The sequence below is a fragment of the Dermacentor silvarum genome, chromosome 2 (genome assembly GCF_013339745.2).
Source record: "Dermacentor silvarum isolate Dsil-2018 chromosome 2, BIME_Dsil_1.4, whole genome shotgun sequence".
NCBI classification, from domain to species: Eukaryota; Metazoa; Arthropoda; class Arachnida; order Ixodida; family Ixodidae; genus Dermacentor; species Dermacentor silvarum.
Window position 1 is genome coordinate 43532499 of NC_051155.1, and position 144179 is coordinate 43676677.

The 144179-nt window shown below is 47.1% G+C and overlaps 2 protein-coding genes across 3 annotated transcripts; one reads left to right on the plus strand and one right to left on the minus strand.

Moving 5' to 3' along the window:
• The first annotated feature begins 52064 nt into the window (after positions 1 to 52064).
• LOC119441429 (uncharacterized) lies at positions 52065 to 76851 on the plus strand. 2 transcript variants are annotated; one of them, XM_037706052.2, is made up of 5 exons: positions 52065 to 52215; positions 54358 to 54487; positions 57604 to 57743; positions 69026 to 69146; positions 75087 to 76851. In XM_037706052.2, the coding sequence occupies exons 1-5, from the start codon at positions 52152 to 52154 to the stop codon at positions 75319 to 75321; spliced, it is 690 nt and encodes a 229-aa protein (XP_037561980.2). In that variant the 5' UTR covers positions 52065 to 52151; the 3' UTR covers positions 75322 to 76851. The 2 variants fall into 2 exon arrangements, with proteins under 2 accessions (XP_037561980.2, XP_037561981.2); XM_037706053.2 differs by having other exon boundaries at positions 52067 to 52215; positions 54361 to 54487.
• A 23180-nt stretch (positions 76852 to 100031) lies between these two features.
• LOC119439987 (uncharacterized) lies at positions 100032 to 116065 on the minus strand. Its single transcript, XM_037704939.2, has 4 exons — positions 115899 to 116065; positions 112553 to 112692; positions 106025 to 106145; positions 100032 to 101974 (listed from the first exon to the last, which is right to left on the minus strand). The coding sequence occupies exons 1-4, from the start codon at positions 116012 to 116014 to the stop codon at positions 101740 to 101742; spliced, it is 612 nt and encodes a 203-aa protein (XP_037560867.1). The 5' UTR covers positions 116015 to 116065; the 3' UTR covers positions 100032 to 101739.
• Between the last annotated feature and the right edge of the window lie 28114 nt (positions 116066 to 144179).

The following is a 144179-nucleotide window of genomic DNA, read 5'->3' on the forward strand; positions in this document are numbered from 1 at the left end:
CTATGAAAAGGTTGAGCAGATTTTAGAAGTTTTTAGAGTAAACCCAAAAGGACTTACATTTACTAATGAGCTTCCGAAGTACAGTACGCTGCAGTTTTTAGACCTTAACCTTACACTTCTGAGTGATCACGTTGGCTGTGCGTACATCCCTTGAGGTAAAAAAGAATAGTTGTAGTACGACTCAGCGCACTCTAAGACTGTGAAGCGTGGAATCGATTTACTTTGCCTGGAATCGACTCTACGCAAGTCATGTGTACATATGATGCAGCCGAGTTTTCGCAATCAGCTTGAGAGACTGTTAAGGGCTGGCTTCCCTCAGTCCGTCTTAAATTCTGTGATTGAGTCCCTGCTGCAAAAGTTGAAAGCCTCCACTGCCAATGTGAAGGCGCACTCGAAGGAAAGGGAGCGTGTTAAGCCAGAGGTAGTCCCATATGTTCACCGTTTGTGCCATAACTTCAAGAAGGTGGCTACCAGATATGGCATTCCCGTTGTTTTTTCAGCTCACAACAAATCGGCTCAATTATGCCCTCGTATCACACACGATGGGCCGCGGGGCTGCCACAAGCAGCACACCAACCCTGTCAGGAGCTGTATTGAAGGGGTGGTCTATGAGATAGCCCTATAGACTGCGGTAGGTCCTACATTGGACAAACGGGACGTTGCATTAATGACAGACTGAGGGAGCATGCTAATTAATTGTATTGGTAAGTGTGACAATGCGCATCTTCCTGCGCACTGTAAGGCCTGTCCTTGTGAGCCACGTTTTAAGCAAGTGTCGATTCTGGGCAAAAGCGGCAACAAAACTTCGAGAGAGTTGTTGGAAGCTTTCTTTATTTAAAAAATCGTCTCGTTGTGTTAATGACACATCCATCACGTTTTCTGCAGAAATGTGCTTTCTTGAAAAAATCTTATCATGACCATGTAGTTCATGTCATACGTTGGCTCTCTGCGCACGCGCGGAAGTTAACTTTTTTTCTGTATGTTCTGACGATCTCATTAAACAGTTGGTAGTTTGGCGCTTCACTGTCTCCTCTCTTCTGTCCCCTTTTCACAAAATGCATTTCGAGCCACAGTCAAGTTTACGCAATCGCCGCATTCGTTCTGGGCTGGCGGCACGACGAGCTTCTAGCTGAGTGGCCTCTTCTTCGGGAGTCTTGTACTTCTTCGGTCGTCCCATGTTACATTTATTCAGTGCGAAATTTACGAGAGTTGGGTGTGTCGCCGCTGCGGCGACATGATCTTTATAATCAGTGCGACATCATGGCCAAGCTTCACAAAGTGTTGTCATGACTAAGCAAAGCAAGAATTGCGGCGCGAAGCAATGACATGGCTCGGCGAAGCTGGATAATTGATCGCCAGGCGACAGCATTGACGGAGCGGGTCTGCTGGAACGCGGTGTCGGTGTTGTAATCTGTGCTATGCAACCCGCAGTGACGCCATCGCTGGCGCGGCGCGGAATAGCGTTGCCGGAGCTAGGAGAAGCGAGGCGCAGCTTCGACTCTGGGCCGTCGCTTGGCTAAGGCTATCTCGGCTCTCTGTGCAGGATCATCTCAACGCCGGCGATTGTATTCTTGTTAGGCCAAACGGCGTGATTCCCGGAAAGCGTCCTCTTCCTCGGGAGTACGGTTCTTCCTCGGTCTCCCAATGACTGCTACCAACCACCCGCACAAGCAACCCCGCCTTCACACCTGCTACACGGAACGTTTATGGCAAGCGGAGCAGACGCTCTCCGCGCAGTGTCTAGGTGCGGAGTCTTGCGAAGCTATCGCACAGCTGGTATGGGGTTGCTAGGCAACACAGTGACGTCATAGCTCGGCGAGGTTTTGCGGCTCGCGGCACAAATTACGGCCGCCTTAAACTGCTCCGCTGTTAAAATAGTCTGACTTACCCCAAGTGAAGGCAAACAACATTATCTTGGTTCTCTTCAGCTACTTGGCTCTTGCATATTTTTACAGTTTGACACAAGTTACTTTGGACACAAGGTATATTTGCGCTGTCATGGCTTCACTATGCATCCTACTCGTATCAATCATCTTTCTGGTATGCTAGCTTTGCCGCTTAAACCATTCCAACTACCTGTTCCAACATGGAACAATACTGAATGCACCGGCCGATATAGTACCTGACCAGTAAGCGGGGTTCTGCCGCTCCGTCGCTTCTATACTTGACCGGTACATGATCTGAGCAGCTGGGAGGGCTGTGTTGGTCTGCGAAAGTCGTACGAGGGTGTATTTAACAAATATCACTGACACCGGAATCGCATTCGACAATGATTAGGACGTGGGACCCTGCAGTTGGGAAAGAGAAGCCGCGCCAAAGCTACGGGGTTGAGAACATATAACACAGGGCTGAGGCGAACGCAATACAACATGAACGTCGTTTGTCTCGTCGTGTTTTGTTTCTATTGCCGCTTTACCCCCAAGTTTTAGGGAGGAGACCGGCTCATCTCCTCACCGCTTTTAGTGCATGGAATGCACTAAAAGTGGCACTACATTTAGCATGAGATGCACATCCGTTTTTAGTGCACGACTTGCCACTTTTAGTGCATGAAATCATCGGGCGCGACCTCACAGCGGAAGGAGGCGTACGGTTTATGTTATGTATAAAGCGTTGCTCGGCGGCCAGCAACATTGGAGAGGCCGCCTAAGTGGCAACTCCTATATATCTCGCATTGCATTTTTGTTCCGCCATGGGTTGCATTTATCTAATCGCCTCAGGCACTCAGACAGCTCGTGTCCTCCACCGTACAAACACTGATTCAGAAGAGCATCTATGCTGGCCGTCTGCATCTAACACATTGCTCCAAAACACTCAAGATTGCAGAGCAAATTGCAATTGCAGATTGTAGACCTGCGTAAATTTCCGCAGCTAACGAAATAAAGGAAATGGATGTCATACTTTCGGGCGCTATCACGACCTCGGCAATGCGTAGCAAAGGGCAGGAGTATTGTTCCAGTCGTCATGAATGTGCCGGCCCTAATGCAACGTACAGCCAGATAATGTGTGCAAGATACAAAGCAAGCAAGATAGTGCACTGCTGACTAACGAAACTACGTGTTTAATGAATAGAATATAACACATTCAGAAACTACCTCAAGTTCCGGGATCTAAATTTCAGCTGTAAATGCGGTACACCTATATATTTGATCACCAATTTATAAAAAATATGTTTGGACAAAAAGAAAAAAAAACAGGTTGTTTATAATACCTGAATTTAATACTTTTCAGCCATCTGACCGTGACATAATCAAGAACAGCGCCCGTGTCCACAAATGTTATCTTATGTAAAACGTTTTCTCATTAACCGGTATATTTGCTCCCGCCATTCATGATAGCGATAGCCTTAATAACGAAGCAATCGATTGTTGGTGAATTTCGGAAGGCAGTTATGAAAGAGTGGCCGAATTCAGATCTCTCGTTTTTAATAATTACACCGGCCATCGACTGGCCTTTGTAATAGTATGTAGCACTTACTTATAATAGCAGTAGCTGGTACTAGCAGTAGCCCAATCTAGAATATTCCTTTACGAACAATTCTAGCGTAAGAACTTTTCGTGGATTTAAAGTTTTTTGAAAGCGGGCTCAGCTTCATAGCGAACGAAGGAATGCAGTCGCGAAGTTAACCGAACTTAGTCTAGTCTAACCTGAACTAACCTGACCTGATCTCTATGAAATTCGGTAGCCACAGTGTTGCAACCAAAGGCGCGTTGACGTCCCCAAATGCGATATTTTTCATCTTACATGCACCGATAGTTCTCTGAAAGTATAGTCTCCTGACTGCTAATGTGCACCAGTTTTAAGGACGTAATTTCGGTTGAAACAAAATCATTACTCAGTTTTCTCCAAACGTTACACCTGGACTAGCGTTCTAGAAGCTTTTCTAGTGGGCTCACTGGCCCATATTTCCTATGCTCTGCACTGACGCGGTCGCTGTCGCCTGCCAATGCGCCCGCTAGAGGCGCTGCAGCAGTTTTCTCCTTAGGGCGCCCAATTCCTCCTTAGGCTTAGGGAGAGGACAACTGCGTCGTCTGCTACGGCGGCCGCCATTCTCGCCACTCGCGTATCGCTTCCCACGGGCGCATAAATTGAGAAAAATAAAACAGTGTGGTCATGCATTTGTCTTTCACATGAATATAATTGTAAATGTTTGTCGGAAAAGTCTTTTTGCTCATAAAAAGGGGCAACAAAGTCAACGGCGTCGACCGGCACTCCTGCTATGCACTCCCGCACGATATGCGTCAATGACGTCAATGAGGCTGTTTGCAGAATACCAGGGAATCAAATGGATCCTGACTGAAATTATCGCGGATCCACTGACCCCACTGGTGCGCCGGAATGGCAACCCGTCCCAACATTAAAAGCGCCCATGATGCCAAAGAAGCAGCGAAAAATAATTCCTGACAGTTTGTTTTTTTTTGCGCCCGAGGTTTATGATAGCCAAGCTGCGATAAAGAGCGCCCTTTAACTAAGCTGCGGAGCCTACGATAGACAGTTTGAAGACACTGCGATGGGTTAAATCTCGGTGACAGCTGCTGAGGTCAGCGCATATTCCAGTAACCGCCGCGGGTATTGGCAGGCCCGTCGGCGCCCTTCTTTCCACGTATGTTAACCGTCTCCGCGCAAACAAAAAACTTAGAAATGCCATAATCCACTAATGTTTTAATTGATATTTTATTTGCGACCACGCCCTCCATTCTAGATATTTAAATCTGTCCTTTTCTTTGTAGTTCGTTTCCACCTATAGAGTAGGAATCAAATTGATGAAACGCGTCACCCAATACCTTGCTCAGCGTCTTTAGCCTTTTTAATATTTCTGTTATGGATGTCCCGATGCCAGCCTATTGGCCTGCACTGATATCTCATCGGTACAAGAAAATTAGCTAGGTTTTTGAAGGAATAAAACCGAATAAAACCCACCACACAGTAATAAAATATATTGCACCTGTTCGTCGAGGTATGACCAGTTTGTATTTCTGAATGCGCACACAATTTGTTACCCAAGCAAACAAGAAAAAATTTATTGATTGCTCATTAACACACAGATAATAAGGTGACCAAATTTTTTAATGAGAACGTCCATATAAATATTTGTAATGCACTTGTAATATTGAACGTGAATGTTAAATAGAAGACAATAAATTATAAAACAATTGTGATGACATATATACATAGATTCAGACTTCATACTGAGCAAAAATTCGTTGAACTTCACATTCCAGCTTGCTCACACAAGGCTGACCCCTGTACAAGTCTTGCTTCAGTGGCCACTGAGATAATTACTTGGAATTTGTCGAAGATGAATTCGTAGCCTCACGCTGGCATACAGAGCAACCAGCATTTTGCTTATTCGTTCTTTGTGAGTGATGTATATCTTCATAGAGGGTTTGTTTATTTCCTTGAGATATATTATAAGAGAACGAAGCGGCGACTTCATGGTGAAAAATTTGTCGGTGCACCATGAATTAACAGCGGTAAAATGTTCCTCGTAGTTTTTCAAAGTTTTCATGACATCATTGCTTGGATAGACGAGGCTTTGCCCGACCCCGACATATTCTTTGAATGCAGTCAGGGCAACATATTCATCCTCAGGGTTGCCAAGGAGAGCAGCCTTGCACGGCGCACAATATACAGATTTCAAAATCCCTTTCAAAATAAAGCCCCCAAGGTAAAACAAGGATGCGACATTTGGTATACGTGAGCTCTTCAACGAAAAGAATTTCGGAGTCATTAATTTCCTTTAATTCGTTTGCCGTACATTCCTTTTTTGCCTTGTGCAAGAAGATCAACAAGGTATTCATGGTCATGAAGTACATTGCTTGTTGATGTTGAAGTGTAAAGGAATTGGCCGACACTGGTGAGTCTGAGTGCACACTTCAAGTCACGCGCACTGAGCACTGGTTTCATGAGCCACACCACAGAAATAAGGTTTCCTAGGCAGTCTTGTAGTAGCCTGCTCGTGAGAAGGAATTCATACCGATCACTGCCAAGAAGCACTTCAGGAAGGCGAAGGACAACCGTTGTCGCAATTATGACTCCTGCTTGCGATGGCTTCCACTGGGAGCCAGTGCCCTTTCTGAGTTCTCTGATGGTGTCTGCTGCCGTGAGTAGAGTGTGTAAAGCCTCATGGTATTTTGTTCTGTTTCTGCGGCTTATCGCCATGATGGAATGACGCGATGACATAAGGGCATACCACCTGGATATGAGGCCCACAAACCATGCTGTTGTATCGGCCTCTGGTTTGATCACTCTTTTATCAGGAAGCGAATAGCTGGCGAGGCGTCGTGGAAGAGCTGGACAGCGACTCCAACTTTCATCTTGGTGAAGTGGCCACAACTAATGTGGACTTCTGACAAATATGGGGCTACCTTAGGTTCATTGGCATCGTCGTAATCTAGGACGGCCTGTACGTGCTCCAGTTTCACCTTCGAGGGCGTCAGTTCATTACTGTAGCAACACTGAGTGTGAAAACTAGAGCTTAGAAGCTCTCCTTTCAGGTTCTTAAGGACGGGTGCTGGGTCCGAGATAAAGAAAAGTTTCTTGCCTCCCAAAGTTGGGTGGGGTATTGAGCACTAAGTTGCCGAGTGACGGTGGCTGTAGAAGTCAAATTCTCGCCACATAGTACAGTTTGCTGCAACCATGTCACATGTGACAACACGGATTCTTAGAGAAATCTTGCTGCATATCTCAAATATTTGCAGGACATACGACTTGAGTACAAAGCCGTCCACATGCGTACCAGTGAATTCGCAGGCTATCACTTGCTTCCACCTTTGGTTTAATCCACCCAACATAAACACCAAAGCATGATTGGCTGGCTCCTCGGGCTTTCAGGACAGCGTCGTTCCTCCCAGAAGCACGTCTTCGGCTCGATCCAGTTCGAATCCGGGTGCTATCTCCATTTCACCTAGAAAGAGAACGCAGCCTTTCTCCGTGTCCTCCATTCCCTCCGCATTGCAACTCATTACGTCGATCACTTCATCCATGATACCTGGCAGAAACTTCAGGCCGCGAATTCTTCTCGCTATCGTTCTCCTTGATGGGAGGGGGTAGCCCATCTTTCGTACCCGGTGGTTCCACAAGCAAATTTAATTTGCAGAGCTTGCTTTACTGTTCGCGCTGCCCACGAATTGGCTAGGTTGTTGTTCCGGGAAAGCGCGCGAATTTGGTCCTCATTGAAAAACTTCATGTTTCGTGAGAAATTAGTTGCCTCTTTCTGAAGCTTACGAAGCTGCGCCTGTAGATTTCTGAAATTGTTTTTCATGTTCTTTCAGCTTATTGTAGGCTGCTGTGATGTCTGCTATCTTCTTTCTAAGCTCTGCCGGCGCAGAATCAAATGAATCGGTCACACTAGCCAATGCAGTTTCTTCAAGGCGTACATCCACACCGTGTCTGACGAAGTATCAACACGTGTAAATTCTTGCGTAGTTAAGGGAAGGGTGTTCTGCAATTCTGGTGATGAATCTTGTAGGGCTGCGTCGTCACTGATTAACGCAGGCACATGCACACATCGTTCCCTTGGTGGCCTTCGCTGTTTAGGACGTTCTGCAAGCAGATAAACAAAAAGAGAGAATTTGCATTATATATGCACTAAAATCGTGGTCACTTGAAGCACGGCCGCCTGGATCGGCGCGCGCGGCGGGGTTGCTACGGCCGTCCCATTCGACGCGCGCCCCATTGAAAACATGTAATTGAGGAAGTTGCCCCGCGCGCCGTGAGGCGGCGCTGTGCTCCCACCCCTCTGCTGACGGCGTCGCGGCCGTGGAGATGCTTGGAGAGATGCGCATTTGACATCGTGCACTTGGTGAAGATAGGTTGATTGTTGGCCCAAAGTGGACTGACAGTTGCAAGAAACTGCACGAGAATCAAGGCACGTGGTAATAGATTCTTAAGCCGGCTTTACACAGCGAGGGTGTTTCTTTGTAGCATATAATACGATAGAGATGCAGCTAACGCATAGGCAGGGTGTTTACGCGACTTTGTGTGGCGCATTGCATGCGCCTTGAGACGTATTCTGGCGAGTGAGTTGCCGCTGTGCCGAAGCGCTTCCACTGACCATGCTCGTCATTCTTTTCTTGCGCTCGCTGTTCCCTTAAGAAGAAACGTATTTCATCATCGTGGTCGCTGTATGGCTACGTTCTCGGGTCGAGCGCTGTGTTCACAGAAGTCTTCATATACAGAAATCACGGTGGTAATAATAATTTTGCAGTACATTTTCGCCAGCCTGATGTACCGGCCGAATTAATTATTCGGGGCCCTTGCATGCGCGTCGCATTTACAATGTGAAGTTCCCACGATACATCAGTGGTGCTGAAGCGTCTTTTCCTTCAAGCCTCGAACTACTATATGTTACTTGGAAGTGTTGCTGCTGAAGGCCCTGTGTAACTACCATATATGCTTTCATATACATTTCACATTGTTGTACCACATTGAATTGAGGCAAGTGATTTGTTTTTATAATCTCGCCTGAAATTCTGCGTGTAATTTACTGTATATTTCAAAAACATGCCGTACTGCTGCGTGCCGTGCTGCAAGTCGAGCACCAAGAAAAAGCTTGGTCTAAGTTTTCACGCATTTCCAGTGGAGGAAACTGGAGCAATGGAGCTTGAATTTGTCCTCACTTAGAGAGCTGCCCTCTTTTTGCTTGCCAGCTAGGCAAACGAAAAGCATGCACCAGCGATTTCTTCATGAATTGCAAGCAAATTTATAAAGCCCCTACTCTCAAATATTGGCGCAGTCGTTACGGACACAGCGGCTTACCGCAAAAAACTAATGAGTAAGCCACTGAGCCGAAAAGTTATCCGCGTTTGAAGAAGTACTGCGAGTGCACAAGCGCTGTGCGTTTGCTATCGTGAATAAATTGTAGGTATTGTGAATGTGTTATGCTGGTGACTTCGCCATGAATACAAACATGGCATTCAATTATTTACTGATGGCTCAGAAAGTTGCTGAAAAATGTCTGTCCGTGGCTGTCGACTCAAGTAAGCAGCTTGATACTTCGTGCAGGAAGACGCGCGGTGAGTTCGCTTATTTAACACGCTTATTTAACACAATAAACAGCGCATTCGCATGTACAGATGCAAGACTGCCGCGACTTCAGCTCTCCATTTAAAAGCACCGATCGTCATATCTCTCGCTTTCCAATGCGTATTTTGACAGTCAATTGGTCAAGCTGGGGAAAATGCAAGTCATAAACAAAAGTTTGCGGGCTGCGGATTCACGCAAAAAAAAAAAAAAAAATCTTGGTTGCCTCGTCAGTCAGCTGGCATTCCTTCTAGCAGATAGAGCTCGAATGCCTTCTCTCGCGTGCAGGCTTTCCATTGGCATGCTGCGCTTGAGCGCGCGGAAATAATTTTCCCGCAAAACGTTGGCTTACGAGTGTACGCGTTTCGGGCAGCATCATCCTGACAGAGGCTGGAGTGCAAAGTAGAAAAAAAAAAAAGAAATAGCGTCAATGGACATCGGTTCTTTTGTGTGCCTTTTTGTTCGGCACAACTTCTCGCGGTTTCTTATAAAGCGATATTTTCATTATAGCGCGAATTATAGCGCAAATCGTCTCGCGCGCAGCCGTAGCAAGCGAGTTGAGGGGTGGGAGGCGCGCGCCGCGGTGCGGCGAAAGCAGCGGCCACGCCCCTTTCCGCAATTACACCCTCTCCGTCCGAATGGGACGGCCGGAGCAACCCTGCCGCGCGCGGCGATCCAGGCGGCCGTGCTTGAAGCATAATAGAAAGCACGCCAGCAAATTTATTATATATGTGCGCCAATAGTATCCTTACCCCACTTTTTCGAATGCAGATAATGAGGCGATAAGCAATAGTGTAACAAATACCAGGGTTAGGCGGCATCTTACCTTTCAACGGGAACACGGTTGGCACAGCGTTTGGTTTGAGCTTTTTCCACACATTCGCGCGGTTCCGTTCGAAGCTGTTGTCTTCCAAGTGAGCCTGCAGATGAATTAGAGGCATGAATCATCGGTGCGTTTACGGCACAGAAATGATAACATTGAAGACGCAATAAATAAGAAGAGCATAGTAGCCGAAATATCAGGCAAATTCCTCGAATGATAGTCTCAATCTGCACATAACAATATAACCTGTTTATGCCATTCACTGACTTAGAGCGGCGTCGTAGGACGAAGCGTCAGGATAGAGGGAGAGAAAGCTACCGAACACCTCATACGCGTCAAAATCAGCACGAGAAAACGGCAGAGCACCAATTCAAATTGGTTCGTGTACAACCCAGTTGCACAGTAATCTCGGCAGCATATCTGCCCATGCTTGTCCATATGCTCTGACTTTATGAGATGTTTGGGCGCCGACCGCGGTTGGCTGACTGGCGTCTTGTAAAGGCAGTGAACTTTAACGAAAGAAAGCGGCGAAAGCATGTTTGGCACTCATTCTCGAACGGAAACATTGTATTGTACAATCTCGGACGCAAACAAACATGCCGCAGGCAATGGCCGGTCCCACGCGGTAGTGCCACGTAATGCCTTAGACAGTCTCTCGCGCAGCTTTTTTTTTTTTTTTTATGAGCAGCGATATACAGGCTGTCCGAACTATCATCATTTTAAAAATATGCAAATGCCACGTAGCTGGACAGAACCAAGGTAATGTTGTTTGCCGTCGCTTGAAGATACTCAGATTATTTCTTGCAGTCCGCCTAATTGCATAATTAATCTTAATTATTCACCTTCTCAAATATTATAATTAGATGAGAAGTGTCAATGAGAAAATTGCAAAAGAAAGCAAAAGCTGTATCGGGAGTTTTTCTTGTTGCTGTACAATTTTCTCATTCACATTTTTCATGTGAATTAATTAATGAATGAACTTTATTTCTCGTCCAAACGAGGGGAGACTGGGACTAAAGGCACAGAGGCCTGACAAAGGTCCCAGCCCCCACAGTTACAACAGCGGTGATAACAAACATTTCTTCATTGTATTGAGTAAACAAAAACAAAAACATTAGCACAAATGGTATCTATATGAACTTTTTATGTCATACATGCATACGTACAGATGTGAAAGAAACCAAATATCAATAACTAGTGAAAGCAATGTCTTCGGCGAGTAATAATGCACTAAGCTCTTTTTTTTAACGAGGTTTCACAAGCGCTAAAATTTAACAGTTCTCCTACCTTGTTCAATATTTTTGTCGATTGATATAGGAATATTTGTTTTCCATAATGTGTTCTTGTTTTTGGAACGTACCTGGTTTCCGGCGTAGAGGGTAACGAGATATTGCATCATTGTCAGTTTTGGTGAATAAATTTTGTTTATGTATGGTGACCAGAAGCTTCTTATAATATATTCTGTCCGCTCGAAGAAGGGAGTAGCGCTGAAATAATGGAGCTGTTTCAAGGTCTACGGTAATGTTTCAAGGCCATGGTAATTGCAGTACATACGAAGGATTCGTTTCTGTAAAAGAATTAATTTGTTGTAGTTTGCTTTTGAAGTTGTACCCCATACCAAGACCCCGTAGCAGAGTTTAGAGTAAAAAAGAGCATTATATAACAGTTGTTTGAGCCGAAGCGGAAACTCTAATTATAATATTTGAGACGTTGAATAATTAGGGCTAATTATGTAATTAGGCAGATTGCAAAAAGTTATCTGAGAATCTCCAAACGACGGAAACCAACATTACCTTGATTTTATCCAGCTACTTGGCATTTAAATATCTTTAAATCTTGGTGCGTGGTAGTTTGGACACCCCGCATAATCAGGACACCCGTGAATACGCATTCCGCGCGGAAGGCCCCTGCTACCGCAAGACACCATCCCCACGAACCACCCGAACCTGACTTTCAGCGAACACGCGGCTGAACTAACAACGAAGGTGATCGGTTTCTTGTAATTACTCGGCCGCACTTCGTGAAAGCAGTTAATGCAGAGAAGCGAGGCAACAAGCAGATAATGAAACTGCAACATGGGGGGGGGGTTCCAAGATGCGCCTGACCAATGTGTTGTATTTATGGCTGTAAATAAAGTGCTTATACTTGCTCTGAAAAATGCTTGTTTGTTTCGGCCAATTTACTCGTATGCTTTGTATTGTAAGGAAGCGGTCTTGTGAAATCGAGCATGCAAGAGTGCCATAGACAAACCATTTGAGATTGCATATCCATAATTCCTGAACAAATTGGCCGCCGACCCTATGCGAGCGCATGGCATGTTTACTTTCCTGCAGCAGCGTAATGTACCACGGCTGTTTCACAGTCAAACCCGATGCGGTTAGAGCAAAGGGCACGACGAAGGTAACGGGTCAACCCTTTGCCTATGATTAGGCTGTGGCACTGACATAGGCAAATTAAACTTCCCGTGGAAGCGTAATGATCGTAAGAACAAACTGGGCAAACAATCAACATCATCGCGGGAACGATGTCTCTCTTCTTAAGGATAATGTTGGCATTTTTCCGGCTCTCTTGTGCACTTGAGGTCGTGAGGCTTTGCATATAAAGGGCCGCGAGCTTTCCATGCATAATATCTCCTCTAGATTTGATTGAATCGACGGTTATTATACATTCTCCTGCCGCGTTTCCCGGGACATGTAATGCAAAACCCTTCTAACTTCACCACTAGTTAAAGAATGAACTATGAGTAAGACAACGTTCATTACGCGAGGATTTAATGTAATTTCAAATGGCAAGACGTCTTTCTTGCTGCATCAAAGAGCATTATTTGTAGCTTTCCAAGCAGTATCTGGGTTTCTTGTACTGATACTAGAAAACACGTTCTCGTAATGCGTTCTTTGCCTTTCGAAGCTTACGGTTTAGTTTATTTCTGAGTGCTTTATATTCCTTTAATAAATCTTCGGCCCGAGGTTGCAAGAATGCCTGAAATAGCTTATTTTCTTGTTTATCATACGCCTAAGAGCAAATGTGAACCATGGTTTGCTTATTTTCTTTGACGGTTTAAACGTTTTAAAAGGAAAATGAGATAGGTAGATATCCTATTTCCTATTTTATAAACGACAGACTAGCCATGCATACTAATAGCATGCCTGAAAGCCTACAATGCCTCATCAGAGAAATGTCGAATTGTGATAGTCTCATGCTGAAGTTTCTGCTGCATTTGTAAGGAACCATATTGCATGAATACTGGAGAACGATCACTTATGTCTCATCAAATAGTGCTGCAGTTAGAACCAAGTGTATCAGCATTTGTAAGCAGTAGGTGTGATAGCGATGAACGGATACTGTGATACGAGTTGGCGTTGATAATAAATTTGCCAATCCAGCTAAGTGCAGCCATGAGATGAAATCGCATGCCCTTTGAGTGTCTTCCAAAATGTTAAGGTTGAAACCGCCTCCGCATACAAGACGAAATTTATTTGAGCAGATATCTTCCAAAAAATACTAAAAAAATTTCGGAAATTTTATTATGTTACCAGCTGGAGGACAGTATATCTGTAACAGCCACGACCTCGATGTCAATTTTAAGTGTTAAAAATTCGAAGTTATTAGGAATTGAAGTAAAATCGGAAACAAGTTCTTATGTTCGAAAAGATTTCTCAATGATACAAACACCAACGCCTCGTCGATTCAGACGATAAATAAAAAGAGGTGTGTAACCGTCAAGACAAAGCCTATCGCAGTCATCGTAGTACCAAACCTCAGTTATCATGATTATGGTGAACGCAAACAAAAACTGGTTAACTAAACACATGATTTCATCGTTTTTCCCAACTGCGGAACGTGCATTTAAGTGCAAAACAGAGTTGTGCAATCGAGTCTGGAAATTTCGTGCCCACACGCTATGCGGAAAGTTTTAATCATCAGGTAGGCCGTTTCTCATCGGCCGGCTTCTCTCGGACGGTCTTGAGGGCGGCCACACGAGTGATCCTGCCCGAAACACAAAGGGGCCGTATAGGAAACAGCCCGGAACTTTCTGATGTCAGAGTATGCCCGAAATGGTGCCTTATTTGCATCGAACTTCCGCACTACTCAGGAGATAGCGAGTAAGTACAATGTGCCTGTTATTATCTCTACCCCGCGCAGACTTTCCGGATATGCCCCAGAATTGCCTCCGCAAAAGAAATAACCGTTGGTTGCCACAAAAAGCACGCTCGGGCGCTTGTGAAATGCGTGGTTGCTGTTTTTTGTTTTTTGAAATTCCGTTGTCTTGCGGGAAGTCATATATCGGATAAACATGTCGTCGGGTAAACTTGTAAATTGGTGTCATGCATTCATTGTTTTAATGTCGTCGCGATTCCGTAGCTGTCATCGTCATACCGCCGAGCTTCGAGGTTCTGTCGACGTCATTGCTTCTTTATGTCGCCCACTGCGTCGTCGTCATGGCGTTATGCTAATGGCCGACCTTGGCAAACCAGTGCCACAGCAGTGTCGAACAAGAGACAAAGCATATGCGCATATATGCGCATATGCGTGAAGCAACGGAAGTATCAGGATGACGACTGCAGATTCTAAATACACATGTCGTCTGCAGTGCGTTATGTCGCTACATTTATTAATTGATAATCAGATTACTGTCAAAAGTCACGGTGAGATAGATTCTGCAGAAAGTTGTTTCAGAGGGAATTTCGGGATTTTTATCAGTGCTGCCTTTTTGTGCACGTGTGGTAACGTAAGTATATCAGCGAGTCTTACTGATATGAAATTAGGTGAATGTTTGCGCTAGTCCGTGTCTGTGCCCTCTCGTCGTTATCCTTCTCGCGCAGTATAGTTTTCCTAAGCATGCGGTGTTGGCTCCAAACTGAAACTTCTGTCTTGCTTTACGCTGTCACAATGCATGTGCGAGGAAACGGGCAAAACGGATGTGCGCCAAATACAGCGGCTAAGGTATAGTATAGCTGTAGTTGAATATATACACAGTCGACTCCGCTAATTCGATCCTGACGCGACCTACTAAAATGGTCACATTATCCCGCGGGTCGAATTAAACAACAGGCAGGAAAAACACAAAACACACGGCTGGTTCATTTGGCAGTATTTACCCGATTATAGCACGGCCCCGAACGAAACGCGCGTCCCCTTTCTGTTTGCACAAAGCAGTAAAATAAAGTAGAAAAGACATTCCACCTCATAAACAAAATAGAATTCTAACACGCACCCGATTTTTTAGCAAGAAAAATTATTGCACAATAGTGGCCGGTTTCCTGACATTAGCTTCGTCACACGGTTCTTTCTTTAGTTAGCTTCGCCGCGATACATTTGAATTATACGGCAAAGCATAAGAAGAATGCGAAGGCGCTTTATGTTTCGATTTCGTGTCCGCGTGAACCGTGGAAGCAATTTACGGCCCAATTTTCTTACTTTTTTAAAGCACGCATTAGAATCGGGTAAATATACCGTAATCAAACATAGTGAGATACCCTTATTGCTTGCAAATCTTCCTAGGCGGGCTGAAAATAATTGTTTTCGACGAGAGATGACATATACTTAACGCATTTATACACTGTCACTCCACCGAGACAAACGCTGCCACTAAAGGGGTTGCTATAGGGGTCAGGGGTCGCATCATAGGGTTCAGGCACGTGCATGCCGATTGGTCAAGTTAGAATTATACAGCGAAGGCCAGTTTTAGGATCGAAATCAGGAAATTTTGGGCCCATTGAAATGTACGGGCACCGGCAGGGACCTTCAGCCGGAATCAAATTAACCGAAAACTCGAATTAACTGGGGTCGAAAATGGGTACTGTGTAATAATGCTACACGTAGCGTTCTAGTAACACCTGCAGCTCATTCGCTCCCGTTAAATTTCCTTTTACTAATGACAGAATTATACATCAGCGTGGTATATATATTTGCTGGTTATTTATATATTTACTCTTATATTGCATCCACAAGGCGAAGCTTGGAGAATAGAGATGGGTCACTCAGGAGCGAGCCGGATCTTGTGAGCGGCTCTTTTTAAAGAGCGAGTGAGCGGTCGTTCAGTAGGGATGAGCGGCGGTTCTTTTGGAGAAAGGGAGCCGGTTCTCTCGCGTTAAGAGAGCCGTGCCGATGCGTTCCGTCAGAGCCGGGTCTTCTGCTGGGTGCGACTTCCGCGCGATCTATTAGCGGTACGAAAAAGCAACTGCCCTCCCACCCTTCCTCGCAAGAGTCGCCTTCACCCCGTGGCCTTCGGCTGAAGAACGAAAGAACCACCGCTCACTTACTGAACCACCGCTCCCTCGCTCTTCAAAAGAGCGGCTCAAAAGATGCGGCTCGCTCCTGAGCGCTCAGGAGCCAGCCGCTCTTTTCGCCTCGGCTCCCTCGCTCTTCAAAAGACCCGGCTCGCTCCTGAGTGCTCAGGAGCGAGCCGCTCTTTTGAAGACCGAGAGAGCCGTGGTTCAGTAAGTGAGCGGCGGTTCTTTCCGAATAAGGAAGCCGGTTCTCTCTCCTTGAATGAGCCGTGCTGAACCGTTCAGAGCTGGGTCTTCTGCTGGGTTTCGATGTTTTTCTATTTCTGACCGACAAATGGTGGCCAGTGTGGGCCGACTCACGCTACTCGTACTCGCTCGCAGTGCGTGGTGTGCGCAGCAGTCCCCTTGGTTTTTTGTGCGTGTTATGGTGTGGCACCCGATGCCACCGAGGGGAGAAGTAAAGAAGTCTTAATTGTCAAACGATGGTACCGTTCGTTGCCTGCTGCTGTTCGAACGATGTCGCACGACTCTCACCGATCGCACATCGTGCGCTGGTCCAATAACGCTTTGAAGATGGTCTTCCGTGTATTTAAAGGGCCCCTAAACCACCTCAGATATTTTTGAACATTTCAAGTAAACGCGCATTGAGTTCAGAATGCCGTCAACATCAACGATGCGAAACGCTGTAGCGCTACGCGCTGCGGGAGCGCCGCAAAAATAAACAACAAAAAAAAACAATGCCGTTCTCCTCCCCTCGCCTTTCCGGTATCCCCAGCGGTCGTCACGATGTCAGCAGGGGGAATCTGGTGATGTCAACTGCGGAAACGATGTCCATTGGTTGAACAAGAACCTACGACTTTAGGTTAGTCTGCTAGCAGGTACGCGCGCCCTTTCTGCTCTTCCTCGTCGTGTTGCTCGTTTGTGCGCCCTTGCGAATCGGTAATTACAGCCCGCAACGCAAGTGCCAAATCGCTCGCATTCCAACACAGTCGTACTTAGAGGCCTGATTAGCTGCGCGAACAGAGTGCGACAGTGTTGGCCTTTCCAGACGTGCGCGCAACATAGGGTCTATAGGCACTGGGCGCGGGATGAATTTGGACCGGTGGCGCCTTCATGCGGCGGCTCCGCGAATGTAATGGCATGTGGCGGCCGGGCCACGCGCAGCAGGCGCTGCCGTGAAACCAAGTCTGATCAAACATGTTGCGTTTTTAGGTGCACTAACAGTTACTGAAACATGACTGAAGCTCGTTAGCCCATTCAATTCAATCGTTGTTCATGGCGGCATCGCGTTTTTCAGGCGGAAAGTCTGTATATGTGCGGTGTGTAGGCAACAGCGCGTACAGTGCTCAGCAATTGAAACGCGATACTCGAATCGCATGGTCGCCAGCGCTTTTTGCACTGACTGTAAGCGCTGGGGACGCCAGGCTGATGCATTGTGGTGTATATATTGCCGCGACGCTATCTGTGCCCAACCACGATGACGACAAAGACGACGACCTCGAGCTTGCAAGCGAGGTGCTAGAGAAGAAGAAGTTTGAACTGAGCCTTTGTCCTCATTGCCTCAATTAAATACCGCTCTTCGCTCTTGTCTCCAGTGAGCCGTGACACTGGTGGAGGTGCTGGGTATCGCATCCTCGCCTAATGATTGGGACGACTCCTGCGAGTAGCCCTGCATCCAGCCCTTCAAGACATCATCCACGCGTCGAGACACCTGTGCACCACGCAAGCCGCCGCCTGCAAGGTCTGTGCCCGGAATTCGGTCTCTTGGAAGGAAGTTTGTCAGCGACCGCACCGACTCAGGAAATGGCGCTTGCAAGTACAGCACAGGTGACTGTTCAGAACAATCTAGTCCCCAAAAGCTTCCGCGGTGACACGTATGAAGACGCCGAAGACTGGCTGGACCAGTACGAACGCGTGGCTAGGGTCAATCAGTGGTGTCCGGACCAGAAGCTTTCCAATGTGTACTTCGCTCTTGACGGTAGCGCAAGGACGTGGTTTCAAAACCGCGAGGCACATTTGACAACGTGGGACGAATTTTGCCGTCGGCTAATTGATACCTTCGGAAGCACTGATCGCCGAGATAATGCACAACGCCTACTCGAGTTGCGCATTCAGAAACCCAACGAAAGTGTCTCCATGTTTGCCGAGGAGATGTCTCGTTTGTTTCGCCGCGCGGATCCCAACATGCCTGATTCGAAGAAGCTGAGCCATCTCATGCGCGGCGTCAAAGAACAGCTATTCGCTGGTCTCGTGCGAAACCCGCCTACAACAGTGGAAGAATTTATTAAGGAAGCCACAGCGATTGAGCGGGTGCTCCAGCAGCGTAGCCGGCAATACGAACGCCTAACTAACGATGCACCTGCAGGAGCCGCAGTTCTGGCAGTGGCCGATGAGACCTCGCTGCGTCAACTGATCAGAGACATTGTGCGCGAGGAGATTGCGAAGCAAACTGCGACACCGAAGGAGTTTACTGTTGCTTCGGTCGCTGAAGTTGTCCGCCAAGAAATCCGGCAAGCATTTGCATCTCCTGAGCCACTCCCTGAACCGTGTCCCGAGCCGCGTTTTGAGCCACGCTACGAGCCACGCTTCGAGCCACGCTACGAGCCACGTACATATAGCTACGCAGACGCTGTCCGTCGCCCTCTTTCTACCGTGCCAGTACAGCAGTACCACCAGCGGCCACCTACTGCTGCCTGGATATAGAGAGAGCATTTCAGGCGACCCCAGCTTCGCAGGACCGACGTATGGCGCACTGCTGATCGCCGACCATTGTGTTTTCACTGTGGCGAACCAGGGCACATTTATCGTTTTATTGCGATAGCAATTATATGGACACTTCAACCGTATTTCTGCCGTCGCCGTCGCCGTCGTCGTCGCCGTCGCCGTGAGGTTCCGTATAGATAAAATCTTCGCCGCGCGCCGTATGCCCCAGCGGAAGCGTGCGGGGACGCGCGCTATCACGGAGAGCGAACGCATTCAACCGCGCAAGCAAGGAAGCGGAAAGCCAGCGCCGGAGGGAGCAGGGGGGGGGGGGGGGGGGGCACTTCTCTGCCAACAACCGCGCTCGTCGCTCGTCCGAACAGTCTCTTATCTCTCCCACGCGCAAGCAAGGAAGCGGGAAGCCAGCGCCGGAGGAAGCGGGGGGGGGGGGGGGGGGGGCACTTCTACGCTGCCAACAACCGCGCTCGTCGTTCGTTCGACCGCACCGCCTCTTATCTCCACACGGCTCTGACCTTTATGCGCCGCTCAATTTCCGTTGAAGCGATAGACCGTACGTACCTTCGCCCGCTGCGCGGCCGAAGGTACGTTGCGCTGCCAGCGTTTTGACAGTCGTTGTCTGCAGTCATTCAGTGTGATCTATTCATGTTTGTTTGTGCGCGCTCACACCACGCTTGTTCATTCAGTTAGTAATAGTCGGGCCACATTTTCCAACGCACGCTACACATGCAATGCTGCCCAGATCGGCAGTGCAGCACTACAGGTGTGTCCCTTCGCACGCGCTGCCCACGGTAAGCGCTTCTCATCAACACCACCGTTTCACACGCGCCTTCTCGTGGTCATCGAGTCTCTCTTCATGTCGGTCTACTTACGCCGCAGCACACCTGCTTACTTAATCAGCTCATGTTTACTACAATTCATATTGCTACCAAGGCCGCTCACCTTACTTCCTATGACATTGCTGTGTTGCTATCGCATTCATTGCTTCACCCTTAGGGCGAAACTGTGACATTTTTTTGCCCTCATCGCCAGGGTGGCATCCAGGAAATGTCACCTGCTACTCCACGACAGTTTCCAGAGAGAAATCCACGCTTCGACGACAGTATCACTCGGGAACAAGGCAGCTCAGCTAATCTCCGGTCGCGCTCGCCGTCTCCGTTACGCTATTCTTCGCCGGACCGTCGCAGTTTCGCCGACGTGGTAAGAGGCCGCTCTCCAAGCCCACGGCGGGGAAACTGAAATCAGCGACCTCCGGGGGGAAGGTTGCAAGTCGTCGAACCACCGAAAATTCCCCATTATTACTGAGCAAGGAGCAGAGCAACCCGGAGAAACGGAACACCGACGAATTTGTGAGTGCCGACCTACTCTTAACGATTGATGGACACGACGTGACAGCTTTGGTTGATACTGGCGCAGACTTTTCGATAATGAGTGAGCAGTTGGCAGACCGGCTTAAGAAAGTCAAAACGCAATGGACGGGCCCTCATCTTCGAAATGCCGGGGGCCAGATAATGACACCTACGGGAAAATGTACTGCACGACTCCAGATAGGAAATACAGCTTTTGTCGCCTCTTTTATGATTTTAAAAGAGTGCTGCAGATCACTCATCCTTGGAATGGACTTCTTGCGGGAGTAGGGCGCCGTGGTTAACATACGGGATGGCGAGATAACCTTATCGAACAGTATAGACACGAGCGACGACGACGAGCGCCAACGTACATCGTTACGTGCCGCCGACGACGACGTCTGCATACCACCACTATCATGCAGTCTTGTCTCCGTCAGTTGCGGAGAACAGTCTAACAAGGACGATGTAGCCGAACAATTAACTGCACTTCTGTTCCATCAAGGTGTTGCTATCGCTCGGGGTATCGTCAGCCTAATCGGTGGTCGCACAGAGGTACTACTGACAAATTTTACTAATGAACGCTGGCACATCAGTAAAGGCACCGCTGTGGCATACTTTGACGAAATTGACCACGTTCAATACTGCTTTGCTGTCAAAGAGGAATCAACCACCGATACGATGCCACATGCACCCGTCGTCGACGTTGACCCAGGTTTAGCGCCGCAACAGAAACAAAGTCTCAGGGAACTGCTTGACCATTTTAAGGACTGCTTCTCTACAACGTCCCGAGTGCGTCAAACACCACTGACGAAACACCGCATTATTACGGAGGAAACAGCAATACCCATCCGGCAGCATCCGTATCGCGTGGCTGAGAAAGAGCGTGAAGCAATACAGCAGCAAGTCAAGAAAATGCTAGAAGATGAAGTCATCTAGCCGTAAAAAAGTCCTTGGGCGTCACCCGTGGTACTCGTTAAGAAGAAGGATGGTAGCCTGCGGTTTTGTATCGATTATCGCAAGCTCAATCGCATTACGAAAAAAGATGTGTATCCCTTACCACGCATCGACGATTCCCTCGACAGGCTACGGCATGCTCGGTACTTCTCGTCAATGGACTTAAAGAGTGGGTACTGGCAAATAGAGGTCGATGAACGGGATCGCGAAAAGACTGCTTTTGTGACGCCTGATGGGCTCTATGAATTCAAAGTTCTCCCTTTTGGTTTGTGCTCCGCCCCAGCCACGTTCCAAAGGCTAATGGATACCGTTCTCTCAGACCTTAAGTGGAAGACTTGCTTAGTGTACCTAGACGATGTGATTGTTTATTCTGCCACATTTGATGAACATCTCAGACGGCTACGGTTAGTTCTTCAAGCCATACGGTCCGCTGGGCTTACTTTAAAACCCAAAAAGTGTCACTTTGGCTATGAAGAACTGCAGTTTTGGGCCACGTTGTAAGCCACACAGGTGTCAGACCTGATCCTGAGAAAATCGCAGCCGTCGCAAAGCTTTCAAGGCCTACGGACAAGAAGGCAGTCAGACGCTACCTGGGCCTATGCGCATATTACCGGCGATTTATTGCGGGTTTTGCACGCATCGCCTCACCGCTGACTTGCCTAACCAGAGAAGATGTCGCGTTTGTGTGGGGCGAGGAGCAGGAGGCGGCATTTAACGAGTTGCAGCACCGTCTACAAACTCCACCTGTTCTTGCCCACTTTGACGTGGATGCGCCCACAATGATCCACACCGACGCCAGCAACGTGGGTCTAGGCGCCGTCCTTGTTCAGCGGCAAGACGGCGCTGAGCGAGTCATCGCTTACGCGAGTAGGACACTGTCACGTGCCGAATCGAACTACTCCACCACAGAGAAGGAATGCTTGGCTGTAGTATGGGCAGTTACCAAGTTCCGCCCGTACATATACGGCCGCCCATTTCAAGTCATAAGTGACCACCATTCTCTCTGTTGGTTGACCAACATGAAAGATCCATCTGCACGTTTGGCACGCTGGGCCCTACGGCTTCAAGAGTACGACATGAAAGTGGTCTATAAATCGGGACGGCAGCACTTAGATGCTGACTGCCTTTCCAGCTCGCCGATCGAGTCGTCAGGCGGAAATGATGAAGAATCCACTAGCTTTTTAGGAGTTGTTGATGCGGCCACCATCTCTCAACAATAACAAGAGGACCAGGAGCGCGCTTCTGTAATTGATTTCCTAGAAGGCCGCACCACAAACAAGCCTGGATTGTTCTCAAGGGACCTGTCATCATTCTGCATACGCAACAGTGTTCTTTTTAGAAAGAACTTCTCTTCAACAGGGAACAGATATCTACTAGTCGTCCCTAAAACTCTCCGCAATGAAATATTGCAGGCCTGTCACGATGAAGCTACCTCAGGCCACCTAGGGTACACAAGAACATTAGCGCGGATCAAAGAGAAGTACTACTGGCCACGGCTTGCAGCACAGGTGAAGCACTACGTTCGAACGTGCCTTGACTGCCAGCGACGAAATGTACCACCTACGAAACCTGCCGGACTATTACATCCTGTTCCGGTGCCGGAAACGCCGTTTGCACAAATTGGGATGGACCTTCTGGGCCCATTCCCAATATCTGCCGCCGGTAATAAGTGGATCATAGTTGCGACAGATTACCTTACGCGATATGCAGAAACCAAGGCACTTCCGAGCAGCACAGCAGCCGAGGCCGCACAGTTCTTCATTGAAAACGTCGTCCTGAGGCATGGTGCTCCAGCGGTCATCGTAACCGACAGGGGAACCACGTTCGCGGCTGACCTTTTGCGAACTGTACTAACGCTCAGTGGCACGGCACATAGAAGGACGACAGCCTATCACCCGCAAAGCAATGGACTTACGGAGCGCCTCAACAAGACTCTCGCAGACATGCTGTGCATGTATGTCGATGTGGACCACAAGAACTGGGACCAAATATTACCCTACGTCACGTTTGCTTATAACACGGCTCGGCAAGAAACAACAAAAATGACACCTTTCTGTCTCCTCCACGGTCGAGAAGTGACTACAATGCTGGATGCTATGCTGCCTCATGATTCCAGCGATTCCGAGACTGACGCCAGCCGCAGATTTTACAGCGCGCGCCGAAGAAGCAAGACAGCTCGCGCGCGTTCGCATAACTGGCCAGCAAGAGCGAGATGCTCGACGTTACAATCAACACCATCGATGCGTCGTCTACCATCCCGGCCAAAGAGTCTGGGTTTGGACTCCAGTACGCCGCCGGGGCCTCGCGGAGAAACTTCTACGCCGATACTTCGGACCATACAAGGTTCTACGACGCCTTAGCGACGTGAACTATGAAATTGTTCCTGACAGCCCATCCTGCTCGAGGCGCCGTATGAACCTGCCTGAGACTGCACGTGGTGCGCATGAAACCTTATTTTTCTGAATGACATGGGTACTCTCTGGTTTGCTGATCACCGGGTGCTACCCGCCTAGCATCGGGTCGATGCTCCTTATGGAGGGGGCAAATGCCGCGACGCTATCTGTGCCCAACCACGCTGACGACAAAGACGACGACCTCGAGCTTGCAAGCGAGGTGCTAGAGAAGAAGTTTGAACTGAGCCTTTGTCCTCATTGCCTCAATTAAATACCGCTCTTCGCTCTTGTCTCCAGTGAGCCGTGACACTTTGACGAAATTGACAACGTTCAATACTGCTTTGCTGTCAAAGAGGAATCAACCACCGATACGATGCCACATGCACCCGTCGTCGACGTTGACCCAGGTTTAGCGCCGCAACAATATATAGTGAAAGCGAGAACCTTCGTAACGCATTATGACTGCATTTGGTCCCACGGCGCTCACCTGTGGCGCGAAAAGAAAAAAAAAACGGCTGCCAGCGCTTCAATCGCTGGGCACACTCTTAAAAATAAACTTAGTAAATAGCTAGTAAATGCACGTTTTTACTAGGTTACAGTGTATTTTACTACCTTCTGACTAGTTCTGTACTAGCCAGTGGTTAGTAAAGCTAGTAAGCGCTGCCTTTACTAACCAGAAATGCTTCTTAGTAGTTTTTACTAAGTAACTACTAAGCGACTACTAACTTGTCTGGCCTTGGCCTATTTTGCTGTGATTGTAACAGTCTTATGCGAAATTGAGATTAACTGTAGTGTTGTTCATTATGTTGGATTAACAGATATATGCGACGTCGTATCACACATATGCACGGACAGTAGGCTTTAGACATTTGAGCACAAAGCTTTGATTATTTAACTAAATACATAGGTGCTCACCGGTGCCACATGTGCTCCCTCAAACTAGGCCTATATATACTGGTGAAGTTGCTCTTTCAGTAAGTGTGGTGTAGCACCTTGGTCGTTCTTGTTGCTTGTTGCTTGTTGGACATATGTAGTACATTCTTACCTTGGCAAATTTGCATATATATATATATATATATATATATATATATATACGTAATGCAAATTTGCCAAGGACATGAAGCCGCACTAACTCCGGGTAAGAATGTATTACATATGTCCAACAAGCAACAAGAACGACCAAGGTGCTACAATGCCTTACTATATAGCAATATAACGCGGTTCTTTTCATGTATATCTATTATTTTACTTTTTTATGCTTTTACAATACCATCGACTTCATAGGACAATGCAAGCGGCACTTATAAATCGAATAGGTCCCATTGTATTGTTGGTAATTATATTTCAGTTGTGTTAGTAACTGCACTACCGAGGTAGTATTTAGTTACTACTAAGTTAGTGCTTTTTGCTAGCTTCAACAGGTAGTGAAAAGTACTAACCATCATTTTACTACCTGCACTTACTAAGAAGGTAGTGCTTTTTGGGACTAGTAACGTGTTAGTATTTACTTAGTGAATATGACGACCTTTTTTTTAAGAGTGCACTGTACATTCCCGACCATGATTTGCTATGGTCTAGTTGTTCTAACGTTAATAAAAGAGCCGTTCAAACGCAAAAGCTTCGTGTCCCACTTGCCTGTGTTCGCCTCCGTAGTGTAACGGCTCCGGAGTGTGGGCACCTAAGGCGAACACTCAGATTTGTAGTCATTTTGCCGTCTTATCAGTGTATCAGTCTTCCTTTTAATGTACGTTTTCCTTTCAAGCAATTCCCAACTCTGGTTGCGTCCACGGCGAACGCCAACGCAGTGGCGTGTTCAGACTCACCGCCACAGACGGCTCCCGTAGCGCTAAGCTATATAAAATGAGCCGTGACTCAAGATTGGGCTAGTTTATAAGCAATTAAGAATGGGGAATCATTGCAAAGATAAAAGAACTACAACGGACAGAGAATGGGAACTTACTGACACATGTGCGATCGGCGAAGCAGCTCAAGAAACAGAATAAGGAAGACGTATGTCTCCTTTTTTTTCTGTGAATAATTTTTGTGTTCTTCGCCTATTTACGTGATTAAAAATACGCGTGTATGTTAACGCGCACAGCAAAATAACATCTGCAATATAACTGCTGGAGTTCCCCGTCTTAGCTTGCCGCGGAGCTCCGTTCGCGTGTTGCATTTGCATCAGAATTTGCGCTCGTTTTCTGCTTTATATGCTACTTGATGCCACGAATGTGATCTGCCTCGTACAAGTGATGACCTTTCTCAAAGGCAGACACACGAAAATGCGTTTTCCGGTGCGTCAGCTCTTAAAATCCGCAGTGCCAAATCACTGGAAGCACCGAGCACCTTCGTCCCGTCGTCTGCTTCACCACGGCCGGGCTCGACTGGCGCGCGCGCTCGCTTCTGAAGCGAGAGCGCGCGCCAGTCGAGCCCGGCCGTGGCTTCACATGCCAGTGCTCCGACAGCTGCCGCTCGCGGCGCTGTTCCCTAGGGTGCCTCGATGCCAGCGCCGTCGTTCAGGGTGGAGACAACCCCGCTGGCACCGCCATATTGAATAACACGACCTCAGACTCAGCTACGCTTGCGTTCATAAATAGTGTTACTCGCGGCGCACTTCCAAGTCCTTTGCCTTGATGAGGATTTTTTTATCGGTATCGCATCTGCACATCTTTATAACCAATAGCCGTTAACTCGTCGAAGGTCGAAGACGTAAATGTAAGGCGCCGGAACATGCCCCAAGTTGCCTAATCCAATCACATTTAATATGCCGTGTGTATGTTTGAAATACGCACTATTTTTTGCGCTTCGATGCTTGATATATAAGGTTTGCGACCCCCTGTGTGTGGAAGTTTTTCTTTTTCGCTGTTGCATTTTGGTTTACACGTCACGCCCCCTTTACCGTAGCCAGCCACTCGCGCACGGCGGTTAGTTTCGCTTGCGTTGCGCGTGCTCTTCGCGTTCGTTGCAATTATTTGACAATATCTACGCGCAATTTTGCTTTTTTTGCCCACAAAACTGTGTGCTGACAGGATTAAGCTGATGTAAAAATAACTGCGATGTTAAAATAAGGTTTAGTTCGTGCTGTAGAGAAAAATGTAACGTAACTTGTCTGTGTCAATCATGCGTAGTACACACAAGAAACCAAACGATGCACAAGATACATTTACTTAGTGATGTCTAGCACAGTCAATCATGAAAGAGTCCATCATGAAACATAAAAAAATATATGTACTGTGTGGCGCCTGAAGGTTATGTTGAAAGACGAGATAAAAAAAAATTCGCAAGGTAGGCTCGACACACACAATTCGGGATAGGGAGAGTTTTTTTTTAATTTATTCATTACATGGGAGGGGGGTTCAAGTAAGTACATCTACCTTATTACACAATATAAATCGAAAACAAGAATACAAACAAGAAAACGCAACCGCGGGTAATATTAATCAAGATATCCAGCCAGAATACATCAGCTACCATCGAATACGTCGCATCAGCCAAACACATGGCGAGTACAGAACATTTTATAAATAACCATTAGAACACTGATAACTACATTGAAAAAATGAGCACTGCATACATGTCGCGTACAAAAACCGTAAATGAAACAAAGAAAGTCAAATACAGATTAGCAATGTTTTTCACTTCGAAAGTATAGTCCTTGATTATGTAAGGCTGTTGACTTTAACAGACGGCGCCCATCCTGTCGATTTCCCTCGTACTGGTCCTCTTCAAAGTGTTTCTAAGTACAAGTGAAACAACAACAGTGATTATTGATATGAAAAGTTACCTTGTATATACAGAGAACCCATTACAGTGCTTAAAAATAACTTTTCGCAGAAGTAATGCTGCATTACCTCCCTTCACACGTTTCGAAGAAATGCACAGGCTACAACAGACGCCATGCCAGAAAGCGCCGAAACATTTTGGTCCCATGATGCCCCTTAACTCTACTACAACTGGGCATACCGTGCACAGGCATTTAAAGACCGTCGCAGAACCCATTACGATCGGGAATGAGCACGAATGACCATCGGCTTACGAGCACCACGCTACAAATATATTCGTCTAAAAAATCAGCTATATAACGTAATGACCTGAGATCCGCAAGATATCTGCTGAGAAATCAGAGAAAATCACAATGCTTCGCTTGCCACGTACACAACAGTCGCTCTCCCCAGAAGAAGCACTGCGTTCTTTAGTCCCATGCATATAACCAGTAGCGAAAAAATAAACTGAGGAAAAAAAAAGAAACAAGAGACACAGGATGTGTCTTATCGTGAAAAAGTAAAATAGGTGGAATACATGACGATTTGTAGCTAATGTAAGACTATTTCGCGGCGAAGCATTTTCGTCAGTCCTTAAAATAAGGGTACTACTCGCATAGACTGTGCCCATCAAAACGGCAAAAGCCTATGCGACGCGCGCTCGCAAACCATAAGCTACTCAGACAGCATCGGTGCAGTGCTTATAGTTCGTCAGTGAACGTAGGTACGTGAGCAAGGATCAGAGAATACTTTCTTATTTAAATGAAAAACACGGTGCAATAGTCTAAACTTTCTTGACACTCGCAAATGTAGGAGCTATCCGTTGCCTTCCAGTGATACCGCTTAACTTGGGCATCCCATCTCTTCCTTCGCTCTGGGTCCCGGGGAAGCGTAAACAACGAAGCCCTTTACGCGTCGATCCGGTGCACTTGGGAACACAGCAGCCGGTCATGTCGACTCGATGCACTTGACAGGCTTGTCATTCATGCGGCTGAACACTGTCCTGCAAGCAGAAGCGTCAGCGAAGCATCCGCGCGCACTGTGTCTCGAACTAAGCACCGGCACCAAGCAATCGCAAGCGCTCGCTGTGATTCAAGATGGCGTCGCAGCGAGAAAGCGGAGGCGCGGGGGCGGTCAAAGGATGGCACCACCCTGAACGGCGGCGCTGTCATCGAGGCACCCTATGTTCCCCAGCATATCGCCGGCGCGCCGCATACGGGCCGGCACCGCAGCAACAGCGGGTAGCCCAGAAGCGCTGAGTCTACGTTACCGGCACGGTAACTCATCGCACGCCGTTTCCCATTCGCGGGCCGCCGTTCGACAGCGGTTCTTGCTCGCGAACGGCGAGATTTCCTTGCCGTACGTAGAGAGGATGAGACCGGGACTCATTTGTGCGGCAGATTCACCGCCGCCGATCGCTCGACGGCGCCGATATCGTCGCTAGGCCTTTTCTGGTTCCCTTCAAAGCTAAAACGGACGTCGCTGTGAAATGAAATACCGATGCTCACAAGCCGCAATATTTTCTTATCGTTGTTATCGTTCTTCGCAATACTTGTACACAAAGAAGAAAAATACGCTGATATTAGCGGCGCCGTCGGCTGCGATGCGAGCACAGCCGAGCCCGTCGTCTCCCGGCTGCAGCTGATGTTTTCGTTGCCGGTGGCGGAGGCGCGCAGGTTCGCGGTCGTCGATTGGGCCATTGATGGTGCAGCGGGTGAGGCGCCGGCCGAACTGCTGTCTATTTTGTACACCTCTCGCGCGGCAGACGTTTTACGGCACTGGCGGACGGTTCGCCGTCGGTATATGTGCCGCTAGCGTGGACGTGACCGGAAGTATGCAGTGTTTTGAGATGCGCGTTGGCGATGACTTATATCACGTGAGCTTTCGAGAAGCATTCGGCGAGGATGGGAGACCAGCCGATGAGGAGAGTAGCGAAGGAAAGAGCGAAACGAGCGAGGGCCGTTTTTCGATCATCAAACACGTGTAACTGCGCTATTACGGCACCATTTCGAAAAATTCTCGCGGCTACGTGTTCGTTGTAGACTCGTGCACAACTGCAACACCACAACTAAATTTCGACCTCTGGGTGGTTTAGGGGCCCTTTAACGACAAGAGGTGAACGTACAGTTTACATCCTGGTCTTCATTTGTGTTAATTAGTGTAGTCATGAAAATATCGCCCATGACGTCCACTTCAGTGCATTTTCTGAGCGTGTATCATTAGCACGTCAATAACACGAGGCCAATGATCTGTTGTGTTGTAATAGAACTTCATTTCTTTTTTCTTTTTTTGTCCTGGTGTATGATGGCATGATCGCCAGTATCGCGCGTGCACTCAAGAGAAAAAAAAACGAAAGGTACGTGCGGCAGTTTTGTGGATCTTTCGTATGATTTTTGTATTGTACTTCAAGAAATGATTTCTACATTCATTTTGCATGGTGTTACTGCTTACCCATATTATAGTTAACGTACGTATGTGAATAAGTGAATAAAGTTGTTACATATCTTATTTCTGAAAAAAGTATGTCGCATTCTGCCTTTCACAGCATCATAAGCATTTTATCCCCAATATCACAAAAGAAAGCTTCATTACAACTAAAAATTCACGCTTTTAATATATGTAAGAATATTCTCTAAACATAGCAAAAATACCAATAACACGGTTATTAAATTATGCATATATCGGTTTTTTCAAAGCCACATAACTATAGAATATGCATAACACAGGTTACCCGTTTAAGTGAACTTGTGAGCCGTTCAAATGAACCGGTTCATTTCAGTGAGCTGAGCCGTTCCGAGCCGCTCACTGAAGTGAGCCGTTTTGCCCATCTCTAATCGAGAATACAACATATCCTATCATGGCCCCCAGCAGATTTTTCCGCATGTCGGCAGTGGTACAGTGCTTTGAAATTCAGCTTTCTTTTTTTTTTATTAACTTCAACTATTTGCCCCCCGTGGTGGCGTATTGTGGTTATGGCGTTGTGCTGCAAAGACCAAGGGCGCGGGATCGAATCCCGGGCGCGGCGGTCGCATTTCGATGGGGGCGAATTGCAAAATCAAAGCCCCTTTTTTAAATAAAGTTGGTTTCTCCCATGCAAACCGAATCAAAGTCCAAAGCCAACGACCACGCAACGAACCCAAGAAATCCTGAGCCGATGCGATGCACATGTGATTTGATTGCCTGTTTAGGATTGCAAGTGTTTAATGTTGAAGTTGAATGAAGACACATATCGGTAAGTTGCATGGCCTTTATTTTTTATGATGTAGCCGTTAATTACACACTCACACTTTCACGGACGACTCTACACTTGCACAGTATTGCCTTGTGATCGCCGTGGTAGACGGACAGAGGCTCTGTCGTTGCCGACACACGGGCTCGCCCTTACGGACACGATCGCGTTTACGTTCACGTAAGGCAGCCTCTTCGGCCGTGCGTTGCACCCGCGGCCTATACCCATGGCAACTGGCGGGAATGCACTTCGTGACGCGCGTAATGCAATGCAGATGTATACATTTCGTCAGGGTAGCGTGGCGTTGCAGTTCCCTTTGTTCTTATCGGTACAACTGCGAATGTAAACTGTAGTGTTTTACGATACGTATCTCGGGCGCCGTTGTTATATTGTGTGCGCAGATGTGGAGATAGATTGCAATGTGTAAGTTGGCTTTCCTGCAGTGCGCTTTTCGGCGCTCACGGAAGAATCAGTGAGACATAGAAAGGTTCGATCTGAAAACGACCGTGTACCGTGCATTGGGTGCACGTTAACGAAATCCAAAAGGTCAAAATTAATCCGGGGTCCCCGACTACGGCGCGCCTCATAATCATATCGCGGGTATGGATACGTGAAGCCAAAGAAATATATTTTTTCCGACTGTTTATTTTTGCACACAGCGAACATATAAAAGTTTTTTTTTTCATAACGCAAGCGCACTGTGCAAGTTCTCGCCCCTCCCTTCACACTCACTAACAAAACTAAGAGACACTTTCCAGATAACATATTTCGGAATCAAATAAACTCACTGATGTGTCACTTACAGAATTTATACCTTTCTTTTTTATAAAAAATGCTTGCAAGACTTCGCGAACTGCTTTGTTTTTTGTTCTGCCTAGGATCTGTACCTTCTCAAAGCGTGGCTCACGTCCACATAAAGTCACATGTGCGCTTAAATGCCCGCTGTCCTTGTTCTTGGGCATGAAGTGGGCGTTCCCTCGCTCCATAGTTGACTCAGGGCCTCGTCTGGCCAACGTAGCTTGTCCTGTACGTTGAGGGTATTTGGTAGACCACCTCAGCGGCACACTTCATGTATGACCGGGTATGTTTTTTTTTAACAGTCTTTCGGCTGCTGAGAATCATTCCAAGTAATGCGAGAGCCCAACTTCGCCAGTTTTTTTGGTGCTGAGAAGACCATCAGTACACCATGCCGACTAGTAACCTACTTGTGGGATACCTTATACACAGGCTGTTTCAGCGAACACTGTTACTTCAGTGTTCACATGCACATATGCCTTTAAAGGAGATGTAGAGTTCAAAAAAGAACCGAACAACACCATTGTGCGACCGACGTCGTTAAGCTGTCCAAGAAGACGCGCTACCCAGTTGGCGCCTGCTCGTCGCCCAGGAATGGGACCCTGGCCCACTGGCACAGGCGGCGTATCACGTTACTCCTAAGCTGGAAGCGGCTTCCCCCCATGGCCGATGCGCCACGTCGACCGCTTTCTGGAGCCCGAGCATTCTGTTGCGTGGTGGCAAACGCCACGTTTCGTAAAGCTAAGAAACAGACAGTTGTTTCATTACGAAGATGTGTCTAAAACATTTAAAAAAAATGCCTGTTGCAGATAGCACGATTCTAGTCATGGAGCTGGTCTACTCTAAGAGGCGTACATTACTTGCAGAAAAAGTTGAAATGCATCACCATCTAATTCACAAAAATGATATAATTAAGTATTCAACTAATTACCTTATGGCACATACTTCAATTTTAGCATTATAGCAGGTGAGACTGCAACGCTTATCCACTTGGAAAATAATTGAGTGAATGACACCATTAACGAGATACGCACCGTCAAACTTGCGGTCAAAATGCACTGTCGTTCCATATAATTTCTTAAAGGGCCACTTACGAGGCCACATAGAAAATTTCGGTTATACGCTGGAAGTTGTTACGTGCCCTCTAAGAAGTGCTCTACCGCAAGGATGTTTGAAATTGGTTCAATAACAACCGAGATAGAAATATTTGAAGTGGCGCGAACCCATGATATCAAGAAGCGAGCGTCACCGCCAACATAAACACTTTCTCCACTTGCCCCGTCTAGCCTGTGCAAGCGAAATTCCTTCCCTGCGTTTTCCCACACAACGGAGCTGAAGGACCACGTGACTAATAAGTCACGGGACCCGTCTTCTATTTTGTTTCTCGTGTTTTTTTGCTGCGCGGCGCACTTCCGCTGACGGTCTCGCCCTCGAGTTGGTGCGTTTGCCTCATTTCGCACAACGGATGGATGGATGGATGGAAAAAACTTTATTCTGGTCCTGTACAGAGTATTGCCACCTGCCTGGCTAGTCCCATGTTGGTACTGGGAGGTCAAGCCTCCTAGCCCTATCATGGGCGTACAGGACAGCCAGGACTTCAGGCATACGGACGATTTTGCGCACTCTGCATGAGAACACTTGATCAGTGCCACAACCACGAGTGATGAGGCAGGTGTGGGATGACGAAAGAGCATGATCGCGGCGTTGGAACACGGTAGAAAATGACAGACTTTCGTTCCTTGCGCGCACGACTGCACGACGTGGGAACAAGCAGACGAAACTGAAGTACTGCATCTCTCTTGCTACCGTACGAAGTAAAGCAAAAACACGCAGACATTAAGTTTTTATGTTTTATTATTTCTTTAAACTTTATTTCGTTTCAGTGCTCACTGGGTATCCTGAGCATGAGAAGGAAATTTAAATAATAATAAAAATGGCTTGGAGTGCATACGGCAGGCATTACCACATCCTCACTGGGAGCTTACTACTGTCGTTGAAGAGAAGAGTGTACAACGATTGCATTCTACCGGTGCTCACACATGGGGCAGAAACTTGTTGGTTCACAAAGAAGCTCGAGAACCTGTTGAGCGCCGCATAAAGAGTGAAGGAAAGAAAAATGGTAGGCCTAACGCAAGATAGAAGAAGAGAGCGGCATGGATCAGAGAGCAAACTGCGATAGCCGATATCCTAATGGACATTAAGAGAAAGAAATGGAGCTGGGCAGGCCGTCTAATGCGTAGGGTAGATAACCGGTAGACGATTAGAGTTACAAAATGGGTACCATGAGAGGGAAGCGCTGTCGAGAACGGTACAAAACTAGGTTTGGTACCGTTCCAGACCTAATTTCCAGACGCATGTTGGAATCAGCTAGCGCAAGACAGGGGTAATTGGACATAGCAGGGAGGTGCATTCGTCCTGCATTGGACGAAAAAACAAGCTGATTATGATCAGACTTGATAAGGCATTCTTGATTGAAAAAAAGAAACTTATGCAGCAGGTATTCTGCAGCAGAATACTGGATCGCGAATTTTTTTGGATGGTCGACAATTTTTTGATTCACACTTTTGCTCTGAATATAATTTTTAATGAAGTTTGTTAATTAATAATAACATTATGCAACTAGACTAAATAAAAAAAGTGGGCAGCTTGCACTAGTGGCGCAAGGCTGGAGTAAACAGCGGAGCTGGTGATCGACCGAGCTTCTTCCAGGTTTTACTAGCCTTGGCGTGTTTAGCAGCAGCGGCTTCGGCGCGATACTCCGGATGAGCACGCAATCGCCGCATTCGTTCTCGGCTGGCGGCACGACGAGCTTCCAGCTGAGCGGCTTCTTCTTCAGAGTTGTACTTCTTCAGCCGTCCCATGTTACATTTACTCAGTGCGAAGTCTACGAGAGTTGGGTGTGTCGCCGTCGCGGCGACATGATCTTTATAATCAGTGCTGACATCATGGCCAAGCTTCACAAAGATTTGTCATGACTAAGCAAAGCAAGAATTGCGGCGCAAAGCAATGACATGGCTGGGCGAAGCTGGGTAAGTGATCGCCTAGGCGACCGCATTGACGGAGCGGGTCTGCTGGAACGCGGTGTCGGTATTGGAACGCGGTGGAACGCGGTGTCGGTGTTGTAATCTGTGCTATGCAACGCGCAGTGACGCCATCGCTCGCGCGGCGGCGGAGGAGCGTTGCCGGAGCTAGGAGAAGCGAGGCGCAGCTTCGACTCTGGGCCGTCGCTTGGCTAAGGCTTCCTCGGCTCTCTGTGCAGGATCATCTCGACGCCGGCGATAGTATTCTTGTTAGGCCAAACGGCGTGATTCCCGGAAAGCGGCCTCTTCCTCGGGAGTACGGCTCTTCCTCGGTCTCCCAATGGCTGCTACCAACCACGCGCACAAGCAACCCCGCCTTCAGACTTGCTACACGGAATGTTTATGGCAAGCGGAGCAGACGCTCTCCAGCGCAGTGTCTAGGTGCGGAGTCTTGCGAAGCTATCGCACAGCTGGTATGGGGTTGCTAGGCAACACAGTGACGTCATAGCTCGGCGAGGTTTTGCGGCTCGCGGCACAAATTACGGCCGCCTTAAACTGCTCCGCTGTTAAAATAGTCTGACTTACCCCAAGTGAAGGCAAACAACATTATCTTGGTTCTCTTCAGCTACGTGGCTCTTGCATATTTTTACAGTTTGACACAAGTTACTTTGGACACAAGGTATATTTGCGCTGTCATGGCTTCACTATGCATCCTACTCGTATCAATCATCTTTCTGGTATGCTAGGTTTGCTGCTTAAGCCATTCCAACTACCTGTTCCAGCATGGAACAATACTGAATGCACCGGCCGATATAGTACCTGACCAGTACGCGGGGTTTTGCCGCTTTGTCGCTCATATAGGTGACCGGTACATGATCTGAGCAGCTGGGAGGGCTGTGTTGGTCTGCGAAAGTCGTACGAGGGTGTATTTAACAAATATCACTGACACCGGAATCGCATTCGACAATGATTAGGACGTGGGAGCCTGCAGTTGGGAAAGAGAAGCCGCGCCAAAGCTACGGGGTTGAGAACATATAACACAGGGCTGAGGCGAACGCAATACAACATGAACGTCGTTTGTCTCGTCGTGTTTTGTTTCTATTGCCGCTTTACCCCCAAGTTTTAGGGAGGAGACCGGCTCATCTCCTCACCGCTTTTAGTGCATGGAATGCACTAAAAGTGGCACTACATTTAGCATGGGATGCACATCCGTTTTTAGTGCACGACTTGCCACATTTAGTGCATGAAATCATCGGGCGCGACCTCACAGCGGAAGGAGGCGTACGGTTTATGTTATGTATAAAGCGTTGCTGGGAGGCCAGCAACATAGGAGAGGCCGCCTAAGTGGCACCTCCTATATATCTTGTATTGCATTCTTTCTTGCGCCGCGGGTTGCCTTTATCTAATCGCCACAGGCACTCAAACAGCGCGTGCCCTCCAACGTACAAACACTGATTCAGAAGAAGAGCATCTGTACTGGCCGTCTGCATGTAACACATTGCTCCAAAACACTCAAGATTGCAGAGCAAATTGCAGTTGCAGATTGTAGACCTGCGTAAATTTCCGCAGCTAACGAAATAAAGGAAATGGATGTCATACTTTCGGGCGCTATCACGACCTCGGCAATGCGTAGCAAAGGGCAGGAGTATTGTTACCAGTCGTCATGAATGTGCCGGCCCTAATGCAACGTACAGCCAGATAATGTGTGCAAGATACAAAGCAAGCAAGATAGTGCACTGCTGACTAACGAAAATACGTGTTTAATGAATAGAATATAACACATTCAGAAACTACCTCAAGTTCCGGGATCTAAATTTCAGCTGTAAATGCGGTACACCTATATATTTGATCACCAATTTATAAAAACTATGTTTGGACAAAAGAAAAAAAAACAGGTTGTTTATAATATCTGCAATTTTATGCTTTTCAGCCATCTGACCGTGACATAATCAAGAACAGCGCCCGTGTCCACAAATGTTATCTTATGTAAAACGTTTTCTCATTAACCGGTATATTTGCTCCCGCCATTCATGATAGCGATAGCCTTAATAACGAAGCAATCGATTGTTGTTGGTGAATTTCGGAAGGCAGTTATGAAAGAGTGGCCGAATTCAGATCTCTCGTTTTTAATAATTACACCGGCCATCGACTGGCCTTTGTAATAGTATGTAGCACTTACTTATAATAGCAGTAGCTGGTACTAGCAGTAGCCCAATCTAGAATATTCCTTTACGAACAATTCTAGCGTAAGAACTTTTCGTGGATTTAAAGTTTTCTGAAAGCGGGCTCAGCTTCATAGCGAACGAAGGAATGGAGTCGCGAAGTTAACCGAACTTTGTCTAGTCTAACCTGAACTAACCTGACCTGATCTCTATGAAATTCGGTAGCCACAGTGTTGCAACCAAAGGCGCGTTGACGTCCCCAAATGCGATATTTTTCATGTTACATGCACCGATAGTTCTCTGAAAGTATAGTCTCCTGACTGCTAATGTGCACCAGTTTTAAGGACGTAATTTCGGTTGAAACAAAATCATTACTCAGTTTTCTCCAAACGTTACACCTGGACTAGCGTTCTAGAAGCTTTTCTAGTGGGCTCACTGGCCCATATTTCCTATGCTCTGCACTGACGCGGTCGCTGTCGCCTGCCAATGCGCCCGCTAGAGGCGCTGCAGCAGTTTTCTCCTTAGGGCGCCCAATTCCTCCTTAGGCTTAGGGAGAGGACAACTGCGTCGTCGGCTACGGCGGCCGCCATTCTCGCCACTCGCGTATCGCTTCCCACGGGCGCATAAATTGAGAAAAATAAAAAAGTGTGGTCATGCATTTGTCTTTCACATGAATATAATTGTAAATGTTTGTCGGAAAAGTCTTTTTGCTCATAAAAAGGGGCAACAAAGTCAACGGCGTCGACCGGCACTCCTGCTTGCTATGCACTCCCGCACGATATGCGTCAATGACGTCAATGAGGCTGTTTGCAGAATACCAGGGAATCAAATGGATCCTGACAGAAATTATCGCGGATCCACTGACCCCACTGGTGCGCCGGAATGGCAACCCGTCCCAACATTAATTGGCATCGTTAACTTACTCACGAAAAGCGCCCATGTTCCCAAAGAAGCAGCGAAAAATAATTCCTGACAGTTTTTTTTTTTTCGCGCTCGAGGTTTATGATAGCCAAGCTGCGATATAGAGCGCCCTTTAACTAAGCTGCAGAGCCTGCGATAGACAGTTTGAAGACACTGCGATGGGTTAAATCTCGGTGACAGCTGCTGAGGTCAGCGCATATTCCAGTAACCGCCGCGGGTATTGGCAGGCCCGTCGGCGCCCTTCTTTCCACGTATGTTAACCGTCTCCGCGCAAACAAAAAACTTAGAAATGCCATAATCCACTAATGTTTTTAATTGATATTTTATTTGCGACCACGCCCTCCATTCTAGAGATTTAAATCTGTCCTTTTCTTTGTAGTTTGTTTCCACCTATAGAGTAGGAATCAAATTGATGAAACGCGTCACTCAATACCTGTCTCAGCATGTTTAGCCTTTTTAATATTTCTGTTATGGATGTCCCGATGCCAGCCTACTGGCCTGCACTGATATTTCATCGGTACAAGAAAATTAGCTTGGTTTTTGAAGGAATAAAACCGAATAAAACCCACCACACAGTAATAAAATATATTGCACCTGTTCGTCGAGGTATGACCAGTTTGTGTTTCTGAATGCGCACAAAATTTGTTACCCAAGCAAAGAAGAAAAAATTTATTGATTGCTCATTAACACACAGATAATAAGGTGACCAAATTTTTTAATGAGAACGTCCATTTAAACATTTGTAAAGCACTTGTAAAATTGAACGTGAATGTTAAATAGAAGACAATAAATTATAAAACAATTGTGATGACATATATACATAGATGCAGACTTCATACTGAGCAAAAATTCGTTGAACTTCACATTCCAGCTTGCTTACACAAGGCTGACCCCTGTACAAGTCTTGCTTCAGTGGCCACTGAGATAATTACTTGGAATTTGTCGAAGATGAATTCGTAGCCTGACTCTGGCATACAGAGCAACCAGCATTTTGCTTATTCGTTCTTTGTGAGTCATGTATATCTTCATAGAGGGTTTGTTTATTTCTTTGAGATATAGTATAAGAGAACGAAGCGGCGACTTCATGGTGAAAAATTTGTCGGTGCACCATGAATTAACAGCGGTAAAATGTTCCTCGTAGTTTTTCAAAGTTTTCATGACATCATTGCTTGGATAGACGAGGCTTTGCCCGACCCCGACGTATTGTTTGAATGCAGTCAGGGCAACATATTCATCCTCAGGGTTGCCAAGGAGAGCAGCCTTGCACGGCGCACAGTACACAGATTTCAAAATCCCTTTCATAATAAAGCCCCCAAGGTAAAACAAGGATGCGACATTCGGTATACGTGAGCTCTTCAATGAAAAGAATTTCGGAGTCATTGATTTCCTTGACTTCGTTTGCCGTACATTCCTTTTTTGCCTTGTGACAAGCAGATCAACAAGGTATTCATGGTCATGAAGTACATTGCTTGTTGATGTTGAAGTGTAAAGGAATTGGCCGACACTGGTGAGTCCGAGTGCACACTTCAAGTCATACGCACTGAGCACTGGTTTCATGAGCCGCACCACAGAAATAAGGTTTCCTAGGCAGTCTTGTAGTAGCCTGCTCGTGAGAAGGAATTCATACCGATCACTGCCAAGAAGCACTTCCTGAAGGCGAAGGACAACCGTTGTCGCAATTATGACTCCTGCTTGCGATGGCTTCCACTGGGAGCCAGTGCCCATTCTGAGTTCTCTGATGGTGTCTGCTGCCGTGAGTAGAGTGTGTAAAGCCTCAGGGTATTTTGTTCTGTTTCTGCGGCTTACCGCCATGGTGTAATGACGCGATGACATAAGGGCATACCACCTGGATATGAGGCCCACAAACCATGCCGTTGTATCGGCCTCTGGTTTGATCACTCTTTTATCAGGAAGCGAATAGCTGGCGAGGCGTCGTGGAAGAGCTGTACAGCGACTCCAACTTTCATCTTGGTGAAGTGGCCACAACTAATGTGGACTTCTGACAAATATTGGGCTACCTTAGGTTCATTGGCATCGTCGTAATCTAGGACGGCCTGTACGTGCTCCAGTTTCACCTTCGAGGGCGTCAATTCATTACTGTAGCATCACTGAGTGTGAAAACTTTAGAGCTTAGAAGCTGTCCTTTCAGGTTCTTAAGGACGTGTCCGGGGTCCGAGATGAAGAAAAGTTCCTTGCCTCCCAAAGTTGGGTGGGGTATTGAGCACTAAGTTGCCGAGTGACGGTGGCTGTAGAAGTCAAATTCTCGCCACATAGTACAGTTTGCTGCAACCATGTCACATGTGACAACACGGATTCTTAGAGAAATCTTGCTGCATATGTGAAATATTTGCAGGACATACGACTTGAGTACAAAGCCGTCCACATGCGTACCAGTGAATTCGTAGGCTATCACTTGCTTCCACCTTTGGTTTAATCCACCCAACATAAACACCAAAGCATGATTGGCTGGCTCCTCGGGCTTTCAGGACAGCGTCGTTCCTCCCAGAAGCACGTCTTCGCCTCGATCCAGTTCGAATCCGGGTGCTATCTCCATTTCACCTAGAAAGAGAACGCAGCCTTTCTCCGTGTCCTCCATTCCCTCCGCATTGCAACTCATTACGTCGATCACTTCATGCATGATACCTGGCAGAAACTTCAGGCCGCGAATTCTTCTCGCTATCGTTCTCCTTGATGGGAGGGGGTAGCCCATCTTTCGTATCCGGTGGTTCCACAAGCAAATTTAATTTGCAGAGCTTGCTTTACTGTTCGCGCTGCCCACGAATTGGCTAGGTTGTTGTTCCGGGAAAGCGCGCGAATTTGGTCCTCATTGAAAAACTTCATGTTTCGTGAGAAATTAGTTGCCTCTTTCTGAAGCTTACGAAGCTGCGCCTATAGATTTCTGAAATTGTTTTTCATGTTCTTTCAGCTTATTGTAGGCTGCTGTGATGTCTGCTATCTTCTTTCTAAGCTCTGCCGGCGCAGAATCAAATGAATCGGTCGCACTAGCCAATGCAGTTTCTTCAAGGCGTACATCCACACCCTGTCTGACGAAGTATCAACACGTGGAAATTCTTGCGTAGTTAAGGGAAGGGTGTTCTGCAATTCTGGTGATGAATCTTGTAGGGCTGCGTCGTCACTGATTAACGCAGGCACATGCACACATCGTTCCCTTGGTGGCCTTCGCTGTTTAGGACGTTCTGCAAGCAGATAAACAAAAAGAGAGAATTTGCATTATATATGCACTAAAATCGTGGTCACTTGAAGCATAATAGAAAGCACGCCAGCAAATTTATTATATATGTGCGCCAATAGTATCCTTACCCCACTTTTTCGAATGCAGATAATGAGGCGATAAGAAATAGTGTAACAAATACCAGAGTTAGGCGGCATCTTACCTTTCAACGGGAACACGGTTGGCACAGCGTTTGGTTTGAGCTTTTTCCACACATTCGCGCGGTTCTGTTCGAAGCTGTTGTCTTCCAAGTGAGCCTGCAGATGAATTAGAGGCATGAATCATCTTAGCGTTTACGGCACAGAAATGATAACATTGAAGACGCAATAAATAAGAAGAGCATAGTAGCCGAAATATCAGGCGAATTCCTCGAATGAGAGTCTCAATCTGCACATAGCAATATAACCTGTTTATGCCATTCACTGACTTAGAGCGCGTCGTAGGACGAAGCGTCAGGATAGAGGGAGAGAAAGCTACCGAACACCTCATACGTGTCAAAATCAGCACGAGAAAACGGCAGAGCACCAATTCAAATTGGTTCGTGTACAACCCAGTTGCACAGTAATCTCGGCAGCATATCTGCCCATGCTTGTCCATATGCTCTGACTTTATGAGATGTTTGGGCGCCGACCGCGGTTGGCTGACTGGCGTCTTGTAAAGGCAGTGAACTTTAACGAAAGAAAGCGGCGAAAGCATGTTTGGCACTCATTCTCGAACGGAAACATTGTATTGTACAATCTCGGACGCAAACAAACATGCCGCAGGCAATGGCCGGTCCCACGCGGTAGTGCCACGTAATGCCTTAGACAGTCTCTCGCGCAGCTTTTTTTTTTTTTTTTTTTATGAGCGGCGATATACAGGCTGTCCGAACTATCATCATTTTAAAAATATGCAAATGCCACGTAGCTGGACAGAACCAAGGTAATGTTGTTTGCCGTCGCTTGAAGATACTCAGATTATTTCTTGCAGTCCGCCTAATTGCATAATTAGTCTTAATTATTCACCTTCTCAAATATTATAATTAGATGAGAAGTGTCAATGAGAAAATTGCAAAAGAAAGCAAAAGCTGTATCGGGAGTTTTTCTTGTTGCTGTACAATTTTCTCATTCACATTTATCATGTGAATTAATTAATGAATGAACTTTATTTCTCGTCCAAACGAGGGGAGACTGGGACTAAAGGCACAGAGGCCTGACAGAGGTCCCAGCCCGCACAGTTACAACAGCGGTGATAACAAACATTTCTTCATTGTATTGAGTAAACAAAAACAAAAACATTAGCACAAATGGTATCTATATGAACTTTTTATGTCATACATGCATACGTACAGATGTGAAAGAAACCATATATCAATAACTAGTGAAAGCAATGTCTTCGGCGAGTAATAATGCACTAAGCTCTTTTTTTAACGAGGTTTCACAAGCGCTAAAATTTAACAGTTCTCCTACCTTGTTCAATATTTTTGTCGATTGATATAGGAATATTTGTTTTCCATAATGTGTTCTTGTTTTTGGAACGTGCCTGGTTTTCCGGCGTAGAGGGTAACGAGATATTTCATCATTGTCAGTTTTGGTGAATAAATTCTGTTTATGTATGGTGACCAGAAGCTTCTTATAATATATTCTGTCCGCTCGAAGAAGGGAGTAGCGCTGAAATAATGGAGCTGTTTCAAGGTCTACGGTAATGTTTCAAGGCCATGGTAATTGCAGTACATACGAAGGATTCGTTTCTGTAAAAAAATTTGTTGTAGTTTGCTTTTGAAGTTGTACCCCATACCAAGACCCCGTAGCAGACTTTAGAGTAAAAAAGAGCATTATATAACAGTTGTTTGAGCCGAAGCGGAAACTCTAATTATAATATTTGAGACGTTGAATAATTAGGGCTAATTATGTAATTAGGCAGATTGCAAAAAGTTATCTGAGAATCTCCAAACGACGGAAACCAACATTACCTTGATTTTATCCAGCTACTTGGCATTTGAATATCTTTAAATCTTGGTGCGTGGTAGTTTGGACACCCCGCATAATCAGGACACCCGTGAATACGCATTCCGCGCGGAAGGCCCCTGCTACCGCAAGACACCATCCCCACGAACCACCCGAACCTGACTTTCAGCGAACACGCGGCTGAACTAACAACGAAGGTGATCGGTTTCCTGTAATTACTCGGCCGCACTTCGTGAAAGCAGTTAATGCAGAGAAGCGACGCACCAAGCAGATAATGAAACTCCGAAAGATGACACCTAAGCTAAGCATGCAACATGGGGGGGGGGGGGGGGGGGGGTTCCAAGATGCGCTTGACCAATGTGTTGTATTTATGGCTGTAAATAAAGTGCTTATACTTGCTCGGACAAATGCTTGTTTGTTTCGGCCAATTTACTCGTATGCTTTGTATTGTAAGGAAGCGGTCTTGTGAAATCGAGCATGCAAGAGTGCCATAGACAAACCATTTGAGATTGCATATCCATAATTCCTGAACAAATTGGCCGCCGACCCTATGCGAGCGCATGGCATGTTTACTTTCCTGCAGCAGCGTAATGTGCCACGGCTGTTTCACAATCAAACCCGATGCGGTTAGAGCAAAGGGCACGACGAAGGTAACGGGTCAACCCTTTGCGTATGATAGGCTGTGGCACTGACATAGGCAAATTAAACTTCCCGTGGAAACATAATGATCGTAAGAACAAACTGGGCAAACAATCAACATCATCGCGGGAACGATGTCTCTCTTCTTAAGGATAATGTTGGCATTTTTCCGGCTCTCTTGTGCACTTGAGGTCGTGAGGCTTTGCATATAAAGGGCCGCGAGCTTTCCATGCATAATATCTCCTCTAGATTTGATTGAATTGACGGTTATTATACATTCTCCTGCCGCGTTTCCCGGGACATGTAATGCAAAGCCCTTCTAACTTCACCACTAGTTAAAGAATGAGCTATGAGTAAGACAACGTTCATTACGCGAGGATTTAGTGTAATTTCAAATGGCATGAGGTCTTTCTTGCTGCGTCAAAGAGCATTATTTGTAGCTTTCCAAGCAGTATCTGGGTTTCTTGTACTGATACTAGAAAACACGTTCTCGTAATGCGTTCTTTGCCTTTCGAAGCTTACGGTTTAGTTTATTTCTGAGTGCTTTATATTCCTTTAATAAATCTTCGGCCCGAGGTTGCAAGAATGCCTGAAATAGCTTATTTTCTTGTTTATCATACGCCTAAGAGCAAATGTGAACCATGGTTTGCTCATTTTCTTTGACGGTTTAAACGTTTTAAAAGGAAAATGAGATAGGTAGATATCCTATTTCCTATTTTATAAACGACAGACTAGCCATGCATACTAATAGCATGCCTGAAAGCCTACAATGCCTCATCAGAGAAATGTCGAATTGTGATAGTCTCATGCTGAAGTTTCTGCTGCATTTGTAAGGAACCATATTGCATGAATACTGGAGAACGATCACTTATGTCTCATCAAATAGTGCTGGCGTTAGAACCAAGTGTATCAGCATTTGTAAGCAGTAGGTGTGATAGCGATGAATGGATACTGTGATACGAGTTGGCGTTGATAATAAATTTGCGAATCCAGCTAAGTGCAGCCATGAGATGAAATCGCATGCCCTTGGAGTGTCTTCCAAAATGTTAAGGTTGAAACCGCCTCCGCATACAAGACGAAATTTATTTGAGCAGATATCTTCAAAAAATACTAAAAAAATTTCCGAAATTTTATTATGTTACCAGCTGGAGGACAGTATATCTGTAACAGCCACGACCTCGATGTCAATTTTAGGTGTTAAAAATTCGAAGTTATTAGGAATTGAAGTAAAATCGGAAACAAGTTCTTATGTTCGAAAAGATTTCTCAATGATACAAACACCAACGCCTCGTCGATTCAGACGATAAATAAAAAGAGGTGTGTAACCGTCAAGACAAAGCCTATCGCAGTCATCGTAGTACCAAACCTCAGTTATCATGATTATGGTGAACGCAAACAAAAACTGGTTAACTAAACACATGATTTCATCGTTTTTCCCAACTGCGGAACGTGCATTTAAGTGCAAAACAGAGTTGTGCAATCGAGTCTGGAAATGTCGTGCCCACACGCTATGCGGAAAGTTTTAATCATCAGGTAGGCCGTTTCTCATCGGCCGGCTTCTCTCGGACGGTCTTGAGGGCGGCCACACGAGTGATCCTGCCCGAAACACAAAGGGGCCGTATAGGAAACAGCCCGGAACTTTCTGATGTCAGAGTATGCCCGAAATGGTGCCTTATTTGCATCGAACTTCCGCACTACTCAGGAGATAGCGAGTAAGTACAATGTGCCTGTTATTATCTCTACCCCGCGCAGACTTTCCGGCCTATGCCCCAGAATTGCCTCCGCAAAAGAAATAACCGTTGGTTGCCACAAAAAGCACGCTCGGGCGCTTGTGAAATGCGTGGTTGCTGTTTTTAGTTTTTTGAAATTCCGTTGTCTTGCGGGAAGTCATATATCGGATAAACATGTCGTCGGGTAAACTTGTAAATTGGTGTCATGCATTCACTGTTTTAATGTCGTCGCGATTCCGTAGCTGTCATCGTCATACCGCCGAGCTTCGAGGTTCTGTCGACGTCATTGCTTCTTTATGTCGCCCACTGCGTCGTCGTCATGGCGTTATGCTAATGGCCGACCTTGGCAAACCAGTGCCACAGCAGTGTCGAACAAGAGACAAAGCATATGCGCATATATGCGCATATGCGTGAAGCAACGGAAGTATCAGGATGACGACTGCAGATTCTAAATACACATGTCGTCTGCAGTGCGTTATGTCGCTACATTTATTAATTGATAATCAGATTACTGTCAAAAGTCACCGTGAGATAGATTCTGCAGAAAGTTGTTTCAGAGGGAATTGCTGGATTTTTATGTCTGCTGCCTTTTTTTGCACGTGTGGTAATGTAAGTATATCGGCGAGTCTTACTGATATGAAATTAGGTGAATGTTTGCGCTAGTCCGTGTCTGTGCCCTCTCGTCGTTCTCCTTCTCGCGCAGTATAGTTTTCCTAAGCATGCGGTGTTGGCTCCGAACTGAAACTTCTGTCTTGCTTTACGCTGTCACAATGCATGTGCGAGGAAACGGACAAAACGGATGTGCGCCAAATACAGCGGCTAAGGTATAGTATAGCTGTAGTTGAATATATACACAGTCGACTCCGCTAATTCGATCCTGACGCGACCTACTAAAATGGTCACATTATCCCGCGGGTCGAATTAAACAACAGGCAGGAAAAACACAAAACACACGGCTGGTTCATTTGGCAGTATTTACCCCATTCTAGCACGTCCCCGAACGAAACGCGCGCCCCCTTTCTGTTTGCACAAAGCAGTAAAATAAAGTAGAAACGACATTCCACCTCATAAACATAATAGAAGTCTAACACGCACCCGATTTTTTAGCAAGAAATCATATTGCACAATAGTGGCCGGTTTCCTGACATTAGCTTTATCACACGGTTCTTTTTTTTTAGTTAGCTTCGCCGCAATACACTGTTATTTATACTGCAAAGCATAACAAGAATGCGAAGGGGGTTATGTTTAGGTTTCGTGTTCGCGTGAACCGTGGAAGCAATTTTCGGCCCACTTTGCTTTCTTTTTTAAGCGCGCATTAGAATCGGGTAAATATACCGTAATCAAACATAGTGAGATACCGATACTGCTTTAAAATCTTCCTAGGCGGACTGAAAATAATTGTTTTCGACGAGTAGATGACATGAGCTTAACGCATGCATACACTGTCACTCCACTGAGACAAACGCTGCCACTAAAGCGGTCGACATAAGGGTCGCATCATAGGGTTCAGGCACGTGCATGCCGATTACTCAAGTTAAAATTATACAGCGAACGTCAATTTTAGGATCGAAATGAGGAAATTTTGGGCCCATTGAAATGTACAGGCACCGGCGGGGACCTTCAGCCGGAATCAAATTACCCGAAAACTCGAATTAACTGGGGTCGAAAATGGGTACTGTGTAATAATGCTACACGTAGCGTTCTAGTAACACCTGCAGCTCATTCGCTCCCGTTCAATTTTCTTTGACTAATGACAGAATTATACTTCAGCGTGCTATATATTTGCTGGTTATATATATATATATATATATATATATATATATACTTTTATATTGCATCCACAAGGCGAAGCTTCGAGAATACAACATATCCTATCATGGTCCCCCAGCAGATTTTTCCGCATGCGTCAGTGGTGCAATGCTTTGAAATTCGGCTTCTTTTTTTGATTAACTTTCAACTATTTGCCCGCCGTGGTGCCGTATTGTGGCTATGGCGTTGTGCTGCTAAGAGCAAGGGCGCGGGATCGAATCCCGGGCGCGGTGGTCGCATTTCGATGGGGGTGAATTGCAAAATCAAAGCCCCTTTTTTAAATAAAGTTGGTTTCTCCCATGCAAACGGAATCAAAGCCCAAAGCCAACGACCACGCAACGAACCCAAGAAAGGCTGAGCCGATGTGATGCACATGTGATTGGATTGCTTGTTTAGGATTGCATTTCTTTTAACGTTGAAGTTGAATGAAGACACATTTTGGTAAGTTGCATGGCCTTTATTTTTTATGATGTAGCCGTTAATTACACACTCACACTTTCACGGACGACTCTACACTTGCACAGTATTGCCTTGTGATCGCCGTGGTAGACGGACAGAGGCTCTGTCGTTGCCGACACACGGGCTCGCCCTTACGGACACGATCACGGCCGCGTTTACGTTCGCGTACGGCAGCCTCTTCTGCCGTGCGCTGCACCCGCGGCCTACCCATGTTGACGGCCGGGAATGCATTGCGTGACGCCCGTAATGCAATGCAGATGTATACATTTCGTCTGGGTAGCATGGCGTTGCAGTTCCCGTTGTTCTTATCGGTGCAACTGCGAATGTAAACTGTAGTGTTCTACGATACGTATCTCGTGCGCCATTGTTATATTGTGTGCGCAGATGTGGAGATAGATGGCAATGTGTAAGTTGGCTTTCCTGCAGTACGTTTTCGGCGCTCACTGACGAATCAGTGAGAGATAGAAAGCTTCGATTTGAAAACAACCGTACACTGTGTATTGGGTGCACGTTAACGAAATCCAAAAGGTCAAAATTAATCCGGGGTCTCCGAACACGGCGTGCCTCATAATCATATCGCGGGTATGGATACGTCAAGCCCAAGAAATATATTTTTTTCCGACTGTTTATTTTTGCAGACAGTGAACATATAAAAGGCTTTTTTTTTTCTCATAACGCATGAGCACTGTGCAAGTTCTCGCACCTCCCTTCACACTAACAAAACTAAGAGACACTTTCCAGATAACATATTTCGGAATCAAATAAACTCACTCATGTGTCACTTTCTTTTTTATAAAAAATGCAAGACTCCGCGAGCTGCTTTGTTTTTTCTCCATCCTAGGATCTGTACCTTCGCAAAGCGTGGCTCGCGTCCACATAAAGTCACATGTGCGCTTAAAAGCCCGCTGTCCTTGTTCTTGGGCATGAAGTGGGCGTTCCCTCGCTCCATCGTTGACTCAGCGCCTCGTCTGGCCCGCACGTTGAGGGTATTTGGTAGACCACCTCAGCGGCCCACTTCGTGTATGATCGACCGGGTGTGCATTTTTTTAACAGTCTTTCGGCTGCTGAGAATCATTCCAAGTAATGCGAGAGCCCAACTTCGCCAGTTTTTTTGGTGCTGAGAAGACAATCAGTACACCATGCCGACTAGTAACCTACTTGTGGGATACCTTATACACAGGCTGTTTCAGCGAACACTGTTACTTCAGTCTTCACATGCAGATATGCCTTTAAAGGAGATGTAGAGTTCAAAAAAGAACCGAACAACACCATCGTGCGACCGACGTCGTTAAGCTGTCCAAGAAGACGCGCTACCCAGTTGGCGCCTGCTCGTCGCCCAGGAATGGGACCCTGGCCCACTGGCACAGGCGGCGTATCACGTTACTCCTAAGCAGGAAGCGGCTTCCCCCCATGACCGATGCGCCACGTCGACCGCTTTCTGGAGCCCGAGCATTCTGTTGCGAGGTGGGAAACGCCACGTTTCGTAAAGCTAAGAAACAGACAGTTGTTTCATTACGAAGATGTGTCTAAAACATTTTTTAAAAATGCCTGTTGCAGATAGCACGATTCTAGTCAAGGAGCTGGTCTACTCGAAGAGGCGCACATTACTTGCACAAAAAGTTGAAATACATCACCATCTAATTCACAAAAATCATATAATTAAGTATTCAACTACTTACGTCACATACTGAAATTTTAGCATTATAGCAGGTGAGACTGATATGCATATCCACTTGGAAAATAATTGAGTGAATGACACCATTTACGAGATACCCGCCGTCAAACTTGCGGGCAAAAATGCACTGTCGTTCCACATACTTTCTTAAAGGGCCACTTACGAGGCCACATAGAAAATTTCGGTTATACGATGGAAGTTGTAAAGTGCCCTCTAAGGAGTGTTCTACCGCAAGGATGTTTCAAATTAGTTCATTAACATCTGAGATTGAAATATTTGAAGTGGCGCGAACCCATGATATCAAGAAGCGAGCGTCACCGCCAACATAAACACTTTCTCCAGTTGTCCCGTCTAGCCTCTGCAAGCGAAATTCCTTCCCTGCGTTTGCCCACACAAGGGAGCCGAAGGCCAACGTGACTAATAAGTCAAGGGACCCATCTTCTATTTTGTTTCTCGTGTTTTTTTGCTGCGCGGCGCACTTCCGGTGACGGTCTCGCCCTCGAGCTGGTGCGCTTGCCTCATTTCGCGCAACGGATGGATGGTTGGAAAAAAAACTTTATTCTGGTCCTGTACAGGGTGTTGCCACCTGCCTGGCTAATCCCATGTTAGGACTGGGAGGTCAAGGCTCCTATCCCTATCATGGGCGCACTGGACAGCCAGGACTTCAGGCATACGGACGATTTTGCGCGCTCAGCATGAGAACACTTGATCAGTGCCACAACCACGAGTGATGAGGCACGCGTGGGATGACGAAAGAGCATGATCGCGGCGTTGGAACACGGTAGAAAACGACATACTTTCGTTCCTTGCGCGCACGACTGCACGACGTGGGAACAAGCAGACAAAACTGAAATACTGCATCTCTCTTGCTACCGTACGAAGTAAAGCAAAAACACGCAGACATTCGGTTTTTATGTTTTATTATTGCTCTAAACTTTATTTCGTCTATTGAGGCAAGAAATAAACGAATAGCTGATGTTGCCTTGAATAACTCAGGTGTCACTATGTGTGACGTCACAGCACGGCCATGTACGTAGGTGCGCTTGCGCGATTGACGTGGACTCTCCTGCTGGGAGCGCTACGCCAGCGAGGAGAAAGGCAAACCGCGTTTGATTTGAAATTTAAGCGCTTTCCGCGGCGCGTAGGGATGTAATACTTGGCAGACACGTTCGTTAGCTCGCATTGTATGCACTGCGCTTGTCCGCTCAAAATGGCCAAACCTGATGAGGAGCCCCATAAAAAACGTCGGTTTGCGCTTTAAAGCTCAAAAGCAACTGAAACGCTAATGCATTTCTTCGCAAAGTTCGGGAATTTATATCTCGGAAACAGCTGTCATCCTGATAATTCGTTGCAAGTAGATCCGCCTTGCTAAGTCCCGGGCTGGAATTGTTAAATTACTATATGTGCCATAAGGTAATTAGTTAAAACAATAATTAGTGAATTTTTGGTAGTTAGTCGAGTATGCATTTCAATTTTTTGTGCAAGTAACGTCTGCCTCTTCGAGTAGACCAGCTCATGGACTAGAATTGTGCGATCTGCCACATTCAATTGTTACATATTTTTGAAAGTGTTCGCTGAAACACCGGTATGAATATAAGGCACAACTTCAGGTCCTCCTTCACCATTTGGGCTTGAGCCCTGTTATGCTTAACTTCATGCGTAAAGCTTTCCGCCACCGCAGTCATCAACGAGGTATGGAACTCGGTGGCATTTGAATGCTCCACTTGCTCAATCAAACTTGATTTTATGAGATGCGGACACGATTTCCGAAGTGTGGACTGTAGGCAAAGCATCGCCATTCGCCTCTTCCCCGTTTTTCAGTGAGTTGAGCCATATTCTTCTTTGCATATGAGAAATATCTCGAGCACGAATGTTTGTCGTTAAGGGTTATATCAAATCTAAAAACTGAAGTACTCCGTTGTCATCCAGCGCAGGCGTGAATTCTAAGCCTTGTCCATGTTGCCGTAAAGCCTCTAAACTATAATTCCCCACTACGTGGCTTGCCACGTAGTTTTATTTTGTCAACCTACCTAAACACTTTTAAAAACTTCTCACTTTTAAAAAACTTGTTACAATTAAAGCCAGGGAAATTCGGGAAAGAAATGCCCTATTTGAATTAGTGAGATCTTGTATCAACAAGCATGGGGTTGTTGACTTCCAAGATTTCATAGGATCAATTTTTTAACTTTGGTGGAATGTTATCTTGCCTCTACCTTACGATAGTGAGGCCTTTTTTTAAGCAATGTCGGATATGTATTGGACTCTGTGTTGCTTCTTCTCGTTGAAATATTTTTTCTTTCCAAAACTTGCCTACACAGCATATGAATGTTAACACTGTGATTGGTTTAAACCGAATTCCCGACACCAAACAATTTCTTCGGCTTCTTCATTTTATCGACAGCGTCTAAATGCTGTATAGAAATCGCTAGTATTGCTACCATGCAAAAGAGGCGTTAAAATCCCAACGCAAGACGAACAGAAACCAAACATAAACAATGTATATGTATGTGTTTCTTTTTCGTTCTTTCTTTAGATCAACGACAACGGCTTTGTAAAATAAGAACGAGCTGTAAGTGATACGATACACGAATAAAATTCCAGCTTTACCGAAGGGAGAATATTAGGAAAATGAAAGCAAGTTTTCGTTTCACAAGCCACAGAACAGCGATATTTCTTGAGGACTAACGAAAATTCGGCACCCGCCGTGGTTGCTTAGTCACTCTGGCGTTACGCTCATGTACTGTGCATTAAGTGCGCGTTAAAAAAAGCCCGGGTGGTAAAGATTAATCCGTAGTCCCCCCACTACGGCTTTCCTCATAATCTAGTTGTAGTTTTGGCACGTAATACATCAGTATTTTTTTTTTTCAATTCGCCTCCGCACCTGAATTCGTCGCGCGCATAGCCTCTGCACAATTTCAGAGCAAGCCACTACGCAGGGATTATCCACAACAACGCAACACTTCTCTGGCGAATGCACTTTGAATCAATTGCCTATGGCCTATACAACTGCGATCCTGCGGCTTTGTGCAATACCTACCACGTTTACACCGGGACTATCGCACAGGCGTTTGCGCGGACGTAAATGCCTTCCGTTCCAAAGCACTTGCCGCCTGATAAGCGGATAACGGCGATACGTTGAGCGCAATCGGTCGTTCGTGAAGCCGTTATCAGGTACGAAGACTTCGACACCTCATGTGTGTACGAAAGGTAGGCGAAACACCGCGGCAGGAGATAACGCTCTTTATAACCAACATCCGCCGCCGCGGGCTGTCATTCCAGGCGTCAGACATGGAGGCCGCAATGTCGCATGCAAGTTTTCTCCTCGCCTTGCTCCTTTTCTCTCCGTTAACAGGTGAGATTCAGCGCTGTCAATCGTAAATCCGTTTTAACGGGCGAAATTGCGGCAATGGTTTCTTTAGAGCGTCCGCTCGGCCAAGAATGCATAGTGTATCAAGCGGCAACGAATGTGGGGACTCTGAGAAAGTCGCTGTACACCGTAGCCACAACCTTTAAGACGCTACGAAATGTATTCGCGTTATGCTTAACAGTTTCCAAAAAAAAGAAACTTCCCTCTAAAAGTTCCGGATGATATTAACTGCAACGCCTATTTGAGTTCACTCAATACATCATCCATTCCGATGCGGCGAGAATACTTTGAAACCTACTAGAAAATAGAGAATGTACGCAATCTTCAGTAGGCTTAGGGACATTCGGGCCGTATTGGACTAGATAATGTACTAACTGAAGCTTATGTCTGTTTGCTATGTAATTCATGTACTTGCACCCTATGACATTAACATGTAATTAAAGATTAAGTTTTCCAAAGCTCATTAACTCATTGATAAACAACACGGGACGGCGTGGAACTCAAGAAACCGTCCTGGCGGCGAGAAATTAAAGCGGCCTGGATTAGCTTTGAAGCTTCCTGCTGTTAAAGAGGAAATCCAAGAACCCGAATGAAGTGCAAAACTGCGCACGCGTGACTTAATAGACCTTCATATATAGTATACTCTACTTCATCCTGCTAGATTTTCTACTAATGTTCCAAGTTTGGCTTTGCCAGTTTCGCAACCGGTAAATGTGTTTCAATGTTTCCGGCAATATCGCTATCTTCAAGAGGGCCGTCGTTGAGAGTTACTTATATTTTAAAATGAAGTGTGTCTGATGAACTTTTTTATAAGCGCCAAACAACACTCTGCCATATAAGACGCAAAACACAACCACAAAAAATCACGGATTTTAATAAGCACTCTACACTTCTACATAACAGTTTCTGTTTCTATTTTTGCAATATACGTGGAATATGGATCCCGTTGTGCTCAGTGTCGATCGTGCTTAGACTGGCGTTGAAAGCTCTTCATCAGAAGTAACGCGCACCTGCTAATATGTTTTCAACGCGTACATAATATATGGGCGTGTATCTATGGACACGCCGAGGCTGTTACCTGAAGTGTCAGGAATAATGACCACTTAAGTACTAAATACTGAAAAAAAGTACGACTGAAACTTTCTTAAGGGGAGTTATTCTGGCGCGAAGCCCGGTATAGTGCCTTGTTATTTAAACGACTAGGCGGTACATTGAATGGTTAGATGGCATCACCGACATTAAGCCACTGTGTACTGCTCGCACCACAATATAATTCACGCTTCTTGTCTTTCCTGGCTTCCACAGGGCTTCCATTATTGGCGCGTTAGCGAGCTAAACGTTCTTGCAACTCTTCTTCCGTTAAATTTGTGTAGCGCTGCCTATCACTCGCTCTTCTGGCGCATGCCGTAGAAACAGCGTTCACCATCTCTGGTCGAGACATGTTTGCAATATGAGAGCAGGAGCAGCTGATTATGATGATTAATTGGCATCCACCTTTGAAATTGGCGGTGACAAATAGTCACCTAGCCTGTTTGAGTTACTTCAGGTATGCTAGATATGCTTTTTATTCTATTGAGCTGATGAGGGGGAGGCGAAGGGCGTCCGGTGTCCAATCATTGCACGAATGAGCACGCGCCTATACGCGCCAGTTGCGGGGTAGTTGCGCCTCTATCGCGTCAAGGGGGCGGAGCTTCGGACTTGCATGTGATGTCGCCTTCGGTCCCAGAGGTGGCTGGGCCTCCAAATTATCGTATGGTCACATGACTCACATAAGTGAACCCTTACAACACAGATAATACAGATTGGCTATTTTCAAGCTCCTAAGTTAGCTTATCACTTCACACTTCTCTCAAAACCCAATCACTAAGTTCTATTTTAAATTTCATTATTGACTACTCCATGTATGCTCTTGATTTTTCAGTATTACAAACATTAATAGGTCTAGTTTAAGGTTGTTGCATTATTTTGCCACATTTGTAAACGTAAAGTTATTGGTTGAATGTTAACCGAAAAAATAAAAAGGACTATGCGTGACTTTCCTGGAAGCTTCGTGTATAATGTTTCGAGTTAATAAATACTGTACTGTTCTCTATTAACAATCCTGTTCTCGTTTAACTATCTATTTAGTAGATGGTGCAGCAATGCCAGACGCATGCCAAGAGGACGCCATCATGGAATGTCTGCAAAGGAGGGTTGCAGTCATTGTGGAAGCAAAGGCGCTAACAGATTTCAACAACCTTTACAAGGCCATGTGCACGTAAGTCTGCCTTTAGAAAAGGGGTTACTAAACGAGGAAAATTTAGAGTTCATTAATTATTATTTATCAATCATATCGGCAAGCTGCGGACAATGTCTTTGGTCTCGTAGCCAAAGGCTAATAAGGACATCATTTACACACAAATATAGTTGAGAAACCATCAATGCAATACCAGAACAAATACAGAAAATGCAATTAAACGCCACGAGATAGAAAAAAATACATATCCTACATTATCACCAACAAAGAAGAAGAAATACGAGTAGGTTACAGACTTCAGAATGAAGCTCTTCAAGCGACAAAATTAGTAGAATAATTGCAAGAAGAATTGACGATAAGCACAGTCTACAATGTGAAAAATAATTACACACGTATGAACAAAATTACCTAAACATAAAGACCCCCAACAATGCAGCAAGCAGAAAGTATTAGCTCAAAATAATACTTTCTTAGTTCTCTTAACAACTTTACCGGAAAATTCATATTCTAATTAACATTCATTCCCAAGCTGTCTGATGCACCATGCTTGCCACTGCCATCGGCAGTGGCTTCAAAGATCTCTATCACAATTGCTGTGGGGAACTGCGCTTTCAATAACGTGTGAGGCTATCGCAACAAAATGATGATTTGACACTAAACAAGATTTGGCGGAAAATTGTACGGTATCTGGGGATTTCAGTTCTATCAGCTGCCGCAGTAAATGAGTCCACGGACTGAAAGGATTCAGTGAATTCTATCCCCCAACCCCTTCTTTTTTAATCAGCGTGGATTGAAATCCTGCGTAAAACTCAGTTTAGCATATTGCATGTTGTAAATTGTTTCGTTGATTCGCACAGAGTCCATTTCTGCCGAAAGCGTATCCAGGCGTGGTGTCAAAGGCTTTGTTTCTAGCCATTAAGTGTGCTGTTTTGGCTGTTCGAACATTCATACTCCAGAAATAAGTCGGGTATTCAGGTTCATCAACATATCATGGTCAGTGAACTGCTTATGTCTTCTAGTGAACTTGCCTGACCAGACGGTATTCCGCGAAACCATAGGAACTGGGTATGAGGGATCCGCACAAATCCCGAAATCTCATCTTGTTTTCACTTTGGTCAATGGCGTGCTTGTTTTCTTACAAACTTAGCTGACCAGACGGCATTCCGTCGAACCCTCGACTATAAAATATCTTCTGTAGAGATATTCGTTTTGAGTCAATTACACAAGTAACCCGTGAAATTTGGTAACCATCCAAGACTTCGCCAACGTAAACATACGTCGTTGATGTGGCCAGCTGGTTATAATAATAATAACAATAATAATGGTGATGATTATGGCGGTGGTGGCAATATCATTTATTTTCTTTAGTAGAGGTTGCAAAGTGTGAGCCTCAAAACCGAAATACGATCGACGTGGGCCTCACCTCGATCGTGGGCCTCACCCCGTCCTCAGCAGGAAATCGCAGAGAACATCAGATACCACCTTGCGATCTTCCGCAGAACTATTTTGCCTTTTATGAGTGCGCAGCCTCGCATTTTACCATCATAATGCCAAGGACACCTTTTCTTAAATATAGTCGTAGGATAACCAAAGGATGTACCTCATTCGACATCATAGTATATACACATCACACACACTTACAGTAAAAAAAAAACATATCCGCAGCACTTATGCAAGCTCTCAGCAACAAAGAAAAAAAAATATACAATAGGGACAACGCTTGGAGATACAGCATAAAATCGCGAGTAAATTGAACATTTTAGCATACCTGCATCTATGAAGAGTCTTAGAGGAGAACGTAAACGATTATTTCGCTTTCCATGCGCGAGGATTTTGTACCTTACCAAGTAGCTGACGTTGAGATGTGTTAACTACGATTATTAGATCCCCCCCCCCGCCCCCACCAGACCTCCTGGCCGCTTCCTCACCTGAAGCGTGGGAAGCGGTACTCACGAACCTAAACCTGGAAGTTCGACTTCGGGCCATCAAAAGAGCCGAGGAGGTGGCTGTAAGCCATCACCTGGTAGCCACCCCTCACTAAGCCAAATTAACCAAATAAAGATGTTTCCTCCTCCTCCTGTCATATGGACGCACTGTAACACTCACTTTTTACGCCAGATGCCTGCGGGCAGATAGGCTCACCTTAGATAGGCTGTAAGGATGTATTGTCGCCCCGAAAAAATGACACCTATTTCTTGAGGTATGCTATAAGAAAACAACAGTGCAGTTAATTCAGTAACAGTCAACAGTAAATGCACAGATTTGCGACCTCGGTGTCGCCTGTCGAATATTTAGGGGCTTTATGGCAGTTTTCTTGTCCTGGCCACGATGCGGCCGACAAAGAGTCACGCGTTAGGCTTTGCCTTCGAGAGTGTGACGGCGCGCGCACCTCAGAGGCCATGTCGCGCGTGGCCGTTTCCCTTGACCTGCTACGCGTAGAACCGACTTTGGCCCACGGGCTCGACAAGCAACGCAAGGGTGTTACGTGTGACACGGTTCTTAAGCAAAGGTCACAGTTTATAAATTTTGCTCGCAATATTACCGGTCCTTGGGACAACGACTTCCTTTGTGTCTGTTAGAAACGCAATTGATGTGATCAGCGAATGATAGAAAGGGCAATCGTCCACTATCGGACCAGCAGTTCAGGTCATGACTGCGAGAGTAACTCTGCGCATAAGGCTATGTCTGAACTGTTGAAGTTGCTGAGGTCCAGGGCCCTTGAGAATGCTTTGGGAATGCTGTCTGTTACCGTTGCTACTGATGGATTTTATGCGCAGTTTACTTCTTCTGTGCTTCTTTCCCTTCTAATCCTCGTACCTTTTTGTTTTCGTGCAGGTTAGCAGGTTATAGAAGGAGCAGAACTATTTCTCATTAACATTCCTTCCTTCCTAAGCATGCTTTCTCTGCCTCTTGGTCGAACATCTAGGGTGGCGTGCCCCTCACATTTAGCATTACTGAAGCGAAAGAGAACACTGTTTCAGGTGGAACAGCGGTCACCGTGGCACGACAGATTTTCAGTTGTTGTGCACACTATAAAAGGGATCGCGAGAAAATGACGAGGGGAAATGCACTTCTGGCATGCTCCGAGCAGCATAACTAATAAAGGCTGTTATCCTGATACCCATCAATGCTTTCAGCGGGAAGAAAGAGTCTTGCACTGACTTCCACGCACGTCCAGACTGTCCAAAGGACAAGAAGATGGAACTGGCTCTTCAAGAGAGTTCTTGGGTGGCAGCAATCGACACCCTCTGTGAGAACCAGGGATCCCTTCTCAAGAGTAAGTACTAACGCTCCCACTGACACCTACGGTCTCCTTATTTTTTTTTCATTTTTTTTTCATCCGCATGCGCCGTCAATGCGCCGTGTGTTTTCATCTGACTGTAATGTCACTAAATTCACCGCAATGCGCCGTCAGCATAGATTTAAATGTGAAGGTAAATTAACAGAGCATAACACCTGTTCCGCGTATTAATGTTTGGAAGTTTGGTGTTTTTTAGCTTTTTAGCCGGAGTTCTCAATTTTAATTGAGAACGAAGGAAACAAAGCTAGATGACGATATACTGAAGGTGCCGGGTTTTGCCCCGTATCTCGCCCTGTGTCTGAGATGTTGACAAAAAGCAAGTGGGCCGATCCTAGTGATAGTGCAGAAAGGGTCCAAGCTCAATCGGACATACCCCTGCGGCCTCGGGGACCTGTAACGCGCCCTTGAACTACCCTTTTCACACGTGGGACCCAACGAGACAGAAACAATGCGCCGCCGTGATGAACGCTGTTGCCCAAACGCTAGTCTACGACGACGCGTGTCGAAACGTCAGTGATAAAACGTAATAATCTACCAACCAATAGCTGTGTCTCATTCTCTCTTGACATAGCCATTTCCCTAGCGACGCCATCAGTTGCCCCTTGCACTCGGTATGGGTAGCACCCGTGTTCCTCGCTCCGAAGAGGAAGAGCGCGCCTTCAAGGAGCGTCGGCGCGCTCAACAACGCGAATGGATGCGAAAGCGACGAGAATCCGAACGCGCAGCGGCCCAACGTCCTACGGCCGATAGTGCAAAACGGTGTGGATCTAGTAGCTTAAACTCGCTTTCACTCGCACATACAGCCTACGGCGCGCGGCGACGCAACCAAGTTATGTGTCGTGTCTTTTCAACCATTTAACACAACCACCAAGTTTTAAAAAAATACGTGTAATTAAACAAAACCAGCAGCTTCGCTGGTCTTCCATCTTCACATGGTGAAAGGGAATGAATGAATGAATGAATGAATGAATGAATGAATGAATGAATGAATGAATGAATGAATGAATGAATGAATAAACCTTTACCCTAAACAGTGAGTTAGTTGGCAGTCGAGGCGGAAGGGTCCCTTATTCCAGGAACCCTCTGGCTTGGATCGCCCTCCGGGCCCGGGCGACGAGTTCGCGCTGGTCGACCAGGTCAGGCTTGGAGATCGCAGCCTTCCACGTCTCTGCGAGGAGGGTTGGGTCTGCGCCTGCTGCTATAGGTTGTGTCGTTGTAATGCGTGCTCGGGTGTGCTTGCATTGCAGTAGGAGGTGTGCCAAGGTGTCTGGCACGTTGCAGTGTGGACAGGTGTAGCTGTATATCGTCGGGTGGAAAGATGCAGTAAGCTTCCGTGGGTGAAGGTATTGCTCTGGTGTCGCCTGTAGTCGGTTCCTTCGTTTCTGGTTAGTTTTGGATGTGGTGGGGGGTATACCCGGCGTCCAAGCCGCTTTGAGCTTTTTTACCTAGATACGTATGCTGCGAAGCCTACCAAGTTTCGGAAGAGAGAGAAAACTGCGTGAACCACACATTCAGCCTTGGATCGTTTACCTCAATTTGACAGAAGGTATCGGAAAAAAAGAATGTCTTAGCGAGAACTACGCCCTGACATGACAGCGTTTCATTTCTCGATCACCGAAGATTCAACCTAGAAGTCCGGCTCCCTTCGTGAGAAAAACGATAAATCGCTTTGCTGTGCGTCGCAATCATTCTTCAATACAACTTTGCTGTCACTTTTCCTTGCCATCCTAAAGCCGTAGTTCGACTCCACTGAGACCAGGACTGCCATTTCTTCAACGAGGGCAGCAAACGACCGAAGCTATGGCTGCCAATGAAAGGGCGAATTTTCCTCGAACTAGAACGTCACTGTCGTCGACAATATTCAAAGCGCTCTTACAGTGCGACCCCGGCTAAAACTCTACATGGAGTGGAGAAAACGAAGAGCTGAGCACACCTCGAATCCATAATAGAATACTGGGGAAGATGTTGCATGCTCTAAACGAGCCCCTGACCAGGTCTGGCGATTTTGAGCTGACAAGCGAAGTGCGTACAATGCGCGATAAGGATCGTGTCTGCAAAGCATTACAAGGCTTCGAGCCGTGAAAAAAAAGTTGAAATTTCAAACCAAACACCGTGCGCCCTTTTCGCGGGCGCCGCGCTTCCAGCCGGAGACTCGTCGTCGATCGCACAAGTGCGCCTACGTAAATTGGAGTGCTGTGACCTCACTCAGAGTGGCACGTGACTTCGAGAATTATTAGAGGCAACATCTGTTATTTGTTTGACCTGTTGCTTCAATAGACGGTTTAAAGTTTATAGAAAAAAAACTACAAACAGTATGTATGCGAGTCTTTGTTTTACTCCGTGCCGTATCAAAAGGGGTGCACTTTCGCTTCGTTGGCTTTTTCTCACGTCGTGCTGCCGCGCGCGCAGTAAACGAAACTAGCTGCCATTTTCTTCCGGGTTCCAACGTGCGATCCGCTTGCGTCTGAGTCAGTGCTCGTGACCATGGCATTGACCTATACCGCTAATCAGGTGCTCTCGTGCAGCACGCGCAAAATCGTACGCTGCGCGAAACGAGACAAATGCAACAGCTCCCGCGCGAGACCATCACCGGAAGTGCGCCACGCAGCGAGAACGCGAGAGCTAAACAGAAAAAAAAATGTGGTTGATCCCTCTTATATAGGAATCGGTATAGAACACGAAAGTGAAACGTGTCTTCACAGAAGTAGTGTAATGTTTATTGCACATTGATATATAATGTCTATTGGTGTTTTGTGGCTAAAGCGCTCTTAGGCGTTGATGCACCCACGCTGACGCCTGGTGGCACGTCTCCTCCATCACGACTACCAACGTCGATGACCATGAGCAACCGTCGTGCATATGGAAGCTGCACTACGCTGCACACGCTAGCACAACGCGAAAGACGAAGCACGTAACTGACACACTAATACAACGCGCAAGACAAAGCACGTAACTGAATCGTCACCGAGTCAAATCAGCGCGTACAGCGCGTCGTAATTGCAGCCTCCGCGATCAACTTCAGAAACATTTTCAGAGCTAATTGCGGAGGCCACGCTCCGCTGTGCTGAGTACGGTGAACGCCACCTAGGTGGCGTTGGTAGATACTGCTGGCATCGAGGCGTCGTAGTGCTGAGACCACCGAAGCGTTCACTGTCGGTGCGCGTTAGTGTCATAATGCAGTACTTCTCTTTTCTGCTCGTAGGCGGCGGCAGCGCCCCGAGCAAGAGTGCGGGTACACGGAGGAGTGTTAGATATATAAGGCGCGTCTGTGTAGCTCTCTGCAAATGCGTTTGTGGCGCAATGGGTTAAACGCTCGGCGATCTATCGTCGCGGACCGAGAGGTCGTGTGTTCGATTTCGAAATTTTGCATGTTTGTGGAACTTTTTCTTCTGGTTTCTTTCTTTGTATTATGTTCGTGTACATTGTAAGCTGACGTATTTCCGTGACCGAAATACGTCAGTGAAGTCTTGGTGGACCCCGGAATAAAACACTTTCGTGTTAAAAGAAGGCCAGGCCCGTGACGTATCCGTCACGCGATCCTCCCTCTCCGGTATGGGAGAACGCAGGGAAGGAATTTTGCTCGCGGAGGTTAGACGGGGAAAAGTGGAGAGAACGTGAATACGCGAGAGCGCGAAGATAGCGCACGATGGAAAGCACGCGGTATGCGCATTGCTCAAATGGCGACGCCCTCCTCACTTTTATTGCGAAACCGTCGCTGCAACCACGGTTCCCGTGTCGCAGTTCATATTGAGCGCGACAGTGCAGTGATTCAGTGGCGAATCCGCCTCTGCTCTGTAATCTACGAGGTTACGCTCCCAGCTGTTTTATTCAATACTGGATTGCATATATGTGAGTGCAGTCACAGCATATGAGATGAACACGCCCGTAATCTACAGCTTCTCCTTGACATTTATGAAGCACCTGTAATCTCGTGAGCGGTTCTATTGTCCCCGCTACCTCGAGCATGTGCCAAACACGCGATTTCTGTCGGAAGCGTCCTTTTATCACCCAAAACGCCCTCACGGGTACTTCGGTTTTCTGAGACCCTTGCTTGAACTAACAGAAGAATAGACCGACGTAAGCGTGATGTTATCCGTCTCATAACAGATAACGTAATCTTTGCCCGCCATCTACACTAGGTGCAACTGGAATATTAGTAACCTTGATAGAAAAACATGCGGGTGAACCACAAGAGTGGAAAACAAGAACGTGGAGCGGTATTTGTCTCCTGAAGACAACACCGTCCGCAAATACCTGTCAAAAAATGTGAAAAAGAGAGCAGTAGAATATCACCCACGGTTGCCAGAGTATAAACAATAAAAACAAGCATTTCAATCTCCTCACCTTACTTTGAGTTGTGCCAGACCCTCGGCTGGCACTCTCTATACAAACTCAATAGGTTACCTATCCTGGAAACAGTTTCGTTTGACACGAAGACTTACCAACTCACAACGGTGCTTTCATTTTCTCCACTTCGGCTTCGTTAAATTCAACCACTGAAAGTCTATAACATACAGGATCAGGCCACAGTTCTGTCGTATGTTCTCGCCCACTATTGAGGGATGTATTCATTTTCTCAGCGAGCTTACCCGCTTATGAACAGCGACGACTGCTTGCAGAGGCATTCGAAAGCATCCTATCTTGCTGCGCGGATGACGACGAACGAGACGGTGGGATAACATTAAGAAACTTGCAGGCAAAGGGGGCATTCGGCTGAGTCAAGACAAAGCTGATTGGAGATTGCTGGGAGATGCCGTCTTCGTGCAGCGTACATAACAGATGATGATGATGATGAGAATTAGTGCACTCGCTGCGAGTATAAGTAGCTAGTCCAAACAAAATTCACCGCAGCTTCACACTTCTTTACTATAAGAGAGAACCTGAGAAGAGAAAATGATATATTCAAATGATGGCTCAAGGCGTATTCGGGAAAGTGGGCGAGGGTACTAAGTATATGGCTCATTATGCAGTCCCCGCACGCGAGGCTTCATAGTCAAGAGATTAGTTCATCTTTGATGTCAGCCCACAGTCTGACCCAATTAATGTGATGGCGAATACGCGCACCGCTGTTCAATGCAAAGATAACTCGTACAGATGCGCCAGCCAGTTACGTTCCTTCATTCCGTTCACCTCACGGCGAAAGCGAACGTCTTTCAATATCGGCGTCCATTAGGAACTATGCTTTGGAGCGCAGATGATGATGTGTGGTGTTTTATGGCGCAAGGGGCAGTTATGGCCAAAGAGCGCCATTTGGAGCGCAGAGACAAGAAAGACAGTTGCACTGCGATTTTGTGGGTGGAGCTTGTACTGAATTCTTAGGTTGTCACCGATTGTAACAATTTAAAAAATATGTTTTACGTGAGCCACTGTTTCGTTCTTCTCGATATTAACAGCAATATGGCGCTTTTGGCTGAAATTGTTCAGGAATTTACTTGGGCATTATTGCTTACCTGAATCGCTCAGAAAGAAAACCTTCGCCCTTGTCTGCCAATCTGATCGACTGATATACGTCAAAGAGAGTGAAGTGAGTTCTCACTGCCTTCACCTTACGGGTCTATTTGCCGGCTGTTCTTAGTGATGATTCATCAACGACGCCCTGCGTTGCTGGATCGTGCAGATAATTTCACCGCCGCAACTGGGGAAACTCATAGATGACCTACAATGTGGACACGGTAAAACGCGGCGCGAGAAACAAAAGTTATGAATTACTGGCTAAAATAAAAACCATCCGAAGAAGCTGTTGCCTATTCGAGTGAAGTATACGCAATGTATTTTGTAAATATTATGTATGTATAATGTATTCTTTTCAAAATTAATTATCAAACACCACAGTTATTTCGTCGTGGAAAGTAACCAGAGTGCTCACCTTACGTAAATCTTGAAGTAGGCAATCTTTATCAAACTGCAAATCTACTTCTCTCCCATACACTCATGTAAGTTATTGGAGAATATTACCAGCAAGCATAATATATAATTTCTTGAAGTTCATCGTATTTCCTGCCATACTCCGCATGGTTTCCGTCGTGGATATATTACAATTACCCAGAAAGCCCCTCAACACGTCAGACTACAAGCATACATCTCCCTCGTCAGAACTAAACTGGAATACGCATCGGCCATCTGGAACCCTCATCAAGCATATTTATCAAATGCCATCGACGCGGTACAAAACCGGTCTACCATATTTATTCACTCTTCATACTCATACGATGTTAGCATATCATCTCTCAAATCGCAATCAGGTTTGTGTAATCTTTCTGCTCGCCATCGCATTGCCAGTCTTGTTTTGTATCACAAGTTCTTTTATTCGCCCCTAAGACAAGAACCATACATCTGCGCACTCCCACCACGCAGATCCCATCGCATCGGTCACCCTCTCCAAGTTTTGCGTCCACGAGCGCGTACTTCATGAACTCATTTTTTTTCACGAACAGCAACCGACTGGAACCCCGCCATATCGCTGCCATAACCTGTCCATCGACCTTTTCGACCGCTGTAAACGCCTGCATCTTGTAAACTCCCACCCCTTATGTAACACCCCAATAGGGGTCTTTAAGGAAAATAAAGTGATGTGATGTGAAGTGAACAGAATTCTCCCATGATAGCATTCAGGTCGTTGACGTAGGTAATCAGATTGATGCGATATTCATCGATTTTTTCAGAGGTATTTCTCACCGTCACTCCCTCAAAACTTCTTCACGAACTCAGCATCACGCTAAACAATCCTAACCTCGTTAGTTTCGATATAGCCAGCTTTCGTTTTAATCGCACTCAGCATCTTCGTTTCAAATTCATCCAATTCTACAGTAGCACATCTGTCATGAGGTGTACCGCAAGGCTCCTTTCTCGGGCCGCTTCTTTCCTCGTTGTATATGAATGACCTTCCTCTGACAGTTTCCACAAAGATACGTCAGTATGCCGACGACTGTGTTTTATATAACACAATTACGACGCCTAATGACCACAATTTCCTTTGCAATTATTTGTCTAGATTTTGACGATGGTTTCGGGATCATCGTCATCATCATCAGCCTATATTTATGTCCACTGCAGGACGAATGCCTCTCCCTGCGATCTCCAGTTACCCCTGCCTTGGGCTAGCTGATTCCAACGTGCGCCTGTAAATTTCCTCATTTCATCACCCCACCTAGTTTTCTGCCGACCTCGACTGCGCTTCCCTTCTCTTGGTACCCGTTCTCTAACTCTAATAGTCCACATGTCATCTACCCTACGCATTAGACGGCCTGCCCAGCTATATTTTTTTCTGCTAATGTAAACTAGAATATCGGCCCTCCCATGTTACTCTCTTATCCACACCGCTCTCTTTCGGTCTCTTAACGTTACTCCTAACATTTTTCGTTACATCGCTCTTTCTGTGGTCCTTAACTTCTTCTCGAGCTTTTTTGCTAACCTCCATGTTTCTGCCCCATATGTTAGCACCGGTAGAATGCAATAATTGTACAGTTTCCTTTTCAACGACAGTGGTAAGCTCCCAGTCAAGATTTGGCAACGCGTGCGGTATGCACTGTAACCCAATTTTATTGTTCTGTAAATTCCTTATCGTGATGGTGTAAAAACATACAAATGATCATAAACTTAAAAAAAGCGTATATGTGCCTCGCAATAAGTTCACCTCGTACTATGTTTAACTGCTGTTTAACTACTTCCTTGCACCGCGCAGTGGAGTGTACTTCGGGCTTCATGTCCTTGCTAACACGTTCTCAGCTAGGCACATACAACTTTGTGATAAGGTCCTCAAACAACTAGGTTATTTGCGAAACACTCTTCGAGTAGCTCCACCCCACAGAATGCTTTGAACATATAAAACCCTATGCACGGTGATAAATACTTTTGGGAAATCTGCATAAAATCCAACATTAGTAAAGTAAAATCATTCCAAAGGAAAGTTGTTAGTTTTTTTGTCACCTTTATGACTGAAACGCGTCGCCTTCCTCCCAGCCAGCTTCATTAACACTCACCCCACTCTCCGAGCGGCGCCTAGTAGAAAGCTTGAAGCTTTTGTTCAACTTGGCTAACACAAATGATTACTTCCCCAAATAAGTATCTTTCCCATGAAAATATTTTATCACAAAGAAACAGTGACGAACCTAATAGTCCACCATTTCACTATCGCAGACTTATTCAAAGCTTTCTCGCTTTGTTTTGTTTCCATATTGCCAGGTTTCTGCAAGTCAGTATGCCGGTCGCGATGTCACAGGGGTGTCAGGGCTTACCTGTCTGGGATGCCTATTATGTTGTCTTCATTTGTAAACACTTTCGTATAGGTTATTATTGCGAAAGCAATTATATCGACACTTCAACCGGATTTCTGCCGTCGCCGTCGCCGTGAGGTTCCGTATAGATAAAATCGTCGCCGCGCGCCGTATGCCCGAGCGGAAGCGTGCGGGGGACGCGCGCTATCACGGAGAGCGAACGCACGGCGGGAAGCAAACGCAACCGTCACGCGAAAGGCCGTGGGGGTATGGGAGGGAGGGAGGCGGGGAGGCGGGGCGACGCTGCGCTCGGGCACCAAAGGCCTATCTTGCAACCGGGCGCAAGGGCAACTTGCCACTCAATCTCCCACGGGATAACAACAAAGCGGGAAGGCAGCGCAGGGGGGAGCGGGGGGGGGGGGGGGCACAGCTCTGCCAACAACCGCGTTGGTACTTTGCCCAGCTGTGTCGCTCGGCCGCCCCGTCTCTTATCTCCACACGGCTCTTACCTTTGTATGCGCTGTGCATTCGCCGCTCAGTTTCCGTGGAAGCGATAGACCGCACGTACCTTCGCCCGCTGCGGCGGATGCTCTTGCTGCCAGCATTTTGACAGTCGTGGTCTGCTGTCATTCAGTGTGATCTATTCGTGTTTGCTTGTGCGCGCTGACACCACACTTGTTAATTCAGTTAGTAATAGTCAGGCCACATTTTCCAACGCACGCTACACATGCAATGCTGCCCGGATCGGCACTGCAGCGGTACAGGTGTGTCCCTTCGCACGCACTGCCCACGGGAAGCGCTTCTCATCAGCACCACCGTTTCACACGTGCCTTGTCGTGGTCGAGTCTCTCTTCATATCGGTCTACTTACGCCGCAGCACACCTGCTTACTTAATAAGCTCATGTTTACTACAATTCATATTGCTACCAAAGCCGCTCACCTTACTTCGTATGACATTGCTGTGTTGCTATCGCCTTCATTGCTTCGCCCTTAGGGCGAAACTGTGACATTTTTCATTAAGCCGCAATCGCACGTGCGCTTCTCTTGTGCCAACGCCAACTTGCCATTTGAGATAATCGCGGCGTCTTGATGATTGTGATTGTCCTACCATGGTACAATGGGGGATCGGCCAAGGAGCGGCCCGGCACATTTAAAATAAATCACAAACGAAGAAACACTAGCCCAAACGGAGTGTGCCAGCTAACTTGTGCCGAATTAAAAAATATGCGAGTTCCACGTACCTGGACAGAACCGAGGTAATGTTGTTTTCCGTCGCTTGGAGCAAGTCAGGCTATCTTTGTGTACTTCGCCTAGTTACATAATTAGTTATTATAGTTAATTTACTTATCAAATATTTTAATCAGTGCGAAATTGTCAGTCAGAAAATTGCAGGCCATCATTAAAAATTCCCGAATCGTGTTTCAGTTGCTCTATACGTGCTACGCAAAAGTTCATTTCCAAGCGAAAGAAAGCCGGCAGAACAAAAAAAAAAAGTGGTAGTCACGTGGCCCTTTTCGCGTGCTTTTGCTGGTTTCTTTCAGGCTTCGAAAAAACTTATGTAACGCGTACAGAGCAACAAAAAGATGGATCAGAAATTTTCCATGATGGCCTCCGATTTTCTGATTGACAATTTTTCTCCAATTATAATATTTGAGAACTTAACTATAACTAATTATGTAATTAGGCAAAAAAATAAATAGGCTGACTTTCTCCGAGCAACGCAAACAACATTACATCGGTTCTGTCCAGCTACGAGGCACTTGAATATTTTTCAAATTTTGGCACAAGTTACGTGGGGCACCCTGCATAAGAGAGAAAAGCAAGGGATTCGGGCACGCAGGTCCCAGGGTCCCCGCGTAAGATTGGGCCACATTGCGTATAGCACCGTTACGCGAGAGTGCATTCGCATGCCAGTTTTCATTTGCGCCGAAGACCCACGAACGAAAGGGACAAATTTTGCAGTATTTCATTAACCACTTCACGACAGCTTGGATTCGCATAGATCCCAATATATGTGCATGGGATATGCATAATCTTTACCGCGCAAAATTGGAACTCTAGAAATCTTCGTCCAGAGAAACGCGACCCCTAGCAGCACAGATGTTTTTTTACTACATTTAAGGGTGTTTTATTTGTTAGAGTGCGCTTATGATATGTACGCTTCTTGTATGTTAGCGTTTGCTTTATTTTCTCTTTTTTTCTTGTAGATATTTCTATTAGGTGCATGTGTGTTAGCGTCTTTCGTCTTGTTTAACTTACGTTTGTGCCACCCATTCCATCGATAGCCGGGCTGCAGTATCGTGAAATACATGAATGAATGAATGAATGAATGAATGAATGAATGAATGAATGAATGAATGAATGAATGAATGAATGAATGAATGACCTTCATTTTATAACCATTGAATAATTATGTTTAAAATCAATAATTTCGGACTCCGACTCAGGTTGCGTGGCTGGCTGTTCTTTTATTGACATTTAATCCCGAGCACATCACTGCATTAAAACGTTTCTCAATGTCGTCATAAGAGCTTCAATGGAAAAAAATATCCGCGGAATTCAGCAATTCCTGTGACAGTGGACTCAATCACTGCCACAGCAGCAGGCTGTCACAGCTCACAAAGTCATATTTTAAATAACTACTGCTACTAGTACTTTGCGACGCACACAACGTCGTCCTCGCTCGCATCAGTGTGTTATTTGCTATGGCCTCGGTAATGCGCGCACGCCACCACTCCGAGAGTCTCCGTGTGTGGGACGCAAAACCCTGCGCAAATTACCAAGCGCAAATGTTGCACAGAGGCATCACCAAGTCACGTGGTATCTATTTGCACCTTGGTATTGAAAATCACGTGTATACCTGGATGGAGCGGCCACTGGTGCTCAAGAGCGCATGCCATACGTCACTGTCACCGTGTGCACAATGCATACCTGCACTTGTGGCAAGTTCTTTCAGTTGCAATGCTATGCGAACAGCTTTTAGTTGTTCTATTCTGTGTCTATCGATGCTTTCAGAGTATAATATTTTCCCTTTCGCTTGCGCAGAACTGCTGGTTACCTTCCAGTGCTGGAACCCGCACACGTTCCTCAGCTGTGTCGAGCAACTCGCACTGACGGCTACGCGTCTGGACTTCTTCACTGCCATGCCGACTCAAAAGGATTTGGAGTACGACTCAGTTTCCTTATTTCTTTCGGGATAATTTGATGCCTTTAATAGCTTCGCAGTTTGTACCATTAACTGAGCTGATGGTGCGCTCACCCTTTGGTTGTTCAGCAGTGCGGCAGGAAAGCCGCGGCCTTAGATAACTACCCTCAAACTGGTGCCCTTTGTATTTTATCTGTTTTGTTTATAGAACGTGGTGTCCGGTGTCTTCGGTTTGAACCGAGAAAGAAAGAAACAAAAGCAGCACGCGGAATTTAATTTCCAAGAATGGGCTTTAACCGAACAGTTTCAGTGAAAGTAAATTTACCTGATAGATAAGATGGCGATCTACGGGCAGCTGCGAGCCTACACGCGCTCTGTAGCGAGGTCAAGGTAACGAGGTCAAGGTCGGGTGTTGGCCTGTCGCCGAAGCAGTCTGCGTTTTTCTTGCTAGCGTCCGTTTTGCCTGCTGGTGCGACGAAAACGAGAGGTGGTAAATATAATATCCAAAGGGGCGGGGCTCCCTGGTCCTGGTCCTTTCAGTCTTCGATCTGTCGCCGAAGTAGTGCTATCTATCTATCTATCTATCTATCTAGCTATCTATGTATCTATCTATCTATCTATCTAGCTAGCTATTTATTTATCTATCTATCTATTTATGTATCTATCTATTTGTCTATCTAGCTATCTATGTATCTATCTGTCTATCTAGCTATCTATGTATCTATCTATCTATCTATGTATCTATCTATCTATCTATGTATCTATCTATGTATCTATCTAGCTATCCTCCTACGCAGGCCTGGTCGCGGCACCGTCGTCATTCGCGCTCCTTCACCCGACTCTCTCCTCTCATTCTCGCGGACTACCTGCGCCGAGCCAGATGGCGCTTAGAAGATCGGGTATGTCTCCGCATGGACAGCAATTCAAAAGCAAGTTTCCCACCCAGTGCTCACCTACCAGCTCCTGACGCTCACAAAGAACCTCTTGGAAGACCGCAGCTTCGTCTGGAAATGCAACGCTGACACTGCGTTCCTCATAGGTTTACATAGCAGCTCGAGCATGGAGCACTACTCGGGTACTACTTGGCGTAGAGGGAAGAGGACGTCTTCGCAAAGATCGAGAAGATAGGAACGACCGCGTTCTTTGTGACCCTCGGCATGTCCGAGCTCCACTACTCTATGCCATTGAGAGAGCCAAGGAGCCAGTGGAGGCGCCCGTACTTCATTGGAGTGAACGAGACTACAGAAATAGAAACTTTATTGGGCTGGAAAAGATTTTGAGGAGCGGTGGTCGGAGTGCCCCAGTCCAGGGTCCCACTGGCCTCTTCCACCTGCCTCACCTGGCTAATTAAGGACTTTTGTCATGAAAGGTCTGAGCGAGCGAGCTGTGCCTCCCACTGCTCCATTCTGTTAGTGGTATTTGGCCTATTAAGGTGCTTAGTGCACTCCCAGGTTATATCTATTAGGGTAGGTATGCCACCGCACCAAGTGCAGTTGGCCCTATAGTGAGTGGGATACATGGTGTTTAGCAATTTTAGATAGGGGAATACCCCGAAGACGTTCGTTCCCAAAGTTTTGCAAAGGGAACATATTCGTGGAAAAGACATGTGGCTCCAAACAAATAGTTAGGGGACAAAATAATAAACTAAAATACACGTTTTCTTTCCTTTCGAAACGTGTTTTATTCCCCTCAAAGAGAAGGAAACCGACGGGCCCGATATTTATTAGTCATATCAGAAGAAGCCAAAAATAATGGCACGGAGGACAGCGTAGGGGAAATTATCTGCAGTTCTTAAATGAAATAAACAAATAATACGTAAATGGAAATCAAATTAGGTGAACAAAACAACTGGCCGCAGGTTGGATACGAACCCACGTCTTCGCATTTGATATATATATATATATATATATATATATAGCTCCAGGACGAGGCGAAGGATCTCAGCAACCTCCACCAAATGCGACGAGGTTTATTGTCGTCGATAACGTTCTAGGAACGCTAGGAACAGGTAGGCAATGCAAGGGCTGTTTGTAGCACAGGGTTCTCTCGCGATCACGGCACGGTCCTTCGTCTTCTTCTTCAGTCGGCACATACCCAGGGGCGCCTCTGCTTCATTACAATATATATATATATATATATATATATATATGTTTGGCTACGACCCACCATTACCTATGGACACCATACTTCATGCTCACGCAGACACATCCTCTGCCTATGCTCGTGATGCTCTTGCTCGTGCTGACATCGCCCGTCAGGTTGCCCGCGATCGCTTGTCGGCTTCACAGGTCAAACAAAAATGTCTCTATGACCGCCGACACCGGGAGGTGAACTTCCCTCCAGGATCGCTCGTCTTGCTGTGGTTCCCGTTACGTCGCGTTGGCCTATGCGAAAAACTCCTCTCCCGTTATGCTGGCCCTTACCGCGTCGTACGCAAAGTCACTAATGTGACCTATGAAATCGCTCCGCTAAATCCTACGTCGGCCTCTGCAACAATCGCGAGTGACATAGTCCATGTCTCGCGTCTTAAACCGTACCACTCTCGGCCCGGGCCCTAATTGCACCGGGACGGTGCTTCTGCCGCCGGCGGGTAATGTCACGAGTGGCGATCCTGTGGTCGGTGCTTGGACGATGACGACGACGACGGGTGGTTTTTCTGGTGTGCACGCGCTCCCCTGAACGATTGCTGCAGCGTTGTGCGCCTTACCCTGTAAATATATCCATTGTATATATATTCTCCCCGTAACAATATATATATATATATATATATATATATATATATTGTAGTGAAGAAGAAGGACGATGCAGTGGGGCATCCTTACCAGCGCTGCCTAGTGGGTCAGTCTCCCTAGCGCATCGCTCGGACTACGCCGCTCGCGTTTGCGGTTCCTTGAACTGATCGGACGGTCAGCCTTACGCTTGCGTGGAATAAACGCCTGTTCAATATATATCTATATATATATATATATATATATATATATATATATTGTGACGAAGAAGACGTACACCATGCACCGAAGATTATGCACACCAGCAGCAGCAGCTGCAGCGGATGAGGATCAAGCAAGCAAGCAGCAGCAGCATCGTGGTCGCTTCACGAAAGACGGCGCCGAAGTTACGGTTCAGAGCGCTACCCGACGTAACTGTTCTAGCCACCTGTTCCGTGCCAGCATGTCCCAAGGATCTACATCTACGCCTGTTCCGGCCACTAAACCTCATTTTAATTTATATATCCACCGGAAACCGTCGGTTAAAGTTAATCTCGCACGATATCTTCGTTGAAAAAATGAAGTGAACTTGCCAATGGAAATGAGAACCGCAAAAGTACGCCGAATTTAGGAAACTAAAACCGAAAACGCTAAACTCTAAAAACAAGCAGTTGTTGTCAAGAGAAATTGCACTGATGGAGTGAGGATACATTACTTGCCTTTAGGCAAGTCGCCATTTATTACGCAATTTTTCGTATTGCGCAAGCATGGCAACACAGCAGAAAATAGGGACAAGACATGCGCGAGCTACTGCACTCTTTACTGACGGTTAACGTGACCGAGGTCTCTTTTTTCATGAGATAGGAGTGTTTTTGGCAAAAGCGAGAGTTATAGACCGTATGGATGGGTGTTAATATTTATATAAGCAATGCTTATGGACAGCGTATTTGTATGTAAATGTCCACAGCCAGGCGTAGTGTCATATTCTCCCACTTCGTTTTTCTTATTTGAGACGTCCAAACCTATTATAACAATAATACTCAATTTTCAGTACGAGTCATTCTTGCGCTCGAAACGTGCGTAATTTATGTTGCAAGTAGCTTTGTAATGGAAACGCGCAGCTTTTTTTCGCCGTAGGCGTGCAGCAAATATCAGGCGTGTAGAAAAACAGGCGGGGTGTTATCAGGAGCTGCGGTTGAATTGAAACCACGTGATTAGGCTACTCGTCTCTTCAGTGAAGGTCACAATTCCCGATTTCTCTGTGCTAAACTTAAGGCCTACATTTGCCGCTGCGTTGTCGCCACAGATATTCACAGGTGTCTGCAAATCTCTTGAATTATCCGGTAGCAACACTATGTCGTCCGCACACGTCCGTCCGGGGACCTTCGGTTGTACCATTTGTCCATTACACATGTAGGATAAATGAAACCCTAATTCACTGTTTTCCAGTAGTCTTTCTGTGTCCTTAACATAAAGCATTTCCCTTTCCCTTACCCCTAGTGTAGGGTAGCAAGCCGGATGCTCTTCTGGTTGACCTCCCTGCCTTTCCTCTTCTTGCTCTCTCTCTTAACAACAATGGATGCAGAGGACATCCTCGCTTCAGTCTTTCGTGAATTTACAACACTTAATTAAATTTTCACCATTACCATAGAAGTTGTACTCTGCGCGCAATTTGCACACAATTTGATCAGCGCCCCTTACTGAGGGCAGGAGACGTTGTAACCATATGCCCAAAGTCCATTCATTTCAAGTGGTGTGCCTGGCCAATGAGCAGAGATATGTGCAAGAATTAATTTTTCGTCACTACGACCCACGCGATATACAAATGGACCCAATATTCTGACGTAAAGACCACAAAGCCCAATACATATCGTTTTACTTTTAGCGCTATTTCCGAAATTTCAGCTTTCTCTGTCCAAAACTACTCTGACGAAAACTAGCCTAATTCCACACGCCTATGTTATGGCGTCCATCGCCCGTGCCTTTTGTGCGCTAGGAATTTTTGTTAGTCGCTAAGCAGAATTTTAAACACTCCATGAATCTGTGAGGGATATTTTTGCTACGCCGAAGCTTTATTATGCCGCGTTTAAGGCATTAAATCAGCCAGGTATAGTGAGGAATCTGCTTAAAAGACAGCAATGCTCTCGTCTTAAGTAATTTCAGATACGGCAGAGGGGCTGTCACATTGCGCAGTTGGCCAGAACGTGAAGCGACGAAATCACGCCTGTGTCAGCCGCATTCTAAGAAAGCGCAGGGTGAGGGAGGAGGTAAGGTGAGGTGAGCACAAAAACGCCCGCATAATCAAATTGTATATGCATATTGCATAGCCACAGGAGGACAAACCTGATGTGCAGTCCTGCACTCAAGCAAACCCTTCAAAGCGTGCCAAGTTTACGACGTGGATATTACGACCGATAGGTGTCCCAAATCAACGAAATTCGCCATTGCGTTTCTGAACGAGCACATGATATAAACTTTCAGTGGCTGCTGGGACATTGTGGCGCCTTTACTAACCACCTCGCCGACGACGCTGCCCTACGTGCCCAGGCTGCAGCACCGATGCTCCTTACACATTTATCAAGAGTAGACGCGGCAAGATAGCTTCGCCATGTCGCACATACCATCCCATTGAGTCACTGGAATACTCCGCAGAACTCCAACCATCGATTATACAGCCTCCATTCTTTACTAAAACTGCAGTTACCAACATGACGCGACTCAACACTGTTCTGTCGGCCGCGGCTAGGAGTACTCTTCACCTAACTCACACAACTATGTCACTGGAATGGCTGACTCACCCATGTGTCCTAAGTGCACGTGTCTAGACATTTGCAGAAGCAAAGGTCTTGGGAGCCTGGCCTCCCCGCTCATCTGAAGGCTACAGCCTGACTTTAGATACGCTACACCTGGCTTAGTGCATGTGAAAAGTGTGATTAAGACTCATGTCTTCTCTCTCTTTCTTCGACTCCCCCATCCCCCTCCCCCCGTGTAGGGTAGCAGACTGGACAAGGTCTAGTTACCCTCCCTGCCTTTCCTTCCTCCCTTCTCTCTGTCTTGTCACTCAAGCAACCGTCGTGGGTCAAAGAGAAGCTTCAAGACGTTGAGCTCTGATAATGATTAAATGTGCCTTTACGACATGCGCAAAATGGATAAGGTCAAAAGCAGCGTCAACTTCTGACGGTTTCAGCCGAAGTAATTGACGCGATTCGCAGCAGTCACAGGGAGACAATGCCGTACTTTGATGTCATTGCAGGGTACTGAAGGTGGAATTATCCAAGTGCGTCGACCGCTCCCGGGAAAACAGCACGGAGTGCGCACAGGCCGACGTGGAGCCCGTTGAAAGAGTTATCGAGAGTTTCATGGAACGCGCGGTGCCTGGATACAGCGGCGGCGGCAAAGGAAGAGGCAACATGGCCACGCAAGCCGGCTCGAGCTTCGCTGCCATGCTGACCATCGTCCTAGCTCTGGCTTTCACGAGGCGTAACTAGAGTTGATGCCGAGAACAAGGACTGGCCTGGGAGCAAGTACGATATAGCAAGTGCAAAAGTTGCGTACATTTGCGAAGCCGTATTTTACTTGTGATGTGTTCAGAACGTATGCTGTCCGTGCGTTCCCCTCAACTCATGTACATTGTCATTCTAGCACGGCAACAGTGAGAGACGTATTGCCGCGTATCGGAGCAGATACAAAAAAATTAGGGGCGGCTTCACACTAATGGTGCGAATACTGTGAAAACAGCGAAGCTGGTGCCCCTTCCCTAGCGTTAACTTTGCTTTACTTTGCTTAACTTGGTTTGGCTTGGCTGGTTCTTAGCGAAACTTAGCCGACCCCGAGTATCGGGATGATAAAGGCTTCTTCTAAAGGCCACTTTAAAGTCCGACGTAGCGTTGACGCGCGAGTGCTCTCGGCACGGGGACGCCACGCCAGCGAAAGCGCATCACTCTATAGTCCGGCGCGAGGTGTAGCCGACGAACGCCGGATACGTCGGCCACGCCTCACGCTGTGGCGAGGGTAGCGTGTGAGAGGGTGGTAACCTCACCGAGCGATGACGTCACGTGTGTCGCCTAGCAACGTATCGCACAAGCTGTGACGTCATCGTAGGCGCAGTTGTCTGCTAACGCTCCACGGACGAACACACACACGTCTGAGCATGCAAAGCAAGCGCCTTATCCAGGACATGCGGAACAGGTATGCTGGGACACCTTGTGTAAACGTGTGCAAAGTTTAAAGAGAAAGAGCTTAGCCGCTAGCTTTCAGCAAGAACTGTAAGACTCAATTTACTGCTCAAGGCAGCCTTAGCGTTTTGGCACTATCCTACGTCCCGCCTATGCCCCTATAGTTTTGAAGTTTGTCCCCCAGCTTGTTCCTCGCGAAATTAATTTCATTCCTGGAAAGTACTTTTATACTTTTACACTTTTATAAACACAATGGTTTTGAAACGGCGTGCTGTCGAACACACCGTGGAGCCCCAAAACACCATTAATATTTGGTAGTTTCCCCGCAACGGCCCCTAATTACTCACCCACCTATAGCATTACCCACACCTCTACCTCAACACTTGCTATGACTACCAGAAATGTCATTTAGCCTAATGCGAAATGCTCTTTCAGAATTACTTTCGTCGGCATGTCGAGCAGGCAGAATTTTCATGGACGTTTTGGGGCGGAAGTTTTCCACCGCATCTGGTTGCACTAATCGATTCGCTGTAAAATCGCTCGGCTGCATTTAGTCAAAGTATATGACTTGATGCTAATGCCACCAGCAAGCAGCACTCACGGCAGTTCCTGTTTTCGAACCGTGCCAAATTCCTTGGGGTACGAATTCCTTGCACAAGATTTTCCTCACCTGAGAGTACCTATTCTACACGTTAACAATGACAAGTCACTTATTCGGTGAAATAGGTGTACCGAGTTCCTTACTGATCACAGTACCGCCTGTATATAGCTATGACATAGATTTTCTGCATTATTTATGCTGTTGTCATGAGCACTGTTGTAAATAAAAGATTCATGCTTTAAGTTATGTCTTTGTCTTATTTATGCGTAGTGTGTAGAAAGCGCGCAAAAACTGTAGATCACATTTTGCCAGCATATTGCAATATTCATCCTGAGGTAAACGATGAAGTACGTACGGTGTCCGAGGACTCGGACTTCCACGATAATAGAGCATACATCACCAAGACCGTCCGTCCCCAAGACTCACGAGATTCTCACGAGAATCGCATGAATGATACATGCTCACCATTTAAAAGTCAACCGATCCTATAGTTGGCCCTCGTTTTATTTCGAAACAAAAACAAATCTCAGCAAACAAAACTGGTCGCATATCTGCTTGCTTCGCTGCAAATGACGTCAAAAGACGATAGTCTTCTGTTGCCCCTGATACGTAACACCCTCTCTTATCCTCCCTGCCACCCCTCCCCCACTGAACACACATTGGTCTAGAAGCCGTCTTCAAGACGTCATGACAAGATAAGGAAGACATCTTGAAAACCATCTTAAACGTTTACAAGACGTCTTGGAGACGTTTTGGCAAGACATTAAGATGTTCTTGGAGAATCTTGCCAAGATTTTGTCGGACGTCTTAAAACGTTTTGTAGCCGTCTCTAAGACCGTGTAATGCACCGCCGCATTTGGGATATCAGACGTCTTGCAAGACGTCTGGTAGACGTCTTCAAGACGGCTAGAAGACGTCTTGCAAGACATCTTCGGAACGTTTTGAAAACGGCTACAAATCGTTCTGCTGGACGTTTTGAGGATGTCTTGAAAACGTTTTTAAATGTTTTGAACATCTACTGGCCAACTAAGGCGTGACCTTTTCTAGCCGCTCGTATTTAGCTAATTAAGCCCTAAATTGTTTACAGTATTTACAAATGATAGTGAGTGTACATATACTTAGTCTAAAGTGCAGAGGACGTGAAATCTGAACACGACGGGTTATTTCCACACAGAATGTATTCCATAAAGTTACCAAGTCTTCCCGTTGTGGAAAAAAGTGAAGAAACAAATAAGCGATAAACATGGTGACCATGAATATATACATACTATATAAAGTACAACGGACTTGATCTCTCTAAACTTTAGTTCAACACCTAATCTAATGTGAGCTAGGGGAAGCACTAGCACATTTTAAATAGTCTCTAGAAGCTAAAATTAGGTCACATTACAATCCAGATGGTCTGTCTCCTTCCGATGTCAACTATCCAACGAAATGCTGCTTAGCTTCAGTGATCTTGCTAGAAACGGCATACACTGCCCATTGTGGTCCGGGAAGACCCAATATCATTTTACTTACCTTGTCAACACTGATCTAGATTTGCAGAAGGAATAATATCAAAGACTCCTGCAACACTATTACAGAAGTTTTCCTGGCATGGATGTTTGGCACGCACAAGAATTTAGATACACAAAACACCCTTCCATTATAGCATTAATTATAAAGGAATTCAGTGTCTCCCTGTTATCTGCTACATAGAGAAATCAATGAGGATGTTCCTATTCGTTGCAATATTGAAAAAAAGTTGACTTTACCGACAGTACCAATCCCTATGGCCCATTTCTTACAACCCACCATAGCAACACTGAAATATTGGCAATGCCACAAAAGCGATAAACACGTGTCAAAGTCACGTAGGCTTAACATAAAGCAAGATTGTTCACACAAATGAAGTGCTAAAGTGGTCAGAGGTATCAAAGAATTTTAATAAAACAGTAACATGCCACTACATAAGCCAAATGTTTCTAATGCACCTCCTAGAGTTTTGCATTGTGGCTGTCATAACCAATTGGTCAGTTCATAATTCAGGGAACTGGCTTAGACATTTCCACAGGCTGATGATGCACCCGCAGAAAATTCAGCGTGTTCTAATGATGCTTGACCTCAGATTTTGCACCTGCAATTAGAAGGTACGATGAAAGATTAACAAATATGTTTCAGTGAAACTTCGTTATAACGAAACGGGATATAACAAATTACTGTATACAACAAAATTATCTTCCCGCTGAAATCACCGAAGATATCAATGTTTTTATAACCTCGTTTCAACGAAGAAAAATTATCATGCCAATAGATACACCAAACTTCAGTTTTCTCCGAAAAAAGAAATGCCCGACCCTTGCAGGCTCACTTCTGCTTTCCGCAGGGTAGAGCACACATTCGTTGCCGATGTTTAAAACGTTTACGTATTTGCGTTGAATCCACCGTTGAACGCTGGTCCTTGTCACCACTACGCGTAGTTGCGCATAAGCAGACTCTAGATCGCCAACGCAATTCCTCTCACTGCGGCACCGCGCAGGCTTGTTAGTGCAGCTATAGGGATGGCCTCAGAGATTGCGCCGGTGCAATTTCAGCGGCCACGCCTCCCTGCGTGTACCACGTGCTGCTCGCACACGACGAACATTGTTGGTGTCGCAGCGTGCAACCTATTCAACCGCGTCGCCGGTTTCGCGATGCTAGAGACGACCCAACTAAAAGCGTTAACGAAAGATCATCACATAGAAACAGAAGGCAGCTATCGTAAAGGCAATCGTGTCAGATGCTAAGGACGCCGAAGTTTCTTTTGCTGTTTTATTAGAAGTTCAGCGAGCACGTGGCCATGTAGTGGTTCTGCTGGCCGAAGAGCCGTGTTCTTTTATACAAGGTGAAATTTGTGCGCGACATTACGCATATATTGCAGTGAACGGCAGTAATGAATATAATCACGTAATTTTGGCTCCCCCTTCAAGTTCGCTATAAAAAGATTTTGTTGCATATGACTGATAAGAGTTCCCACTCATTTATACCGCAGCCTTGTTGGCAAACAGTAACTCTTAGAAATCCGACCTAGGTATCTTCCGTATGCAGGTGCAATAATGCCATCGCTGCGATTCGGCCTTATCTGTAGCCTCGGTAGCAAGCCCCCGAGATACTACTGTGAAATCCAGGTTCTTGGCGATAACGAGAGCCTTGTCCAAGAAGGCCAGTGCCATGGTTAGAAGCTGCCACGTCCTCCGCAACTACGTCGCAAGCGACACTTTTCGTTTTCAAATCTTACACAGGCTGCAACCCCTTTTTCGAAATTGCATCTTTTGTTGATTTAAACGTAGTAGCAGTTTGCGTAGAAAAACAATTCTACATCGTGTCCTTAACATGTACCAGTTAATGATGCAACGTGCAGGCAGGAACATATTTGCGCCGCCCGTCATAGGTTTTCAGAACACGTGACAAGGCCTCCTTTTGGGGACATGTTGAATGGCAGCGTCGACTCAAGGACGCGCGGCCAAGCGAGGCCACTGGTCAACTTGAACGATGTTCTACGCAACGAATGAAACACTTCCGGGGTAACCGCACTCAGAATGTTCGCGACGTAATTTGAGCCAGGCACGTAGCCCGGATATTTTTTAAGGTTTGGGGGTGGGGGAGCTAAAGCACCGCGATCCTCCTGACTGTGGTGCTTCGTTATTTTAAGCTCCTAGGCGTCGGAGAAGCGTTGAGACGCGAATGCCTATATTAGCCGCACGTTCGAAGGATACGCGCCTTTGTTAATAGGCGACATGCCAGGCACAAAAGGGTGCAGGGCGCCGGCCGTAAAAGAAAAAAAAGGACAGAATTTGGAGATGGGGGGGGGGGGGGGGATGTGGCGGAAGCCCTGTCACCCACCCCCACCTGATGCGCCACTGCCCTGAGCGTCCTGATTTGAGACCAAATTTGCCGGGATCGCTGTAAAATTTTTGCTTTATTCCTGGCGACCAGATTTCTGACAATGACTTGCACACATTACGTCCACCTGAGCATAACGCGCCCCCCCCCCCCCGTAAATGTTCATTCGTTCCATGAAATATCGTTGAGGCCTGCCACATTGCCGGCCACGCGTGCCCTCGAGCTCGCACGACCCTCGCCTATGTCCCTTGAGTGAGCATGACCATCGCAATTGTTATGAAACCCTATGAAGTCAGTGTCCCACGTTTAGGCCCACTAGTTGCAGCATGAACAGGCAGATGTGAAGATGCAGAAGATATGTTCCAAGCATTGTATACAGAACAGCCTGCGCGAATCGCGACTGTCTTTACGTCAGCGAAAGCAGTCTCTCTGAAAGCGCTTGGAGCAAGAAATCTATGTCAAAGATATCAATTAGAAATGAATCAGAAATGAAGAAACAATGTCGTTTCCATTGCACTTGCGGGGCAGGTGGCAGGCTGAATATGCCACCGACGATACAAGGCTTCTATCATTGCTAAGGAAACTGGATTTGAAGGGAGCTTCTCGAATCCCTTGCTATCCAGACTACAGAAAACTACTGAAAAAAAAAAACGCTGTATCTCAACGATGGCATTATCCCGCCTGCATACGCAGAATGCCTGTCGTTTCGAGCAGTTCGTGTTGTGAACAAGGCTTGCGTACGTGCAATACTTATTACCACTTTTTGATCGGCGTCCTTTGTTTCTTTCTTCTTGTAACATGAACTCCTGAACCAAGAGAAAACATAAGCCAGATGCAGCATTGAATTTGAATTTATTGTACTAGCTGTTGCAAAGTATGGAAGTCAAAGTGAGCAAAATTCTACGTATTAATCATTCTTGTGGTTTGAATTAGGACAGATAGATTTGTTAAGAACCAAGTGAAGCAGCATAAAAAAATTAGGTCCAAACTATCAGTTAATGAGGACACAAAAGTACATATGCCGCACATACAGCTCACACTTAGAATTTATTTATTTAAAGGCGCAAACGATAGGACATTACATCCGTGTGTTATTCTGAAGGCCAACATCTTGTTCTGTCATTACTGAGGCCGCAATGACGTATTCACCTTCTTCTGTCATCCTCGCCTTAGTGGTAAGCTCAACCTACTTAGCGGTTGGTTCAACTTACCGGTAACATCATACTCAATTAAAATGACAATTACATGACAAGCGCCATGGGCTATTTATATCACTACTTCAAACCTGGAATAGCATGTCATGGGAATAGCCAGGCTAACATCTCCAGCACCTCATTAAACAATGTTTCTCTCTCTCTATGTGACACAGGAAGCAGCTTAATAACGTAATGGTTTGAAGCATGTGATATGACTGGACCATTGCGTTTTCCTAAGTGCTATCTGCCACATGCAATGTTTTTTTTTTAATTTGGTTCAGTTAAAAATATTAAAACCTTGTAGAATGAGAACAAACGGTATGTTCTCATTCTACATGGTCCTTTTTATTTCAGCTGAACTAAATTTTAAGAACATTGTTCTAAATTACTCGATAAGGTGGCCTATTACTTCTACGAAAAATCGAAACATTTTTTGAACAATTGAGTTATCTTAATTAATTTTTTTATTTATTACCTCACTGCACATATTTTAATTGTACCTAGTGATTATGCCAGGGATATCGACTTGGAACCAATTCTGAGGATGGCAGCGGTTTCGATATATGCGGTATCAAACTTGCAGTAAAAATGCACAGTTCTTTAACTTAATTTTTAAGAAAAGGCTGTTTCATACATTAAAGCACGCACTAACTGGAACGCCAATGCATTTCGGTGGACACGTTCAAAATTATTATATCGAAACTAGCGTAGTCCTCAAATCTCAATCTAAGTCGATATGTATTTCATACCCACTAGCTACAATTCGTAGATTAAAATATGTGTTGCAAAGTAGTTAGTGTTTATTAGCGCAAAAAAGTAAATTATTGGAAAAGCATATTGGTTTCTCGTAACGTAATGGCCGCCTTATCAAGTAATTTTGATCAAATTTTATAATTGTGCTATCTGCCACAGGAAATTTTTTTAAATTGTTGACACTAAAAAAGACACCATGTATATGGACACATAATCCGCTCTGGAACAATAATGCGTCCTGACTTGTAAACTATATTTCCGCATGTCTATGGAACAAGAGGAATACGAAATGAACTTTTCAGCGTTGCAAATAATTAGTCTTGCGATAACAAAGGCTCATCGTTATGCGCATCACAGGAAACCACTCTCTTATGCATCGATCTCTTTACCAGCGCTTCAGCTTGCTGATAGAACGCTGCAAGCGTAATTTTTGCTCAACGCTTGACGCTACGCGCGAGTAGGTACACATACCTCAATTTATTTAATTATCCAGGTACCTCACGGGTTCCCACTGGAACATTAAATGAGCAAGCATTTACCATCTGCCGCTCTACCATTGCCGCTACCGTATCCACCAGCTACCGGTTGGTTTGCTTGCATTGCCTAAAGCACGCCACGCGTACAACTGGCGCAGCTTAGCGAGCATGCGCCAACCAGACTTGTGCCTGAGACCATCGCGGCAACGGTATAAAACGATGTATAGCGCTATGCTAAACGTTCGTAACAACCCTAAAATTTCAATTTCCCTTCCCTTCCAGAGAAGTTCGTTGGAGGAAATCGCTACCATAGATTCCATAAAGCTCTGATAAAATAACGGGTAGACAACAGACAGACAGACAGACAAAGAACTTTTATTCAGGTCCTGAGGAACTGCGTTTGGATGCCCCCTTTCAGGGGGAGTCGGTAGCAGTCGCGGGCCGCTCCCACGCAGGGACCGGAAGACCGTGGCCCTCCGCCCTCTCGCAGGCCCTCTGGACAGCCCGAAGTTGAACCGCTTTTAAGGGCTTCCTCCCAGACCTCTTCGTTGTTGAACTCTGTGTCGCGTAACGCAGGGTGAGGAGGTGAGGAAGGTGAGGAGGTGAGGAGGCTAGGGTGAGGAGGTGGAAAAGCCCTCCGCGAAAGATGATAATGAGTCAAGATCTCGTGGAAAGTGAGGAGCGAGTCCCTGTACCTCCCGGCGTCCCCGCCTTCGAATCCGCCGGCACCGCCGCGGTGAGCGAAACCTCGCGCACGGTCATGGGCAAATTCATTGGCGTTGGGAACATCGGGATGTACGTTGGCCCCCATGTGGGCCGGGAACCATTTTATAGTGTGAAACCCAGCAGCCCCCTCGCTGCCGAGGATGGCCGCTGCTTCCCGCGAGATCGAGCCTGAAGCGAAAGCCCTAGCTGCGGACCGCGAGTCCGTGAATATATTTGGACGTGACGGGTCCTTTATTGCTATAGCGATGGCCATTTGCTCAGCCACCGTTGCCGAAACATTTCGAACCGAGGCAGAACATAGGAGTTTGCCAGTCTGGTCGACAGAAACCACTGCGAAACAATCGGAACGCTCGTACTGGGCTGCATCGACAAAGGCTGCGAGATCCCCACTATCTGCAACCGATTTTAATAATGAACGGGCCCGAGCTATGCGGCGCCCTACATTGTATTGCGGGTGGACATTTCTTGGAAGTGGAGGTACCGTAAACGTACCTCTGATTGAGGATGGTAGAGTCACTTTACGCTGGTTAGTCTCCGTAAGACCGCAGCCTATGGATTCCAGGATGCGCCTACCAGCCCGCGAGGACGATAGACGCACGACCTGAGCCATCTGCTGGGCCTCGATCACCTCCGCGAGTGAGTTATGCATGCCTAATTGTATGAGCTTCTCGGTGCTGGTGGTGATAGGCAAGCCTAGAACTCGCTTTATACTTTTGCGCATTAGTGCATCGATTTTTGCCTCTTCCCTTTTGGACCAGTGCAGCGCCGAAGCGACGTAATTAATGTGGCTCATGAGAAACGCATGGTAGAGCAGTAGGAGATTGCTCTCGCTCAGCCCTCCCCTGCGGTTCGAGACCCTGAGTATGAGCCTAAGCATGTTCTCCGTCTTGGAGGTGATGCGGGCTATTGTCTGTGAGTTGCCCCCGGTAGACAACAAACAAAGCAACAATTCACAATAGCGTGGCCCACAGCGGTGGCTCAGTCGGCTAAGGCGTTGCGCTGCCGAGCAAGCACGAGATCATTTCGATGGAGGCGAGATGCAAAAACGCCCGTGTGCTTGCGTTGTATTGCACGTTAAAGAACCCCAGGTGGTCAAAATTAATCCCGAGCCCTCCACTACGGCGTGCCTCATAATCAGAAGTGTTTTTGGCTCGTAAAACTGCCGAAAGAAGAACACAACAGCCTGGAAACGCGTAGATGGCCTGGCGATATTTCTTTAACCAGAGAAACAAACAAGGAAACAAGATTTGGGGCGTGCTGTAGGTGCGGAAATCCCGTCTGCGACGGCCGCATTAGAATGGGGGCGAAATGCAAAAATGCCCGTGTGCTGTGCATTGGGTGCACGCTAGAGAGCCACAGGTGGCAAAAACTCATCCGAAGTCCTCTATTAAGGCGCACTTCATAATCATATCGCGTTTCCGGCACGTAAAGCCCCAGATTTTCATTCATTTAATTACGAGTTCACTTACCGTTTCGTTTTCAGCCCGCGAGATTTAGCATATTCAGGTTATGACTTGCGGTACGAACGCCGATGCGAATTAATTTAAGCAGTGCACAACATCTGGGTTAAATTGATAGCGCGAAAGAAAATTATGCGCAAAGCAGCGTGTTCCCGAGTCTGAAACCATGATGAGGCACCCACAAAGATGGCAATATTTTAGAAGTGCCAAACAGCAATCAATAGATTCGAAGCGTGGGTGAGGGTAGCTCGACCGAATGCGCAGTACACAGTTACATCACCGTCACTAAAGGCAAATGAAAAGAATAAAACAGGTGGGTCACATGCAACCAGTAAAATACGAGTTGAAACCTAACACGTTGCAAGCGAGCGCAGTAACACGCAACAGCAAGCACGCGATTTTACGCGAGAACAATGGGGATCAAGATTCGAGGCGGGAATATTTTTTGAACGGAGCTACCGCGCCAGCCAGGAATTGAATAACAATAAACAGGTCAAACAAATTACGTCGGCTACGCAAGTTTTCCTGATCATAATCGTGATCGCCAACAATGCGGGAATGGTGGGCCACTGGAAGAACAAGCAGCGTAGTTCTGTATCGCCAAACGAGCGACACTAGTTGAAGCCCTAAAGTTTCGGCATTCGTACAGCAGCACCTGTGATAAGCCCGTCATGAGTAATTAACTCTCCTTAGCGTTCAAAACATTATGGGGTTTTACGCGCCAAAACCGCGATCTGCATTATGAGGCACGCCAAAGTGAGGGATTCCGGACCAATTTGGACCACTTCGGATTCCTTAGCGGGCACCTAAATCTAAGTACATGGGTGTTTTAGCATTTCGCCCCCACAGGGACACTAACTGTCCCGAATGCATTCCACGGACCATGGATGACTGCAATATAATTAGGAATTAAATTTGTCAGTGCAGCGCTATATCTCGCACGTTGTCAGAATCATCGAGAAAAAATTGCCGCGTATCTGCGTGCTTCGCTGCAAATGTCGTCGAAAGACGATAGTCTTCTGCCGGCCGTACTACATGAGTGCTGGTCTGATCCGCGGCCACCCGTGATGCTGTTCTCGTACCATTTGCGTCCTGGCATGATAAATGCAATGGAGGTTTGTTTGAACAGATTTCATTTTACCGCATTATTTCATCAAGCGGCCATTTATGTTTTGCCCTGCCTCAGACAGCGCTTCCTTTATGTTGAATCGGCCGCATCTGGCTGGCATTGATAAAATTGAGGAGGCGCTGCGTGAGACATGGACGCCATCTGGCAATACATCGGGAAACATGAGCTTGTGCAGAGGGTTTCCTTCCTCCGTGGCAGAGGGCGCTCGTCGGCGCGCAGTCGGGGAACGTCGTTCGTCGGCGCGCATAGCATGGCATTTTCAGCGCAGCTTACGAAACTAGGGTCTTTAGAGTTACGTATCTATGTATTTTCTATTAAAGGCACACACCTCCTAATACTTACCTAGTGATGTTGCGCCTCAGATATGCGTAATATTTACTTTGTGATCGATAACGTTGCACAAGTATGAACAGCCGTACCAGTTTAAGTAGTGTGGGCGGTAAGCAAGTGGTCCAACTTTGGCCGGATGGCTGAATCGGGTGACAGACAGACAAACAGACAGACAGACAGACAGACCAAATTTTCAGCGTTTAAGTTCCCCAAGAAAGACTATCGTCTTTAAAAAACATCGCATATCCACGGTGTGAATGATGATGAGTGGGCGAAGCTCCGGAGAGAATCATCGGTAAACCGTGAATCATCCGTGTAATTCGCCCAGTCTCGCCGCAACAAATCGAACGATTGACTTCCACCAATGACACGCGCCTTATGTGACGTCATTCCTATATTATAATAGCGCCCTTCATTATAATTTCACCATCTCCCGCTTAAGGGGACGCTAGCACAAACGCGTTAGAAACGTGCAGTACTGTCTAGTAAGGGGGAGAGGCCACAGCGTCTTACGCAGCCGTTTACACATGCCGGAACGTGCACCGTGTTTGCCGACGCCATCACATGACTGCTGAGAGAGTATAACCCCCGTATTCATAAACGCTCCTCGACTTGAACTTGCCACCGCCTTCAACGCGTTTCGAACGCGCTGCCCAAGGCGGTGGCAAGTCAAGTTCAAGTCGAGGAGCGTTTATGAATACGGGGGTAAGCCGGAGAGGCCACAGCGTCTTACACGGGCCGTAACGCGCTAACACAAACGCGTTAGAAACGCTACAGTGGCTAGAATTCTAGCCACTGTAGAAACGCGCAGTCTTTCGTTAATGTTGGGTATTTATTGTCATCGTGGTGCGCGTTTAGTGTGCTTCGTGGCGTAGTGGTTAGCGCCGCGCGTTCGGAAGCGAGGGGTCCCTGGTTCGATTCCGCGCTACGGACACAATTTTCGAAATTGTTTTATTGCGATAGCAATTATATGGACACTCAAAAGCAGATTTCTGCCGTCGCCGTAGCCGTCGCCGTAGCTGTCGCCGTCGCCGTCGCCGTGAGGTTCCGTATGACGTCAATGGAGATGAAATTGTCGCCGCGCGCCGAACGCTGCATGTGCGAGTGAAAGGGCGCGAGGGGCGCGCGCTTTCACGGGGAGTGAACGCACGGCGGAGAACAAACGCGCGTTCTGCGCCGTGCTCGCTTAAGGGCTGCAGAAGTAAGCGTCTCTTTCCTCCTTTACAATCACCATATATGTAGAGCAAACGCGCCTTCTTCCGATGTGCGAGAGGCCGTGGGGGAGGGGGAGGGGGGGAGGAGGAGGGAAGGGAAGCGACGTTTAGCTGCGGCACCAAGTGCCTATAGGCGCTGAGCCGTGCTCCCTCAAGGGCTGCAGAAGATAGCGCCAACCTTTCCCTTTCCCTCAAGAACCACTTATCATCATCAAGTGCCTATTTATATCAGAGGCTCCGACAACAGTCACCAACGCCGCACGCATTTTGAGCGAACGCGGGCAAAACGCCGACGGCGTCGACAATAGTTCTGCGTGTTGCCGGTGCTGCTGCATGTCCAAGTTTATACAGCTGATAAAGCTAATATCATTACTCCGTATAGCTCTCTACAAATTTGCTATCGCAATTGATGCTTCGCCTTTCAGGTGAAACTGCGACAACTTTTTTGCATAAACGTAGACCGGGCTACCTACTACGACGACGACTAGTACTACTACATACTACAGAGGAGGGACAGACCCACACCCTAAGGAGCTTCGCCCCTAAAAACACGAAAACGCGTCATGAAATAGGTATTCACAATGTGGAAAAAGCAAGCAATATTTGCTCTGTGACAAACATGTATCAACGTTTAATTTAAGACGGCGGCAAGCTCACAGTATACGTTTCGAGCGCGTCGCGCAAACGTGACGTGTCCATACAAAGGGCATTTGGGGGTAACAATTCTCAGAAATAAGGCACTTTCATGTGGCACTCACTTTTTTTTGTCCGTATCGACGAGGCAGGATCCGTTTTCCGAGTCAAAGAAGCGATGCCGCATACTCCGAGAGTCAGCAAGGGTCCTTGGTTAACGCATCGAAGACACAAAATGGAGAGCACGCACAGAGAGCGTACTACGCTCCGACAGTTTACAAAGGCGCGAACTGACTTGCCCGAGCAACCGCCGCCAACCGGCGCCGCTTGCCGCCGTGAAAGACGTGAAAGGGGGAAAGATTGGAAGGGCAGGTGGGGAGAGAGAACGGCAAAGGGAAGTTGAGCTCACGCGACGAACGCAATGCTCTCGCTCATGGCTTTCGTCACGTGATAGTTGGTGGCGTCGAGAGAGAGTGGTTGTGAAGAGGAAGAGGCGCTATGCAGCCAGGGCCGCCGGGCAGCGGCGTATTTCCAATTGCTAGTAGGTACAGCGTTTGACCGCTGGCGCCACGCTGCGCCGCTCGCACGTACCATGTTTCGCGCCGCCGCCGTTGGAACGGAGGAGGCGTTGACGGAGAAAACGCTCGGCTGGTGGTGACTAGCCTGCTGTTGGGATCGGTGGTATTATAAACGCGACACTGTTTTGATGATCCAAATATAATCTCACTATCAGGGAGGGAGCAGTCTACCTGACTGGAGCAGTATTTTTTTATTTGGGGTGTTGCTATGCTGCGCTCCGCAACACCCCAACGACCACCGCTTCGCGTCGGTGCCCGGCACCACGGCCGCCGCCGTGGCAGCGGGGTTCAAGCAACCGCGCTGGAAAACAGAGAGGAAAAAAAGAAAAGAAAAGCGTGATATTAACAAAAAAATTCTAGCCCGGGCGGAATTCGAACCAGCGTACGCATGATCCCACTAGCGAGCGCCGTAGCCACCCAGCTATACAGCCACGCTTCCAAAGGTTACATTAATGCGAATCATATGATTGCGTTCGAGCGCCCTCGACGAAAGAAACCACCTAGATACGCGGTACGCGCGAGCGACGCAGCGTGGCGCCAGCTGGTCAAACGCTGTACCTACTAGCAATTGGAGTGTTGCCGCCGGCGGGCATGGGGGCAGGTAGAAAATTCCAATCTCATCCTCCTTCCATGTTTGCCAGTCTCGGCGCCGTTAGCCTTTCGTTAGCACGCAGAAAGAAAACTCCGGAAACGGGCTTAGAGCGCCCTCACTGAAATGCGCAATGCTTGCAGCGTTAGCTCCGGATACTTAGGAATGGTGAAATCGACATTCTCGGAAATCGCTACACCGATTTCGATGACGTTTCTTGCATTTAAAATAAAATCTAAAATCACGCTATGGGCTGGACGCAGATGTTGATTTAATGGCGGCGCTGTCTTTCGAAAGAGTCTCGAAAATTGGAACGTATCAAGTTTACAACTCTGCGACATAGCAATACTAAACGATATCGCAATTTTGTAATGTGCACCTAATAACATGTCCAAAGCAGACAAAATAGATTCAGTATATGCGGCTTTGAAAGATACCGCTAATTATCGAAGGTGTTTTTTTATTGCGATAGCAACTATATGGACACTTCAACCGGATTTCTGCCGTCGGCGTCGCCGTCGCCGTGAGGTTCCCTATAGATAAAATCTTCGCCGCGCACCAGTATGCCCGAACGTAAGCGTGCGGCGACGCGCGCTATCACGGAGAGCGAACGCACTCAATCTCCCACGCGCAAGCAAGGAAGCGGGAAGCCAGCGCTGGAGGGAGCGAGGGGGGAGGGGCGGCGCACTTCTACTCTGCCAACAACCGCGCTCGTCGCTCGCTCGCACCGTCGCTTATCTCCACACGGCTCTGACCTTTATGCGCCGTGCATTCGCCGCTCAGTTTCCGTTGAAGCGATAGACCGCACGTACCTTCGCCTGCTGCTGCGGCGTATGCGCTTGCTGCCAGTGTTTTGACAGTCGTCTGCAGTCATTCAGTGTGATCTATCCATGTTTGTTTGTGCGCGCTCACACCACGCTTGTTCAATCAGTTAGTAATAGTCGGGCCACATTTTCCAACGCACGCTACACATGCAATGCTGCCCGGGTCGGCAGTGCAGCGCTACAGGTGTGTCCCTTCGCACGCGCTGCCCACGGGAAGCGCTTCTCATCAACACCACCGTTTCACACGCGCCTTCTCGTGGTCATCGAGTCTCTCTTCATGTCGCTCTACTTACGCCGCAGCACACCTGCTTACTTAATCAGCTCATGTTTACTACAATTCATATTGCTACCAAAGCCGCTCACCTTACTTCGTATGACATTGCTGTGTTGCTATCGCATTCATTGCTTCGCCCTTAGGGCGAAACTGTTACATTTTATTTTGCAACGCCCTTGTAAACGTTGTGAGAAGTGCACGTGGACTACAAACTTACTTCTAAAGCAAATTTGCCCACCTTAAGCGCTCCAATCTAGGTAGACGCTGGCAGAATACCCCCCCCCCACCCCCGCCATGCATCGGCTGTATATGGCTGTACTGAGCTGCTGGCCAACCGTGCGCAGTCCTGGCGACCGCAATATCGATTTTGGTGCAGTGTTACGAGTTTGTTAACTGCGCGCTTCTATTGTGAAAAATATTCCAAGTAAATATACAAAGCAAGGTCACTCAAAACATTTCAAATATGTCGCAAATAAACGTTGCAGTATTAAAATTTCGGGCAACGCTTACTATAATATGTGTGCACTTCTAAAATCGCCGTGCTGTGGTTGCAAATAATTGGGCAAAACGAATACGTCTAGATGAAATGCCATGATATGCTGCTCTCCCCCCAAAGTGCACATCATTATTTATAGCGCCAGTTTTAGCGTATAGCGCTTTTGAGCGTATATAGGTATTTAATTTGAAAGAGCGATGAAATGAACGATTCAGTCTCACAACTTCGGAGTACACGACGGTGAAAAACGTTATAAGAAATTGATGAAGTTGCAATACTATAGTTTTTTTACTACTGGATTGAACAGTTGACAGCGGAATTGTGATGCAGCTCAATGTGCAGATTTCGGTAGGAGCAAAAAACTGTCAAATAAGGCGCTGGCGTGGAGGTTGAACTAGCATCGTGCGAGAAACGCCGATTGTGACAGCCTGCAGAAAACCGCACATGTAAAAACCCGATCGATCTTCTGCCACAAAAATATATCATTGGACTCACGTATTCATCTATCTGAAACTAACGCTCAGACTAAATTTGTGCAGCTGCTCAGCGTAGGCACACGTTTTTCTGTTACCCGCCACGGTAGCTAAGTGGCTATAGCATCGCGCTGCTCAGCTCAAGATCGCGGGTACGATAGGATCGAAACGCAACGACGATCGTGTATTTAGATTGATGTGTATCTTAAAGATCTCAGGTGGTCAGAAATAATCAGGAGTCTCCACCTACGGTCTGCTTCATAGTTCAGGCACGTACAACCCTTGATATTTCATTTTTTTTCTGTTTCGTCAACTAACGTGGTTAAAGGCCTTAGGTTTTGCATGTATGCTGCCTTCAATCTAGCACATTTTTTTACGTTTGCTTCATGTTTTTTCTTCCTTCGTGAAATACGTATAGGCGCTACGACCAGACGTACAGCGCAAGCCAATGAAAATCCTCTTACCATCCTTACAGGACGGTAAAATGACAGACCAAAGGAAAGGCAGTGCATGTACATGTTTTTAAGTGTGTGGCCAGTATGGGTGCTACATATCTGACAACCGTATAAAGCAGCGGAAAGAACTGAAATCCATATTTTATACATATATCTGGATAAGGATCCGCACAGATATCTTCGAGACGTTTTTACAAAACGTTTTCTAGCCGTCTTAGCAAGATGATAGCTTCGAACAGTTTAACAAGATGCCTTCAAGCCGTTCTCCGCAAGACGGCTACATGCAAAGACGTACAAAGATGTACATGCAAAGACGTCTTGTAGCCGTCTTGAATAGATGTTCTAGTTCATTCTGGCTGGTCCAAGACGGCTACAAAACGTCTTGTGTTCAGTGGGATCCCTCCTCACTCCTCCCATGATGGATGCAATGGAGGTTTTGCTGAATTCAAGTCGATTTTCCCGCGTTCGCACTGCTCTCGCGCCATCTGTTGGAATCTTTTATTACTGTTGGTTTAAAGCCGGCTACAGAGCTGCGGCTTTAGCCGGCTTATTTTTAACGCGTAGCGTCTCTTCGGCACCATTTCTAACGCGTTAATTTTTCATTTAGTAAAGTAAAAACCAGTCCAATGTGTGTTCTTAATTAAATGAACGCTGCGGATCACGGTTAATTTTGCCTCAAATCGGCTTGAGGTTTCCTTTGCGCTGTATAATGTTGACGTGTATGACCCCGTCCCACCAGTGCTAGTAGCTTGGTTGGTTTTGGCGGGGCGGTTGAATCGGTTTTGTCCTGGTGGTTGAATCGAGTGATAGACAGACAGACATATAAAGTTTTTCGCGTTTAGGTAGCCGCGTTTTCGCGTTTAAAGGCTCTCGCCTTTAAAAAATAAAACGGCCTGGGCAGACTCACGCTATCCTTGTGGAGTTCAATCGGCATTTCCTCGACGGAATAACATTTCCGAATATTAGACGGTAGGTTAAATCCGGCAAATGGGATTTTGCACACACCTTATTTGTCCTAGCCACCGGTATAATACGCTTATTAGAGAGGTTTAGAATAGGGGTCTAGAGTTTAGGGTGCCCCAACAAGCGGCCGCTTTGCGTTCGCGGTGCTCCCCGCCGGTAAGGTGCTTTAGAATAGGGTTCCCGGCTTGCGTTAGCGTCACGAGATTGCAGCGCCCTTGCTACACGCGGAAGGAAAATGAAGACATAATGCCAGAGAAATGAAACATGAAATAATGCTGCGCGTAATATTTTACAGGATGAAAAGTATACCTCAGAGTTTATTGTTTTCAATGCTTATTATTTTCAGTTATATTTTCTCGTCACCATTGAGATTGACCACGCAAAGCAGGTTTGGGCGTTTGGGGCACCCAGGCTACTTCAGAAATGTAACGTTAGAGGTATGCGAAAACCCATACTCAAAGATACCGTTTGGGTTCGGCGCATGGGCTATGGCTAGACGCTAATCGTTGGGGCACCCTATATTCGGGGGCCCCTATTATATAAAACAGCCTATTTGTGGCTCGAGCTCCGAGTGACACTCAGGTTTATTGCGCAGCAACTTCCGGCTAGGAACCGACTTCCGGTTTGTCGTATAGGTGGTACCCGCCGCGGTGGCTCAGTCAGCTAAGGCGTTGCGCTGCTAAGCACGAGATCGCAGGATCGAATCCCCGGCCGCGGCGGCTGTATTTTGATGGAAGCGAAATGCAAAAACGCCTGTGTGCTTGCGTTGTAGTGCACGTAAAAGAAAACCAGGTGTTTCAAATTATTCCGGAGCCCTCCACTACGGCATGTCTCATAATCACAACTGATTTTGGCACGTAAAACCCCTGAAAGAAGAAGTTGCATAGGTGGGACTACACTAAAAATAAATCATAGAAAAATAAAAACAGTTAGGTATCAGTGGTTCTACTGGCAGTTTATGATATATACATCAAAACAGAGGTTTATACAGTAACGAGCAAATTAGGTGTCAGGAATAATTAGAAACAATTAAAAAATCTACTTGCCGTACACCAAACCACACAAACGTACACATTTAGATACCCACCACATCAGTACAGGTTCCCGTGAAACTGTAAGACCAGAAGTAACGTCATCAGTGACGTCACGCTTAAACCAGGGGTACCCGCTCGGTACTAATTAAAATAAAAACAAGCCAATTAGAGCTACACACCAGTTGGCACAGAGTGAACGCCTGCCTAAGCCAGCGGAAGCGTGATGTCACTCCCTCCTCTCTCGCTTCTCCCCTGCCGGAGCGCACCCAAGGTCGATCCACATAGGTCGCGAAGCTTCGGGCGAAAAGCGGTTCAGAACCAATTGTCACCGACATCAATGAGGGTGGTTATGGGAGCAGCGATTGAAGCGCGACTATGTTTAGAGGGAATAAACTCTGGGAAAGAAAAAAAAGCTTTTAATTAAAGCGGGAAGCAGTTAGATTCATTAAACGAAAATAAAATCCCTAATCCATTTTATATACGTATGGCGAGAAAAGAAGATACAACTCTATTTTACTTGATCATTATCAGTAAATACCTTTTTTCAGCGCCCACCGTGAGAGCGCACATCGATAGCGGCGGGCGTTGACGCTAGCCACCGTACCGCTATCACTTGCAATGCAATGCAGCTCTTGGAGTGCGTGGAAAGGCGCGCTCGTAAAGTTCACCTGTTACAATACGCCCCCCTCACATGTTCTGTTGTTTTGCATGTCAACGTTTGTCTGAATTAGGTGACGCGGGTAGTTTTATTGTTTCTTAACCCGTGCAGTCAAAAGTAGTGAGTTGCGACTATCAGATACTTGTTTACTTTAGTTGTTTTCGTGCGACAGCGCTGGCCGACGGGCTTGGCATCCGACGAAAGGACGAGCACTGTACGCAATCTACGCCTAAAGCGTTCGTCGGCCTCCAAAGAAAGTATGTTCTGTGCAGCGATGCGATTTAGACACCCGTACGGCTGACCTTTTCCTGCATCGCTTTCCGCGCTGAAAGCTCGGAACGCCCATCAAGTCGAATGGCGGGGTATTTGAATATACAGCTCTAATGGCAGGCCTCCGAAAAGAAATTTCGCGCCTATGAGAACAAAATGACGTCACTTATGTTTTTAATGGATATGACGTCAAATTATTTTTTCTTCCGCCGGAAGTGTTCCCTCCTCACACAGATGGCGCTAAGCCCCATGAACCGCCGATAAGCCGCCATGTTTTGAACGTATGGGCTTCTATGGAAGCTTCGCTACCAGATGTTTTTACCTTGGCGCACCTGCTCCGTCGCTCGCTCGCACGCGCCCGCTGCGCGCCGGCGCTCGTTACATGCTCTCACGTCAGCGGCGGAGGGACGTGTAAGGTGCGCTTCGTGCGCCGTCCGCTTGGGGGCTACGCGTAGCAGCCCTCCCTCATTCCCTCGCCCGCTCCTCTGCGTGGTGGTTTCCCGCCACTTCCGTTCGCTCGTTCCTTCGAGTTAGGTTTCCTGCCCTGCACCAGAGTACACCAACGCCGAGGTGCGAGTGCCACTAGCAGACACCTAAGTTAAGCATTAGGGTCGTTTCTCATTTTTATCTCTCACCGCACCCTCAGCTAACCAACATGATCGTCCCCCTGCTAATAAGCTAAGATACGCGTTTCCCAAAGCTCGGATGCCGCGAGGAATGAAAGGCAACAGGAATGGCAGCATCAATCCGCACGCTGACGTCCATGGAGGAAAGAAACAAAACAGGAGAGGCCCTGACGTCACGTTTTTGAAACCGGAAGCGCAGCCATCTTGGTGGGCCATCTAGCTCTCTTTGCGCCTGGAATCAGGGGTTCTCCAGCTCGCCGGAGTAGATAGGCCTGAACTTTGAACTTGCATTGTTACGAGTCGCCGGAATTGTGGGCTGCCGACGTGCGTCACAACAAAGCCTACGAAACTTCTGTAGCAGTATTAGTGAAGCAGGCGCGCTCCTGTGTTTTTCCGTGCCACGTTGAAGACGACGACGAAGACCCGCGCCGTGATTGCTTGAGTGTATCTGATGTTGGCTAACACTCACACTCACAGACCCAAAACACAACTTTCAAGCTTACACATCACACTCCAAAGTCAGCTTTTCTCGCGAACGAAATGTGCTACGAGAAAGACACCAGCGGAAAAATATTATCTTACTTTTCAGAGACCGAGAGCACCAGCGAAAGCTTTAGGAGCGCGGTTGCTATGGCAACGTTGACATTTGGGGTAACCGTCCCAGTGCTCCTTCGCGAAAGACAGCACGTGACTTCCGCCACACTTTCTCCAATACGTCCTTGCTGACTGGGGCCCCTCCTGGCTTTCCTTCCTCCATGCTGACGCCTCCCTTATCTTGGTTAGATCAGACGAGTGATCTTGAGAAGCGCGCTTGCGAATTTTCTGTATCGTCATTTGTAGGTCGGACTCGCTCACGCTCAACCTCGGACATTTTACTTCGTCACTTTTGAGCGCCAAACGCTTTCGGAAACTATGGAATGTTATTTCCAACGCGCAGACCTTCCCACGTGGATACAAGCTCTTTAAAACCCCCAGCTATCATACCCGGAGTTACAGAAGCACGTTCCTTTTCCTCAAAGTTGTTTGCAGAAAATCCCCCCCCACACTTTATAACACCACTCAAAAGTGCACTTTTATAAAGAGGCAGTGTTTCTCAAATCAGTCTGAAATAGAATAAAATTGCTTGCTTTCTCCTGTAGTGAGCCCAAGTTGGTTGTCTTCCTCTCGTCATTTCTGCATAAGCGCCGGCTTCGTTCACGAACCACCACGGCACACGTGAGCAGAAGTATTAGTAACTTGGCAAGAAATGCGCTAAGGTTAGTGAGTTTTAGAGCGCAGCTCTTAAGCGCCAGTTCCTGCGTTGAGCATCGGCATCTTTCGGCGTAACCGAGCGAAAAAGCACAGCGAAGGGTGTAAGAGCGAACGCGGAGCGCAGCTAGGGATGAAAGACGGCGATATCGAAGAGAGCGCGAGCGGGAAAGCGGTAGAGGAGGATGCAGTGGAAGCATGAGGAGGAAAGCGGAGGAGGAGAGTATGGCGAAAGGGGGAGGAGGAAAGGGGAGTGCCGCACGATAGGTGCTTCACGGCGGCGACCAGGCATACGGCGAGCGCGTCCACCGATACCATATATTCTAGAATAGTTCATTGTTGGGCTAGTTGGTTTTCCATGTCTGAACACGTAACTTAGCGCAAGAAAAAACAACGGACACAAGAAAGGGAGACAAAGACTCCCTTTCTTGTGTCCGTTGTTTTTTTTTGCGCTAAGTTACTTGTTCAAATACCATATATGTTAACAAAAGCGCTGGCGTGGATTTCGGACTCACTGCGCATGCGCTACTTCGCCTGCGCCGCCGCCGCTAGAGAATGCGCTCCGCGCGTGCCACGCGTTCCAGAGTTCACGGTTTCTTTCTGAACAATGAGCGACGCAACCGGTGGAAATGCTTCGTCTGCCGCTGCTGCTAAACGAGCTGCCTGAGCAGAGGCTCAGCGCCGTAGGCGAGAATACCCTGTCGTTGAGAATCAAATTATTTGCCACAATATATCGCGAATTCAAAACACCTAAACAGCTGCGTTCCAAATTCGCATTAGGGAGTTTCATAGCCGTCAGTGAATTGTTGTTTCTCACCCTAACAACTGTGCCTTTTTGGAGCCTGAGTTGTTGTTGGGGCACCCTAAACTGTAGACCCCTATTTTAAACCTCCCCAATAAGCGTCTTATACCGTTGGTTAGGGCAAATTAGGTGTGTGGAAAATGCTATTTGCAGAATTTAACCAATCGTCTATTATTAGGAAATGTTAATCCGTCGACGAAACGCCGATTGAGCTCCACAAGGATAGCGTGAGTCATCCCGGGCTGTTTTATTTTTGAAAGACGATGGTCTTTCTTGGGCTACCTCAACGCGATAAACTTTGTCCGTCCGTCCGTCCGTCCGTCCGTCAGTCCGTCCGTCCGTCCGTCCGTCCGTCCGTCCGTCCGTCCGTCCGTCTGTCTGTCTGTCTGTCCTGTCTGTCTGTCTGTCTGTCTGTCTGTCTTGTCTGTCTGTCTGTCTGGCTGTCTGTCTGTCTGTCTGTCTGTCTGTCTGTCTTCTGTCTGTCTGTCTGTCTGTCTGTCTGTCTTGTCTGTCTGTCTGTCTGTCTGTCTGTCTGTCTGTCTGTCTGTCTGTCTGTCTGTCTGTCTGTCTGTCTGTCTGTCCTGTCTGTCTGTCTGTCTGTCTGTCTGTCTGTCTGTCTGTCTGTCTGTCTGTCTGTCTGTCTGTCTGTCTGTCTGTCTGTCTGTCACTCAATTCAACCGCCCGGACAAAACAGATTCAACCACACGGCCAAAACCAAACAAGCTAGTAGCACTGGTGGGCGGGGTCATCATACACGTCAACATTATACAGCGCAAAGGAAACCTCAGGCCTATTTGAGGCAAAATATATGTGCCTAACCGTGATCCGCAGTGATCATTTAATTAGGAATATACAATGTATCCTCACTCCTAAGACTGGGAAGGCTTAGGAGTGAGGATCAACGGCGAATATCTCAGCAACCTTCGGTTTGCAGATGACATTGTCCTATTCAGCAACAATGGAGACGAATTACAACAAATGATTGAGGACCTTAATCGAGAAAGTGTAAGAATTGGGTTGAAGATGAATATGCAGAAGACAAAGATAATGTTCAATAGCCTGGCAAGGGAACAAGAATTCAGGATCGCCAGTCAGCCTCTAGAGTCTGTAAAGGAGTACGTTTATCTAGGACAATTACTCACAGGGGACCCTGATCACGAGAAAGAAATTTACAGAAGAATAAAATTGGGTTGGAGTGCATACGGCAGGCATTACCAAATCCTGACTGGGAGCTTACCACTGTCGTTGAAAAGAAAAGTGTACAATCATTGCATTCTACCGGTGCTAACATATGGGGCAGAAACTTGGAGGTGAACGAAGAAGCTCGAGAACAAGTTAAGGACCGCACAAAGAGCGATGGAACGAAAAATCTTAGGACTAACGCTAAGAGACAGGAAGAGAGCGGTGTGGATCAGAGAACAAACGGGGATAGCCGATATTCTAGTTGACATTAAGCGGAAGAAATGGAGCTGGGCAGGCCATGTAATGCGTAGGATGGATATCCGGTGGACCATTAGGGTTACAGAATGGATACCAAGAGAAGGGAAGCGCAGTCGAGGTCGGCAGAAAACCAGATGGGATGATGAAGTTAGGAAATTTGCAGGCGCAAGTTGGAATACGCTAGCGCAAGACAGGGGTAATTGGAGATCGCAGGGAGAGGCCTTCGTCCTGCAGTGGACATGAAAATATAGGCTGATGATGATACAATGTATTGATTTTTTACGTTAGTAAATGAAAAATCAACACGTTAGAAATGGTATCGAAGAGACGCTACGCGTTAAAAACAAGCCGGCTCAAGCCGCGGCTCTGTAGCCGGCTTTACACCAACAGTAATAAAAGTTCCCACAGATGGCGCGAGAGCAGGGCAAACGCGGGAAAATTTAATTGAATTCAGCAAAACCTCCATTGCATCCATCACGGGAAGAGTCAGGGGGGAGGGGAAGAGCGTGAGGGGTGGGAGGGAGGAGAAGAGAGGGTGTTACGTATCAGGGGCGGCAGAAGACTATCGTCTTTCGACGTCATTTGTAGCGAAGCAAGCAGATATACGACCAATTTTTTTTGCTGAGATTTTCTTTTGTTTCGAAATAAAACGAGCGCCAACTCACTATACGATTGGTTATTGACTTTTAAATGGTGAGCATGTATCATTCATGGGATTCTCGTGAGATCGCCGAAGTTGAGCAGCATTGAGCTCAGTCAGTCTTGGGGACGGACGGTCTTGGTGATGTATGCTCTATTATCGTTGAAGTCAGAGTCCTCGGACACCGTACGTATGTCATCGTTTACCTCTGGGTGAATATTTCAATATGCTAGTAGAATGTGACCTACAGTTTTTGCGCGCTTTCTACACATTGCGCATGAATAACACAAAGACATAACTTAAAGCATGAATCTTTTATTTACAACAATGTTGATGACAACAGCATAAATTATGCAGAAAATCAATATCATAGCTATATACAGGCGGTACTGTGATCAGTAAGGAACTCGGTACACCTATTTCACGGAATAAGCGACTTGTCATTGTTAACGTGTAGAATAAGTAATCTCAAGTCACGAAAAGCTTATGCACGGAATTCGTACCCAAGGAATTGTGCACGGTTCGAAAACAGGCATTGCCGTGAGTGCTGCTTGCCATGCGTGGTAAAGAAGCTATGTGGTCGTGAGATGGTCCCATTAGCATCAAGTCATATACTTTGACTAAATGCAGCCGAGCCATTTTACAGCGAATCGATTAGTGCAACTAGATGCGGTGGAAAACCTCCGCCCCAAATCACCCATGAAAATTCTGCCCGCTCGACATGCCGACGGAAATCATTCTGAAAGAGCATTTCGAATTAGGCTAAATGATATTTGTGGGCGTCATAGCAAGTGTTGAGGTAGAGGTGTGGGCATTATTAGAGGTGGATGAGCAATTAGTGGCCGTTGTGGGGAAACTACCAAATATAATGGCATTTTGGGGCTCCACGGTGTGTTCGAGAGCCCGCCGTTTCGAAACCATTGTGTGTATATAAGTGTAAAAGTATAAAAGTACTTTCCAGGAATGAACTTAATTTCGCGAGGAACAAGCTGGGGGACAAACTTCAAATTTGTAGGGGCATAGGGGGACGTAGGATAGTCCCAAACGCTAACACTGCCTTGAGCAGTAAATTGAGTTTTACAGTTCTTGCTGAAAGCTAGCGGCTAAGCTTTTCTCCTTGAAATTTTGCACACGTTTACACAGAGTGTCCCAGCATACGTTTTCCGCATGTCCTGGGTAGGGCGCTTGCATAGCATGCTCAGACGTGTGAGTGTTCGTCCGTGGAGCGTTAGCAGAAAACTGCGCCTACGATGACGTCACAGCTGGTGCGATACGTTGCTAGACGACACACGTGACGTCATCGCTCGGCGAGGTTACCACTCTCCGCCAGGTTACCCTCGCCACAGCACGAGGGGCGGCCGACGTATCCGGCGTTCGAACTTCGTCGGCCACGCCTCGCGCCGGACTATAGAAAGCTGCGCTTTCGCTGGCGTGGCGTCCCCGTGCCGAGCGCACTCGCGCGTCAACGGCACGTCGGACTATAAAGTGGCCTTTGGAAGACTGTGCGCCGACCCCGAGTATCGTCCCGATACTTGGGGTCGGCTAAGCTTGGCTAAGAACCAGCCAAGCCAAACCAAGTTAAGCAAAGGCAAGCAAAGACAATGCTAAGAACCAGCCAATTCAAACCAAGTTAAGCGAAGGAAAGCAAGCACAAAGCTAAGAACCAGCCAAGCCAAACCGAGTTAAGCAAACGAAAGCAAAGTTAAAGCTAGGGAAAGGGGCACCAGCTTCGCTGTCTGCCCAGTCTTCGCACCACTTAGTGGGAAGCTGCCCCTAATTTTTTGTATCTGCTCCGACACGCGTCAATACGTCTCTCACTGTTACCGTGCTAGAATGACAATGTACATGAGTTGAGGGGAACGCACGGACAGCATACGTTCTGAACACATCACAAGTAAAATACGGCTTCGCAAATGTACGCAACTTTTGCACTTGCTATGTCGTACTTGCTCCCAGGCCAGTCCTTGTTCCCGGCATCAACTCTAGTTACGCCTCGTGAAAGCCAAAGCTAGGACGATGGTCAGCATGGCAGCGAAGCTCGAGCCGGCTTGCGTGGCCATGTTGCCTCTTCCTTTGCCGCCGCCGCTGTATCCAGGCACCGCGCGTTCCATGAAACTCTCGATAACTCTTTCAACGGGCTCCACGTCGGCCTGTGCGCACTCCGTGCTGTTTTCCCGGGAGCGGTCGACGCACTTGGGTAATTCCACCTTCAGTATCCTGCAATGACATCAAAGTACGGCATTGTCTCCCTGTTACTGCTGCGAATCGCGTCAATTAGTGCTACTGAAATCGTGAGAAGTTGACGCTGCGTTTGACCTGGTCCATTTTGCGCATGTCGTAAAGGCACATTTAATCATTATCAGAGCTCAACGTCTTGAAGCTTCTCTTTGACCGACGACGGTTACTTGAGTGACAAGGCAGAGAGAAGGGAGGAAGAAAAGGCAGGGCGAGTAACTAGACTTTGTCCAGTCTGCTACCCTACACGTGGGTAGGGGGATGGCGGAGTCGAAGAAAGAGAGAGAAGAAGCTCCAAGCGAACGGAACGAGCGAACGAGCGCACTTTCGCTCGTTCCGTGCGAACGTTCGAGAAGGGTTTTTCCGGCCATATCGAGCCTCGAATCGAGGGGATGGCCTAGCGGTAGAGCATCCGCCTCGTATGCGGGAGGTACGGAGTTCAAATCCCGGTGCCGCCGGGAACCCACCGGTTTTTCTCATGGGTAGAGATGTCCCCTGGCCTGGTGCTCGGCTGTCGTGGAGGTCCACATCTCAAAAGAGGGCCCAATAGAGATTTCAGCTGTTTTCTCTGGGCGCCTCTTGTCCAACCACAGACGGCCTTGTAGACGAGCATCCGCCGCGGCTGTGGGAGGCAAGTGCTGCCGCCGGGTACCTACCAGTAAAATAGGTACAAGCGCGCTCCCGGCCTGGTGCTCGGCCATTATGGGACCTGAACGCTTGGAAGGTGGTGTCTGGGCCGCTCCCATGGCGGTCATTTCCCATGTGGCGCCCCAAGCACCTATTGAGGTGGGGGCACCTTCGGGTTGAGGTCAAACACCCCCTGAGAGGGAATCGAGGGGTCTGATTTTTAATAAACATATCATAAGAAGCCAACAAACACTGACACCAAGGCCAACATATGGAAAAATTACTTGTACTTACTAATTAAATTAGAGAAATTATAAATTAATGAAAATGGATGAAAAAAAACTGTCCGCAGGTGGGGAACGAACCCACGTCTTCGCATTACGCGTGCGACGCTGTCACCATAGAGCTACCGCGGAGCCGTTTTCCCATCAACTTTCTGGGGTATTTATGTTTCACAACTACAACTAACCCTGGGAGTGTTAGCCAGTCCCACCACTCACAAACCATAGGGCGGATGTGGAACATCCTTTCTGCCGCAGGCGTCACGAGCACGTGACCTTTTTGGGTGATGGCAACTGGTCAATAAACCCACATATGCTACCTGAAGGCATCATTGCGGCCGGATTCGAGCCCTCGTTATGTAATGAACGAGAAGAAAGGGAACTGAGGGGCCCGATTTTTAATAAGCATATCATAAGAAGCCAACAAACAATGACACCAAGGCCAACATAGGGGAAAATACTTGTACTTACTAATTAAATTAAAGAAATGATAAATTAATGGAAATGAAAATGGATGAAAAAAAAACTGTCCGCAGGTGGGGAGCGAACCCACGTCTTCGCATTACGCGTGCGACGCTGTCACCATAGAGCTACCGCGGAGCCGTTTTCCCATCAACTTTCTGGGGTATTTATGTTTTACAACTACAACTAACCCTGGGAGTGTTAGCCAGTCCCACCACTCACAAACCATAGGGCGGATGTGGAACATCCTTTCTGCCGCAGGCGTCACGAGCACGTGATCTTTTTGGGTGATGGCAACTGGTCAATAAACCCACATATGCTACCTGAAGTCATCATTGCGGCCGGATTCGAGCCCTCGTTATGTAATGAACGAGAAGAAAGGGAACCGAGGGGCCAGATTTTTAATAAGCATATCATAAGAAGCAAACAAACAATGACACCAAGGCCAACATAGGAGAAAATTACTTGTACTTACTAATTAAATTAAAGAAATGATAAATTAATGGAAATGAAAATGGATGAAAAAAAACTGTCCGCAGGTGGGGAACGAACCCACGTCTTCGCATTACGCGTGCGACGCTGTCACCATAGAGCTACTATAGAGCATAGAGTCACCATAGAGCATATAAATATATATATATATATATATATATATATATATACATTTGTAATGCGAAGACGTGGGTTCGTATCCAACCTGCGGCCAGTTGCTTTTTTCACCTCATTTGGTTTCCATTTACGTATCATTTGTTTATTTCATTTGAACTGCAGATAATTTTCCCTACGCTGTCCTCCGTGCTATTGTTTTTGCCTTCTTCTGATATGACTAATAAATATCGGGCCCGTCAGTTTTCTTCTCTTTGAGGGAAATAAAACACATTTCCAAAGGAAATAAAACGGGTATTTTAGTTTATTATTTTTCCCCTAACAATTTGTTTGGAGCCACATGCCTTTTCCACGAATATGTTCCCTTTGCAACACTTTGGGAACGAACGTCTTCGGGGTATTCCCCTATCTAAGATTGCTAAACACCATGTATCCCACTCACTATAGGGCCAACTGCACTTGGTGCGGTGGCATACCTACCCTAATAGATATAACCTGGGAGTGCACTAAGCACCTTAATACGCCAAATACCACTAACAGAATGGAGCAGTGGGAGGCACAGCTCGCTCGCTCAGACCTTTCATGGCAAAAGTCCTTAATTAGCCAGGTCAGGCAGGTGGAAGAGGCCAGTGGGACCCTGGACTGGGGGACTCCGACCACCGCTCCTCAAAATCTTTTCCAGCCCAATAAGGTTTCTATTTCTGTAGTCTCGTTCACTCCAATGAAGCCCGGGCGCTTCCACTGGCTCCTTGGCTCTCTCAATGGCATAGAGCAGGCGCTCGTAGTGGAGCTCGGACATGCCGAGGGTCACAAAGAACGCGGTCGTTCCTATCTTCTCGATCTTTGCGAAGACGTCCTCTTCCCTCTACGCCAAGTAGTACCCGAGTAGTGCTCCATGCTCGAGCTGCTATGTAAACCTATGAGGAACGCAGTGTCAGCGTTGCATTTCCAGACGAAGCTGCGGTCTTCCAAGAGGTTCTTTGTGAGCGTCAGGAGCTGGTAGGTGAGCACTGGGTGGGAAACTTGCTTTTGAATTGCTGTCCATGCGGAGACATACCCGATCTTCTAAGCGCCATCTGGCTCGGCGCAGGTAGTCCGCGAGAATGAGAGGAGAGAGTCGGGTGAAGGAGCGCGAATGACGACACTGCCGCGACCAGGCCTGCGTAGGAGGCTAGCTAGCTAGCTAGCTAGCTAGCTAGATAGCTAGATAGATAGATAGATAGATAGATAGATAGATAGATAGATAGATAGATAGATAGATAGATAGATAGATAGATAGATAGATAGATAGATAGATAGATAGATAGATAGATAGATAGATAGATAGATAGATAGATAGATAATAGATAGATAGATAGATAGATAGATAGATAGATAATAGATAGATAGATAGATAGATAGATAGATAGATAGATAGATAGATAGATAGATAGATAGATAGATAGATAGATAGATAGATAGATAGATAGATAGATAGATAGATAGATAGATAGATAGATAGATAGATAGATAGCACTACTTCGGCGACAGATCGAAGACTGAAAGGACCAGGACCAGGGAGCCCCGCCCCTTTGGATAACATATTTCCCACCTCTCGTTTTCGTCGCACCAGCAGGCAAAACGGACGCTAGCAAGAAAAACGCAGACTGCTTCGGCGACAGGTCAACACCCGACCTTGACCTCGTTACCTTGACTTCGCTACAGAGCGCGTGTAGGCTCGCAGCTGCCCGTAGATCGCCATCTTATCTATCAGGTAAATTTACTTTCACTGAAACTGTTCGGTTAAAGCCCACTCTTGGAAATTAAATTCCGCGTGCTGCTTTTGTTTCTTTCTTTCTCGGTTCAAACCGAAGAAACCGGACACCACGTTCTATAAACAAAACAGATAAAATACAAAGGCACCAGTTTGAGGGTAGTTATCTAAGGCCGCGGCTTTCCTGCCGCACTGCTGAACAACCAAAGGGTGAGCGCACCATCAGCTCAGTTAATGGTACAAACTGCGAAGCTATTAAAGGCATCAAATTATCCCGAAAGAAATAAGGAAACTGAGTCGTACTCCAAATCCTTTTGAGTCGGCATGGCAGTGAAGAAGTCCAGACGCGTAGCCGTCAGTGCGAGTTGCTCGACACAGCTGAGGAACGTGTGCGGGTTCCAGCACTGGAAGGTAAGCAGCAGTTCTGCGCAAGCGAAAGGGAAAATATTATACTCTGAAAGCATCGATAGACACAGAATAGAACAACTAAAAGCTGTTCGCATAGCATTGCAACTGAAAGAACTTGCCACAAGTGCAGGTATGCATCGTGCACACGGTGACAGTGACGTATGGCATGCGCTCTTGAGCACCAGTGGCCGCTCCAGGTATACACGTGACTTTGAATACCAAGGTGCAAATAGATACCACGTGACTTGGTGATGCCTCTGTGCAACAATTGCGCTTGGTAATTTGCACAGGGTTTCGCGTCCCACGCACGTAGACTATGAGAGTGGCGGCGTGCGTGCGCGCATTTCCGAGGCCATAGCAAACAACACACCGATGCGAGCGAGGACGACGTTGTGTACGCCGCAAATGGTAGTTCTTCAGAAGATGGCTTTGTGAGTTGTCACAGCCTGCTGCTGTGGCAGTGACTGAGTTCACCGTCACAGCTTAAGTACGCGGATAGTTCTTTACAGCGAAGCTGAAGCTGTTATGAGGACATTGACAAACGTTTTAGTGCAGCGACGTACTTGGTATTAAATGTCAATAAAAGAATTCAGCCAACAACGCAACCTGCATCGGAGTCCAAAATTATTGATTTTAAACATAATTATTCAATGGTTATAAAATAAAGGTTATTTATTTATTTATTTATTTATTTATTTATTTATTTATTTATTTATTTATTTATTTATTTATTTATTTGACCATACTGCAGCCCGGCTATTGAAGGAGTGGGTGGTACAAGCATAACATGATGAATGACGCTAATACACATACACCTAATAGAAAAATACGTAAGAAAAGAGCGAGAAAATAATGAACACGGTAACATAAAAGAAGCGTACATATCATAAAAGCACAGTAACAAATCAACCACCATTAAATGAAGGAAAAGAAAAATCATGTAAAGGTCGCGTTTCTCTGGGAGGAGAGTTCTAGGGTTACAATTGTTCGGGGTTTCGAAAGATTAAGCAGATCGATCGCACATTAGCTGAGATCTATGTGAAGCGAAGCTTTCGTGAAGTGGTTAATGAAATACTGCAAAGTTTGTCCCTTTCATTCCTGTGTCTTTGGCGTCAAGGAAACTGGCACCCGCATGCGCTCTCGCGTACCCGCGCTAAGAAATGCGACGAATCTTATGCGAGCTATCCCACGTAACTTGGGCCAAAATGAAATATATATATATGCGAGGGCCTCGTAGGTGGACAGAACCAAGGTAACGTTGTTTGCCGTCTATTGGAGCAAGTCGGGCTATTTCTTCTTTCATCTTGGAACTGTAGCGCGCGCACGAGAAAAGAGGACAAAAAGGCGAAGGTGACAGACAGGCGCTTTTTCTCCTCCTTTCTCGTGTGCGCGCTACAGTTTCAAGATGAATAGCTACCAACTCGTCCAACTTTCAGTACTTTTACAATTTATTTCTTTTTTGTTTGCCTAATTATGATGAATTAAGTTTTCAACTACTACAATTAGCGAAAAATTGGCATTCAGAAAACTGTAGGGTAGGCCATCGCAGAAAATTACCGATACATCTTTCTGTTGCTCTATACGTGCTGCAGAAAGTTTTTTTTTTTTTCCAAGCCTGAAAGAACCTAGCGAAAGCGCGTGAAAAGTGCCGCGTGACCAGCCGCGCGATACATATTTTTTTGCGTACTATATCCACGACGGAAACCATGGGGAGCATGGCAGAGAATACTATGAAACTCCAGAAGTTCTATAGTATGCTTGCAGATAATCTGCTCTAATAGCTTACGTGAGTACTATGTGAGAGAAATAGGTCTATAGTTTGATAAAGATTGCCTACTCCAAGATTTACGTAAGGTGAGTACTCTGGCTACTTTCCACTACGAAAGGTCTCTGGCTGTTAATAATTACTTTTGAAAAGAATACATTATACATACATAATACATACAAAATGCATTGCGTATACTTCACTCGAATAGGCAACAGCTTCTTCGGATGGTTTTTATTTTAGCTAGTAATTCATAACTGCTGTTTCTCGCGCCGCGTTTTACCGTCTCCACATTGTAGGTCATCTACGAATTGCCCCAGTTGCGGCAGTGAAAGCTGTCCCCACGATCCAGCAACGCAGGGCGTCGTTGATGAATCATCACTAAGAACAGCCGGCAAACAGACCCGTAAGGTGAAGGAAGTGAGAGCTCACTTCGCTCTCTTAGACGTATATCAGTCGATCAGATTGGCACACATGGGCGAAGGTTTTCTTTCGGGGCGATTCAGGTAAGCAATAATGCCCAAGTAAATTCCTCAACAATTTCAGCCAAAAACGCCATTTCGCTGTTAATATCGAGAAGAACGAAACAGTGGCTCACGTAAAACATATTTTTTAAATTGTTACAATCGGTGACAACCTAAGAATTCAGTACAAGCTCCACCCACAAAATCACAGTGCAACTGTCCTTCGTGTGTCTGCGCTCCAAATGGCGCTATTTGGTCAAAACAGGCCCTTGCGCCATAAAACACAACACATCATCATCTGCGCTCCAAAGCATAGTTCCTAAAGGACGCCGATATTGAAAGATGTTCGCTTTCGCCGTGAAGTCAACGGAATGAAGGAACGTAACTGGGTGGCACATCTGTACGAGTTATCTTTGCATTGAACAGCGGTGCGCGTATTCGCCACCACATTAATTGGGTCAGACTACGGGCTGACGTCAAAGATGAACTGATCTCTTGACTATGAAGCCTCGCGTGCGGGGACTGCATAGTGAGCCATATACTTAGTACCCTCGTACACTTTCCCAAATACGCCTGGAGCCATCATTTGAATATATCATTTTCTCTTCTCAGGTTCTCTCTTACAGTAAAGAAGTGTGAAGCTGCGATGACTTTTGTTTGGACTAGCTACTTATACTCACAGCAAGTGCACTAATTCTCATCATCATCATCATCTGTTATCTACGCTGCACGAAGAAGGCCTCTCCCAGCAATCTCCAATCAGCTTTGTCTTAACTCAGCCCAATGCCCCCTTTGCCTGCAAGTTTCTTAATGTTATCCCACCGTCTCGTTCGTCGTCATCCGCGCAGCAAGATAGGATGCTTTCAAATGCCTCTGCAAGCAGTCGTCACTATTCATAAGCGGGTAAGCTCGCTGACAAAATGACAAATCCTGATATCCTGACAAATCCCTCAATAGTGGGCGAGAACATACGACAGAACTGTGGCCTGATCCTGTATGCTATAGACTTTCAGTGGTTGAATTTAACGAAGCCGAAGTGGAGAAAATGAAAGCACCGTTGTGAGTTGGTAAGTCTTCGTGTCAAACGAAACTGTTTCCAGGATAGGTAACCTATTGAGTTTGTATAGAGAGAGCCGAAGGCCTGGCACAACTCAAAGTAAGGTGAGGAGATTGAAATGCTTGTTTTTATGGTTTATACTCTGAGAAACCGTGCGTGATGTTCTACTGCTCCCTTTTTCACATTTTTTGACAGGATATTTGCGCAGGGTGTTGTCTTCAGGAGACAAATACCGTTCCACGTTCTTTTTTTCCTCTCATGTGGTTCACCCGCATGTTTACGAAATCAAGATTACTAATATTTCAGTTGCACCTAGGCTAGACGCCGGGCCAAGATGACGTTATCTGTTATGAGACAGATAGCATCACGCTTACGTCCGCCTACTGTTCTCAGAGTTCCAGCAAGCGTCTCAGAAATCAAAGGACCCGTGAGGGCGTTCTGGGTGATAAAAGGACGCTGGCGACCGAAATCGCTTGTTTGGCACATACTCCAGTTAGCGGGCGCAATAGAACCGCTCACGAGATTACAGGTGCTTCATAAATGTCAAGGAGAAGCTGTAGATTACGGGTGCGTTCATTTCATGTGCTGTGACGCACTCACGTATATGCAAGCCAGTATTGAATAAAACAGCTGGGAGCGTAACCTCCTAGATTACAGAGCAGAGGCGGATTCGCCACTGAAATCACTGCACTATCGCGCTCAATATGAACTGCGATACGCGAACCGTGGTTGCAGCGACGGTTTCGAGAAAAAAGTGAGGAGTGCGTCGCCATTTGAGCAATGCGCATACCCCGTGCTTTCCGTCGTGTGCAATATTCGCGCTCTCGCGTATTCACGTTCTCTCCACTTTTCCCCGTCTAACCTCCACAAGCCAAATTCTTTCCCTGCGTTCTCCCATACCAGAGACGGAGGATCGTGTGACGGATACGTCACGGGCCTGGCCTTCTTTTTTTTCTCTTTCGCTTTTGCGTTCTTGCTGCGTATCATACTTCCGGTGACGGTCTCGCGCGCGAGCTGTTGCATTTGTCTCGTTTCGCGCAGCGCACGATTTTGCGCGTGCTGCACGAGAGCACCTGATTAGCGGTATAGGTCAATGCCATAGCCACGAGCACTGACTCAGACGCAAGCGGATCGCACGTTGGAACCCGGAAGAAAATGGCAGGTAGTTTCGTTTTCTGCGCGTGCGGCTGCACGACGTGAGAAAAAGCCGACGAAGCGAAAGTGCACCCCTTTTCATACGGCACGTAGTAAAACAAAGACTCGCATACATACTGTTTGTAGTTTTTTTTTATATAAACTTTAAACCGTCTATTGAAGCAACAGGTCAAACAAATAACAGATGTTGCCTCTAATAATTCTCGAAGTCACGTGCCACTCTGAGTGAGGTCACAGCACTCCAATTTACGTAGGCGCACTTGTGCGATCGACGACGAGTCTCCGGCTGGAAGCGCGGCGCCCGCGAAAAGGGCGCACGGTGTTTGGTTTGAAATTTCAACTTTTTTTTCACGGCTCGAAGCCTTGTAATGCTTTGCAGACACGATCCTTATCGCGCATTGTACGCACTTCGCTTGTCAGCTCAAAATCGCCAGACCTGGTCAGGGGCTCGTTTAGAGCATGCAACATCTTCCCCAGTATTCTATTATGGCATAATAGTGCTATAATAGAAGCAGTGCTCAGCTCTTCGTGTTTTCCACACCATGTAGAGGTTTAGCCGACTTTCGCACTGTAAGAGCGCTTTGAATATTGTCGACGACAGTGACGTTCTTACGAGGAAAATTCGCCCTTTCTTTGGCAACCATAGCTTCGGTCGTTTGCTGCCTTCGTTGAAGAAATGACAGTCCTGGTCTCAGTGGACTCGAACTAAGGCTTTAGGATGGCAAGGAAAAGTGACAACAAAGTTTTATTGAAGAATGATTGCGACGCACAGCAAAGCGATTTATCGTTTTTTTCACGAAGAGAGCCGGACTTCCAGGTTGCATCTTCGGTGATCGAGAAATGAAACGCTGTCATGTCAGGGCGTAGTTCTCGCTAAGACATTCTTTTTTTTGCGATACCTTTTGTCAATTTGAGGTAAACGATCCAAGGCTGAATGTGTGGTTCACGCAGTTTTCTCTCTCTTCCGAAACTTGGTAGGCTTCGCAGCATACGTATCTACGTAAAAAAATGCAAAGCCCTTCCACCATGTGAAGATGGAAGACCAGCGAAGCTGCTGGTTTTGTTTAATTATACGTATTTTTGTTATTATTTGGTGGTTGTGTTAAATGGTTGAAAAGACACGATACATAACTTGGTTGCGTCGCCGCGCGCCGTAGGCTGTATGTGCGAGTGAAAGCGAGTTTAAGCGACTAGATCCACACCGTTTTGCACTATCGGTCGTAGGACGTTGGGCCGCTGCGCGTTCGGCTTCTCGTCGCTTTCGCATCCATTCGCGCTGTTGAGCGCGCCGACGCTCCTTGAAGGCGCGCTCTTCCTCTTCGGAGCGAGGAACACGGGTGCTACCCATACCGAGTGCAAGGGGCAACTGATGGCGTCGCTAGGGAAATGGCTATGTCAAGAGAGAATGAGACACAGCTATTGGTTGGTAGATTATTACGTTTTATCACTGACGTTTCGACACGCGTCGTCGCAGACTAGCGTTTGGGCAACAGCGTTCATCACGGCGGCGCATTGTTTCTGTCTCTTTGGGTCCCACGTGTGACAAGGGTAGTTCAAGGGCGCCTTACAGGTCCCCGAGGCCGCAGGGGTATGTCCGATTGAGCTTGGACCCTTTCTGCACTATTTCACTAGGATCGGCCCACTTGCTTTTTGTCAACATCTCAGACACAGGGCGAGATACGGGGCAAAACCCGGCACCTTCAGTATATCGTCATCTAGCTTTGTTTCCTTCGTTCTCAATTGAAATTGAGAACTCCGGCTAAAAAGCTAAAAAACACCAAACTTCCAAACATTAATACGCGGTACAGGTGTTATGCTCTGTTAATTTCCCTTCACATTTAAATGTATGCTGATGCCACATTGCGGTGCATTTAGTGACATTACAGTCAGATGAAAACACACGGTGCATTGATGCCGAGTGCGGAGGAAAAAAATGAAAAAATAAGGAGACCGTAGGTGTCAGAGGGAGCGTTAGTACTTACTCTTGAGAAAGGATCCCTGGTTCTGACAGAGGGTGTCGAATGCTGCTACCCAAGAGCTCTCTTGAAGAACCAGTGCCATCTTCTTGTCCTTTGGACAGTCTGGACGTGCATGGAAGTCGGTGCAAGGCTCTTTCTTCCCACTGAAAGCATTGATGGGTATCAGGATAACAGCCTTTATTAGTTACGCTGCTCGCAGCATGCGGCAAGTGCGTTACCCCTCGTGATTTTCTGGCGATCCCTTTTAAAGTGTTCACAGCAACTGAAGATCTGTCGTGGCACAGTGACCGCTGTTCCACCTGAAAGAGTGTTCTCTTTCGCTTCGTAATCCTAAATGTGCGGGGCGGGCCGCTCTAGATGTTCGACCAAGAGGCAGAGAAAGCGTGCTTACGAAGGAAGGGATGTTAATGAGAAGTGGTTCTGCTCCTTTTCTAACCTGCTAACCTGCACGAAAAGAAAAGGTACGAGGATAGGAAGAGAAGTACAGAAGAAGTAAACTGCGTATAGAATCCATCAGTTGCAAGGGTAACAGACAGCATTCTCAAAGTGGTATAGGTAGGGCCCTGGACTTCAGCAACTTCACCAGTTCAGACATAGCCTTGTGCGCAGAGTTCCTTTCGCAGTACTGACCTGAACTGCCTGTACCGATGGTGGACGATTGTCCTTTCTATCAACCGCTGATCACATCACTTGCCTCTCTAACAGACACAAAAGAAGTCGTTGTCCAAGGACCGGTAATGTTGCGAGCAAAATTTATAAACTGTGACCTTTGCTTAAGAACCGTGTCATACGTAACACCCTTGCGTTGCTTGTCGAGCCCGTGGGCCAAAGTCGGTTCTACGCGTAGCAGGTCAAGGGAAACGGCCACGCGCGAAATGGCCTCTGAGGTGCGCGCGCCGTCACACTCTCGAAGGCAAAGCCTAACGCGTGACTCTTTGTCGGCCGCATCGTGGCCAGCACAAGAAAACTGCCATATAGCCCCTAAATATTCGACAGGCGATGCCGAGGTCGAAAATCTGTGCATTTACTTTTGACTGTTACTGAATTAACTGCACTGTTGTTTTCTTATAGCGTACCTCAAGGAATAGGAGTCATTCTTTCGGGCGACAATACATCCTCACAGCCTATCTAACGTGAGCCTATCTGCCCGCAGCCACCTGGCGTAAAAAGTGAGTGTTACAGTTCGTCCATATGGCCGGAGGAGGATGAAACAACTTTATGCTGTCAATTTGGCTTACTGAGGGGTGGCTACCAGGTGATGCCTTACAGCCACCACCTCGGCTCTTTTGATGGCCCGAAGTTGAACCTCCAGGTTTGGGTTCGTGAGTATCGCTTCCCACGCTTCAGGCGAGGGAGCGGCCAGGAGGTCTGGTGGGGGGGATCTAATAATCGTAGTTAACACATCTCAACTTCAGCTACTTGGTAAGGTACAAAATCCTCGCGGATGCAAAGTAAAATAATCGTTTCTTCACTCTTCATACATGCAGGTATGCTACAATGTTCAATTAACTGTCGATTTTATGCTGTATCTCCAAGCGTTGTCCCTTTTGTATATATATTTTTTCGTTGTTGCTGAGAGCTTGCATAAGTGCTGTGGATATGTTTTTTACTGTAGGTGTGTGTGATGTGTATATACTATGATGTCGAATGAGGTACATCCTTTGGTTATCCAACGACTATTTTTGGCATTATGATGGTAAAATACGAGGCTGCGCACTCATAAAAGGCAAAATAGGTCTGCGGAAGCGCGCAAGGTGGTATCTGATGTTCTCTGCGATTTCCTGCTCAAGACGGGGTGAGGCACACGATCGAGGTGAGGCCCACGTCGATCGTATTTCGGTGTTTAGCCTCACACTTTCCATCAACCTCTACTAAAGGAAATAAATGTTATTGCCACCACCGCCATCATCATCACCATTATTATTGTTATTATTATTATACCCAGCTGGCAACGTCAATGACGTATGTTTATGTTGAAAAAGTCTTGGATGGTTACCAAATTTCACGGATTATTTGTGTTATTGATTCAAAACGCATCTCTCTATAGAAGTTATGTTATAGTCGAAGGTTCAATGGCATGCCGTCTGGCCAGATAAGTTTTTAAGAAAACAAGCAGGTCATTGACCAAAGTCAAAACAAGATGAGATTTCGGGATTTGTACGGATCCCTCATTCACAGTCCCTATTGTTCGGCGGAATACCGTCTGGTCAGGTAAGTTCACTAGAACACACAAGCAGGTCACTGACCATGATATGTTGATGAACCTGAATACCCGACTTCTTTCTGTAGTATGTTCGAACAGCCAAAACAGCGCACTTAACGGCAAGAAACAAAGCCTGTGACAACACGCGTGGATACGGTTTCGGCAGAAATGGACTCTGTGCGAATCAACGAAACCAATTTACAATATGCAATATGCTAAACTGAAGCAGAAATTTTTGTTGGGCTAGTTTTTGCATGTTACTGAAGTATATGCATGTTACAAGCGCTCGTCCGTGTCTCTACTTGTGTCGTCTGTTTGGCACTTTAATACTTGAGTAACATGCTAAACTGAGTTTTACACAGGAATTTAATCAGCACTGATTAAAAAAGAAGTGGTGGGGGGATGAATTCACTGAATCCTTTCAGTCCGTGGACTCATTTACTGCGGCAGCAGATAGAACTGAAATCCCCAAATACCGTATAATTTTCCGCCAAATCTTGTTTAGTGGCAAATCATCATTTTGTTGCGATAGCCTCACACGTGGTTGAAATCGCAGTTTCCCACAGCAATTTGTGACTGGGATCTCTGAAGCCCTGAAGCCACTGTCGATGGCAGTAGCAAGCATGGTGCTTCAGACAGCTTGGGAAGGAATGTTAATTAGAATATGGATTTTTCGGGAAACTTGTTAAGAGAACTAAGAAAGTATTATTTCGAGCTAATACTTTCTGCTTGCTGCATTGTTTGGGGTCTGTATGCTTAGGTAATTTTGTTCATACGTATGTAATTAGTTTTCGCATTGTAGACTGTGCTTATCGTCAATTCTTCTTTCTTGCAATTATTCTACTAATTTTGTCGCTTGAAGAGCTTCATTCTGAAGTCTGTAACCTACTCGTATTTCTTCTTCTTTGTTGGTCATCGTGTAGCATATGTGTTTTCTTCTATCTCGTGGCATTTAATTGCATTTTCTGTATTTGTTCTGGTATTGATAGTTTCTCAACTATATTTGTGTGTAAATGATGTCCTTATTAGCCTTTGGCTACGAGACCATACACATTGTCCGTAGCTTGCCGGTATGATCAATAAATATTAATTATTAAACTCTAAATTTTCCTCGTTTAGTAACCCCTTTTCTAAAGGCAGACTTACGTGCACATGGCCTTGTAAAGGTTGTTGAAATCTGTTAGCGCCTTTGCTTCTTCAATGACTGCAACCCTTTTTTCCAGACATTCCATGATGGCGTCCTCTTGGCATGCGTCTGGCATTGCTGCACCATCTACGAAATAGATAGTTAAACGAGAACAGGATTGTTAATAGAGAACAGTGCAGTATTTATTAACTCGAAACATTATACACGAAGCTTCCACGAAAGTCACGCATAGTCCTTTTTATTTTTTCGGTTAACCTTCAACCAATAATTTTCCATTTACAAATGTGGCAAAATAATGCAACAACCTTAAACTAAACCTATTAATGTTTGGAATACTGAAAAATCAAGAGCATACATGGAGTAGTTAATAATGAAATTTAAAATAGAACTTAGTGATTGGGTTTTGAGAGAAGTGTGAAGTGATAAGCTAACTTAGGAGCTTGAAAATAGCCAATCTGTATTATCTGTGTTGTAAGGGTTCACTTATGTGAGTCATGTGACCATACGATAATTTGGGGGCCCAGCCACCTCTGGGACCGAAGGCCACATCAGATGCAAGTCCGAAGCTCCGGCCCCTTGACGCGATAGAGGCGCAACTACCGCGCAAGCTGGCGCGTATATGCACGTGCTCATTAGTGCAATGATTGGACACCGGAAGCCCTTCGCCTCCCCCTCATCAGCTCAATAGAATAAAAAGCATATCTAGCATACCTGAAGTAACTCAAACAGGCTAGGTGACTATTTGTCACCGCCAATTTCAAAGGTGGATGCCAATTAATCATCATAATCAGCTGCTCCTGCTCTCATATTGCAAATATGTCTCGACCAGAGATGGTGAACGCTGTTTCTACGGCATGCGCCAGAAGAGCGAGTGATAGGCAGCGCTACACAAATTTAACGGAAGAAGAGTTGCAAGAACGTTTAGCTCGCTAACGCGCCAATAATGGAAGCCGTATGGAAGCCAGGAAGGACAAGAAGCGTGAATTGTATTGTGGTGCGAGCAGTACACAGTGGCTTAATGTCGGTGATGCCATCTGACCATTCAATGTACCGCCTAGTCGTTTAAATAACAAGCCACTATACCGTGCTTCGCGCCAGAATAACTCCCCTTAAGAAAGTTTCAGTCGTACTTTTTTTTCAGTATTTAGTGCTTAGGTGGTCATTATTCCTGACACTTCACGTAACAGCCTCGGCGTGTCCATAGATACACGCCCGTATATTATGTACGTGTTGAAAACATATTAGCAGGTGCGCGTTACTTCTGATGAAGAGCTTTCAACGCCACTCTAAGCACGATCGACACTGAGCACAACGGGATCCATATTCCACGCATATTCCACGGTTCAGTGCGTTTTTGTGCTGATTTTACCGTGCCCTGGACAAAATCACGCGCAAGGATGTTTACGCTTTGCCACAGATCGACAACGCACTAGATTCTTTACAGGGTGCCGAATATTTTCTAGTCTTGATCTTAGATCCAGCTACTGGCAAACACCGGTGGCAGAGTCCGACAAGGAGAAAACAGCTTTTGGTACCCCAGATGGGCTATACGAGTTTAATGTGATGCCCTTTGGGCCCTGCAATGCGCCTGCCACCTTCGAACGCATGATAGATAATGTCCTGCGCGGTTTAAAATGGAAGACCTGTTTTTGCTATCTCGACGACATCGTAGTGTTTTCAACCACATTCCAAAACCCCCTGCAGCATCTTGAGCAAGTGCTAACCTGCCTCGTAAATGCTGGCCAACAGCTCTACACGAAAAAATGTACTTTCGCAGGCAAGACTATCAAAGTTCGGGGGCACTTAGTCAGCAAAGAAGGCATTCGACTGGACCGTGAGAAACATTCCGCCGTCCTTGAGTTTCGTCGTATTCTGCGCCAAAAAGATCTGCTTAGTTTTCTCGGACTGGCTTCGTGCTTCCGGCGCTTCATACGCAACCTCGCTGCGCTTGCGTCTCCGCTCCATCAACTCCTCTCAAATAACGCGCCCTTCGTTAGGTCTGTCGAATGTGAAAGTGCCTTTTTGACGCTCAAGCAGGCCCTGACGTCCGACCCGGTACATTGCCACTGTGACCAAAGTGCAGCTACTGTCATTCACACTGACGCCAGCAGTCATGGTCGCCAGCAGTCATGGTGCTATTCTCCTACAACGTAACACCACCATGAGTGAACAAGTCGTTGCTTACGCCAGTCGGAGGCATACTGCTGCTGAGATAAATTACACCATCACCGAGCAACAGTGCCTTTTGTGGTTTTGGCAGTGCAAAAGTTTTGGCCATACCTCCATGGCCGCCACTTTACAGTCGACACCGGCCATAACACATTGTGCTGGCTGTGGTCGCTAAAGAACCTATCGGGATGATTTGGTCGCTGGGTGATCCGTTTACGGGAGTATGATTTCGATGATACCTACAGGTCTGGAAAGAGTCACAAAGACGCAGATGCTCTATCTCGTTTCCCTTTGCAGGGCTATAATGACTCAGCATCGCCTAATCGTACTGATGTACAGCCCGAGCCCACTTCATCGCCCTTGTCCGTCTCAACGCTCGACTGCCTGAAACCTAATCACCAATCTGTCCTTGTTTCCCACCAGCCTGCCGACCCATACTGCCGAACTATTCTCGACCGCATGCAAGGTTCTGCTTCACCTCCGAACCCCCGACTCCGTCGACAACTTAAACAATTCAAGCTTCACGATTGGGCTTTGCATCGCTATATTTATCACGTCGATGGCAACAAATGGATACCCACCATACCACGTTCTCTGCAACGTGAGGTGCTCGAAGCCTTTCATGATTATCCGACGGCAGGTCATCTCGGATACCACAAGACATATGACAGAATACGAAGTCGGTGCTCTTGGCCTGGCCTCTCTCCTGCCGTAGCCAGCCAGGTACGTCGCATCATGCGTTCTTTGTCGACACCGCAAACGACCTACTACTCCTCCTTCTGGTCTTTTGCAACCGCTTCCTTGTCCCGCTTTGCCCTTCGAGGTTGTCGGAATAGGCTTGTATGGTCGTCTTCCCAAGACCTCCAATGGCAATCGCTGGATTGTTACAGCCGTAGACCATCTGACACGCTATACGCCGAGACAGCCTGTATACAATCTGGGAGTGCCGCTGAAATCGCCGATTTCTTTCTACGCAACATCCTCTTACGTCACGGAGTAGTAGTAGTAGTAGTAGTAGTAGTAGTAGTAGTAGTAGTAGTAGTGTAGTAGTAGTAGTAGTAGTAGTAGTAGTAGCAGTAGTAGTAGTAGTAGTAGTAGTAGTAGTAGTAGTAGTAGTAGTAGTAGTAGTAGTAGTAGTAGTAGAGGTTAAGGAAAAGATAAAAGATGCATGTTTCTGCAGCCCTTATAGGGAGAACGGCTCCGCGTGTTCTCCTCAGCGACCGCGGCAAAGCCTTCCTCTCGTCTCTTACCGAAGTTCTGCGCGCCTCAAACACCATTCACAAGACCACTTCGAGTTACCACCCGCAGACCAACGGCTTTACAGAGCGTCTTCATCGTACTCTATCGGAAATGATTGAAATGTACATCAGCTGCGACCATACCAACTGGGATGCAATCGTGCCGTTTGTGACATTGGCTTAAAATGCGGCTGTGCAACACACCACCGGCTTTTCACCATTTTTCCTCGTCTATGGCCACTCACCTAGTTTCGTTCTGGACATCTCGGTCCTTACGGCTCCCGTGTCCTCAGCAACGCCCTTCTCACAACAATTTTTGTCTCGCCTCGAAGACTGATGTCATCGAGCCCGCATTAACACCGACATCGCTCAGGATGTTCGGAAGCATCGCTACAACTCGACTCACCATGTTGTCACTTTTTCCCCTGGAGACGAAGGTCTTCTATGGACTCATGTGCGCGTTCCCGGTTTATGCAAAAATTCGCCGGTCTTTTTATTGGACCCTACACGGTCATTGAGCAGACATCTCCGGTTAATTACCGCGTCTCGCCCCTTAGAATTTCTCCCGACCTACGTTGTGGTGGTACAGAAATTTGCATGTACACTCGCCGCGTTTCATCATAATGCCGCGCGGCCAGCTGGCCGCTTCCACCGCGGGAAGGAAATAGTGTGAGCGCGACCGATGACTGACTCATCTCCACACATCATCATCACTTGTACAAATTTCTCATCTGGATTTATCATCATCAGCCGCACAGCTTGTTCTTCTTCGTCGTAGCTCGGCTGGAATATACGGTTCCTTATAACTTATTGATATTACCCTACAGTTGAACATAGAGAAAGGGGGAGCGGGAAGTTGCAATAAAAATAGCAACAAAGGCGTAAAAAAGCGTGAACAAGAAATAAGAATACAAGATGGAAAATTAGCCGAGATGGTGAAGTTTTATGGTAGCTATACAGCACGAAAGACGCGGACTAAAAGGATAGAATAATTGCGTACCCTACTATCCCTTTTGTCAGAGTCTGTCACGTTGTAGCTACCATGTAGAATACAAGATGTGGAAAAATGTTGGGAGGACGCTCCGGTCGCCGAGCAGTGTGGACGTGTCCGCGTCGTGCTCCGAGAATCTTGCCTATGCTTGGTGTTTGTTATAAGCCTGGATACGTGATCCGAAGTATGCACATCGGATTCCGCTACGTGTGCTGCATCCGTGAATATCGGTCTGGCCAGGTAGGACCGCCTTTTTGCCATTTTACGGGACTTCTTGCTGCGACCTCGTGTGGGAACGCCGGCTTTCGCCGGCGGTCGCGGAGGGAGCGTCCGCGCGTGCCGAGCGCGCCGGGCGTTCGCCGAACGCGCCGGGCGTCTGCCGAACGTGCCGGGACTCTGCCGAGCTTCGCGCACGTCATGCCATACACCGCAGAAGGGGAAACGATCGCGCCGGCGGTCCTTCAAGAGGCCGAATGGAAGACAATCGTCAGCAAGAGGCATAAAGGATTCTACCAACGCGAGCGCCGGGAGGCCGCGGAGCGCCGTGCCCTCAACGCGCTCCTGCAACCGACCGACTCAGCGAGTTCGCCCGCTGACAAGGCACACAACAACCGCAAGTACGTCATCAGTCGGAAAAAGACAGCCGAGAGAAAGAAGAGGCCACCCATCCCACGCCTACCACGTGACGACCGCAAGATTGTTGTCAGACCGCGTAATTTAAATTTACGCACTATTCCCCCGGCACACTGCTGGCGACGGTGTGCGCGCAACTGCATCTCCCGATGCCGGTGATCAGGAACGAGGACCAGCTACGGATTAAACCGCACAACACTTTTACCACCAGTACCCCGAGTGACGAACGCGCCCAACTCTACCTGAACCTCCCCGGTATCCCACTCATGGCCTACCTCCCGGCTCCCGACAACGCCGTACGCGGAGTCATCTATGGAGCGTTGGGAGACGAGTCGGTGGAAGAGATCATTGAACTATGCACCATCGAGAACCCGAAACTCCAAATTCTATCTGCGAGGCGAATGGGACAATCCAGGGCCATGGTGATCACCTTTGCCAGCACAAAGCTGCCGAGAATCGTCAAATTCCAGTGTATGCCCTTCAACCGCTTTCCCTTCAGGGAGAGAGTGGAAACGTGCTACAACTGCAGAAGAACCGGTCATCGAGCCGACGTCTGCTATCAAGCCCAAACGCAGCGGTGCCGCCGTTGCGGAGAAGAGCACCCACCACCACCGGAGGGAGAACTCCCGAGCTGTGAAGCACGCTGCATCATATGCGACGGCGTGCACGCCACAGGCAGCCGTAACTGCAAGCAACGTTGCATTACTAAACCCAATAAGGTCCTGCCTTCTTTCCCCCCACCGACTACGACGAGCAACAGATACCTACTTCTATCGTCAGATGATGACGATGAAGATGAAAAAGACTACAGGGATCACTCGGAAAAGAAGGAGAAATCTAGGAGCCACCGCTCAAAAACCCGACGATGATCTGCCAGCCGAGGGTACAGCTCCAGCCGATCCAGGGACAGATCAGCCTCCTTCCCGCCCCTTGAAGAAATGAAGAAAGGCTGCAGTAACCAATCCGGCGGCAGAAGCGGCAACAGCAAGACAAGCAACAGCCACGACAACAAGAAGTCTGAGAAGACCTCGAGGTCAAGAAGCAGCAGCAGCAGCTCCAGGAAATGCGGACAAACAGGTGAGCTGGGCAGCTAGGGCCTCTCACGCTCACGCGAGGGAAAGCGAGCTTCTGGAGTACAAGGCTATAAACAAAAAGCTGCTCGACGCTATCGCGCAAATGCAAAAGGCCAAGGTGGAAAAGGCCGAGAACCAAAATTCCCCTCCTAAATTCGCCTCTTTAAGCCGTCCCCCCCCCCCCCCCGCCACGCAAGTAGCGAAACTACCCTGTGCCTCCACATCTCTCCCGTCTACCAGCGGGGTGACAACCAACATGGACACGGATGCTAATCGAGGTACTCAAAAAAGACAGTCCTCAGAAAGCATTGATACCGCCGCTAAAAAACTAGCTGAAACCTCTAGCGAGGGCGAGCCGGTGCCCAGGTTTAAGTTCCAGGTAACGTCCAAGGCTCTAGAGCGCATCAATGCGCGCCTAGCTAAACACGACCAAGAAATCCACGCGCTTAAAGCAGCTTTCAACCTTTTCACTGACCAAACCATCCAACGCTTCAATAGCATAGACCAGCGCTTTGAGTGCATAGGCCAACGCTTTGACCACCTAGACCAACGCTTTGAGCGCATTGAGCAACAGCTGCAACTAATCCTGCAAAGTTTAGCAACGCACAACCCTCGCCAACATGGCCCCGCAACCTCAGCACCTTAGAATTTGCCAGTAGAATTGCAGGGGCTACAAAAACAAACGTAGTGACCTGCTCTTCTGAGTCCAACACGCCGCCAACAAGCCAGATGTAATCGCACTTCAAGAAGCTACCTTACCCGCCCGTCTCGCAGGCTAAACCTCTTTTATACCCGCGTATGCGAATCCACAAGGAGGTAGTCGTCTGGTCGCGGTAACTCTAGTCCAGAGAAACATCGCGGCCATACAACACGAATTTGATCACACTTCGGTCACGCACACGATGATAGAAATTCCGCCAAGGAAGAAGGGTGATGGAAATGTCTTCATTCTTAATATATATACTCCACCCAGCTACAGTGGCTAGAATAGGGAAGTGTGACGAAGGCCCCGCCGCTCGCGTGCGCGTTTCAGATGCAGCCGCACGGCGGCGCTCACGCTTGCATTCACGTCGCCCGACCAGGCCAGACGATCGACTAGCCGGATAAACGCCCCGATTCGCGATGCGAATTTTCTTTTCTTTACCTCGAATAGCACATCTTGCTCAGCCGCTCGTGTTCGCGAAGATCACAGCAAAATTATAGCGACATATTCGCCCTATAAATTCGCGTATAACACGTCATTTGCTTGCGAGATCTAGGCCAGTCTTGGCATGTTTACCTCGGAAGCCGCGCAGACACGCCTCGAGTTTTGCTTCACTGCAGCCATATTTTACGCGCAAACTACTGTCTATAAACGCACTCTTGAACGAACACAACTGTTCTTGCTTGCAAAGATAAATTTAGTCCCTGAGTTGTTCGTTAAAGAAAGATGCAATTGGATTTCACTTAAATATATGCAACTGCCCTTAATTGGCATGAACCGATGATTAGGTTCCATAGAAAGTTGCCTTGGCTCGCTCAATATTTTCACGTTTGCACGATTTCCTGGAAACTGGGATGTTATAAGCGAAATATGGTGCAATAATTGATAATTTTTGCAGCTTCAAAGCACTGCATGATTGCTGCCTTTTGTTTGGGTGGGAGCTTTTCGATCTTCTTCTTCAGTGCACCTTCTTCAATCGCGTGATTTGCCTGTTTTTGCTGCGTGAGAGCCTTGTCCAAGATTTTCGCTTTGGAGGCGGCGCACCGTAGCCTGGGGCCTTGCCTTTAGCTTCCTGGCGTAATTTTCCGTACGCTTTAGCTGCCTAGCTCGACACCTCTGGTTGAGCAGTAGCCTTCTGAGGTACTTGCAGGCGATGCAGCACTTCTCAGGGCCACTTACAAGCCCCTTGCACTTCGTGTGGTAGAGGCTTTCATTCCAGCTTGTCATGTTGGAGCTGCGCGTATGAGGGAACTCAACTGACCGCTCTGCACCAGAACAGAGCTGCACGCTGTCAAAAGCGTGTAGGAGGGTTGCAAAAAAAATTAAATTATGGGGTTTTACGTGCCAAAACCGGTTCTGATTATGAGGCACGCCTTAGTGGGGGACTCCGGAAATTTGGACCACCTGGGGTTCTTTAACGTGCACCTAAATCTAAGTACACGGGTGTTTTCGCATTTCGCCCCCATCGAAATGCGGCCGCCGTGGTAGAAGGGATGCAGGACCGCAGTGATCCTCAAGTGAGAGCTCGACACCATGTACAAACACTTGGCGTTCGATCATGCTGTCCCCGCCACGAAACAGCACAAGCTTTTGGGCGTGAAGCAAGCTCATGATTGGCCCCGGTAGGCAGACGCTATATGCGACAAAAAGGGAAGTTTCAGAAAAAACGTGCTTACCCCACTGATTGGACGGCATGATCACATTTTGGTAATCCAGAGTTGGCGGCAAGCGTGGGTGCTTCATCCGATGTGTCGGGTGAGGCCACGTCGATTCGCGATTTTTTTTGTGGAGGCACAAACTGTGGGTCCAACCTTTCCTAAGGATTCATTTTCTTAGGCACTGGCTTGGACAGGTACTTGGGAACGTTTGGAAAGATCGTCGCTATCGCATCCGGCTGTAGCAATGGCCTGCTCTTTTCCAGGCGCACCAGCTCACCACTGATGATGTATTCAAAGTGACGCGACACAAACCGCGGATCGAAATGCAGTTCGCACACAGCGGCATTTCGTTCGAGTGGCTTTTCCACTCGAGGTATGTTGCGCTGTCACTTTCGGTACGTCTCCTCTTCTTACAGTACCCCGAAGAGCGACAACTTCTTTTTGCACGATTTGTGACCAGTCGTGCAGTCAGGTACAAAACAGTGACTTTGACGGCGGCTCATCCCTGAGCACTTGTCAGTACCGCACGAAACATTACTTCGCACAAGAATTTCCAGCAGAAAGCGGGAGAAACTCGCGGACCAATTCGTATCGGGCGCTCAGCTCGACGTATAAACGAGTGCGAGCGCCCCCCGGCGGATGCATCACAAGGCGGCGACGGCGGTTGCCATAGGAGCCGCCGGGCGGTAATCACACTTCCCCTATTCTAGCCACTGTAACCCAGCGATCGCACTTGCGCCATATCAGGCTTAGTCCGTAAAGCGGTCAAGCTCGCCGACAAAGCGCCGTTACTCATAGTCGGAGACTTCAACGCGCCACATCCTGCCTGGGGGTACAGAAAGGCCCAATATAAAGGTACAGTCCTTTGGCAAATCATACAGGATCTAGGTCTAACTACACTCAATGACATAGGCAACCCTACCAGAACAGTAAACAGCATAACTGCAGATACAACCCCAGATCTCACACTCACCAAGAACGTACTTACGGCCACGTGGGTAAACACTGGGCTCACAATGGGTAGCGGCCACTACCTGCTCGAAACGATAGTGGAAACAGCACCATTCAAACCACCGCTACCTAAAGCGAGAATCACCAATTGAGATAATTTCCGCAGAGCCAGGGCTAGTAAGGCTCCGATTGACATCGAGGACATCAGTGATTGGACCCGCGAGCTTAAACAGGACGTACAAAGCCACACCGCAGTTACGGAAGCGGTGAATGAGCAACACACGACTGACCCTAAGTTAAAGCACTTGTGGGAGGCGCATCTAGGGCTGCAAAAGCGCTGGAAGTCTCAGAAACACAACCGCAAACTCAGGAAACGAATAGCCGAACTAGAAAAGCAAATTGCAGAATACGCCGCGGAGTTGGAAAGACAGCAATGGGGACAGGTATGTGATCGGGTCAACGGTCAGCTAGGCAACCGGAATACTTGGTTCTTGCTTAGACATCTCCTTGACCCTACGCAGTCCAAGTCAGCCCAGCGAAACAAATTCATTCAGATCGCGCATCAACACGAGGGCACTGCGGATGATCTCATAAAGAGCCTCAAAGACAGATACATCAATACGCATCCGACGCCCAATCCGTATCCGTGGTATGAAGGTGAGGAAAACCCGGAATTAGACCAGGAATTCAGTATAGCAGAGACATGCTACGCCCTCGGGCAACTTAAAACCACGTCAGCAGCTGGCCCCGATGGTGTCACTAACAAAACTCTTAGAAATCTCGACTTTACGTCGGTTACGACCCTTACTAACCTAATCAACACGTATTGGGAGAAAGGGGATATTCCGCAAGAATGGAGACACGCCAGAATCATCTTCATCCCAAAACCAGGCAAAAAGATGAACATTGAAAATCTCAGACCAATCTCCCTTACGGCGTGCCTAGGCAAGCTCGCACATGGTCTTAAACAGGCTCGAGACGTACGTGGAAGACAACCTTCTCCCAAACGAAATGATAGGCTTCAGAGCGCATCTCTCTACACAGGACATCATGCTCCTCATTAGCGAATAAATCATCCCGCGTAGCAGCTGTGTCAGGGCAGTCCGGGGTTTAGATCTGAACAAAGCCTTCGACAATGTCACGCATGAAAGTATACTTACCAACTTTTCCCGAATTAATCCAGGCCCCAGAACATACAACTACGTCCGACATTTTTTATTGGAAAGAACGGCCGAGATCTCAGCTGGCGGCATGAACTCAGATCCCATCAGCATGGGTGACCGCGGAACCCCACACGGCTCGGTGCTCTCACCCTTCCTCTTCAACCTGGCCCTGATAAACCTACCGGCTAAACTAAGAACTGTACCTAATCTCAGGTTCACCTTATATGCGGATGACATCACCCTATGGACTACCAAAGGGCGAGATAGCGACATAGAAGATACCCTGCAAAGAGCAGACGCTATTATAGAACCCCATGTAGAAACCTTGGGCCTTAGGTGCTCACAACCTAAATCCGAGTTACTGGTCAAGCGTGACATCCCAAGAGGCAAAAAAGCAGCTGACTACCCCATCCCGGATCTCAAAATCCTTGTACAAGGAGAACCGGTCAAAAGAGTAAGCACTCTACGAATCGTAGGCACGTATGTGTAAGAAAACCGCAGTAATCACATCACCATAGAAAAATTAAGACACGCCACAACACAAACCATCAGGCTCATTAGGAGAATAGCCAACAAGCGAACAGGGTAAAACAGCAGGACCTATGCAAACTAGTCCAAGCCTTTGTAATCAGCAAAATTACATATGCGCTCCCGTACCTGGAATTAACGCAGAGGGAAACACAAGCGATTGACGGACTAGTTAGGCAAGCTTATAAAGCAGCCATCGGGCTCCCAATCAACACGCCTACTGATAAACTATTACAGCTAGGAATACACAACACGTTGGATGAGCTTGTCGAGGCCCACCGCAGGGCACAAGAGCTCAGACTAACCCGAACGACGGCCGGCAGAGAAATACTAAAGGCTATAGGTAAAAACGCTGAACCCTTGGTGGAGGACATGCAGAAACTCCCCCCAAAGATCAGAAACACCATAACTATCAAACCTCTACCAAAGAACATGCATCCTTCCTACCACGAGGGTAGGAGAATAGCTAGAGCCAAAACTCTAGCAAAGAAATACGGGGGAAGGCAGGTGTCATATGTAAGAGGCCGCCTGTGGCGCGAAAAAGAAGAGGACGATATGAACGGAGCGTTCCGAACGGCGAGAGCGCGCGAGGCGCGTGAACCGAGCTGTGATCGAGGGAGAAACAGCACAGTTCGGGCATTATCGACGCGGCTCCGGGCCAGGAAGGTCGCATCGCCAGCTCCGCTCTGGCGACGGGAGACTTGGGGGCCTGGCTGAGTCCGTGACGTTGGCCGTCCAAGGTGTGGCCGTCGACCTCGGCAAGTTCGAGCGAGGCTCCTGGACTGGCTGCAGCCTCTCACGGCAGGACCGGGCACCCCAGAGAGGATCCCTCTTCCGCGGCAGACCGGCACGTTCGATGATCCCCGGAACGTCACGTCGGCACTCGGGAAAGGAGCTGGACGGAAGCGGTGGCCGAGCACGTCGCTAGGCCTAACCCGTCAAGCCTTCCTGCCACGTCAGCAACAGCGACCGGGTTATACAGGCTTCGGAGGCGGACAAGTTGAAGGACCAACTGCAAGGCAGCAACGACTATTTGACAGTCGACGAAGGCAACGACTTTAAGAAAGGTCCAACGAGATCCCCGCCGGGAGAAAACGAGCAACGAGGATGAACTGCGTAAGGACGATCCATTCTTGTAGTAGGCCAAAGTTGCCAGACCTTTCTGCAGGAAACGCCCAGAATCAGTGTGCTCTGAATTAAGGACACGTTTAGTGATTATTAAGGGTTAGGTTGTACAAGTGTTAGTATTTTTCCTGCAGCGTGTTTTAGTGTGCTTAAGTTTATGGTCATGAATTTATTAGGTTGTACATTCTTCAGTATTTATTTGTTTAGTGTAGTTTGAGTTTTTAGTTTGAGGTTTTTGGCTTTCGCATGAGATAAAAATCTTCTTGCTGTGTTGCCATGCGTTTCCCAATCTCATCTCTTTTACCACCCGCACACCCCCGAGATCGGTGACAAAAAAACATTACAATTGGCGAGCCTGCCAGGATCCGTTCCCGGATTCTATCCAGCCCAGTCACTGATTCTCGGAAGTTGCAAAGATGGATTGGGAGGCGATATTGGCTACGATTCGCAAGCAGAAGCTCAGCAAGGAGCAGGGCCTCAAAATTATCGACGATGAAAGGAAACGCGTAGAGGCGGCTAGATTAGCAGAGCATGCGGCATCCAAAAAAGCATATGAAGAGAGGGAGCAGCTCCAGGAGAGAGAGATCCAAGTGCTGCGAGACCAGTTACAGGCATTAAAAAGGAAAGCGAGTGAGGCTGAGTTAAAGATAGAGAGTAGGCCCACTAGTGTAGTAGAACAGCCTGACATCAGAAAGATGCTAGAAGAAGTTAGCGGAATAGAGCAACCTGAAAGCAGAGGGACGTCAGAAGACGCAGGCAGAGTAGATAGTGCCCGTGACGGCGTTGAGCAGAAGCTCACCACTGAGGAGCCTTTGACTCATAGTGAGAAGGATAAGAGGATGACTGCCATCCCGATAGAGGTTTGCAGAACCAAAAAGCAGAATGTAGCAGAGGGAAAAGTAGCCTCACTTCGGGACGATGGAGCGTTAGTAATTGAAGCTTCTATCAGGGATAGCCAAGCATCAGACGTGAGGAGCCAGTCAAACTGCGGGGGGAAGGAGAAGAACGATAGTGAGTCGATAATCGAAAATGATTCCAGGATTGACCAGGTACTAGGCATGACGAGGCATTTAGATTCTGAGAGCAAGGAGAAAGTCTGCAGTTACCCTAGTCGCCCCAGAAGTAAGGCAGCCTTTAAATGTAGGAAGAACAGGCACAGAACACGTAACGGTAGGAAGATGACTGGCAGAAGATTGAGAGGAAAGCAACGCAAGAAAACGCGTGCGCATGAGATGGGTGCGCCAAAGAAAAATATGAAGCCAGAGTTAAGGCAGAGAGCTTCCAAGCTGCGTGAGAAATGTGCTAGAGGAGGAAGGAGAAGGAAGCAGGCTGGGCGTAGAGAAGCGTGGGAGCTTAGGAAAAGGCGGAAAAAATTATCAGGTATAACCGGTAGGGTACTAAAGGAATATTATTTAGGAATGCCTTCGGACAGTGGAATTGTCAGCTCTTACAAATGTGTGTATATAGCAAGTTTATTCATATAGAGTGTTTGGGACAATGAACATTACGAACAATTGAGTGCAGTGTTGTGTGAACAGAACAAATGGTGAAACGTGTGCGACAGTGCAGTGAAGTGTGGTGATGAGTGGTAAGCGAAGACGACGCACAGAAGAGCACTCAAGCCACAACGAAAGTCAAGTTCGCCGCCAAAAAGAAGGCCAAGAGGAAGCAGTTTTTTCAGAAAAAACTCTTAAAAAGGGGTCCCATGTCATATGTAAGAGGCCGCCTGTGGCGCGAAGAAGAAGGGGACGATATGAACGGAGCGTTCCGAACGGCGCGAGCGCGCGAGGTGCGTGAACCGAGCTGTGATCGAGGGAGAAACAGCACAGTTCGGGCATTATCGACGCGGCTCCGGGCCAGGAAGGTCGCATCGCCAGCTCCGCTCTGGCGACGGGAGACTTGGGGGTCTGGCTGAGTCCGTGACATTGGCCGTCCAAGGCGGGGCCGTCGACCTCGGCAAGTTCGAGCGAGACTCCTGGACTGGCTGCAGCCTCTCACGGCAGGACCGGGCACCCCAGAGAGGATCCCTCTTCCGCGGCAGACCGGCATGTTCGATGATCCCCGGAACGCCACGTCGGCACTCGGGAAAGGAGCTGGACGGAAGCGGTGGCCGAGCACGTCGCTAGGCCTAACCCGTCAAGCCTTCCTGCCACGTCAGCAACAGCGACCGGGTTATACAGGCTTTGGAGGCGAACAAGTTGAAGAACCGACTGCAAGGAAGCAACGACTATGTGACAGTCGGCGAAGGCAACGACTTTAAGAAAGGTCAACCGAGATCCCCGCCGGGAGAAAACGAGCAACGAGGATGAACTGCGTAAGGACGATCCATTCTTGTAGTAGGCCAAAGTTGCCAGACCTTTCTGCAGGAAACGCCCAGAATCAGTGTGCTCTGAATTAAGGACACGTTTAGTGATTATTAAGGGTTAGGTTGTACAAGTGTTAGTATTTTTCCTGCAGCGTGTTTTAGTGTGCTTAAGTTTATGGTCATGAATTTATTAGGTTGTACATTCTTCAGTATTTATTTGTTTAGTGTAGTTTGAGTTTTTAGTTTGAGGTTTTTGGCTTTCGCGTGAGATAAAAATCTTCTTGCTGTGTTGCCATGCGTTTCCCAATCTCATCTCTTTTACCACCCGCACGCCCCCGAGATCGGTGACAAAAAAACATTACAATTGGCGAGCCTGCCAGGATCCGTTCCCGGATTCTATCCAGCCCAGTCACTGATTCTCGGAAGTTGCAAAGATGGATTGGGAGGCGATATTGGCTACGATTCGCAAGCAGAAGCTCAGCAAGGAGCAGGGCCTCAAAATTATCGACGATGAAAGGAAACGCGTAGAGGCGGCTAGATTAGCAGAGCATGCGGCATCCAAAAAAGCATATGAAGAGAGGGAGCAGCTCCAGGAGAGAGAGATCCAAGTGCTGCGAGACCAGTTACTGGCATTAAAAAGGAAAGCGAGAGAGGCTGAGTTAAAGATAGAGAGTAGGCCCACTAGTGTAGTAGAACAGCCTGACATCAGAAAGATGCCAGAAGAAGTTAGCGGAATAGAGCAACCTGAAAGCAGAGGGACGTCAGAAGACGCAGGCAGAGTAGATAGTGCCCGTGACGGCGTTGAGCAGAAGCTCACCACTGAGGAGCCTTTGACTCATAGTGAGAAGGATAAGAGGATGACTGCCATCCCGATAGAGGTTTGCAGAACCAAAAAGCAGAATGTAGCAGAGGGAAAAGTAGCCTCACTTCGGGACGATGGAGCGTTAGTAATTGAAGCTTCTATCAGGGATAGCCAAGCATCAGACGTGAGGAGCCAGTCAAACTGCGGGGGGAAGGAGAAGAACGATAGTGAGTCGATAATCGAAAATGATTCCAGGATTGACCAGGTACTAGGCATGACGAGGCATTTAGATTCTGAGAGCAAGGAGAAAGTCTGCAGTTACCCTAGTCGCCCCAGAAGTAAGGCAGCCTTTAAATGTAGGAAGAACAGGCACAGAACACGTAACGGTAGGAAGATGACTGGCAGAAGATTGAGAGGAAAGCAACGCAAGAAAACGCGTGCGCATGAGATGGGTGCGCCAAAGAAAAATATGAAGCCAGAGTTAAGGCAGAGAGCTTCCAAGCTGCGTGAGAAATGTGCTAGAGGAGGAAGGAGAAGGAAGCAGGCTGGGCGTAGAGAAGCGTGGGAGCTTAGGAAAAGGCGGAAAAAATTATCAGGTATAACCGGTAGGGTACTAAAGGAATATTATTTAGGAATGCCTTCGGACAGTGGAATTGTCAGCTCTTACAAATGTGTGTATATAGCAAGTTTATTCATATAGAGTGTTTGGGACAATGAACATTACGAACAATTGAGTGCAGTGTTGTGTGAACAGAACAAATGGTGAAACGTGCGCGACAGTGCAGTGAAGTGTGGTGATGAGTGGTAAGCGAAGACGACGCACAGAAGAGCACTCAAGCCACAACGAAAGTCAAGTTCGCCGCCAAAAAGAAGGCCAAGAGGAAGCAGTTTTTTCAGAAAAAACTCTTAAAAAGGGGTCCCATGTCATATGTAAGAGGCCGCCTGTGGCGCGAAGAAGAAGGGGACGATATGAACAGAGCGTTCCGAACGGCGCGAGCGCGCGAGGTGCGTGAACCGAGCTGTGATCGAGGGAGAAACAGCACAGTTCGGGCATTATCGACGCGGCTCCGGGCCAGGAAGGTCGCATCGCCAGCTCCGCTCTGGCGACGGGAGACTTGGGGGTCTGGCTGAGTCCGTGACATTGGCCGTCCAAGGCGGGGCCGTCGACCTCGGCAAGTTCGAGCGAGGCTCCTGGACTGGCTGCAGCCTCTCACGGCAGGACCGGGCACCCCAGAGAGGATCCCTCTTCCGCGGCAGACCGGCACGTTCGATGATCCCCGGAACGCCACGTCGGCACTCGGGAAAGGAGCTGGACGGAAGCGGTGGCCGAGCACGTCGCTAGGCCTAACCCGTCAAGCCTTCCTGCCACGTCAGCAACAGCGACCGGGTTATACAGGCTTTGGAGGCGAACAAGTTGAAGGACCGACTGCAAGGAAGCAACGACTATGTGACAGTCGGCGAAGGCAACGACTTTAAGAAAGGTCAACCGAGATCCCCGCCGGGAGAAAACGAGCAACGAGGATGAACTGCGTAAGGACGATCCATTCTTGTAGTAGGCCAGAGTTGCCAGACGTTTGTGTAGGAAACGCCCAGAATCAGTGTGGTCTGAATTAAGGACACGTTTAGTGATTATTAGGGGTTAGGTTGTACAAGTGTTAGTATTTTTCCTGCAGCGTGTTTTAGTGTGCTTAAGTTTATGGTCATGAATTTATTAGGTGGTACATTTTCCAGTATTTATTTGTTTAGTGTAGTTTGAGTTTTTAGTTTCAGGTTTTTGGCTTTCGGGTGAGATTAAAATCTGCTTGCTGTGTTGCCATGCGTTTCCCAATCTCATCTCTTTTACCACCCGCACGCCCCCGAGATCGGTGACAAAAACATCACAGCAGGACGTGGCGTATGTTGATGCGGCGGAATACCCCGGCAATACCAACGCCTTCGCGATAGCGGTCCCCACAGCAAACGGAGAACCGATATCAATAGCTACAGTCAGAGTCAAACACTCCAACGTTGCAGAGGAAGCGACCATAGCACTAGTTTTAACTAACCCCAAAATTGAAATAGTTATAATTGATTCCAAAACTGCCATTAATAATTACTCGAGAGGAAGAATCTCAAAAACCTCTCTCAAAATCCTTCAAAACTACCCCGAAAACCGGGGGGACGCGGAACTGATCTGGGTACCGGCTCACTCTGGCAACCCTGGGAACGAGGCAGCTCACAGTATGGCTCGAGGATCTATCGGCCGAGCCGTGAGCAACGACTCGAGCCCGGAACGCACAAAGGAAGGTCTCATCAGTTACCAGGAAATCACCCAGTACTTTAAGTTAGCTAGGCAAACGCTAGCGCCACCTCACAAAAGCCTTACCAAAGCTCAAGAGGTTAAATGGAGACAACTCCAAACCAATACTCTTCCAAACCCGGTCCGAATGCACCACATCAACCCAGACGAATTCAAACCCGATTGCTCGAAATGTGGTCAGAGAGCCACAGTGGAACACATCTTTTGGAACTGCCCCGCAGACCCCCCACCCGAAGAACTCCAGAAGCTTGTAGGCTCACAAAAGTGGGAGACCCTGCTGGCCAGCTCTGATCCGGAAGTACAAGTCCGGGTCACAGCGCGAGCCCGAGAGGTCGCCTTCAGCACTGACTGAGGGCCATCTGGTGGGGTCGCAGAACCCATCACTCCCAGTACCGAGAATAAAGTTTTATGACTGACTGACTGCAAAATGTTCACACACGACAAAGAAACAAAGTATAGATATGCAGGGGAAAAAGTAAGTGTACGCAAAAGCAGAAACAAATGAAACGGAACAAATATCGTTATCAAGGAGGTTTAAAAAAAGTACTCTTAAAACCACCTTGTACATACGAGGTTGCAAATGTCCGCAAAATTTAATAGTGACACGTATACATGTTCATCTTTCACCGGTGGCCGCTTTCCACCGGCTAAGAAATGTTAAATGTTATTGCTCGGCGCAGGACGCGCCTGTATCGGAAGTTTCTAGAACGTTATCGATGCTTCTTTTCGTTGCCTGTTTTCACCGACGCTTATGTTATCTGATTGTGTGACCGACGCGAATCGTCTAGAACTTTCTGGAAGACACGCGGGCATCAGGGATTAATCTGGAACCTTCGATGACTCAGGTATAAAAGCCGACGCGTCTCGCCGCTGATCAGATTTCGACGACCGCCGACTGTGTTCGCCGCTTTCGTTGTGCTTCGAGTGTAGCTTGCTTTTGTGGGCACAGGTTCGCCCAATAAACAACCAGTTTCGTCATACACAGTTTTACTACTGTTTACTTCAGCGTCACTACTACGTGACATCTGGTGGAGGTGCTAGTGCGTTCATGCAGCGAACGCCCCCGCAAAGCCGTGATCCAAGCCCGAAACCGGAGGACAGCGCCAACGTCGCCAAGGACCAGCGAGCTAGCCGTAGGCAGCAAGGACTTCTGCCGGAGTACGGACTTCTTCCCGAGAAGACCACAGCGACCAAGAAGACAAAAGTCACGACCTCGGCAGCAGCTACCATGACAGCCCCTGCGCCAACATCTGCAATCGTGATGCAACAACCCAGGGAGCCGCCGACTTTCCGCGGATCGCCATGTGAAGACCCTGAAAGCTGGCTGGAGGCATACGACCGGGTCGCTACGTTCAACAAGTGGGACTGCGACGACAAGCTGCGCCATGTTTACTTCTCGCTTGAAGACGGCGCCAGAACCTGGTTCGAAAATAGGGAGCGTGCACTAACAACCTGGGACCTGTTCCGAGCCGCATTCCTGGACACCTTCACGAGCGTCGTCCGTAAAGAAAGAGCTGCAGCCTTGTTGGAAAACCGTGTACAGCTCCCGAATGAGAGCATCGGTATGTACACTGAAGAAATGACTCAATTATTCCGGCACGCCGACCCCGCTATGCCAGAAGACAAGAAAGTTCGCTTGCTCATGCGGGGAGTTAAGCAGGAGCTATTCGGCGGACTGGTGCGGAATCCACCAACGACAGTCCAAGACTTTCTCTCGGAGGCTACGACGATCGAGAAAGCACTGGATGTGCGCAACCGGCAATACAATCGCCGTTCGACGCCACAGTACGCCGAAGTCCAAGGACTTTCCCACGACCTACGAGACACCATCAGGGCGATAGTACGCGAAGAGCTGCGGAAGTTGCTACCGTCGATGCAGCCTCAAGTTGCTTCCATCGACGATATCAATACCAGGAATTAGGGACATTTCGTACAGTTTCCTTTTTTCGCCACCACGTGGCGTATCGACCTTAAAGAATTCGAAATTCCCGCTATGACGTATGCTATGACGCTCAACTAAAGAAAGCGCAATAAAAAGAAACACACCCTGAAGCTGTCGCTTCACCTCGGTGCTTGGAAACGAGCGCGCTCGTGTATCAGCGTTACCTCGAAGACGGCCAGCTACTTGCTCTACTGACAATGAATCGACGGTTTTGCTAGACACCTGGCCAGAAAGTTCGTCCGCATTCTGGAGAGATGTCTGGCCAAGATGAAGGCTCCCGCGAAGATTCCGTTGAATATATATATTTTTTTTCCTTGAGCAGACTTTTTATTTGTGCACCACTGCGGCCACGGTCTTGCATGTACGTCAGGGTTCTGTTTCATGGGTTTCCTATAGAACTGGCGTGATCCATTGTTTAAGAGGAAGCTTTAGCTCGGGCCTATCTTCGATGCCGGATTCTCAAATACAAATAAAATGCAGGAATGCTTTTATGAGAAAACCGCTGAACCGATTTGAATGAAATGTGTTGCATTAAGAGGGAAAGTTAAATTGCAAAGACTGATTTTAAAACAAAGACTGAGTTAAATTGCAAATAGAATTTTCGTTTATATAGTGTAATGTTTTCAAAGAATCGCAGGGTGTTCGTAAATTTGAAAAAAAATAGAAGCATGAAGTTTCCAAATCCGCAACTCAACCATTAAAAACAAATATGGCATTTCTATAATCTGCACCAGTTGGAGTATCAAAAGCGAACAATTTTTTTTGCTATACCTTAAAACTTACGTGGATTTGTTATAATGTTTGGAAGCGTTTTGCAAATGCAACATTCACAACATAGTGGTATATTTCAGGATGGTGTATGATATATGATTGCTATCCGCTTTGGATGTATTATTAGGTGCAGTTTACAGTAATTCCGGTATCATTTTTAGCTGCTGAGGTACATAGCTTTATAAGCCAAGTTTTCTTTTTCGAAATTTGGCAATTCTTTCAAATTTTACGTAGAAGAAGTAGACTGCCTATAATAAAATATCCCTTTCTGCATTCACTACATTTTAATTTTTTTCTAAATTCAACATAACTCATCAGATTTAGTGCGTCGGTTGCTATGAAAAACTATTGCCGATTTCCCATGTATTTCTATAAGAGTCCCCAAGCTCAATGTTCCCCCTAAGTTCAAGCTTGAATAATATACTTGTTGGCAAGATACGTTTGTAAACGTGTGATCGTGGCCTAATGAGCTAGATAAGCGGCGTACTGAGCTCAACGGCCGAGGATATGTTTGTAAAGCGTCTTGGGAAGGAATAGGAGAAAAGAAAGGGAGAAAAGAAAGGCTGAAAAGAAAGGGAGAAGGCTGCTATGTTATTCAAAAGCGTGCCTGGTTGGTTAAAATTACTAAATGCTTTGGTGGTCATACCACCTTACGTTCCATCAGCATAATTTCTATTTTATTCCGCTAGTATTGTGCAATTATTGTCAATCAATCGAGATTAGAACACCGGCGTCATGGCGTTGTATTCCGTCAATTATTTATCGCCATCACTTCAGAATCATCTCATCGTCGTCATGCCGTCGTCCTTATATGCATTCGTCGTTATATCGACATCATTCCTACCTCGTAATTCCATCGTCGTCACTGCATGCAGCGTCGGCCTGCGGTCCTTGTTCTACCATCGTGAGGTAACATTGGCGAGCGATGGCCCTAACAAAGCGGGTCACTTAGGGAGACAGTGCATGGCCGCATATATCCGAATCACTTGAAACATCAGGAGAAACACTACGGATTCTAAATACAGGTGTCTTAGCTAACACGGTGTGTCGCTTCTTGCTCGCTAGATTGTGTGTATGTTAATCGGATTAACTTCGATAATCATCTTAACATGGGTTCTGCAGGAATTCTTTCGTCTTCGCAACACTAACGAACTCTTTATTTATTTATTTATTTCAAAATACCTTACAGGCCCCATGAGGGGCATTGAGTAAGGGGGGCATTACTGCAAGACAGTTTTACACGAGAATTCCAAAACTCGAGGACCACAAAAATGTGCAGAAATCATCGTCGCAAAACTGGATACAAATGAAGAAGACGCCTTAGCGTACAAAACATCAGCCAAAGATTATCACGCATATTGCTCGCGCACATATCGAATATCGTGTAAAAATGTGTATTTCAAAGTATGAAAGAAAAAAAACAATACAAACAATACGTAGATAAACAGAAATAACAGTTCAATGTAGTGTACAAATGCCAGATAAATATTACCAAGCACATTGTTCACGCATATAATCAAACATTGTGTAAGAAAAGTTTATTTAAAGCATGAACAGGAAACAATAGTCAGCGTGACGTTACATACAAATAGAGAGCATGGCATACAGAATGACACATTTTTAGGACAAAAACTGCAAGTTCAGGAGTTTCCTAAATTTATCTCTGCCCGTTGTCAAAGGCCTAGTATGACAACGGACAGAGATAAATTTAGGAAACTCCTGAACTTGCAGTTTTTGTCCTAAAAATGTGTCATTCTGTATGCCATGCTCTCTATTTGTATGTAACGTCACGCTGACTATTGTTTCCTGTTCATGCTTTAAATAAACTTTTCTTACACAATGTTTGATTATATACGTGAACAATGTGCTTGGTAATATTTATCTGGCATTTTGTACACTACCTTGAACTGTTATTTCTGTTTATCTACGTATTGTTTGTATTGTTTAGTCCGGATCGGGGTACTGACTATCCGGACTCTGCTCTCTCGTACAACGAAATTACTAAGCATTTTTACTTGGCTCGTAGGATCTACCCCCTCCCGCATTGTAAACTCAATAGACCTCAGGCTTTAACACTAAGGCTTCTACAGACGGGGGCATACCCAAACCCCCTACTTCTTCACAAAATGTACCCCGAAATTCAGACAACAAACACATGTGCACTATGCAATGACTTAGCGAGCTTACCTCACATGCTCTGGCGGTGTCCCGCGTTACGCGGCGATGAAAGCAACAGTTCTTCACGTTGGGATGCGGTTCTACGCAGCCCCAACCTCGAAGAACAGTTATGGGCTGTCCAACGGGCCCGCGACGCGGCGGAGAGGCTCGGCCTTTCTGTCCCGACGTGGGAGCGGCCCGCTGCGCGCTAGCATGCGCCCTAAAGGACACTAATAAAGTTCTTCATCCATCCATCCATCCATCCATCCATCTCTGCCCGTTTGCATGACAGCGCTGTCAGGGAGGGAATTCCACAAGCGGATGGCTCGTGGCAAAGCCGACAAATTAAATACATCAGTGTTTCCGTAGATGCGAGTGAAACTTAAATCATTATTCAGTCGTCGTGATATGCAAGTTGCACGTTCCAGCAGCAAAGACGATGACTTCAATTGATGAACATACTTATGGAACAAAGACAGCAATGCCACGTCACGACGACTACTTAGTGCTGGAAGCGAAAGGTCAAGTTTGATTCGAGTTATGCTTGACTGCATATTGTAATTGCGGGAAAGGAAACGACTAGCTCGGTTTTGGATGGCTTCTAACATGCAGATTAGGTACTCGTGATGAGGAGACCAAATCGGGGACGCGAACTCGAGCTGTGGACGGACGAACGTCAGGAAGGCTAACTTGCGGATGTCAGATGGAGAATTGCGTAGGTTGCGACGAATGCACCCTAGTGTTTTTGAACCATTAGCGCATATGTTTGTTATATGAGAGGCCCGGGAAAGATTTGGTGCGAGATGAACGCCTAGATATTTGTGCAGTGAAGCTTCGGATACTAGGTCCGCATTTATATAATAAGTTCCCAGCCTATTAACATTGTTCCCAGCATATTAACAACTCGAATTCCTAGAGGTGATCATGCTCAGGCATGTGATGGACGACCCGAAGTTTGATGGAGGTAGCGGAATGATTTCGACAGCGGCGCCGCCAATCGACAAGGGGAAACACATTTGGATGGGTGGGAATAGCGGCGAAAGGCACACTTCATGAGTGCCAAAGAGTTAGAAATATATATGCATTGCAGTAGCGCTAAAGAAATGGAAAACTATTGGATTGGTGTGAGACTCGCTGCAAAAACATTCATTAGACTGTTTCAGGTGTCCGAGCTATCCTTAACGGGAATCAATGAGATGAGTTTCGATTGAGCTCGTTACATTTTTCATAAGCGGAAGACGTGCCTAGAGGCAGAGTCGACTGCAATATTTTGTTGCTGCGCAAAAATATCTAGATTTTCGGCGCGATCATTTTGAAGGAAAAACAAAAATTAAATAAGTTTTCAAGAATTACTCGCCGTGTTCAGTCGTTCGTCATCTGTCACATCACATACGTCGCCACCTTCCATAATTGGTACAAAGCAGAAAAGACTAAATTGGACATCATTATACGCGGCGCCTACAAGCTAGCCTTAGGACTGCCAAACAACACCAGCACTGAACTTCTACTGCAATTAGGACTCCATAACACCCTAGACGAATTAATCGAAGCACAGCGTCGGTCTCACCTGGAGCGTCTCACCCTCACAGAAACGGGCCGGCACATTCTAACTAAACTCGGCATCACCTACCACCGTCAACATGGAGACAAATACCCAATTCCACGCGACGTACAGACTTGGCTACATGCCGACCCTATTCCCAAAAACATGCATCCGGACTACAATAAAGAACGTCGGAAGGCAAGGGCTGCCTCCCTCATTAAAGCCTATGGCGACACCACGGGCGTCACCTTCGTCGACGCAGCTGAATATCAAGACGCGCACCGCTTCGCCGCGGCTACCACAGTAAGCGGCTCGCTCAAACATGCCGCCAGCATCGTAACCCAAAACGCCGAGACGGCCGAGGAAGTGGCCATCGCCCTGGCCACCCTTGATCCGGACTGCCATACCATCGTGAGCGATTCCCGCACGGCAATCAGCAATTACATCAAAGGTCGTATTTCAAAACAAGCGCTACGCATCCTAAACCAAGCCCCTCACTCACTTGAAAAGCAAATCACTCTCCTCTGGTTCCCAGCGCACGCTGGCGACGTACATCCGCACCTCACCAACCTCAACGAGGTCGCTCACTCCGTAGCACGAGGCCTTGTCAACCGTGCCGGAGACAGCGCAGGTGCACCAGCGGAACGCGATCGCCTCACCAGCTACAACGACCTCACGAAATCATTCTATCTCAACAGAAGAACCTTCCCCATCCCTCATCACAAGCTAAACAGAGCACAGGCAACCACCCTTCGCCTCTTACAGACAAACACATGCCCCTCACTAACACGTTACCACGGATCTACCCAGACACATACCCTAGTAACATTTGCAAGATCTGTAAGACTGAGGTAGCATCGCTTCCCCATATGCTATGGGAATGTAAAAACCAATATCCGACAAATAATACCGTGACCCTCTCGTCGAGATGGCACGCCGCCCTGCGCAGCTCCCAACTCGACGACCAACTCTGGGCTACCCAGCGAGCCTGCGAGGCGGCGAAGAGGCAAGACCTCGATGTCCCCACGTGGGAGGCCTAGGCCCAGCCAACTAAACTGCTGGTTTAAATAAAAGTTTGTTCCTCCTCCTCAAGAATTACTTAGAGTACCTCGATAAAATTGTAGCAAATAAAATCTGAAAAGTTCATTTGCAACTTTTTTGTATCTTAAGCCACAGGGCAACTTACTACTGGTTTCCATTAATTTTCTTCGTTATATTTTCAAGCGAGTTGAATATTCTGCCGTAGGTTAATTCACAATTAGCCCAACTAATTAGACTGAGACTTTCAAGTGTATATTGTTCTTAGACAAATGCTTTAAGTCTAAGCGGATGCTGCAAAATTTCTCAACATTGGGGAGGGGAATATGAAAAACAAAATAGAAATGCAGAGCATTTTATTGCCTCAGTAAATTTTTATTTTGAATGCTATTTCCACTCGTTAAGTGGCTCAACCCTCGTGTTCGCAGTTTTGTATATGTTTTTGAAAGCACTAGGTGCGTTGTCTGCGAATTTAGGTGAATAAGGAACCAGATCATACTTTAATCTGGGAGGAGAAAAAAAACAAGGAAGGCCTACGTTGTACATGCACTGTACTGAAACACAATTAGACAGAGTCTAAATTTGCATATATTTTTAAACAAGGATGCCTAAATTGTCGATAAAAAATTGACATAATTATAATGAAGCCGAATAAAGCAATAAAAATGACATGTTCAGTGTGAAAATATGATGAGCGTTAGCCTTGTGGGTCAACAATTTCTGTTTATTGAAAAAAAGCTTCTAGTGGCTGTGTATTATCGTATTCCTGAAAGCCAGTAACCAGCGTATCTATATTTACATTCGCGCCAAAATTATTGGCTCGAGTTCCATCACTGTATCCGAATGACGATACGAGATTCAAAAGTGAGATTAAATGGCGGGCCGCGGCGTGCACGGTAGTGTTCACCTATGCCTTCGCTATAGTATGTTGCCGCACTCTTTAAAGCACGAGCATGGTGATCAGCCGATGTGCTTTTCTAGAACTTCATCCCTAAATGTAAGCCGGGGTTCTGCCACTCCCGGTGGTTGTTAGCCTGATCCCTCCCTATTTTCTCAACTGTCGATTGTATGGTTTGTTTTCATACCAAATATTCACATAATAATATGTGCGTGCTCGGCTAGTAATGAAATGCTTATCTCTATCACAGTTAAATTAACAAGTAACCAGCAAAAAGGGATGCAGGGCAAAAACCTGCTTTCATGCAGCTTGAAGACCACCCGGCGGCCGTTGATCACATGACAGTATCTTCACAATAATCGAGAACTCGAACTAGCTTCGTATAGGCAAAAAGGCTAATGGGTCGAACAGAACCGGGCCGGCCGAAGTATGGTACTTTCGGGCTCGGGTCAGGCCCAGACTTGAAAAACCGGCCCGTGCAGTGCTCTACTTCTGATAGATTCCCATACCGTCACGTAGTAGTGACGTTGAAGTAAACAGCCGTAAAACTGTGTATGACGAAACTGATTCTTTATTGGGCGAACATGTGCCCACAAAAGCAAGCTACACTTGAAGCACAACGAAAGCGGCGAATACAGTCCGCGATAGTCGAAATCTGATCAGCGGCGAAACGCGTCGGCTTTTATACATGAGTCATTGAAGGCCCCAGAATAATCCCTGGTACCCGCATGTCTTCCAGAAAGTTCTAGATAATTCGCGTCGCTCATACAATCAGATTACATGAGCGTCGGTGACAAGAGACAACCGATAGAAGCATCGATAACGTTCGAGAAACTTCCCATACATGCAGGCGCGTCCTGTGCCATGCGATAACGTTTAACATTTTTTAGCCGGTGAAAAGCGTTCACCGGTGAAAGATAAACATATATACGTGTCAATACCCTCCCCTTAAAAAACATCGTCCCGATGCTACAAATAAGAAAGCGAAAACATACAGAGAGAGAGAAAAAGCAACAACAAACAATAACAAAGTAACAAAGTACCGAAGTTCTTTAGCGGGCGTAGAAAGGCTTAAGACGCACCACGTAGATCACTTCAGGTCGTGCCCGGCGCCGCTGTGCGAAATGCCGTCTGGCACGACCTCATAGTCCAGTGCGCCAATACGTCGTATTATCTTGTATAGTCCGAAATAGCGACGTAACAGTTTCTCGCTAAGTCCTCGTCGGCGTATCGGAGTCCAGTCCCAAACACGGTCGCCGGGCTGGTACGCGACGTAGCGTCGTCGAAGATTGTAGTGTCGGCTGTCGGTCCACTGCTGGTACTTGATGCACAGGCGGGCGAGCTGTCGACCTTCTTCGGCATGCAGCAAATAGCTGGCAACGTCGAGATTTTCTTCGTCGGTGACGTCCGGTAGCATGGCATCAAGCGTCGTTGCCGGGTTCCTTCCGTAGACCAGGTTGAAGTGCGCCACGTGCGTCGTTTCTTGCACGGCCGTGTTGTATGCGAAGGTCACGTGCGGAAGGATGGCATCCCACGTCTTGTGTTCGACGTCGACGCACATTGCCAGCATGTCGGCGATGGTCTTATTTAGGCGCTCGGTGAGGCCATTCGTCGGTGATGAGGATTTCTGGGGCACCGTGACGCAGGAGGGTGTTCACAACGAAGAATCGGGCTACCTCGGTGGCGCTGCCTTAGGGCAAGGCTTTTGTTTTGGCGTAGCGGGTGAGGTAGTCCGTAGCTACGATCCATTTATTCCCGGACGTCGACGTCGGAAAAGGCCCCAGTAAGTCTATCCCGATCAGCTGGAACGGTCGGCGAGGTGGCTCGATCGGCTGTAGAAGTCCGGCTGGCCTTGACGGCGGTGTTTTGCGTCGCTGACAGTCTCGGCATGTCCTTACGTAATGGGCGACGTCGGCAGAGAGGCGAGGCCAGTAGTATTTTTCTTGTATCCTCGCGAGCGTGTGGGGAAAACCGAGGTGTCCAGCCGTTGGGTCGTCAAAGAGAGCTTGCAGAACCTCTGGACGCAATGCTGAGGGTACCACGAGGAGGTAGTTGGCTCGAAGGGGCGAGAAGTTCGTTTTTAAGAGAATGTCGTTTTGAAAGAAAAACGGCGCCAATCCTCGCCTGATCATCTTGGGCACAATGACGGTCTTGCCTTCCAGGTAGTCTACAAGGCTCCTTAGTTCCGGGTCAGCTCACTGTTGTTGGGTCCCAAGAAAGTGTCGTCATCATGGTCGTCCTGTGGCGGCTGTCCGACGGGGGCGCGAGGCAAGTAGACAAGGACTGATGGGTC

Bases quoted from the DNA above. Each gene is read 5' to 3' on its own strand.
- LOC119441429 (XM_037706052.2), top strand. From the start codon at position 52,152: ATGGAGGCCGCAATGTCGCATGCAAGTTTTCTCCTCGCCTTGCTCCTT. The intron at 57,744-69,025 runs GTAAGTACTAAC...TCGCTTGCGCAG, and splicing joins CCAGGGATCCCTTCTCAAGA to AACTGCTGGTTACCTTCCAG. The intron at 69,147-75,086 runs GTACGACTCAGT...ATGTCATTGCAG, and splicing joins CCGACTCAAAAGGATTTGGA to GGTACTGAAGGTGGAATTAT.
- LOC119439987 (XM_037704939.2), bottom strand. From the start codon at position 116,014: ATGCCAGACGCATGCCAAGAGGACGCCATCATGGAATGTCTGGAAAAA. The intron at 112,693-115,898 runs GTAAGTCTGCCT...CAATGCTTTCAG, and splicing joins CTTTACAAGGCCATGTGCAC to TGGGAAGAAAGAGCCTTGCA. The intron at 101,975-106,024 runs GTACGACTCAGT...ATGTCATTGCAG, and splicing joins CCGACTCAAAAGGATTTGGA to GATACTGAAGGTGGAATTAC.